The 144,179-nt window shown below is 39.5% G+C and overlaps 2 protein-coding genes and 1 long non-coding RNA gene across 3 annotated transcripts; 2 read left to right on the forward strand and 1 right to left on the reverse strand.

The window, feature by feature from the left end:
- Window positions 1-21,891: 21,891 nt before the first annotated feature.
- LOC130596674 (uncharacterized) lies at window positions 21,892-60,663 on the reverse strand. Its single transcript, XR_008971581.1, has 3 exons — window positions 60,598-60,663; window positions 26,430-26,615; window positions 21,892-22,253 (listed from the first exon to the last, which is right to left on the reverse strand). It is a non-coding gene; the product is annotated as an uncharacterized LOC130596674 (long non-coding RNA).
- Window positions 60,664-64,404: 3,741 nt separating this feature from the next.
- On the forward strand, window positions 64,405-98,415 carry TACR3 (tachykinin receptor 3). The gene is made up of 5 exons (XM_057404601.1): window positions 64,405-64,948; window positions 83,151-83,339; window positions 85,099-85,249; window positions 94,556-94,752; window positions 97,648-98,415. Exons 1-5 carry the CDS (start codon window positions 64,473-64,475, stop codon window positions 97,961-97,963), a joined length of 1,329 nt encoding a protein of 442 aa, XP_057260584.1. The 5' UTR covers window positions 64,405-64,472; the 3' UTR covers window positions 97,964-98,415.
- A 38,118-nt stretch (window positions 98,416-136,533) lies between these two features.
- Window positions 136,534-137,916, forward strand: LOC130596720 (skin secretory protein xP2-like). The gene has a single exon (XM_057404610.1). The coding sequence runs from the start codon at window positions 136,534-136,536 to the stop codon at window positions 137,914-137,916; it is 1,383 nt and encodes a 460-aa protein (XP_057260593.1).
- Window positions 137,917-144,179: the final 6,263 nt, after the last annotated feature.

Raw genomic sequence — 144,179 nt, forward strand, 5'->3', positions numbered from 1 at the left:
GTTCTGGAAGTGCAAATTGAGCATATTGTCTCCGTTCTGCCAAGAGAAGTGCCAGGGCCCAAGCCTATGCGAGCTGTCACATTGAGAAGTAGCAAATTTGATGGAAACAGGTAGACAAGAAACAGTTCTTGAAACAGACACAGATTTGGTTCTTAGAAAGCCAAGTCTTCATTTCCTTGCCTGCTAGCAATTCACAACCTGTACAGGATTTAGAATGCTAAGTACCTGCTTATCTTCTCAGGACTGCTGGAAAGATATTGAGTCAATAAACACATTTGAATGCACACTGTGAGGGCGAGTGCTTCCCAGGATATCAAGCTGATAGGAGGCTGCTGCTCGCTACAGGTGCCCACAGCCTTGAGCTCTGCAGAAATGTCATACGAAGGGTGACCCTGAAAGGCAGGTTTGGCTTCTCATGCTGCCACCAGGGACTGCCCGTGCAAATGGTGCTGCCACAGAAGTGTGACTGCTGTTAAAAGCAGAGCTTGGGTGGCCAGTAACACTGTTTTGAAAGGAACCCTGAGAAACATACTACTTTCTCTGAGGCTTTTAAAATGGGTACAGTAGCAAAGCAACCCAAAGAGTTCCCCATATACTGCTTGGGAACAGTGTGGGAATGGTTTAATGTGTGAAGTTGGCAGGACTTCCACAGTATAATTTGTGGGTCAGATAGCCTGTTTTATAGTTATCCAAAATGTTTGATCATGTCATCAATGCTTAGAGAGACTAATGCACAGGGATTATGCTTCTGGAGCCAATACACTGGGCTCTTCAGGTTTGCATGAGTAATAATTCTCTGGGCTAGTAGCTGTCAACATGCATTTATTCCAATAATACTGACTGCTTACTGGTTTGCAATTCCTTAGCAATACAAAGATTGCACAGTTCAGCTACTGTGATGACTTTCTCAAACATCAGGAGTCTGAAAACATAAATGTCATCACAAACAGGGCCAGGATCTTTGGTTGATAGCAGGCTGCTGTGAAATACCATCTCCATTTATTACAGTTCCCCTCTGTTCCTTCCTACTCGTACTCTTTTCCTTATAGCTGAAGTAAAACCGTGTCATCAAGAGCCTGAGTTCTGCTCTTTTACTTCCTTCAAAGGCCAGTGCACATCAGCTAGTGCAGGTGCATGTGAAGAATTCCCAGGAACTTACTGGAAATGCACATTCAGCTGGTGAGATCAAGGTGGGTCAGGGCCAGCAGCCTGGCTGGGAAGGAGGCAGCAGCCAGTGAAAAAGCTCCATCCACTTCTTCCTTCCTCCCCACCTCCATCATCGTACTTTTCCCTCAGCGTAACCTTTCTATTCACTGCCTCGGATATGGCAAAGCTGTGTAGCAGCAGTTTCAGTCAACACTTTCAAGGGGCTCAGGGGGACGGGAGTCAGTGAAGCCAGAATGAGGTATAACCTATGGCAACCAAAGCGACAGATGCCGCAGCCTTTCACGTCATGGTTTTTGAGGCTCCAGAGGGAAAATACCTCGTAAAAGATAACCATGTATGTATACATCCAGAAGGTTTGGGGGGTGTTTGTGTTCCAGGCAAGATATTGTCAGCTTCTTTATTAACAGCTGGCAACAGGATGGATTCACAGAAGCTGTAACAGCAAGTCATCTCATGCTTTGCTGTGGTGACAAAAAGCATAACAAGGCCAGTAAGGGACAGAGGCACACGCCCCTGTTACCAAAGTCAGTTTCAAATAACACTGGTTCTTATTCTGGATCTGCACAGCTGCCTCATGAAGTGATATGCATTCCTTTGAAATGTAGAGCTTTATGCTGCATGTGCTCAAAAAAAAGTAAGTTAAAAATGCTACATGTGCTCTGGGAGGAGTCTTGTTCCTTGTTTTGCATTTGGACTTACTTCTGCCCAGTTCAGATATATTGGATCCATGTCACATACAACGGAAACCTTTTTCATTTTTGTTTTTCCCAAGAAAAATGACAGGGTTCTTTAAGCAGACATGGTGCTAATTTTTGTGTTCATTTACCCAGAACAAATCTGTTTGGCGTAATGCCTAGATTATTTTTGATATTGTTTATAACAGAGTGGGACAGCAATGATCAAAGTGTCCTCTACCTCAGGCACAGATTGCCGTAGCATATATCTGCTAAAGCCAAGCAAAGAGTGTTTGGCTGATCCTTAAAAGCCCTCACTCATATAAACACTAGTATTATTCTCAATAATGTAATGAATTATTATACTTTAAATATACTTTTGGGAGGTGTCCCTTCCCATGGCAGGTGGGTTGGAACTAGATGATCTTAAGGTCCTTTCCAACCCTAACTATTCTATGATTCTAAATAGTATTTCTGCCAATGGAACATGCATTTGGTCAAATACCACACTGGAGACACTTTAACAAACTTTTGCCTGTAAGCCTCAGTTTCTAAGCATAGATAAGTCTGGGTGATGTGTTTAAGCCTTTTTTTAACCATTGTTAAATACTAAAGGCAAGAATTACTAAGAGGATAAACTGGTTTATCTTTCCTAACATCCTGTAACTGCTGTCAGTGACTATAATGCTGAATCAGAGGGCTTTGAGTCAATGCTGCACAACAGATCGCTGCCGGCCTGACACCGTAATGGAGGAACTTCAAGGGGGATATGATACAGATTGAAATATTTTTACATTGCCAAGTGCACCGTCATTTACAGGGAGTTCAACTGGAATTTCATCCCAGTTTTGTGGGCAGCACGGTACAGGCAGGGACAAGCTGCATGCCCTCCAACACTTTCACGTTTGCTTGCCCTGTAGGGTTTTTTTGGTGTGTCTTGTTCTTTTACGGTTGAAATGAAACAAATTCACTTGAGAGACTCAAAAAACATATGAGGGGAAGCAGGCTTATGAAGATTTCTCCAACAGCGTCAGAGGAAAAGTGAAACATAAAAGCAGATTTGTTTTTCTGAAACTGTTAATTTTGCCGTGAAAGCCTATTTAAAAAGAACAGCGCCAGGCTACACTCACATAGCAGGGAGGAGACTTTGAGCATACTGCTTTCTGCTCCCTCTAACAGCTTGTTTTTCGGTGAAATAATGAGCAGGGTGGAAGGTTTACGAAACATTATACCTGGCTTCTGTGCTGGCCTCTGCCTAAGCCTAGCACCTTCCCTGAAGGCACCACAACTGTGCCCTCTGTGGCATTTCAGGCCCCGCAGTCTTCCTGCCACCCCAACTTTGGCACAGCCTGAACAACACAACAGTCCCCAGCCACCACAGGGATGTACCATAGCCTCTACCCCACTCAGGATGCATCTCTCCCAGGGCCTGTGGGGCAGGATGGCAGTGGAGACACAGAGGCAAAGCAGTAGCACCCATTGCCCCAGGGCCCCAGAGGGGTTATTGTGAGGGCCACTTAGATGCCAGGTAAGCTGGTTCAGCCTGAGCTATGCCCCACCTCAGGCACAGGCTATATTTCACCCTGTGCGGCAGTGGGAACTGTTCCACAAATGGGATTTGTGTGCCTGTGCTGGGGGGCACTGGCAGTGAGTAGAGTTTAATACAGATTTTTTTGTACCACACTTCATTCCTGAGAGCCGTACCCAAGAAATACAGTTGTAACACAAGAACAACACAGTTTCCCGTTCCCTTTGTCTCTCTTCAAGTGATAAGAGTATCTCTAGGTGGTGAAGATGCTAAAAATCATTTCCTCTGCTCACCCGTAACTAGCCTGGAAAGCATTCACACCAATTCCTTCTTATTCTCTCATGACAGATATCCTCAGTGACATCTGTGATTCACTCAGTAAAGCAACGAGCTGGTGGAGATAAAGTCAGTATAGATGATATTATCAGCATAGGCCACAGGTAACTATTGTGATATTAGGATTTCATCCAGCAAGGACCTCAGCACAAATTAAATTCAAGTTTCTCCCACCTTCAGGAGCGGCTCAGCGTAAATAGTGTAAGTTTACACATTGCTTTCAGTAGGTGAAGGTTTCTCAGCCTTTGAGCTTACACTGCGTGATAAAACACAAGACACACAGAGCTGCTGTCCAATGGTTTTGTCAAGGGAAAGCAGAGAGATAAATTGTAATGGCTTTCACAGGTAACTAGCAAAGACCATTTCTGATATGTTTTGAAGCACGGTTACTGGAATAGTGGGAACTCTGAACTTTACAATACATCCTTGTAAAATGCCACAGTGGATCTCAAACCAATGGGACAAGAGCAGGAGAGATTTCTTGGCATTTTCTTTCCCCGGCAATTACAGGCTGTTGAACTTTCCCTTGAACTATGGCTTCACTGGAGCAATGACAGGACCATGACAGATTATGTCCAGCATAAGGGGCTGTACTACTTCCTCTCAGTCAGGGAGCTCCATCTCACCTTTGCTGCTGCTTTGGCAGGGAAACAAGGTTTGCCTGGGCTGCAGCTAAAGCAGCATGAATTCACCCACCGTGTTCAACAAGGACCCAGCAATACTTTCTGCACCTTCAGTAAAGCTGTTTCTGGTTCTTCATTTCCCAACAGCTTCTCCATGGAGACTACAGTCACTATTTTTTTAATGGACTTCATGTATTTAAGCACACCTAGAAAATTCATGCATATTGCCAAACAAAAAACACCACACTGACCTATGCCAACATATTACAACTATTTTGTAAAAGTAAAAATTCAGAGTCTTTTCTTTCTTTCTCATTATTTAACTATGCAAATGTTTTGGTTAGAATAAAAAGAAATGTAACAAAAATAGATGAAATATAGGTTGTGGAAATACAGTGACATTTCTGACTACTAACAACTTTCTGAATGTTGGGCATAAAGTCTGTATAAGTGACCATTACCTTCCAGTCCCAAGAGTGAAACTTCAAGTGATTTGCCTTATGGTGCCCAAAGGAATGAAGGACACTCAGACAGAAGTTGTCATGAAGCAGACTATATTCCTTCTGTTAGTAATGCACTCAACTTTGAAATGAATGCTGGTGTTTTGCATTTCAGAGATTTGTGCTTTCCTCTGAAATGAGTTCATTACTAGATTTAACATCAGAAGAAAGTATGTTTTCTCAGATGTTCAGCTAGTGTTGTAGTATTTAGGATCCTTAAAAAAACAAACAAACAAAAAGTATCTGTCTTAGACACCAGCTGAATTCTGTTAGCAGTATTAAATTGAAGCTGTCACCAGTTTTTCCCACTTCCACAGTCAAATGACTGGAGTGGAAAAGCACCCAGGAAGCATCACAAAGCTGAAGGTTAAAACAAATCAGAAAACTTTTTTCCTATGTAAAACACTGGGATTTTGGCTTCACTTTCCAAATGTTTGATGTACACTAAAAACTCACTCAAAGCCGGACATATAAAAGAAATAATGGTAATAACTGAAGCAAAATGTCATCTGTAAATGTTTGGGCCAAAGTTTTACACTGGTTCTCAGGGCTGGTCTACCAAGGGTAAAAGCTGGGTGAGCACCTCTTACAGCAAGTCTTGGTCTGACATTTCAAGTTCACTGCAAGAGCTGAGTACAGGATGCAGAGCAAAACCCAAAATGAGTTCCCTGAGCTGGAGAGGGCTGCATGACCCCATACATGCCCTCCTGATCTTTCAGTATGAGCCCTCAGCATGGCAGGAATTGGAGATCCCTCTTCCCCAATCCTTGCTCATCTGCATCACTCCCCACTAGCCCCTTCTCAGGAGCCAAGGCAGCTAACAGTAGCACCATGAGTGCTGAGAAGCTGGAAGAGACAAGAGTGAATAAATGACTGAAATCCAAAGGAGCACAAAACACTTCACTTTCATTGCTGACTGTAGTAACTGTCATCGCTGTTATTTATAGGTGCCAGGTTGGCAGCTCTGCACAGCCCCTGTGCAACCATGGCCATGCAGCTTGAAATGCAGACTGCATAGCCACTTCCCAAATCCTCTGTATTTAATCCTGCTGTTATTGCTGTGATGTGCGAGTGGTGTCGGGGCAGCACATGCACTGACACCTCTACCCTTCTCCTGACTTCAGACACGGGGAGGAGGCCCTGCCTGAGGAAGACAACCAGCACCATTGTTCCCTGGCCAACAGTGGGTTCATTTTGTTGATCAGTGACAGTGGAGGCAAAACAAGGGTCTAAATCAGAGTGCTTGCTGTTTGTCAGCAGATCCCAGAGATAATTTAGGACAATAACCATGACCACAGAAGTTGTAATTTCTGAATATGATTTTTTAAAAGTATTCACAGCTCTGTTCACAGTGTGTTCTTGTATGCACTGATCTTGAGCTGGGCCAAAACAGGCTTTCACCTTAATTGTCACCTTGATGCAGCCAAGCAAGCAGAGAAAAAGCAAAAGAAGACTGTAGCTGGCAGTAAATCACCAACTCTGTTTATTTTTATCCCTTAGTCAGGATTACAGTGAAAGAAATCTCCAGTTTAGAATGTTAGCAAAAAAACAAACTTTAGCTGCTTTTTAAGGCAAAAAGCAAACCATAAAGCACAGTCCTACACTTGCAAGGAGTGTGGGGAATGAAATTGTGCCACCTGACAGAAAATTCTATACTCCTCCACTGACTTCTGAGCTTTAGTCGTAACATTTAGCAACATTTTTCCTAGATCTTATTAAATACATCTCAGTAGGTCCCTGCAGCATGTGTTGAAAGCATATTGGAAGATTAAATCTACAGGACTTCACTCTGCCTGTCCTTGTACTTCTCTCTTACTCCATTCACATCACTGGGTGTGCTTGCCCAGCTTGGCTGAGAGGAGAGTCAAGCCCCGGGTGTATTCCTGAGGTGGTTATGTCCTTGGGACTAAGTAGTACACAGCAGGACAATAATTCTTTCAGCAGGGGCTGGTATAAGGTTAGATGTCCTGTGCACATGTTCAGTTGCACTGGCTGCAAAGTCCTTGTACTAGAAGAATTGCAACCGCTTAATTTAGCTTGAACTATTTGAACAAGTATTTGCTGAATCCCTGCAGCGTGGTGGCTCTCGCTCTGACCCAGCAGCTTTGCTGCTCCTGAGCTACAGGAGCAGATCTGTCCCCATTCCATAGACTCAGGGGTTAAAAACCCAGTGTCCTGGGCTCAGCAGCAGCAGTCATTTTTCTCCTTCTTAGTGGCTTGTGCAGTGCTGTGGTTTTGACTTTCGGCCTGGGAGCAGCACTGATAACACCAAGGTTTTTAGTTGTTGCTCAGTCATGTCTACTCTGACCAAGGACTTTCTGAGCCTCATGCTCTGCCAGGGAGGAGGGGAGGCCGGGAGGAAGCAGAGACAGGACACCCGACCCAAACTAACCAAAGGGGTATTCCATACCACAGCACGTCATGCCCAGGATGTAAAAATGGGGGCAGTTACTGGGAAGGGCTGGATCTCTGCTCAGGTCAGGCTGGGTATTGGTCTATGGGCGAGTGGTTGTATTCTCTTCCTTTGTTGTTTCCCTTATCATTATTATTATTGGTGGTAGCCGCAGTGGGTTTGTGTTACACCTTAGTTACTGGAATGCTCTTATCTCAACCCATGGGAGTTACATTCTTTCAATTTTCCTCCCCATCCCTCTGGGAGCAGGGGGAGGAACGGGGGTGGGGTGGGGGGGGTGGAGTGAGAGAGTGGCTGCATGGTTCTGATTTACTAGCTGCACTTAAACCACAACACCCAATAGCATATTTCTATTAAGGGCCATCCCTCAACCTGCTCATGTCCCCAGACCATGCCAACTCTGTTTATTTACGCCACAGCTGCTTCCACTGACTTCATCCCTCTGTAGCCAGGTGAGAGAACAGAACCAGACAGAGCCTTTAACAGCTTTTGTTACCATTTGCAAAGCAAGAAAATGAGTCATGTATTTAAGCCAAACCACTCTTCCTTAGTGTCACCTGAGATTAATTCAAATAGAAAAAACTCTCTTCTGCTAAAGCTCCTAAAGATGAAATATATCTAATTTGTTGACTCTGAAGGAAAGAAAAAACTGTAAAGAGTTAAATGCAAGGTATGAAGCAGTGAACCGACAACCATATGAGGTCTGTGGTATGTTTATAAACAGGCCAAAATAACAATGCCTTATAAAAATGAAATGTATTCGGAAAATGAAATAACTTTACTTGAATGTTTGATTGTCTTTACTCTTTGAAAAGAGCACTGCTTTTTTTTTTTTTCAGTGTTTTTCTCCATCTACATTGATTTGGTTTTACCAATCCAGTTCTTCAGAGTTTACAAACTGTGGTAAACCTGTTAAATGCTGAAATAGCAAAGACCATGTTGAACCACCCAGGAGACAGAATGAGGGATGGAGGAAAGGAAAGGATTCCTAGGTAGATTATCAAAATATGTATGTTTAGGCACCTAGTTAATTCCAACAAGTAATAGATAGCAGAAAGAGCATAAAACTTCATGAAGTATCTCAGAATTAAGAGACCATAATGCTCAGAGGGATCTAGATAGTCTTCCAGGGAGAAATGGGAGACGACCAGTACTGACATTTTAATGTCCAATGGGACATTCTAGGGCCAACAAGCTACTTAAGCTAGTTTTTACACACTGTAAAGGAACTAATAAGGTGAAAGGCTCAATTAACAATAATTCTTTGCTAATCAACTTTGAGACTCACATTGTACTTGTGCATCCACAGTTTGTTCAGTAACATCCTAATGCAATTATGCCAAGTAGAACAGAAGAGGTCCAGGCTTGGCCTCCTTTGTTACACATTTTGAATCTTACACTGCATTTTGAATTTTCCATGGTGGGGGGGGGAAATCAAATTGAGCTAGTGGGCTTAAAAATATCGGAAAGAAGCACATGGATATAAAGCAACCAGGAATACTTTTAAACTGGGAATTAGATGATTTCTAACCACAAGAACAGCAGAATTATGGAACAGTCTCCCAAGAGAAGTAGACAGGGTAAAAAGCCAAATTCTCTTAAGGCGGTATTTGGCTGGTCTATAAATGCGATGATGTGCCAGGGTTGCCTGTTAAGACCAGGCACAAGACTTGGTAAGTCAGGAGATTCCTATCGTGAGTGATTACTGTCTTCCTGTCTCCTAGCTACCTGTTCAGTCTGCTACCACCATATAGCAACTACTGCTAGAATTAGCCATCTTCCTTTGGTGAGCAAGGAGCTGGGAGACAGGGCAAGAGAGGACTTCATATGCTGGCCAGGTCCAGAAGCACCCCGCTGAACTCTGCTGTGAGAAACCATGCAAGGTTTGTCACAGGCTGGAGTGCGCAGTGCTGGCTGAAGGTGTTCTGGTGTTTGACATACAATACAATAATGTGTTTGACATCATACACAGCTGCAGCTGTGAGACTGGGATTCTTGACTATGTGTAGCATCAGGATGTTCCTGGGCTCAGAACTCCATGCACTGACACTAATTGCTGCACTTTCATAAAGTGCCCGCACCCCTCACTGCTATCCCAGTCTTCTACTGCATGTTACTGCCTGGCCTCATGGCAGGGGCAGCAAGAGTAAAGCTGTGCTTACCCACACCTCAGCTGTTGCCATTGCAACCTGGTGTTTTACACTGAAGTATACTTTCAGCTAAACAGCTACAGCAACATGTGTTGGGACAGTGAAGGTGATCTGGGACTGCAGCTCTGTCCTGCTTCCCTTATGTGGTCACTCACTTTTGGGGACAGATGGCCAGGAACAGCCACATATTCACTGAGATTTGCAATCACTCAATCCTCATGCTCAGCTCTGCACTGCCTTCAGCTGTAGAACAGTGATAGGAAAGAAACAGGAAAATACCAAGTCCCTACTTAATTTGGCTATATAATGCTCTGAGACATATGGAAAGGTTTGGAAAGCTCCCTTGTTCCAGTAAACAGACTTTTCTTACTGTATATCTGATAATTTCAGCCTTTTCATGCTGAATAGCTCCTTAAGCTCAGTTCTTGACCCTCTTACTGTCTCTGAATATTGCTTTTCTGCAGAAGCATCTTTACTGTGTTACTGAGCCCATTTCTGCCCCATGTGGAGAGTCTAGGGAACACATATATACTTATGTCCTGCTCAAAGGCAAGTGTCCTGAAATTTAACCTGTTTGACTAAAGATCAAAATCTGCCCATGTAAATGGAGCTATACCTGTTTGCCTCAGCGAACTGAACCGACTGAATCTCTGAACTACAGTAAAAATAATCTCAGAGGACTATGCTAAGAGCAACAGCGAGAGATAACACAGTCTGAAATATGTTCCATACACTGCAAAATACTTCAGAATCAAATACTAAGCAGTCTACTAAACTGGAATACACAATGACATTGATTGAGAGTCTGATTTATCTGCTAGTCACACTGGATCACAGAAGTCTGGATTACCTCATGAGCAGTCTCTACTGGCTGGAGAGGTATTCTGCCATGAAAGGAGTGAGTAAACAGAAGTTAAATAATATAAATATTAGTATGTCAGGACAGAAACACTAACATAAACAAACTAACATAATCATCCTCCTTAATACAGATGAAGGGCCTTGGTTTCCCTCATTCCTAAAGAAGTTTGTGTAATGACTACAATCCAAGATTATGTCCTGGGATTGTTAGTTACCAAAGATGATGTGAAGGGGCCACTGACCCTGATGTTTGGGGCCTGACTAATTCACAAGCTTGGTTTCTATTCTTGAGGCTCTGTTTAGAAGATTTGGACAACAAAATGTCTTCTGTCCTACCTCTAATCCATTAAAATCAAGATTGAACACTATAGCATTCAAGTTAGGAAAAGCTAATGACAGAGCTGAACATGAAGCTTTAATTATAGTTTTGTATGGATCATATCCTACACATGTACTTCTCCAAAGGCACATTTTAGTGCCTAGTTCTAGAACACTAGTTCTGTAATTCATAGTGTTTATAGCTAGAAAGTTTCTTCAGTATTACCCAGTTAGTCTTTAATGATGCTTTCAGCTATGGGTATTTGCCACGCCATCCCACACTTCCATTCCACCTCTTTTTAATTAGGAGCGGATTATTTCTTCCAGAGGAGCTACTGAGAGAAATCTGTTTCCACTTGGCAGTTAGGCCAGAAATGTTACTGCCACTCCTGCTGTAATTGCCTACTAGCCTTTATTAGTTTGTATTGATCTGACACAACCCACGTGTTGGATGCTTTCTAAATCTCTCTGAATTCAGCCTAAAATGAAGTAAATTTTACCTCTTTTTTCCTTCAACATACCTCTAAACCATATAAAAAAGCTTCAGCTCTTCTACAGTTCAGATTTCTCCCTGTGACAGACTTAATATTAGTTCACTGCTACACACTTCCAGGGCCAAGCCCCTGTAGCAGAGCTGAACAGAATAATAAATAGTATGGGACAAAAAAAACCCCATACTACAGCTACAACTGCTCATTACAAATTTATCTCTAGTGCTGCTTATCTACCAATTCCAGCCTTCTGTCCCATCCCAGCCAAACCATCTGTATGCTTAGCAACAGCAATCACCCAAAATACTTTGCTACTGTGGCTGCTGTGAAGAGCTCTGGACTATACACTCTTATATCACATCTTAGAAGTCAGTGGCTTTGTAGGCTGCTTGCTTTCCTCCCTGTTTGTCTTCAAGGGGATAAATGTGCAACTGTTTAACTGCAGGACAGGTGTTATGATTTGCTATCAAGCTCCCTTAGGATTTTGCCTAGTGCTGCTTTAGATGTGTCAGCGATGTATGTTGAATCTGCAGGCACGGAACAAAGCTAGAAAACAGGAGCACCTTTGCCAGTGCTCTGCTCCACAGCTTTGGGTAGCTACTACAGCTTATTCAACTACCAATTCCCGCTTCTTCCCTTTGCCTGTTGACTCTGGTTTTAATAAGAATATAATCTTGGACAGAGATAGCCTGTTATTATTCTAATAAATGGCATCATGACTGGAACTTTTTTGTTTGTTTGTTTCTACATGTAATTTAATATAAATAAGGAGCAATTAAATCAGTCTTCTGTCCTATCAATAGCATTAGCTCACTTCAATACAAAAATGTTTGATAGCTGAATGATGTTGAGGTGTGTGGTATTCAGCCTGAGTTCATTACCTTCAGATGAGCCTAAACTGCAAATAATTGTCTGAACTGAAAGAACATTTAAGTTCTGTGGGCTTGAGCCAACAGCACTGGAAACCAGTTAGTGTTTCTCAGGAGACCTTCTATGCCGTGCAGTAACTCGTTCTTTCAAGAAATGATACTGAAAAGGAAGTGAAATGTTTATGGGCTACTAGGAGAGAGTTTATTTATATTAGTTTTCTGGAGCCATTTCATAGCTCAGTATCTTACAGCCATCTGGACTTCAACAGTGACAAATCTAACATGATTACGCTGCTGCCTTGCACTGCATTTCTTTTTTCAATGCTTCACACTAGGTGATTGCCAAGCCAGTCTCTGAGGCATGCTGACTTCTTTGGCTGCCCAGAAAACAAGGGAACAAGGGCACTGCATAAATGCTTGGCCATATGGGCTTTTATGGAAAGCATCTCATAATTTGTCCCTTTTAACCCTCTGAGCCCCAAATACCAAGGCCATCCACTCTGTAGGGCTAAATGTATAACCTCTGGCAAACTGAGGGTTATTCTTAAACCATTTCCAGCTGAAAGATTTTTCCCAGCCAGTCAGAAAAGCAGCAGTACGTGCTAATTTCTACCAGCAGGCTCCTGTTCTGGTTTTCAGACCACCTGTGCATTTGCCTAGGGCCTGTACATGCTGTGCTGTGGGGACTTAGTTTTGTGTATGCGTGAGGTTGACAATGCATAATGCCCTCCCCACTTGTTCTCTTCCTTATTTGTTTATGTTCATTCTAAACTTCCTTTGCTAATTGCCAGAGCACAATTTGCATTATATTTGAGTTAATTTAGTTAAGGGCCTGACTTTGATTTGTCTGTCAGCTTGTGCCAGATAGAATGTTTCCATGAAGGTGCATACCACTGTCAATGCCCAAAATACTTTAAAAAATAAATAATAAAAAATCTTTTTCTTTTTACAAGGAAAATCTTTCCAAGTGTCAACATTTAAGGATATGTACTATGAATTCTTAAGCCTAACAGTACACAAGCACGTCAATTTCAAAAAATGTTTTATGGAGCTGTTCCCCAGTAAACCTGGCTCAAAAAGCCTCCTTGCCAGTCTCCTGCCATCAGCAGGCTCCCCAACCCATGTACAGCCGATCTGCTCATTTTATATGAGTTCTCCCCATGGCCTCTCATGTCCTGTTTCAGTGCTGGCACATAAAGGCAGATCAGAAGGCAATGCTGTCTGGCTGTTTCTCCCATCCTAATGGCAGTGAGCAGCTAGGGCACAGCTGTAAGAGTGGATCTGGGAGTTTACTACCTCTCCTGGGGAGCTGGCAGATGCTCCAGCCAAGCTTTAATCTGAAAGCAGTTGGGAGCGTTTTTCACTGAAATAGTTATTGTAAGAAAAAGCATCAGAGGTGACACTGATTCCTTACTCAGTTTAAAGTTTTATGTTAGAGAAGCACAATTCTTCATAAAAGCCACAAAATATATAGGAGGTATTTTCAGCTATTACAGCTTTGCTTTAGCAAAGTGTATGGGAAGCTCTGAGCAAAAATTCCATGATGATCTCTCTCTGCCTTCTTTTGCTGCTGTATTTGTAGCTTAATCACTGGCACTGCAATGTCCTGACTTAAAGACCAGGGCAGTTTGTTTTTTCTGACTGTGAAATGAGGGTAAAGGCTCTGCTTTCTAGCCTGGTCCTTTTTCTGTGCGTGTTTTCACCATGTATTATTGTGGAACAATTTGCCTCATGTATGTAATAAACCAGAAAGTTTGGTAGGACACAGTGCAAGAGTATATAGTTGCTTGGTGTATTTTAACTTGACAGTATCAGGGTCTGACTCCAGGGGCCATTAGGCATCATCATCCTGTCACAAAAAGTGGTGCTAAGGCATACTTCCATCCCTGAACTACGCCATGCTCAGTAGTGAAAACATAAGCCCTGCACATTCAGGGCAACCAAAGCTGAGGCACAGGTTTTGTCAAATGAAACCACAGGGCGCAGTAGAAAATGGAAATTGGCAGTGAGCTAGGAGCAGAGACATACATCAAAAATGAGGGAAAAAATAAGAGCAGTTTCCTAACAACAGAGCTGGATGTAGCGGTCTGAGAGCTCTGCAAATGTAATTGCTTGTGTGCTATTCGGACCACTCCACCTCTGTTTAAAGATATCTTGTGTAAACACATTATCCTAGAGCCTGTACTGTGTCCCGTCTTAGGCCAATGGCAAAAAGAGACATCTGCCAAATGTCTTTCTGCTTGGCAAAGGAAAGGTTTGTTTCTGCTTCAGTAGGTAATACACTGCCCACAGTATTATTTTGCAATAATTAAGAATCCAGAAACAGCTTCTTGAGATGGAGCCCTATTGTGCTGGTTGTTTTCCGAAGCATAAAACAAGAGAAAGTTGCCCTTTTGATGACTTTACATTAGTAAGTGTATCCTTGTGTTTTCAAAAGACAAACTTAAAGTAGGAGACATTCAGGCTGGATTTGAAAACAAACACCTCCTCCCAGGTAGGTAACCATCTAATTAACTTGATCAGAGGTACCCAAGCAAGGAAAAGCCATTAGAAACTGAAGACAGCCCCAGTGCAGTTCTTAACCCAAAATCTGATTTTTTTACTTGCTTTGATAAGCCAATGACTTTGTACAAAGGAAATTCTTTATTGCCGCATCTCTATGTAAAAGGCTCTGTACAATCACATGCTTTCTGCTGTGCCCTCTGCTTTCGATCAGGAGCAGAGCTGGCACTTTGCTCCAGGTTTCTACCCTCTGTAGGCATCACACCACTGGAAATGCAGCCTGGGGAAGAAGCACACAAAATGCAAACTCTTTCAAGCTGCTGCCCTTTAATTTAACTTGAATCATGTATCTGGAACTTGAGATAAAAGTTTCCAATTTTACCTGAGAAAACCAGGCAGCCAGAAAAATCCACTTTGCAAATCCTGGCCAAAGTTACAGTGCCCTGTGGTGGCACTTGCATCATTTCTGTTCTTGTTTTGCCTTTGCATAGTTGCCCTCAATTTTCCCTACTCACTATCAGAAATATATGCCTGAATCAATCCTACTTACTCTGGCTCACCCACAAGTATAAGAATTGTATATCACAACGAACCGAAGGTACATTTATTCTAGTGGGCTACTTCCAGTGATGGCCAATATCAGACATAGAATCATAGAATCATAGAATAGTTAGGGTTAGAAAGGACTTTAAGATCATCTAGTGCCAACCCCCCTGCCATGGGCAGGGGCACCTCACACTAAACCATGTCACCCAAGGCTTTGTCCAGCCTGGCCTTGAACACTGCCAGGGATGGAGCATTCACAACCTCCCTGGGCAACCCATTCCAGTACCTCACCACCCTAACAGGAAAGAACTTCTTCCTTATATCCAATCTAAACTTCCCCTCTTTAAGTTTTAACCCATTACCCCTTGTCCTATCACTACAGTCCCTAATGAAGAGTCCCTCCCTAGCATCCCTATAGGCCCCCTTCAGATGCTGGAAGGCTGCTATGAGGTCTCGACGCAGCCTTCTCTTCTCCAGGCTGAACAGCCTCAACTTTCTCAGCCTATCTTCATACAGGAGGTGCTCCAGTCCCCTGATCATCCTCGTGGCCCTTCTCTGGACTTGTTCCAACAGTTCCATGTCCTTTTTATGCTGAGGACACCAGAACTGCACACAATACTGCAAGTGAGGTCTCACGAGAGCAGAATAGAGGGGCAGGATCACATTCTTCGACCTGCTGGTCATGCTCCTTTTGATGCAGCCCAAAATACGGTTGGCTTTCTCTGCTGCAAGCCAGAAGAGGGACAACTATCTTGTGTTTTATATCCTCTCCCAGTTTTCAATGGGTTTTGGATCAAAATCCCTCTGCCAGATATAGTGTCTTTGTTCATCATAGCCTACACTCTTACCTGGTAATACCTGGTGCTAAGAGAACTGCAAATAGAGGCAGAGCTCAATTTCAGAGCTTCTATTAGTGTGGAGGACATACTAACATTTTTTTTTGTGACAAACTTTATCAGAAGTAATATGGTTGTACATTTTCCTGTGGGTTGATATCAAATGCATTACTTACAGATTTGCCTATCACCATTGGTTGGCAACCAACCAATGACCCATACTTTACAGTGACTCTAATGAATACCTAGCACACTCCAGGATTTGTCTGTTTCTTCTGCATTTTTTAGCAAGCACAAATGCTGAACTCCAGTTTAGTTCTAAACCCATGTTTTCATTAATCATCCATTAGGGATAACAATCTAACATAACTGTTTCTACTCATATTCTCAATGTAGCTGCCAGAATTATTCATCATTTTATAATTCTCTGATTTAAGTTTTTTACCTTTCAAAAGTTTACATACTTCTGAGATTTTGAATGGTAAGGATTATCTACATTTGAAATCTGAGTTAGAATAACATAGGGTGTACATACAAAACACAACAGCTATTCCTAAAGTAGTCCATGTACAGAACACTGTATTGCAGAATAAGAGAATCTTACACTGGTATAACTAAGAGGCAGGTTGAACTAAATCAAAGTGGAGTCAAGAGCAAAAATTATGAAATAGAAGTGTATATACCTGGTATTGGTTATTCAGAAATTTCTGAACAGCAAGTCCAAACTAATTCCATGCCTCTCTCTCAAGTCTAAATGAGCTCACTCATCAGGGGCCAAGTAACATAGCTAATTTATCCAGCTGAGAAGTTAAGAGCACCATGTTAACATAGCAGTATTGCTTTTAGTATCACAGCAAGCTCATTTGAAGCTCAGGTATTTCTGTTTCGATACAATACCCCATGAAGGTGGCAGGGTTAATAGAATACGAACAAACACAGATGAAAGCATCAAAGCAAGTGAAAGCCTTATGGTCATCTCAGATGGAAGATTATTGTATTCATGGATGAGGCATGGTAACTGGCTTTACTTGCACTTCTAATCTGTTACAGCACTGTTAGACAGGTAAGTGTAACCACCATCGCTCTGAAAAAAGGCTGTTTTGCTGCTGTTAGTGGTCCACCCTACATAAGGTTTCAGATGTCAAGCATCCTGGATCCTAACAACAGATTTTTCTCACCTGGCTTTTGCAGATCTTCTTCTATCACAATCAGTGGTCACTGATGTGAATCCATCTTTGCATTTCAACAAATCAAGATTACACACACACAGAGTCAGTTAACTGCCTAAGAGGGATCTACAGCAGCATAATGAATTGCTAAATTACTGTGAAGACCTCTCTAGAGCTTAATAATCATAGCATATATATGCTATGGATCACAATACTTGGCACAGGTTTGTATCAGAAGTGACCAACTTAAATGGCTTATGAAGAAAAAAGTATTTCTAGATGATTTTTCAAGGGTAATTTTAAATACCTGCCAGTTTCTGGTGCTAATAATTCTGCTCAAATCATCCAACAATTAGCAGTTAGTTGTGAAATATCAAACTGGGTGATCGAATTATTAAGTGCTTAAATACTGAATACTGACTAAGGAATACTAGAATATGATCTACTGATTCATTTCAAATTTTAAACCCATAAACCTTTCTTGCATCCATAATTTTCTGTTTAATATTCATTGTCTTGACTGCTCCATCAACACAGGTACTCTACCAATTTATTTTTTAAAAAAGAGAAAAAGAAGGGAGTAGAAGGGTGAAGAAGGGGAAGAGCTAGAAGAAGGAGGAAAAAGAAGAGGAGAAGGAGGAGAATAAGAAAGGAGAAAACAAAGGAGGCAGAGAAAGAGGAGGAGAAGCAGCAGAAAAAGCAGAAGAACTGAAAGAAGCAGAAAAAAAGCAGAAGCAGCATCAGAAGAAGATGAAGCAGAAGATGACAAAGCAGTAGACAATGATGCAGCAGCAGATGCAGAAGAAGGAGCAGAAAAAGAGCAGAAGAATGGGAGTGGGCAGTGTGTGTGTGGGGGGGGCTATATGTTAGACAGAATCTAGAAGAACCAAACATTTTCATGGCGGTTCTCAAAGGTTACTGAATACCACCTTTCTCAGATTTGATTCTAGGAACTTTGCCCTGTTAAGCCAAGAAGTTGTGATCAATAAATGATAGAGGTGGGAAGATAGGAAACACAAAATATATCCCATCTAAATTTTAATATCAGTAACATCCAATCAATACTAACTCCACTGATTTCTGCAACATCACCTATTAGCAGACCAATCTAATTTTGCACCTGAGCTGACTGAAGTTTGGAGCATCAGATAGTGTTGTGAAGTGTGAAAAAATGCATTAATAAACAAGAATTAGTGCTAGCAATAATTTGTTCAAGTTCAAAAGCTTCAAACTATTTGAGCCCAAATGTTCAGACACAGCTTAAATTCCTGCTAAAAAATTTCTTGACAGATACTCTCTAATTATGCTTATTTTCTTTGGAAATTAACAGACTGTGGGCTTTGATGAGATTAATCACACCTCATGAAAATCGCATACAGCACAGAACTTCTAACTGATATTTAGTTGGTAATAAATGAGAGCCAGGTTGCCATCAATAAATAAATATTTGTGTTATCATCCAAACTTCACAATAACAAGTAAGTACTGCATAATTTACAGTGAAATAACTTCAGAGAAAAACTCATAAATAGAAGCATTAATTCAGAAATCAGCCTTTTATTAATTAGGTTTCTTTATTAATGCAGAAAGGGATTTTCTGGTGGAAAAATGCCTAGGCTATAACATTATATAAGAAAATATGCAGCAAATAGAGACTTACAATAGTATTTACTAGGGCAGGTTTGATTTGGGAATGATGACAACTTGATTTTGCTGCTGATAACACTGGCAAAGTATCTGACAACACTGGGATAATGGTGAAGCCCATGTCTCATAAGAGAACTGGAAGGCTGAAGAGTACCCTATAAAGAGTGAAGGATCCTACAGATAAAACTAATTTTTCTCAGATCCACAATTAATATAGAATCAATTCTGTAATTCTATAGATTCTTGGTAAACAGACTGATACATATACCATTCAAAAGCCTTTAACAGTGTCTATTCCACTCAAAACTAGCACAAATAGGCATCCGGAAGTAAAGATCAGGTTCATGAAATAAAGCAAAACTAATTTTTTCGCTAAGCAGCTTGCCTTTCTTGTGCTTTGATGCTGGTGATGGTATAGGACAAGCCCCTCTGAAATACAGTGGCTAATACAGCTTTGGAAACTCCTTTCCACAAATTTTGACAAAAAAAAAAGAGCAAATTTACCCAGTTGTTAAACAGACTAGCAATTTAGCACCCCAATAAAGAAACATGAAGCACATTCATGAAGCACGCTGCATGACCTGTTATATACAACATACCCAGCACTGTCTCCTCCACTGTCACAGCACTATGCAAAAGCTCAGACAAAACAGTCCAGGCAAGGCGACAGTGACCAGGCTTAAATGGTAATAGACAATCCACGTGTACAAAAGATAAACAACTGGTATATGCATTTTCAAACTTTCATCTGCTGGCTAAAAACATAAAGGTCTGTATTCTTGCTCAACAAAATTGTTCAGTTGATTAGACAGTAATGCTGCAATTGGAGCTTTTAGTCTAGGTATATATCCCCTCACTGACTTACCAAGGCCCTTGCCTTGTGGTCTTCTCCAAGTCCCATGTTCTCTTGCAGAAGGAAGGGGCACTTCTCACAAACCTTGTAATTGAAATGAGAAAAAAGCAGTACAAAATTTTCTCCCTGATTGTAGATGACAGAAGCACATTTCCAAGTACTGTCTGTCCTCTGTCAACTGAACCTATAAATCAGCTGTAGAGGCAACCCAGCAAAGCTACCTGAAGAGTTTAAGTATGTCAATAAATTTACTCAGTTGCATCATTACAGAACTTTCTCCAGAACAAAGTGTCCCATTTCCAGCAGTGTTCTAACTTTAAGAGCCGAGTTACACCAGACATGCACATAATTGCACTGACAATAATTAGATGTCAATTACTCTTTCGGGTTTTAACATTACATACAGTATTCAGCAAGTGAAAAAATACTAGAGACCTAGTTCGATCTGATCTGACATTTGCTGCCATAAAAGTCATCTTAGCATTGTGACCTTTCAAAAGAAAAGCTCAATTTACTCATCATGAAATAAGCGGCATCATTCAGACCTAATTTTCCCACTTACGATAATCTCTTCCACATATTGATGTGGAATACGTATTAAATACACAAACAAACAGAAGTGCTCTGACATGTATTCAAAAGCACTGGGTATATAAAATAATAAATAACAACAACAAAAGTACTGCTTAGTGCCTCACAAACAACATTCCTGGTCTCAAACAGCATTATTTGGGTAGAGTTTATATACCTGTAACATCCTAAGCATTTCTACATTCATGACTGCATGAGCTTCAGGACTCGGCAAGCTCTAGTATCTGTGTATCTTATGAGCTCCCAACCTTGTTAGCAAGAAAAACAGTTTACTATATGCTGAATTTTGGACTTGTGGGATTTTATGTATGCCTGGAGGTGCCCTACTGTTGCCTCTCCTACTCTTCTGTCTCACCTATCTCATTCTCCCATCTCCGCAAGTTCTCCTTTCCAACTGTCTCCTTTTAAAGCTTTACCCTGTGCAGTTGAAGTTGTTTGTTTCAGATCTCTGACATGTTTGTTGGTTTTCAAGGCAGATAACCCTCTTCACTGATTCTTGAGTTTCAGCTGGTCAGCTATTGGCCGCTAAAGGGATTGTAAGAACTGTCAGTCAGGTAGCTATCGGCAGTAAGAGGGAGTGTTTTGGATGTTGTGGCTTATAACAGCACAGACAAAACCAAAAGGCAAGGCTAAGCAAAAATACCCTTGAAGATATTATGCATGTAAATAGCCAAAAGGTCTTTGGAAGCTGCTAGAGGACTGCCAACTCTGCTACTGTGGTCAATCACACAAATCCAATCATGGTTCTATCCTAAACGTAGTGCAAATTGTTGCTGTCATTGACCTTGGACACCTGCTCCAAAACCAAGCTTCTCTAACATCAGAAGGAGGCTTCTGACTTTAATGTGTCCAATTTATGCACACTTGGTTTTGTGACAGCATCATCTTTCATACACAGCAGTTGTTCTTCCACTACAGCAATCACACAGATCTCCTTTTAGCCATAGGGACAGATATACACAACATTTCCAATAGAAGCTTAGGCCTTCTCTGGCACCTTTTTAGCATTTTTATGTGTGCAGGTGAGTGTATGTACATACATCTGTTTCCATAGTAACTGATCATTACTCTTTATAGAGAACTGCATATCACAAAGCAGAAAAATTATAACTGAGTTTAAATTATATCATCTTGTATTTTAAAGACACACCCTTCTTTGAAGCCACGGTGAAAATAACATTATCATTTCCTTTTCTTTATTGCACTGTGCTTAGTAAGGCATCCTCACATTCAGAAATAAAAGTATTCAAGAGAAAATATAAAATCCAATGTAGAGATTTTGGCGAAAAGGAAAAATAAATCTTTTGGACAGAATTCTACAGAAAGTCTTCACAAAAGGTGAATATATAGCATTCATGTAAGTACAAATTTGAGTTACTGAAAGTTACATTCCTGGCAACTTGGAAGGTACTGGTAAGGGGCACGTAGCTGTGATTCGCGGGAGATGGGCAGGAGAGCACAGGAAGGCTGTACAGCCTTTCCTCAGAGCCTGTAAGATGAAAAGACCGAGACCTTTGCTTCCCTGATAAAGTTCCTGGAACGGAAATGCTGTAAATTCAAGCCACTGGGAAATCAAGTACTAAAAAAATAATAAATTTAAAAAAAAGCCCTCTTGCATCTGCATCCCAGAACATTTGCTTCAGTTCCCTTTTCTTTCACCAGATTGCTGTCTCCTCTTAACTGGTGCCCACCTCTACACAGAATTAAAATCCACCAAAATCTCACTGAAAATAACCAGTTCTAATCCAGATTTACTACTGATTTGGAGGTTTCAGATAACTCTGAAGTTCCTATAAATATTTTTATTTATAGGAACCATTACATGTGGTAGTACAGGTTGGGAGAAGCCAGAGGACTAACAAAACCCTTAGCTTAGAAGAGCTGCTGCGTAGGAAGGCATTCAGCAGAGAGAAGGAGGATTAAGAAGAGAGAAAATGAAATCGTGCAGCTGACAGCTTGCTGAATCAAGTGAATTATTTGGAGAAGGGCTGTTTCTGGTCCTTTTGCATTTATATTAGCTTGTTTTTCTTCCAAGGTAGCAACCTGCTATGTAATTAGAGGATTTTGAATAGTATTTGTTATTCATTAGTCTCCTTTGGCTCCTTGGCCAACTGTAAATTTCTCAGAGTCTTCTCCATGCACTGGGCATCAACTTTATGATAGTTCCAATTAAGCAGGCCTAAAAAGGTACAGAATGTTTTTTTTTCTCTTATTTTTGTTTACCTTTTTTGCTGATAGTATTCCCCAGCTACCTCTACCTCAACTTAATAACTTTGCCATTACCATCTGCCTCGGTTTCTCCCTTTCCCTCAGATCCAAGCCAACATATCTTGTCTACTGGTCTTTCATACTCTTTGCTTTATTCCCTGTCTTCCAGCAGTCAAAATATTTACCTTTTCATTGTCAAGATTTCCTTGTCTAAATACAGCCACCTCAATTCTCAATTCCAGCACATTTTATTCTTGGATGAAACCATATTATCCTACTGAGGATTTATGGTCAGGATGCTAAAGCTAAGAATGTCCTAAGCTGAAAGCAACAGTGACAGAAAAGTTTACTGAAGTGATCTGTGATGGTTCGTCTACGTGGGAAATTAGTGCTGAGAACATCAAGCAAATATGCACTGGTATTAATTTCTAATGTCATAGCAACAACAATTGCTATTCCTCGGGCAGTCTTTTCTACCCAGTTTCAAGGGAGAAGTCTTGAAAGCTGAAACACTTTTACACATCTCTGCTCTTAAAGAAAAACCAGACAAATGTGGGAGAGAAGCAGTCTTGCTGTTCTGTCAGCAGAGCTCAGGCTGACCTGGTGCAGGGGTCCAGCTCAGCCCTGAGCAAGGGAAGGGAAAGAGAAGAGCACATGGTGCTCTGCTACAGACTGCCCAATGGCACAGAATTGAAAAACTGGAACACAGTGGCACAACATCTTGTTTTTCATAGAACATATTTATCTCTGTTTCCTTATCCTCTCCTCTGTTGTAAATCTTGCTTGATGGATTTTGTCAGAAGATAACCTTCAAGTCTTTATCAGTGTTTATTCAGGACACAGGACAACCTAGATCTTGCTGTCATCTTTGGACAAAAATACCTCACGTCATAATGCTTACTCATGTGTTTTAGACCATATACTGCACACACAATGAGTGAAGAAAGGAGCACCAAGGTTTGATCTACTGTTAAGCAACTACTCATTTCAGGTTTTGATGGCTCTGATATCCACCATATGGACAACTTGTAAAATATTTTGCCATCAGATACAGTATTTTCTTAAATGTGAGATAAAACCAGCAAAAAGAAAATGGTCAAATAGCCAAGCTGAGGAAAAGGGCATTAGCTTCAAGTTCTGGATCAGAAATTGAAGAATATGAGAGATATGAGGCTATTTAAATTGGAAGGACTACTATTAACAGGAGGAGGTCAAAAGAAGAGATGCCAGATGAAGTGCTGTACTTTTTATTGTGAAACCCCAGCCTTTTCAGTGGTTCTTGCTAAGAAGATGAGTAAGTATTTTTCCTTAAGCATCATGGATTTCACAGCCTAAGGACTCCTCTAATCTATTTGAAACCTTTCTTAAATGATTGTACTAGGATCTCATCCATACACTTCCCAACTCTTTTCAGAGAAAACCTTGGATATTACATCTCTTCAGATTTGCTGAATTATTTGGTGGGTTTTTTTGATTTTTGTTTTTTTTTTAAACAAGTCTAACAAAACCAGTAGTTTGACTGAGGCTGGTTCAAATCCTTCAAATCCATTTTTCATATCGTATATGAGGAAAAATATGGAAATCCTAACTGATCACTTACCATTGCAAAATTAGCTAAGGATTAGGTATGATTTAAGTTTTTAATAAATATGATGTGTCATATTTAAGATCAATTACTCTCAAACTTAAAACACTAAAAACTTGTTTTGCCCTTTTCTGAAATTAAAAAATAATTTTTCTCCAACTGTTCATCATTCTGCATTTTCCTAAGTCTGTGACTCTTCTCATTGGTTTTCACCTACAATGTGGTGATGGCGACACTAAGAGATGTTACGAGGAGAAAATCCATTGCCATTTATGGTGTACACTGCTTGGAGACAGCTACTTTACTTATTGAAACTAGTGAATATAAATGGCACTGTAAGTAGACAGCAAATCCTTCAAATATTTTACTAGTGCTGCTTTGGGGCAGTCTAATAGGCAGAAAGCCAAACGCTTTTGATCTTTTTGTCACCTCACTGTTGATTTAGGAAGATTTTCCATCAGAATATGCAGTAACTGTCACAGAGGGGAAATGCTGTCTTCAAAGTTTTTAATCTCAACTACATTAAAAAATGGTGATAATCCCAGGATCAAAAGGGTTGGAAGGGACCTTTGGAAATCATAATGCCCTACAATCTCTACATAAATCTTTATACAAAGAAATAGGAGCATGTAGTCAAATCTACACGTGTATTTTCCTATTCATCTCACAAATGTAAGGACAATAGTCGGTTTCCATACAGGGGCACTGACTGCTTAGTGAAGCAGCTTCCACAGGATTTATGGTTACAAGAAGATAACGAGTGGTTTATTCAGTTTTCACAGCTGCTTGATGTCAGAGCTAGCTTTCCACCTCGGATGTGTCCTGGGTTCAGCAGCAGCAGTCATTTTTCTCCTTCTTGGTAGCTGGTGCAGTGCTGTGTTTTTGACTTTCAGCCTGGGAACAGCGCTGGTAACACCGATGTTTTTAGTTGTTGCTCAGTCATGTTTACTCTGACCAAGGACTTTCTGAGTCTCAAGCTCTGCCAGGGAGGAGGGGAAACTGGGAGGAAGTAGGACAGGACCCCTGACCCAAACTAACCAAAGGGGTATTCCATACCACAGCACGTCATGCCCAGGATGTAAAAATGGGGGCAGTTACTGGGAAGGGCTGGATCTCTGCTCAGGTCAGGCTGGGTATCGGTCTATGGGTGAGCGGTTGTATTCTCTTCTCTTGTTATTTCCCTTATCATTATTATTATTGGTGGTAGCAGCAGTGATTTGTGTTATACCTTAGTTACTGGACTGCTCTTATCTCAACCCCATGGGAGTTACATTCTTTTGATTCTCCTCCCCATCCCTCCGGGAGCGGTGCAAGGAAGCAAGGGGAGTGAGAGAGCAGCTGCATGGTTCTGTGTTACCAGCTGGGCTTAAACCATAACAGATGACAGACCAGCTCAGCATCTACAGCCTTCTCCTAGCTCCACTCCCAGTGGCAGATGAAGGGGCAGTTAGTTTTAACACATTTTGACTGTCAGGGAGATGAGTGTCTAGGTTCAGGCATGCATCTGTCCTTCTATCCTCCATTCTAGAAGGGGAAATTTGATTTCTGTCATTGGACCTGTACCACACCACCTGGCTCTCAGCTCTGTGCACAGCCCACATGAAATATGGCTGCCAGTAGAACTATAGGCTGCAGGGTTGATCTCAGTTGCCTCTCACCCAGTGCTCCTGCAGATTCTTACCTCACTCTGTTCCTGTCTCTCTGGCCACCTCCTTCTCCCACCACTGCCCAGAAAGTGGGGAGCACCTTGTAGTTCTCATTTGACAGGAGGGAGAAACTTGTCCTCAGAAATGCAAGCAGACAAAAGGTAGCTCCCAACCAATAACAAGGTATGACACACTATTTTGGTGAATGGAATTCAAGTGAAGATTACTAGGGAGAGATGACATGACTTACCTGGCTGGAAAGTATTTAATTTATTTGCACATATACTGACATTACTATGAAAGGAACCAATGACTGCAAGTAATAAAGGGTTGCATTAAATATGCCAGGTAAATAGAAACAATGGGATCTTTGATCAACATTGAGAAAATATTAGTAAAGAATACTGATACTTTTTTAATGGAAAAATACTAGAATTTTACTAGAATTAGGAATTTATCAATTATTTAACCTCATTACTGCTATGGTGTCCAAGGGAAATGAATTCAAATAATCTGATGTGATTTGTTTTGACTATGAATACATCACAGAAAATTTGCTAAGGTAAAGAAGTGCAAAGGGTAAAGCTGCTAGTTAAAAATTCAGTTTGAGACACAACAAATAGGCATAGCTGGTAACAACGTCATGAGGAAATAACAAGAGATTTCAGGGGTTAGTTTTGACAGCTCATGTTAATATTGCAGTTACTCCAAGAACTTGATTTACAAATTCTACAGGTTCTAATATTGCTGATTATTATCCTCATTTGATAAAATATATGAACTGAAATAGTAAAAACAAAGCATGGGATTTAGCCTCTATTCAAATCAAGGTAAAGGCTCCAGGTGACTTTAAAGTAAGCAAGAAATAGAAGTGTTCCATAATAGGTTAAAACAAAACAAAGAATAAACTCCAAACCTCTGAGATAAGCTCTGCTCCCCATTTGTCCCATTTATTTAAACAGGTAAGTTCTCAGTGAAGCTCTCTCTCTGTTTTTAACTTGCCCACAAACATTCACAGAGTTTAGCAGGAGTAGAATCCAGTTTGGTTTCCCAGTCAAACGTGACCCTTTGTATTCTGCCCTGTGCCTGGGACTTGCAGGTGCTATTGGAAAACAAATAGAAAAAACAGATGACTACACTGTTATCCATAATGGAGGGCTAAGACATAAAGGAAGCCTAAGTAGCTACCAAAGACAACAACAAATCTTACTCCAGTCAGCAACGAGGACAGCTTTTGAAAACTCTCATGAGTCAGTGGTCCATTTTCTTTCACAGTTACATAAGGCGCAGTGATTTAATTCCATGCTATTAAGTGAAAACCTTTTTATATATTCCTTTTCTATTTTTTCTCTCTTGAGGGAATGGTAAAAATTAAGCTGTTTTGGTGGATGTCAAGGAATAGCTAAGATTTATACCATCTTATTTTTTCATAATCAAAACATGATGATGGTTATGATAGTTAATTGGCAGTATTTAATATTTGTTATAAGATTAAAAGCTTTTATTCTAATTTATATTCCCATTTATATTCTGCGACTTTCTTAGAAAAAGTCTAACATTCCCCAGTAATTTACTTGTTATCAGGAACTCTCTGTCTTTTACCTGGGGGAAAAACTGAGGGAGAATTTTTATGGTTGTGAAAGAATTCTTTCCCAAGTCGACACAACTGATCACTGCATATAGGTCTCACTGTTTTCATCAGTATTTATGAGGTGAAAGATGTTAAGTGAAATTCTAATGTATTTTTATATTCCTACATTATCATCCTTATGCAGTTTCCCTTTAAGTAAAAAAACCCAAGCTGTCTCTCAAGGAGGAGCTGTTGCTATTGGTATACTGCTTGTGGTATTCATTGTGAGTATAGTAAAGGCCTTTTCTTTGTTAGGAATTGTACATCTTGCTCTCACTAACACAGTTGTTAAATAAGTTATTTTCAGCTCAAGAAGAACAAGTGAAAGCAATTTAAGCTAAGCCAGCCACCCTATGGTAAAATCCACTCATGTGGCTCAACTATGACAAGGACATAAATAATGACATCAGTTCAGAATAGTCATGAGACTTGGATCTGAGTTTGGACTTGTCTGAGACAGGGCATGATTGGATTTTTATTAGAGGGATAGTGCTGTGGGAAACTGCAGAGGTTTCCCACCTCTCACTACCTGCAAATTAATTTCTCTAGAGAAAGGATGCAGGGGAGGGTCGAAACTCGGAGAATTTGCACCAAAAAGTAAACAGAAAAATCCTGAGCATTTTCTTCTCCAAGATGAGTGTAACCTTATTTCTTTTCACAACAGTACGGCAGAGCTGTGTACTTATGATCTGCTTTTGCAACAAACAAAAGAAGATTTTCAGTGTTTGCCCTCCTCTTGTGTTTATAATGGACAATTTAATCCACAAATACAAGCACGTGTGGGTAGGAAAATCTAGTTTGCAAGACCCAAATTGTTACATATCAGAAATCCAGTGGAGTACGTATTCTGAAAGCAGATTTACTTTAGGCATTAAAAGAAGAAAATACAGTGGTGGGATGTATATAATGTAATGATTAGAAAAGTTGACTCGTAATGTTAACCATGTTTGAATAATTTCAATTAAATAAGTATTACAAACTCAGCGCCCCACATATAAATAAAAAATAGTGGAGTCATTATTTCCTCAGCTGTTCTGTAAGCATTTCAAGGTTGTTTTACCACATGTGGTGAGAAGTGAAATACAGGATTTGGCGAGTATATTTAAATTCCGAGATGGCATTATTAGTAGACCTATTTTCCCAAGAAAAGGACAAGGGAAAACAGTGAAAAGTTTAAGCACAAGAAATTCTGCCTGCATGAGTGGTGAAACGTAATTCGCACAAATGGTGATGAGGCACTGGATTAGGGGCCCAGAGAAGCTGTGGAATCTCCACCCTTTGGTATATTCAAAACTCAGATAGCCTAGGCCCCAAGCAATTCCCATACACTTCTAAGTTTGCCCTGGATTGCATGGGAATTTAGACTAGAGGCTTAAAAAAATCATAATCTAACAAAGCATGTAAAAAATATTAATTTTACATTCGGAAGGACAGCTGGAAGTTTCTGACATGCACACACACACCGTAATTTCTCAGCCCTACCCAAGAGACTGACATATTACATTAAATCATAAATGGAAAATATAATTTCCATAGTTGGAAACATATCCATACAAAATAAAATAATAGCAAAGATAAGTGTGGCAAAAACTGCTCTGCATACATTATTTCTGTCTTTACAGAAGTGTTTGCATATAAGTTCAGTATATTGATTCACAGACTACCAAGAATACAGACCTGAGGAAACAAGAAGCAGTTTGTTAAACTCAATGTTTTTCATTCGTCCATTCTAATTCACAATTATGATCCCAAAAGTCACATGAAAAGACACAACTACCAGCAAGAAAAAACATTTTAAAGGAAAGCAAAGTAAACTAAAAATAAACAAGCTTTCAGATCCTTCCACAGACCCTGAGGAGGTCTTACAAATTTGTCACTGTGTCAAGCCGAAAAAATTTACAGCATTCAAAATCTCATTCCTGAGACTTTTCTAGGAAAGTAGTATTTCAGCAGAAGCACAGAATGGACCCAACCAGAACACCTGCAGAACTTCAGTTCTCAAGATCTTCATCTATATAAAGAAGTGGGGTTTTTAAAGATATTTCAGAAAATCAAGCTGACAGGCTATTTGCTATTGCCAGTAACTCTACAATAGAGCCAATTATAAGCTATGGGAAACCTTCTGGAGATGGGCATACTGTAATAATATTACAGTTCCATCTACCTGAGATGTTTGGAAAAAAAGAGAAGCATCATTAGAAATCAGTGGAGACTGCTCCTATCACTTGGTGAAAGAGCCCTAGTTTGAACAGACCAAGTTAAACTCTGTTCAATTCATCCATAAACTTTGTTTTCCAGACTTCAGGTGCAGGTGCCAGAGACTACCAGCAGAGTAGGAAACTGCATTTTAAAAGAGCTTTCTTACTTTAAGTGATAATCCCACAGTCACTCGAACAAACATGAGCAGGTAAATAGAATGGTTCTGCAACAGCAGCCTCAAGCTTCCAAAACCTAAAATGAGTGTGAAAAAAGGAGAGCTGCTAAGTGAATTGATGATTCATTTACATGACAGTATGTTTTACTTTGTGACAAATACCTATGTTAACTGTATTATTGATGTGCATGCAGCATTTTCATAACTGTTCACAGATGTAGGTCCAAGATAGGCACAAAATACAAATCTGACTCCAGTGAGAACTTTCTCTCCTGGAGCTCTCTTTCATTTTCTATTGGAGATGAAGAGCAATGAATTATTGAAATATTTCATCAGAATTTATATTGACAACCTATATTAAAGGAGGAAAAACAAAATAGAACAAATTTAATCTCAATTTTGACATTGATTTCCTGAGGAAATCACAAAATCTGCATCAAAATTATGAAGTTAAAAACAGGGAGCAGTTCCATATACTTGATAAATGGTACCATGAAGAGCTCTGTACTTGCAAAGCACAAACAGCCTCTGGCATTAGTGGAAATCAAATGCAGATATCTTGGTTTCTCTTCCCTTTTCACTGTACTATCTAGTTTTGTAGCAGTACCTTGCAAATTCCAGGCATGGTTGCATATTAGCTGTTAAAAATTAATTGTAGCATACATTTTACAGGAGGTAATGAAAAGAGGAGAGGGGGAAGATAAGCTTTTTAGAGATCATACCTGTGATCAACATTTGTGTGACAAATGTTCATCTGAGTTATCTAATTCCCTTCATCAAGTTCCTTTGAGAAATATATCTTTACTCCATATAACCATATGCAAGGCATTTTGAAATGAAACTATTTCCTGCTCCTATGCAAAGAAATTAAAACACCTGCAAAAGCAGGTGTAAGTGGTAAGCAATTTTTCTAATAGGCAGAAAAGAGAAATCAGTGCAGCAGAAGTCAAAGTCAGGTTTCTTCAAAAACTAGCTGGAAAGTTGCTACATGCATGTAATGTGTTTTATTACTTTGCTACTTAAGACATTGGATGTCTTATAAATGTACTGCATTAGGAGTCCATAAAAATATTTATCTGTGTTATAGAAGGTGCCAACCCTTGGAGGCTTTAAACAGGAACTTTACTGTCAGCTTTCCAGAATCTTGACACATACGAATACAACAAACCAAAGGAAAAAGCAACAGCTGAGTTTTCTGTTCCTGGTGTCTCCAGGACAGAGCAGTTTAATGATTCATCTTTGCAAAATGTCAGTAAGAGCAGAGATGACTCAATACACTAGCAGTCCCATAATCCTCCTTTAACTCCCCCCTCATTAACGTTTCACATCTGCTTGGTGTCTCCTCTCTTACTGCTCCCCCAGGACCCCACAGCCCTGGTCTAAGGGTCTGCAGTCGTAGACGTACCAGAGCATAAGTACACCAACAACTGTGTCAAAGATCACTGAAACTGCAGTTAGTATTCTCATTACATTTGTTACAGTTTAGAGCTCCAAGTCCACTCCCTTAGAAATTTTTATTAGGGAAAAGACTTTGCTTGCCTAGTGATAGCCTCACTCAGCATCCTACTATTCTGACAGTGGCCAACAGCAAATGCCTAAGAAAGACTGTAAGAAAGCAAATGTATTTATTCTTCTCCATATAGTCAATCAGTCACAATTGCTCTCTGGTGCAAGAAATTCGTAGAATCATAGAATGGTTTGGGTTGGAAGGGGCCTTGAAGATCATCTAGTGACCTCCATTTATAAATTCTGGGGTTTGAGGTAATATCTTTGTGATTAACAGCTCTTTTTCATCTATGAAGCTTTCCAATTGCTTTTCTGCATGTAAACATTGTAAACATTGACCTTTGCAATGCATTGAGGCAGAGCTCACCAGTTTCGCTATACAAAGAAAAATCTCCTCTTTTTTCTTATGTCTTCATAATTTCATTTTATAGCCCTGATTTATTGAAAGCTAACTAATACTTGAATCACAAACTCTAAAATAATCATTCCCTCTTCACCTTTTCCATGCACTGCTATCATATTTCCCTTCTGTCTTCCCTTTTCTAGACAGAAAATTCCTAGCCTTTTGCTCATACTTGCTCTCTGTCAGTGCTTGAATGGTCTTTGTATCCCAGACGCGTGGAGTGAGGACGTCCTATTTGTGTTCCAGCGCAGGATCCTTAGTTTAGGTGATCTGCTCAGAGGAAATCAGGCACAATTCCGCTAGTACCCTCTCCTTTTGTTGGAGGTATACCTAGATATGTAACTGTTGGTGGCTTGCTCAAGTAAATGTTTCCTGATTAATCAGACACTAGCCTGCAGGCATCTTCTGGGCTTGTCAGTGAATAACTTTACCTGCCATGCAGTGTAAATTGTAACTTTTCTGCACAGACAGAACTAACATTTATGAGCATCAGATGACCATCTAGTGACAATGCTGCTTGTTAACTCTTTATGATTGTTCCTTTCGTGGAGCTAACATCTTCCGAGACCAGCGGTGAAGGAAATTGCTCAGGATCATCTTTGCTCTAATTACAAAGGAACTAGGCAATTCTTATTTGCAAATAAAGCTTCCCTGCAGAAAGTTCACACTGAGGGATCCATGCTCATGTACTCAGCAGGACCTACCTCCTAGGTGATTCAGAAGCGGCTATGCTAGCAGTGGGAAAGAGTCTGACAACTAATGGAAATATTCGCTTCCTGTAACAGTTCAGCTTTTGCCAGCCTAAGTGTGTTTTCTTATCACTAACAATTTTCAATGAAAAATGCAGCTTACAGCGGATATTCTTTACTACTGGCTAGGCTGAAAAGCTGCAGGCAGAATGTACCCACCACATTCAGGTGGATCTCTCCATTCTCTATCAGTGATTTGCCCTTGAAAAATCGATTCAGTCTGTAAGGGTTTTATTCTGGTTTCCCAATGGATCTTTAATGGACACTTGACAGCTCTTTAGGTATTCATACATCATTAGAGAAACATCTATACTCCTTTCCACTGTCCCCCAATCTTTGTTTCCATTTAAATTATCTGACTAGAGATTTATTTTTAGTGTTTTGAAAGATTAGAATATCACAATCTCTACTCCAACAGACAGCAGTAAGGAGATGGTGGGAGTGTGGAATGCCAGATCAGACTAGTGATTACTCTAAACCAGTGTCCTTTCCCTGCCTAACATCAGATTTTTACCTTTCTGTGTGAAAACTTGGAACCTTCCTTGCCTGCAGAGGAATCTTTCCTTCTTTATCTGCTAATTAGAAAGTGATGTTATACCTTAATCTAATGCTACCTACAGCGAACAAAGAATATTTTCATCCTGAACTCTGTTAGTCTTCCACTAATGCACTGATTTTCAAATACGTGCTTTTCTATGCAGTAGCATTGCAGAGACAGATTTTGGGTAGACCATCTTAGCACACCAGACACCAGAAACTCCCTTGAAACTTCTTCAATTGTCCAAAACTGGAACTTGATCTACACACTCTTCACTCTAGATATAAATTAAATTTAAATTTTAGAGTTTTGTATAAAAAGAGAATATAGGGTTTTCTGATGATTAAGTAATCCTACCACTAAGCTATTAAAAATAAATGAATCTCCAGTTCAAATAAATGCTAACCTAACAGTAGGAAACAGTAAAATTTCTCTCTTAAATGAAAGGTATATTGAGGCAATTGCTGTTTCAACAATACATTTCTTTTCAGAAAATTCAGTCTGGTTGTCATTGAAAATTAAGCAGACCACAGCCAGTTCTGTTGGACCACCCTATGAAAACTGTTCATCCTTTCAATTTCAAAAAGAAACAGAAGCTTTGCAGACACACAACACAGTTCACACTAAGGAATTTGAGAACACACGAGGGCACGACATTTTAGTCTAAAACTTACAGTCTATCCATTTGCTCCACTGAGTGCCCCATTTCTATCCCCACTAACTGTTCAGTTCAGCTCACTTACTGTTTAGCTCAGTTCCTTTCAGGAAAAAAGGTCATATTCTATTAAGAAATTAAGAGGACAATTTGCTTGTAAGATCACAAATCTGATTTTAATATGTCACAACATTTCAGGAAGGACCACAAGAGTTAACCTAAAAGTTCACCAACCTTATTTTCTTACCTGAAAGTCCTGGGGACATAATGCCACAAGCTTTCTTTGCTGTAGCAATACAGATGGAATCGATGAAAAATAAAGCTATGAAGTTTAACAAAGTAAGGATTGCCTGTGAAATAATTCTGCCAAAGATTAAAGGACTAAGAAGAAATTAGTTCTCCTAGGAAATTGACTGCATCAGATGCATCTAAATTTATCTAGAAAGCAGAATGTTCTTTGCATGACATGAATTCATAGACGTTCATCAGAGTTATGCTATTTTATTAAAAATAAGGTACAGTATCCCTCAAGCAATATCAAGGTCCTATGAACCAGCAGCTTTATTCTAAGTCCAAAAATTCAATATCTTTATTACCCAAATGTGCATATTGAAGCAAAGTTATCTTTGTTCATCTACAGCCTTATTCTTCCCAGAAAATTCTTTCCTTTTATATGAGACCATTTAGCGAAAAACAGGTCTTTCACTGTCTTATGACCTCAGTGATCACACGTATGAACCCCAGTGATATTTCTTAGGAGGTAAAGGGGAAGATCTGCAATGGTGAGGATCACTTAATAGCTTTAAACAAAATAACAGCTTTAAGTTTAAAGAGATGCAGTGAGAGAATTGGACCAACCATAAAATGTCAGATGAAATATCTGCCTGTTTCAGTATGCTGTACTTGGTAACGGCCAGTTCCTAGGGACAAGTAGAAAGAAAATGAGAGGAACATATTTCCCAGGAACTGCCTCACAGCTTTCAGTTCTTTATTTTGAAATTTCCTCAACCACAGTGGGCATCCATTCATAATAGCCCTAGGTCATTTTTTCTTCTATTAATGTATCAAATCAATATTGAACACCAGCAAACTTTTAGCATCTGCAACAGCCTGTGGCAAGGAATTACATAGATTAGCTCTGTAGTTTGGGAGGTTTTTTTTTACTTTGTTTATTTTCAACCTGCCATAAGCAATTTCAGTGCATACACATCACTGTTAGAGTAGCAATGGAGAATAGTCCTGACAGCTTAGGGTTTTGTCTGCCAAATTTCCTAAACTTCACCCTTGTTTTATGCACTCTTGAATCCACTGAACAGATTATTTAAGAGTCTTTGAATCTAAGTTATCTAATGTAACAGATATTGGGATAATCTGCTTCTTTACACAAGGAAATTCCTCTCAGTAGATTAATTACTTGAAAATCTGTCATTTTTTGCAAAACTTTAATTATCTGAAACTGTTCAGTAACCACCATTACATCTACATAATTGAAGTTGAACTGTAATCAGCTGTTGCTCTAACAAGAAGATTGGTTGGAGCAATTAGAGCAGTCCTTCTTTGTTTTGATCTTTACCACTTTTAAATCTTTCCCATACTAGTAGTATTGACTTATTTCCTGGAAGAACAAAGTCAGCTAATTATTTCCATTGTTACTATTTGGTGCTTTTTTCACATTTTCTCTTGAATCTACATTCAATTTCTAAACTTTCATGGGAAAGTCCATTCCTTTAATCAAATGAATTAGTTACACATAGCTCCCAGTGAGTTGCTTTCCTCTAATTTAAAATTTGACTACACAGCTGCGTAACACTACACTGGTCATTTAGTCTATCATGGTATTTCAGGATCTCAGGAAACAGCTTTAGGTGAATCACATAGCAGTAGAGCTGCCTTGACAATCTAGAGTTAAGCAAGGCAAGACTGTATTTTTAATATAAAATAAATCTCTCTCTGCAAATCTTACTGTGAAAAGATAGCCCAACTACTAATATATGGCACATATATTAGTACTATATATATATACACACACATATACTGTGTCATATGGAAACTGCACATGCTGGGATAAGCAATTTGTTTTGGGAAAAAGGGGGAAATCACAGTAGGAAATTGGAATAAAGAATGCAAGAAAATAAAAGCTGTGCCAGTCTCACTGGCCTCAGTTCTTGAAGGAAGGATCTGGAAATAACCAAGTGAAGAATTAAAAGCATTGCTGTTTAGTGTACCAGTGTTGGGGTTTAATCCCAGCGAGCCACTAAGTACCACACAGCCGCTCATTCACTCCCCAGCCCCCGCCAATATCCCCCCCACGGAATGGGGAGGAGAACTGGGAAAAGAAAAGGTAAAACTTGTGGATTGAGATAAAAACAGTTTAATAATGGAAATAAAATAAAATATAACGATACAGGCTGCCCAGGGAGGTTGTGGAGCCTCCCTCTCTGGAGACATTCAAAACCCGCCTGGATGTTTTCCTGTGCAACCTGCTCTAGGTGGCCCTGCCTTGGCAGGGGTGTTGAACTATATGATACCCAGAGATTCCTTCCAACCCTTATGATTCTGTGAATAATACCAATTCAGAATGCAAATACAAATGAAAAAGGATATAACAAAAAGAGAGAAAGGAATAAAACTCAAGAAAAACAAGTGATGCACAACACAATTGCTTACCACCCACTAACTGCTCCCCAGCCAGTCCCCAACCAGCATTCAGCCTCTTCTGGCCAAATTCCCCCCAATATTGGAGTAGAGGAGCACAACAGCATCCCAGCTGAAAGTATGTAAAACCCACAAATGAACTACCTGAAAATGGCACATGCAAGAGCATCTAGAAAGGACATGAATGAACATTTGACTTTGTCACGCTCAAGTGATACACTTAAGTTTTAAATTCATATATCCATCTCTGATCTCAGTGTCTTTGAAATTCCTAAGCTTCGTTGCTTCTCTGATAGTTGCTCTGAACTGTCACATCAGTGCTATACAAAGAAGAGTTCCATACCTTAGATGCTTTTGCACAACGTCAACTTTGAATGGGTTCTCTTTGAGAACGTATTATAAGCACACTTCTTCCCACGTTTCTGTTACCCTAGATTTTCTTCATTACAACTGTTTTTCATGTAAGCCTCTTCCTAGTAGCATATGTGAGGTTTTTATATGGCATCACTAAGAGCCTCCTCAGCTATATAATTTACTTTTTTTTTTTTGCCAATATTCACCTTGCAATTTTCTCATATTAACTTCATGCTTTCTTAAAATAACCATTTTATTATCTGCTTCAACTAGTGTGAGCATCTCTCATTCTAGTACTACCCACAGACCTCATGACACTATTATCAATACCCTCTCTGAGTGCTTAAACAAGAAGACATTTAATAAAACTGCTCCTAATACCGATTTCCAGACAGATTGCTATTATTCATTGCCTATAATATTCACTGTTCTGGCTACCTTAAGATATATTACTGTAATGCTATTCAAACTAGCTCAGACTCACTTTCAGCTAAGATTTTATGGGAAAAATCAATCCATTTTCAAGCAGCTTATGTTTTTGTGTCTCTACCTTCTCTCTCCATTTTATGTTTCTATCCAGAAACAAGCACATTTTGATTGGCAAGATCAATCCTATTTATAAAAAGAAGATGCAAAACAGTGTTTATTTTAGTCTACAGAGGTACTATGAGACATACCTATTAATATTTTTCACATGCTGAATCACAGTGAAACTCAGTACCACAAAAATGTCTTCCAGAAGCCATCATTCCTATCTAGATTTCGAAAGGTCCTGCCTGACCCTAAAGTTAGACCAACTTAACTAAAAAACAGCCTTAAAGCTTGAATCATTATATATTAATGGCAAACGACCTTATGTATCAATTGCAAATAAATTGCAATTTCACATTTATCTCCTAACAAGTAAAATGATACAGATTTAAACCACAGTAGGTGTCTCATATGTCTTTGAACCTATTTCATTACAATACCTTAAAATCAGTGTAGTTGTAATAAAGTTATCAGCTACTCTTTCTCCTTTCTCTTCTCTGTCATACATAATTAAATATCTAGGCCTTCCCTTCCTTGAATCATGGGGATTAAAGTCATCATGGCAATGGGGTTTGGACAGTGAATACAGATCACTTCAGTTACATCTTCTACCCTTATCTGTAACCCTACGACCTACCCCTTAGCCTACTCCCTTACTATGTTTCTCTTCACTAGTCTCTAAAGCAAGTCCCTACTTTGAAAATCCTAAACCCTATCTGCTTGCATTAACCTCCTAACCCTAACCTGTTGGGCCACCGGGAGGCAGATGAAGTGCAAGGACTGAGGTCATGGGGCAAAAGAGAAATCCCTGCTGCTCCAATTAATTCCCAGCAATGGTGCATACCAACTTTATGCAAAATGCCCTTATTCTCTTTGGATGTGTGAACAAACATGGTGTAGGATTCAGGCCACATCTTCCCGAGGTCAGTGAAAGACTTTTCTCACATTGCAATTAGAGCAGGATCCTTGCACTTAAATTTCTCGAAATAAAGCGAATGTGTCCAGTTCCCCTAGATTTCCATCTGTCACATGATTATATTTTCTCTCTTTCTTCCATGTTTAATGGAAAAGGAGGCACAACTGAATTCTGTGTTACTTCACTGATTGCACTGCAGAAAAAGTGATACATCTGGGAAACAGCTGCTAATCCCACAATGACATATCCATCTTACAGCGATTAACACGTGTGTGGATGAAGTGTTCTATACTGTAATTTTATACATTAAATTTCTAGAGCATTTTTTTAACTGTATTTAGTCTATATATGATCTGACTTGTGACGTGAAATGGTTATGAAGCACTAGTTGTTCTTTCCAAACCCATGCAACCACTTCAGTGCTGAAAATATTTTCTTCCCCTTGAAAGGGACTTGAACTTCAAAGCATAATTTCAAAATATAACTAAGGTAACGAACATTGCAACAGATTGAGGGCAGTGATTCTCCCCCTCTACTCCACTCTCATGAGACCCAACCTGGAGTACTGCATCCAGCTCTGGGGCCCCCAACATAAGAAGGACATGGACCTGTTGGACTGAGTCCAGAGGAGGCCACAATGATGATCAGAAGGCTGAAGCATCTCTTCTATGAAGGCAGGCTGAGAGAGTTGGGCTTGCTCAGCCTGGAGAAGAGAAGGCTCAGGGGAGACCTTAGAGCAACCTTCCAAAATCTAAAGGTGGTCTACAAGAAATCTGGAGAGGGACTTTTTATAAGATCAAGTAGTGATAGGACAAGGGGGAATGGCTTTAAACTGAAAAAAAGGTAGATTTAGATTAGATATTAGGAAAAAACTACAGAATTCAAACAGGAAATCCTTTCCCTATTTCTGTGTTTCCCAATTTGTATTTTAAGATGAAGATACATTTTAAGATGGAGATGAGCATAGATTCAGATTAGATATTAGGAAGAAATTCTTCACTGTGAGGGTGGTAAGACATTGGCACAGGTTGCCCAGAGAAGTTGTGACTTCCCCATCCCTGGAAGTGTTCAAAGTGAGGCTGGATGGGGCTTTGAGCCCTCTGGTGTGGTGGAAAGCATCCCTGCCTATGGCAGTGCAGTTGGATCTAGGTGATGTTTAAAGTGCTTTGCAACCCAAACCATTCGATGATTCTATAAAAATATTTTAAAAATAGTGACTATGTTATGTAGAAAGATGCTATATAGACACCATCCTGATAGGAAGTAAAAATGTTTTAAAACATGTAAGAACTTCCATGAAAATATACTTTGTCTCAAGACACAATGTGATCTAGGCAGTGACTTGGACTATTTAATCAAAAAAGTTCATGCTTTGATGTATTGCAAAGACTTTCTGCAGTATGAAAGCCAGCTAACATTCAATAACTACAGTTTCTATGTATGCTTCAGATATCATATTTTGTTTGTTCAGAACAAGAGGAATAGAAACTTTTTCCTAAACCATAAGGAATCGAATAGAATGATATTATCAGTATGTGCCTTCTTACAAGATATTAGACCCAGGCTTAACAATGAACAGGTTGTATAATGGATGAAATTTCTACTTTCTATTGACGTTCAGTTAGTAAGCAAAGAGTGTATGGATGGGGAGGATGGAAAGAGAGGAAAAAAATATTGAAGTAATAATAGTAATTTTCCTACAATTCTAAGAAACAAATCTTAGAATTCTAGGCCAGACACAATTTATACATATGGACCAGATGTATATTACATATACATCATTGATTGTGGCGGAGATGCTTTGATTTAAAATACCCGAGGATCTCATTAAAAGAAATAAGTCACAAATTTCCCTATTTCTTCCAGCAGTATCTCACAAAATTCCTTTTTCCTCTGTGAAGATAGAGAAGGACACTTTAGGAAGATACTTATTTTAAAGGACTGATAAATACAGAGATAAGTCATAGTCTAAGAAATTCTCAAGACACTATGCTCCTGCTGCAACAGCCGTGGATTAAATTAATAAATAGTGCTGTATGACAACCAGATGGTTCTGCAAGAGAAAAGAAAAGAGAAAAATAAATCATTGCACTCTCTAGAGGACTAAGACACCAAATAATTACTCCAATGCATTAGTTAAATTAATGAGTTGTAAATGTGTCCTCCTCTGCCACCCCCACTCAGAAATTCCACCAAATCCTCCTGTTAAGGAAGCAGGAGTCCTAAAGAGAAAACTGCAGCAGCACAGCACTATCTCTGCCATAATAACACCCCATTTTCCTACACCCAGTCCTATTCAAAGACAGACCCCTCTCTGAAAACACTCTGCATTCTAAAACATACATAAATTTTAGGCCTAATCCCACAAACATTCAACATGTGCATCTGCTAGCTTCGATGTGACATTAATAAAAAAGATCCTGCTTGTGCACACGTGCTCATAGGATCATGTCCTCACTAGTGAAATTAGGTTACTTTTATAGCATGTAGTGATTAGTCCCAACTTTACATCTTATGAGAATTGCAGGGGTTGAAAGGTAGAGTTGCAGATGTTTCACAGAACATGGCTTGGGAAAATAAGTCATTTTGCTTAATATGCGTACTGAAAATCTCTAACATCTCATGATGCAAAACAAAGCCTTAAAATCTGGCAGCATTTGTGACTTGCTACAGATACTTAGGGTCACAAGTCCCACATGCTCCGTAGACAAGATAGAATTTGATAGCAAATATATCCAGAGATTGTACCAGGACCATTCAGGTGCTGCTCCTGGCTGCATCAAGATACTCAGGAGAAGGACAGACAAAGTTAATCAGAACTTAAAAGTTAATCAGGCCTTCTGGCGTCCTGGTCATTACAAAAACCAGTGCCAGTAAGAATTTAGGTTTGTTTGTTTTTTTTTCCAGAGCATTACTCAAAAGGCTGAAGCATACTTAGAATGAGAAAGATGTTGTAAATGGCTCATAAGGAAGTATCAGTTAATACTACCTTTAAATATGCTTTTGGCTATACTTACAGAAGCTCCACAAATTAGTTAGATTTTAACTGCAATATGGAGTATTACCAAAATATTAACATCTAATAAATACTGATCACAGCAGGAATTTTCAATTGCCATAATTACTCAAGCAAAGACCATTAGTACTGCTTCCTCCCAGCTAAAACATCAAGGCGCCTTTTACTCAATTTCATTTGCTCTAATATGTGTCAGCATCTTAATTAATCTTAATGAATTTATCTTTTGTCCAATTTCAAATTGTTGTTTATTTCCAGAAATGAATGCCATAATCTCAGAATAGCAATGCATACAGCTACATAGACTGCTAAAGGTGGTGGGGGGGGATATATTCAAAGGAACTACAAACATAGAAATTTCATTCTTTTACAGCCTCTCTGGGCAATCTGTCAGCTACTCACTTTTTTTTCTCTTTATATCAGGTCAGTTTTAGATCCTAAGATAGTTCTGTTTCTTGAAGACTTAAAGGCATAAAGATATAATTAGTATGTTTCATGGACTGATAAACTTGCTTGAATCAAAACTGTAATTTATTTGAACTCCAGGTAAGGCCAAATTTTTTTCTGTAAAAAACCTTTTTCTCACTCTGCTGGTGCTGGTGGTGTTAGTCTGCTTCAGACACAGCCATGTAAATACGTTTTGAACTTTTTAGCAGGTGAAACCTATAGAGAAATTACTCTGTATACGAAATGTTCCAGGCTTGACACTTGCTAGGGTTCACTTGTATTCTTACTTAAAAAAAATCCCTAATGATGCTGGAGCCCAGGTCAGAGGCAGAAAAACAGGATTACTGAATAATGGCACTCATTTCTTCTTCCCCTTCTGACATGAAATCATTTCTTCAAAGAATCTTTTTTTATTTCTTTGGTTTGACATCTAAAGTCAAGCCTCAATAGCAAGAAATGCGTGAAATGTCAGAAATTGCTGCTAGTCTTTCATAGGTTGTCAGAGCAACTGGCTTTTTCACCAAGTACAGCCATGATGAAACAAACATGTTTTGTTTTCTCAAAACAAAAGATGTGCCATGGAGATATATTTGATATCAGATACAAAAACTGTAGCTCTACTTGCCAAATTGTCTCTGAATGCACCCAGAGAGATGTGGGAGTTCAGACTCACTCAGGATAGCCGAGCTCTGGATCCTCCACCTTAAAACATCATCAAAACCCCTGACTGAGTAACAGAAGCAGGCCTGTTGGTTTGCAGCTGTTGCAAATACTCCCATCCCTCTTCTGGTCTCATAGGCGGCTCACCCGCACGTAAGTTTCTTATCAGATGGTACAAGGCAGCAAACATCCCATGAGGAAGAATCTAATGATTCCAAGCTACGAGATTCAGAGCAATCCAAATTCCCCATCTGTGCCAGGTCAGTGAAAATCTCAGTTCTCTGAAAAGGAAGTGCAGAGTTCTTGATACAATTAAAGACCCTATGAAGATTCAGACTCTCTACAAGACTTCTGCTAAGTTTTGGTTTTGGGGTTATTTTTCATCCTTCAAAGGAGAAAAACACTAATGAGAGACAGACGCTGAATGTTGTCCCACTGAATACTGCAGCATGTTAAACCTCTGTGACTGTACGATATATAATAGGCATACCGTAAGTAACACAGTTCTAATAAACTGTATCTTCCATGATGTATTTTTTTTCCATGTTCACTCTAAGCCCCGTCTTTAATTTTGTTGCAGAAATATGCAATAAGTTGTTTAATCAACTCTTATCAGCTCTTTTTCTTCCTGTTCAGTCAATTATGTTCCAGTTCTAAGGAATAAACTATTGAAAAGGTGTATTGCCTAAATATACCAAAATAATGCTGTTTATGTCTAAGGGTAACCATTCTCTTTCATGACCCCCAACACATATTAAGTCACTTGTAACCTCTTCCCTCCCAGGCAACACCTGTTTCTGCTACCTGGAGAAGAGAAAGCTCTGTGGAGGCCCTATAGCAACCCTAAAGGGGGCCTAAAAGAAAGCTGGGACTTTCTATAAGATCAAGTAGTGATAAGACTAGGGGGGAATGGCTTTAAACTGAAAGAGGGCAGATTTAGGTTAGATATTGGGAAGAAATTCTTCCCTGTGAGGGTGGTGAGACACTGGCACAGGTTGCCCAGAGAAGCTGTGAATGCCTCATCACTGGCAGTGTTCAAGGCCAGGCTCAATAAGGCTTTAGGCAACCTGGTCTAGTGGAAGATGTCCCTGCCCATGATAGAAGGGCTGGAACTAGATGATGTTTAAGGTCCTTTGCAACCCAAACCATTCTATGATTCTATGGTATTTTATCAGTCATTAAATGAAATACAGAGATGAGCACTGCAGTTATGTATCTGACCACAGATGCTCTCACCACTGGTTTTGCTGCTTCTTCAGTCCTTTAGTGGACACTGGCCCAACTGCAAACCAGTAGTTCCAAGTCCAGAGCACCCTTATGGTCCAGACCTTTAGGAAGTTGGAGACAGATTCGATTTACTACAGCATCCAGTAAGATACAGGATTTCACAGCAGCTGCACACTTTGTAGATGAGGACTCTTATCCAGCTGGCTACTATGTGATCAGCAGTAATAAAAACATGACTGAAAAGCAGAAATTCCCTTACAAAATAGAGACATTATTTATGATTTATGATTAACATTGACACTTAGGATAACACTCTGGGTTATCCCAGAGAGCATTTCTCTGATGTTCTGTGGGAGTTGCATAATTCCTACAGAGACATAAATTTCCACACTTGCCATTTACAGCACTTAAGTTATGCACTCCCTGCTGTTCTTAACAGTTCTCTAGAGCTATATCTATTTTTAACCACAAATCACATTTGCATCTAATGCAAATCACTTTTGTATCATATAGATGCTTTTGCTGACCCTTGAGATAGTGTCATGGAAATGCACATGATGTCTTCAAAATCCCACAGGTGGTAATTTTGGTGAGCTACAGTAGGAGTGTCATAGTCTTCCCAACTGCAAAAGTAGATGAAACAACCTTATCTTAACCAATACAAAGAGCACTAGAATTGCAGTAACTTTTGGTATGGAAACTACTTCTAAATCTAGCCAATTTAATATCAAAGTAATATAATTCAAGGCATCATAGAACTTGCCAGACAGTCAGTAGACACTCACTTTAAAAAGCTCAGTCTATTGCCTTTGTACCTTCAAAAATAAGTAGATAAAATTCAGTCACAGATGCATTCATAAATTCAAGAAACCAGTGACACTAAACTTTCATAGCATCTTAAAAAGAGAAGGGGTAAATCAAATTTAGATACGCTCTGAATGGAAAGAAAAAATGTTCCCATTCAGGGGACATTCTCAATATTTTTTGAGAATAAAAACCTTAGCTAAGCACCATCATATGTAGAATAATAAAATATTCTAAAACAAACTGAACAGGCAGATCTCAGCACCCAGGGAGAGACACTTTTGATGCAATATTTGCAGAAAAAACCCTAGTGTAGGAAAGAATTCAGTTAATGAATTATGTTTATGTCATTTAGTTTTTCCCTGCAAAAAGAGACTAAAACGTGCAGCCATCAGACAAAACCAGCTACTGCAGATGAGCACCTAGCTCATGCAGAGAATAAGACCTTCGGTTGCAGAAGGCATGGCAGTACATAGTGATGTGCATATCGCATTCTTATTCTAGGAACTACTGCAATATTAGCCTCCATATTTCTCTTTGAAAAGAAATCAAAACACATGAAGAGATGGTTCCCATGTAGTAATTTGAATAAAATACACCAGGAATAGTGCTCATGTATTTTTCCTGGTAGTCCAGTTTTCATACTTTGTGTTGACTTCAAAGAACTTTTGAAAGAAAAGTATTGAAGAGAAATAGCTGCCCAAAGTCAGTGGGCAATCAAATGGCAAAGTTTTCAGTACAACCCTGGGCTCCTAGCTTCATCTTGTCAACAAATGTTGGAACACTCTATTCTCCTTACATACTTGTTTCATATGGGTATGTTGTCAGAATAGAATAGAATAGAATCATATAATGTTTTACGTTGGAGGGGACCTTAAAGATCATCTAGTTTCAAACTCCATGCCGTGTCCCTCTTCTCAAACATCATGCTGCTCAGTAGATACCCATTTACCTTCCTGGCAGCTCCTGTGTTGATCACAGTTTTCCATTGGGGTTATTCATCACTCCCTGCGTCCAGAGCAGAACTATGGACCTAACACAGCTTGTTTCAGCTAAAAATAGAAGCAAAACTTATCCTGATCTTTGCCAGAATAGAAGCTGGATGCAAATTAAGAGACAGTTACTCTCCTGCTACAGTTCATCCCAAAGGAACTACATAAAAAATGGCACTGAACAGAAAAGAAACTAGGTCTTATAATAGAAGTGTACTCCTGAGCATAGTAAGGCTCTCAGGAATCAGACAACTGATTAGAACCATGTTTGTTTTCTCTTATACCTCACAGCCATCTTCCAGCTATCCATATAGTTTTCCACAAGGCTGTGGTGTAGAGTGTCAATGGTTACACAGGACACACCCTTGAATTACCTCCAGGTGCTTTATTAACTCCTTTGTAAGCACTGGCAGCTGCCTTTGTATTCTGCTTCAAGTTCCAAATTTCTTTTTCAAGTCCTTATTTACAAACAGCTTTTCAGTCAATCAGCTCAAGGAATGAAAGCTGTGAGAAGCATGTCACTTCAGCTGCAGCAGCAGCATAGAATCATAGAATCGTTAGGGTTGGAAAGGACCTGAAGATCAAGTTCCAACACCCCCTCCCCGCCATGGGCAGGGACACCTCACACTAAACCGTCTCACCCAAGGCTCTGTTCAACCTGTTCTTGAACACTGCCAGGGATGGAGCATTCACAACTCCCTTGGGCGACCCTTTCCAGTGCCTCAACACCCTTATAGTAAAGAACTTCTTCCTTATATCCAATCTAAACTTCCCCTGTTTAAGTTTTAACCCATTACCCTTTGTCCTGTCACTGCAGTCCCTAATGAAGAGTCCCTTCCCAGCATCCCTATAGGCCCCCTTCAGATACTGGAAGGCTGTAACTTTTTTTTCTATTGGCCAACAATGGCAGGGATGGAAATGAATTTAAATTTGGCATATTTCTTAAACTAAAAAAAAAAAAGAAGAAAAAAAGAAAAAAAAGGGTATTTTATTCTTGTTTCCACTTTCATTTGAAGTTTCCAAATCCTGCTTTCAGTATCCGCTGTTAGTTGTGTTTCTCTAAACAGATCTTACACACCAAATTTCTGCAAGAAATTGTGTTTGCACAGATCCCCACCCCACGAAAAAAACACGTGCAGTCATCTTTGCTGGTGAAATAAAGGCTAATTCTAACAATGACTTTCATAACTTTAAACTGTAAGCATGACAGAAACAGATGAACAGATACCATCATTTCATCACATTGAAGGAAAAGACCTTTATAAAGACCTTCTTCAATTCCCCTTCTCTCTTCAAACTAGGCAATTTTATCAAAAATGTATACAACTGTGTTTGGTTGCTACAGTTGGCAGTTTATCCTGACTTCATTTAATTTGTTACTGAATACTAAATATTCTTTTCTGTGCTCTGTTCTTATTGCTCTTTTTCATTGCCCTCTATTCCTCCCTAATTATGTCTCTTTGGAAACAGACACCAGAAACGCAGCTCCCATTTGATTCTGTGCTATTGTGTATTTAGCCTGTAATGTGTTGCTTCGAATGCAAGACACAAACCTTTTCTTCAAATAAAAATGTGTCTTCTGGAATCATTCCTCTTGAACATGAAAGGGGCCAAAACCACAGCCAAAGCAATTAATGACTGCTAAACCTCTAAGGTCCTGTTATCTTGACTGGTCATACAAATGGATAGGTGCTAAACCAGCAAAGTAATTGTTATTTAGAAATTTTGAAAGATTGTACATTCTAATACAATTCCTTTAAAATTCATTGTCATTTCTTATCAACCAACATTTTTATATTTGAAAATTTGACACCTAAAACCAGTGTTTTTACTTTTGTTTCCTGCAATTACCTGTGGATTAAATGAAGAATACCTTAAAGCCTTTCAAATTCAGTGTCCAGCCTTTTATGGTCCAGAAATCAAGGGGAATTAGTTTTTCTTCCTGGTCTTTGTTTAAGAGAAAACTGGAGTAAAAATCTACACTTATAAAGCAAGAGAGAGAGAAATTGATACAGAAATTGCACAGATCTCAGCATTGGTATTTTATTCATTTCATGTCACTATATAGAGAAGTGGAGAGAAAGCTGAGGAGAGATAAATAAACTGTGCAAGAATCCATCCAAATAAATTTTCTAACAAACAGCACTGTCACCAGCTTGAATCAACCTGGAAAAGACAGATCTTTCTCTCTAGTCTCCCAGCCATTTTCTAACATGAATCTGTTCCAGGCAGCCGCAGCACAGAAAACGTGAACAATGGGAAGTCATCTCTTTTGAATTGTCAAGAAGAAGGCCTATGCTGCTGGTTAAGCTGAGTACAAATAAGACAGAAAATGGCTTCAAAGGCAGTATCAAGACATATTCAGAAAATGCAGTTTAAGAGGTATTGAGGCTCAGGCTCAGATTTTGAATCGACAGGAAGTCGATTATTAATTCAACCTCTGACTCACAGGCAGCAACTGTCTATACAACAAATCATGCCAGAGAAACCAAGTGAGATGAGTGACTTCAGATAAGCATGACAGTTGTTACCATGTGCACACAAAGACTCTTCCGTGTCCCCACTGCTCACTGTGCAACATATCTGTATCTCCTGTTCACTCCTGCAAGCTTAACAATAACACTCTCTGTGCTAATACAGTTGTAATTGAGTGAAACATGCAGCTGAGTATTCTTAATACTCTTCTACGGCAACACCATGAAGGGAAAAGACAGCTAGTGCTCTTGAAATGCAAGCCTAAAACACAAATATTTTGCATGGTTTTACCACAGGGTTTAATGAATGCTACTTAACTTTCCTGTTTATGAATGGAGCTAAGAGACATCTGATTGCTGGCACATTTATAAAGGAAAATTAATGCCTTCTAAGAAAACAGAAACAAATTACGAAGCACACTAATATATAGCAAACATCAATGCAAAGTTGCTGTACATAATGGACTAGTAAAGTCAGAGAAGCAGTCTGCTAGCTTTTAGGAGAACAAACACAAGAGATGTGAACACAGCAGTTTTGCACTTTCTGGTGACATCTATCAGAAACCAGCACATAAGAAAATCTTCTTTAAAACTTCTGTAATCCAGAGCTGTGATTACAATGATTATTTAAGATTCTGAAACACTAGGGATCTGGAGTGATATGGAAAAATACATATACAAGTAATGTCCAACTGGGCTTATACTAGCAATATCTGCTCCAAGCAGTGCAAATAAAATGGATGATATAAGAACTTAGTATTTTCTTCTTTGCTAAAGTCTTTTTCCTCAAATATTCCCCATCCGTGTCCATTTTTAGTCACTCATCTCTGGCACTGAGAAAAGCTCTTCAGCACTGGTGTTTGCATTTCAGCACATCTTAAAGGTTTCTTAAGACATGATGCTTCAAATGATTCTGTGTTACAGGCTGTTCTGTACTATTACAACTAGTGCAAGAGACAAGAAACAAAGCTCTGTAAGAGTATGTTTCCACAGTAGTAAATATTTCTCACAAGAGGAACAGCTGAGAAATGGGATTACACAGCCTCCATGTGCTATCGTTGAAGCAGAACTGAAATTGTAAACAGGTAAGCAGTTGCAACCAAAATTCCCAAGTTGCAGGGATTTCTATTCACAGTCTCTGCAAGATGATGGCAGTCTAAGCTATTATTTCAGTACTCTGAAACAACAATGTGAACTAGCTGAAGCATTTACCTTTGAGTTCAGGGAGGACATTCTGTGAAAACCACCCTATGACTCCATGACATTGATATGAAAAGTCAACTACTTCACCTACTCATTAGCCTACAAGAAATACGTCCTATCAAAAACATTGGGATCTGGATTGGCTCCATAACTGACACAAAAATTAATGTGTAATAAGAACAGTGAGCATGTGTACAATGTTTCTACGTATAATTTCCAAACAGCTTTATAAACATTAGTTATTTAATTCACAAAAAAATATAAAATTCAAAGGAAGCGATTATTAGGTAAATGCCTAAAGAACACAGCCCAGAGATATTTTCTTTAGCCGTGTGTCATGCTTTGCCTTCCACATACTTCTAAGAAAAATATCTGCTGGAAAAATCAATTGGATAATTACTGTGAATTATTGCTTGCAAGTTTATTTTTCTATTTCAGCTGCAAAAGAGAACCATTTGAAAGGTAGTCTTACCTATTTGAAAAGATTTCCCTACAAACTAGAGTCTTTGCATTCAAACAACATCAAAGGACAAGCGATGACTTTGTGAAAATCATGCAGAATGCTGTTGCTGTCCTAGCTGGCCTTTACATTTCTGAGCACAGCTAATTAGACACCAAGCGAGATTTTATTAACAGCAAAATTATCTATTTCTGCTTTATACTTTTCTCCACTCTCAGCCAGCTAAATATCTTCATTTTATCATATTTGGGGAAAAAGCTATTGCTATTTATTTATGGCAAAGGGAATAACCAGCTTGACTAACTTTTAATAAAAGCTTACTTTGACTAATATTAATAAGAGTTTGTGGGGGTGAAGGGGAGGAGGAGTCCTTCTAAATTAATTCTGCTTCTTTTACAGAGGCCTGCTTTAATGGATAGCAGCTACACAGTAAGCTCTGTCCTTTGCGCTTCTATATATCCATTAGCTGCTTCTTCTGAGCCAAGTGCCTTTACATTTTCTCAGCTCTACCCTTTCCCTCTAATCAGCACCAGTCTTTCCGGTTTCTTCAAGGAGCTGATGGTATCTCCTTCAGCAAAGAGGCATTGCACACAAGTTGTTATAAAAGCAATGATGAACCCTCTCAGACTGCACAATTTATTCATGGACTTCCATATCAGAGACTCCGAAAGGAAGGACTAGAGTATATTTCCCCAAGACATAAAAACAGACTAACAAAACCAACACATTTAATCACCAAAAATGCAGCATTTTCTTCCAGAAAGTACAATTCTTTACCTCAGTTTAGATGTCTTAGAGATTATCTGAATGACTGTCCTCAAGCAGCTGCTAATAATTTTGTTTTACTCATGGCTCAGATGCAAACAAGACCTCCCAAGCACTTCCTTCCATGGTTTTGTTACTTTCCACTGGACTAGCTGAGCTGATAAAGTGCTCACTGTTCTCCAACTGCTACTCTAAATCAAAATCCAAACTCAAATGCCTTATTGAATGCTGTTACTGTACTGCAAATACTTTCATTCTCCTGAATGATAGCATCTGTGTTTAACTAAAAAATTACCACTTTTATTAATTTTTGCAAGTAAATAATTTTCCTTCTTCAATGTTTTCCATTGATTTCCTCAACACCTCTTGCAAAATGTCAGCATTCTTCTTCAATGACAGTATATATTTTGTTAGTGTTTGGTGTCTTATCGTTATACCATGTAATTTATCGTTTTCTAAAAAAGAAACTGTATTGACCTTTAAGAATAAAATGTGACAGACATAAACATAAACAGCTGTCCTGGGTTTAGCAGTAGCAGTCATTTTTCTCCTTCTTAGTAGCTGGTGCAGTGCAGTGTTTTGACTTTCGGCCTGGGAACAGAGCTGATAACACTGATGTTGTAGTCTGACCAAGGACTTTGTGAGCCTCATGCTCTGCCAGGGAGGAGGGGAAGCCAGGAGGAAGCAGAGACAGGACACCTGACCCAAGCTAGCCAAAGATGTATTCCATACCACAGCACGTCATGCCCAGGATGTAACTGGGAGTTACCCAGAAGGGCCAGTAGACTGCGGGGTTGGAGGAGGTATCGGTCGGTGCTCGGTGGAGCTTGGGGGGCGAATTATTGGTTGGCTGGTGGTGAGGTGATGTATTCGCTTCCCTTGTTATTTCCTTTATCATTGTTATTATTGGTGGTAGCAGCAGTGATTTGTGTTATACCTTAGTTACTAAACTGTTCTTATCTCAACCCATGCATTCTTTTGATTCTTCCCATCCCTCCAGGAGCTCGGGGAGGCCAAAAATGGGGGGGAGTGAGAGAGCGACTGTATGATTTATGGCTGACTTTGTTTAAATCACGACAACAGCCTCCTGCTTTTCTGAAGCAAATGCTCATTTTCCCTCTTGTGATTTAGGCTGTCTTCAGTTTTTCTCTTATATCAGTGTAATTCTCAGACGTTTCTTCCCAAGAGAGTGATATTCAGTTATGTAACAAAGGTGTTTCTGGCACAGACTTTATTTTTCAGATACAAGGTAGATTAGAAGATCAAATTAATCAAAAGCTTGTTTACCAAAGAATCATAGATTCATTTAGGTTTGGACGTCACTTTTAAGATTAAGTCCAACTGTTAATCCAGCACTACCAAGTCCACCACTAAATCACATCCCTGAGCACCGCATCTACACATCTTTTAAATACCTCCAGCAGATAATGGCTCAACTCCTTCCTTGACAACCTTTTCAGTGAAGAAATTTTTCCTAATATCCAAATTAAACCTCCCCTATCACAACTTGAGGATATTTCCTTTTGTCCTATTGCTTGTTAACTGGGAGAAGAGACTGGCATCCACCTCACTACAACCTCTTTTCAGGTAGTTGTAGAGAGTTATAAGGTCACCCCGAGCCTTCTGTTCTCCAGACTAAACAACCCCAGTTCTCTCAGCCACTCCTCCTAAGACCTGTGCTCCAGACCCTTCACCAGCTTTGCTGCTCTCCTTTGGATACCCTCCAGCTTTTCAACACTTAACATCACAGGACTGAAGGAAGCAAGATTTCCACTGGACCGCTTGCTTAATAAAGTCAATGGTAAAGATTGACAAGCTTTAAAAAAAAAAATATGTATACAGTGGCACCATTCCATGGGAACTGGAGCTATTGCTGGTAGTGATTTATGATAAAACACATTCTAATAGTATATGATTCCACCATAGACACAAGATGCAGAGTATATGCAGCAAAGAATTTATTTACATTTTCTGTGATGGGAGATGATTCCTGGATTAGCTGATAAATTGCATTAACAAAGTGACATGCAAAAAGAAAAAAACCTGTGGGGTGCAGAACATTCTGACAGGAAAGATGTGCGCAAAGGTGACAACATTAGCATATCAATATGAATTTGTCAGTCATATAAACCTGGAACGTTGGGTTGCACTTTGCTTTAAAAAGATCAGTTTGCTCTTCGCAAATAAGAAGTGACAGCAGTGAAAAACACAGTTCACTCCTGCACGTTGATGGCACTTGGGGTAAGAGAGATGAAACTGGATGAAGAACATCTTCAAGTAAAAATATCAACCAGCTATTTTTTAACTTTAAGGTGTCTGGCTGCCTGTAAAGAGATGGCAGGAGCTAGGTAGCATGCAAAGAAACACAGCCTTCAGTGTACAGCCACAAGAAATTTCAATAGGTATTTGGTCCTCAATCAAGACAAAAACATCAACATAGAGCTTGAGATTGATTTTTTTCCCAGGTGGAAACTTTGAAAAGTTTAGTTGTTTTGTTTTGGTTTTTACTAAATAAAAATTACTTGCGGTGTTTCGTAGTCCTCAAGTCAAACGCTTTCATTTGAGATTTGGAGACGTGAGAAGCAGCTAGAATCTGTGGTAATGGAGGCCAAATAAAATCCTGCCAATGAAAGACAGGAGTATAAACAAAGCTGCTCTGTGTTGACAGATAAAACTTCAATATTTTTAGGTCTCACTATTGATGCCTGACAAAAGTATCATCATACAAGTGTTAAGATTACCACAGACAAAAAAGTGTGATTTTCAGTCCTTCTTCCTCCCCCCAACTCTTGCACCAAAAAAAATTGTTTCAACTTCTAATTATCTTCAGTCCTCTTTTTCAATCTCCTGTTTCCCTGCTATTTATTGCTTTGTCTTTTACCCCTTTGTCCTTCCTTTGGATTTCCTCTCTTCAGCTTTCTGTATTTTTGTCCCAAATGGGAAGTTGGCTGTCTTTGCCTACTAACCCAGCTCCAGCCTCCAATTACCCTTTCTTTTGCCTTCTTGGGCATCCCACACACTACATCAGTCAAAATCAAGAACATGAGGCAAGAACTGCTTAGCAGCAGGGCACACTAGTTCAGCTTTCTGGGATAGAAGTATTTCATTAGAGTGATGCTTGAATTCACCTGAAGTACATAAGCCAGACCAGGATCTCTCTATCTTTATCATCCATAAAAGAATTTGTGTGCTCTATAGGAAGAGTGATGAAGGACTCTGTGGAACCAGAACAAATCCATTAAACACTCTGAACACATTGTTAGACACAAGAAATCAGTTTCTTTAGCCTACAAATGCTACCTCTACACACATTCCTACCACTACAAATCCTACTTGACAAAATCAAATTATTTGAACAATTTAGCAAGGTAACAAACATTTTATCAACACTCACCATCTGTATTGGTTTTAAAAGAGCAAAAGATTTATAAAACAACCTCAATCCCAAGAGCTTGCTACATGTATGAGAACAAATTAGTTCCCAACAATAGCCTGAAGGGGGTATGTGACAATTAAAAGATTTATCTTTTCCCCTGCCTGCCTCAGAAAAGCTAAGGAAGAATCACATTTTAATTCTAAATATCCCAGATCTCCGTATTATTTTCATAGTACTTTTCATAGCTACTTTCTTATTATAGCCATTGCACTGGGGATGTGTATGTGTGTGAAAAAAAAAAAAAAACAAAAAACAACCCAGGCTGTGAGCTATTTCCTTTGTGGTTTATATAGACAGAAAAGGGTTTTCACATTAACTTTTTTCAAAGGTCCAGTAAAGCTAGAAAGTATTTTTAATGAGGTTGCTACGTGGTGCCAATCCTAAACAAATGGTAACCTTTATAAAGAGAACAATGCTGTTGACAGACTAATATGGTTAGAGAAATTGTCAGATGATCAACTATTATCATTATGGATGCAATAACACATTATGAGTGTAGGTACAGAATCCCAGTTTGGCTGGGGTAGAGTTAATTTTCTTCATAGTAGCTAGTATGGGGCTGGTTTGGATCTGTGCTGAAAGCAGTGTTGATAACACAAGGATGTTTTAGCTGTTGCTGAGTAGTGCTTACACAGGGTCAAGGCCTTTTCTTCTTGGCAAACTGCCCTGCCAGGGAGAGGGCTGAGGGTGCACAAGAAGTTGGGAGGGGACACAGCCAGGACAGCTGACCACAACCCCCAATAATATAAAGTGATATTCCATACCGTATGATGTAACGCTCAGCAATAAAAGTTCGGGGAAGAAGAAAGGGGTAGGGTGGGGATGTCCAGAATGAGAGCATTTGTTTTCCCAAGTAACCATTACATGTGATGGAGCCCTGCTCTCCTGGAGATGGCTGAACACATGCCTGCCAATGTGAAATATGAATGAATCTCTTTGTTTTGCTTTTCTTACACACACAGCTTTTGCTCTATCCATTAAACTGTCTTTATTTCAGCCCATGAGTTTTCTCATTTTTTTCCTCAGATTCTCTCCCTGATCCCACCACGGGGGGGGGGGGTGTGAATGAGCAGTTGTGTAGTTCTTAACTGCCTATGGGGGATAACCTATGACAAGCCCATAACAGAATGCATATAAGGCTAAGGTAGCCTAGAGAAAAGAATAAATGCCAAGTTTCCTCATGAAAAATTGCAATTAATCCTTTCGAGGAGTTCGTGTCAAAAATAAGTCTCAGCTAATGAACAATAAATATGAGACATTGCTACTCAAGTAGTGTGGAAGAAATAGCAAGGCAGAGGCAGCTCTACAAACTGGAATGTGTCTACAGGAGCTGCATTAGAGGGCAATTGCCACAGTCCTTCCTTAGATGTACCCTCCCACCTAAACACATTAAACAATTTTCCTACCAATATTATATTTGGTTAATGCGCTATGTGTGTGTGCATTAAATTTATTACCCACGTACATAAATACACTAGATTCATGGTAGAATGTTTTTTTTGCTATGCCAGAAAGCCAAGCACTACAGAAGTGAGAAACTAGTAGCTAAGTAGAGTTGACTATGTATTTTTAATCCTTGTGGAGAGTGTAACTGAAACAGAAGAGCAAAGCAATATTTTAAGGCAAATTACCACCCCATGCTGTCACAAAAGCAATGGAAAAGTTTGTTCTGAGAGGATCCAGCTTAGTATCTGAGAGTCCTCCCTCGAGTTCTTGCTAACAGAGTAAAGCAAGTGAAGCCTTAATAGTAAGAATATCTAGGTCCTGCCCTGCTACATTAATAAGTTGATAGCAGCTTCTCAGTTGAGTTAATCCATCAGCTATGAGCATAAGTATCAAAGTTCCTTAAATATTTAAGAAGAGAAACCTGCATTGACAGGACAGTAGTTCAAAGCTCAGTGAGCCCACTCACTGAAAAAAAATAAAAATAAATATTAAAAATGAAACAATTATGCACTTCAAATGTGTAGCTGACTTAATAAGCAATAGAAACTGTTACTGTAAGAGGTCAAAATATTAGTTTGAGGTAGTTTTTGACAGAAATAGACATTCTAAGTGAGCAATTTGATGTTTTTGTAGGAAATTTTCACTGAAATTTCAACTTTTTGCTAAGAAAATTTTCCATTTAAAGGCAAAATTTCCCCAGGCAGGGGGGAGGAAGGACTCTTCCTATTGCTACAGAAAATAACAAAATCTGTCTGATAAAATCATGCTCACACTCATGGAAATGATATAAGAAAGCATTTGCCATGCACAGTTTCTGCTTTGCATTGTAATTTATGACCACAAGCCGAGTCACTGAACATCAGTCACTAAGCTGGACAGGATAAATGGAGAAATCAAACAGTGATTAAGCAAGATGGTAATTACAGCTCATAAATGAAAGATGATAGTCCCTTTAGAAAGAGTATACAAAGAAAGTAATTTTGCAGTCAACTCTTGTTAATATTAGCTATAGTGTAATACTGCATAGTCCAGCCTAGTACAGTGCAGCAGAGCAAAGCACAGCTAAAGAGCATGCAAGATCCATCTTCACATAAAATAAACTTAGCTTTTTCTGATTACATTCAATCGCTATACTACATTATTATTTGAGAATTAATAATTAAAAAAAAGGCACAGTAATAAAAATCTAAGCGCCTTCCCCAAAGTTCCAAAACAGTCATCAAATGTTAATGTTTGGAGTTTATCTAAATAAATGATGTAATTTGTAAAGAATGCATCTTAAGCTACTACATTTTGCTTTCATGCGTCTTCCTCCCTTTTTGCTACTGCTTATTCAAAACTCAGCTGGTGATATATGGTGAATCCACAAAAAATAGTCTAAATCATTTCACCTCAGAAAATTAATTGCCTTCCTCTCTGTTGTCTTCACAATGCTTCTGGAAATTGCTGAATTATTGGGAAAGGTCAGATCATTTTCAAAAAGATTCTTTTTCTGCCAAATGAGCCAGTCTGACACTAAAAACAGGAGAAGGGTTTCGTGATTTGCTGCATATAAAAAGCAATCCCATTTTTTGCAAGGAGAGGCATACACAGAAAAGCTTGTGACAAAATCACTGACATTTGGTTTCCAACATTAGCAGCAATGATTTGTTGATGTAACTGGTAATCTCAGAGAATTTTACAAAGCTGATTAGAAGAAGAGGAATTCTGAAGTCGAGACAGAAAGCAATTTCTCCAAGCTGAGCTGTGCCACAGGCAAACTAGAACTCAGGTCTTCACAAACTCAGTTCAATGCTTCCAGCACTCAGCAACTTTTTGTCTTTTGCCTCTAGTTAAAAACAGATTAACTAAGAACATACTTTTCCTTACTTATTTTTTTAGGTAAATACAGCTTTTTCCACCTGTTCAAATCCAAAACCTGCTGGGTTTAGGCTGTATCAAGAATACTGAACAGGGCTGATATAGCACAAAAAATACTTTTCTCTAGCACACAGGAAGAGAGGTCACTGACAGTAAGAGTTTGATGGATCAGACCCCCAAAAGGATGTTAGCACATCCTATTATATAAGATGATCAAAGCAAGGAAAATATATTCAACACTACAAATTACTGCTAGAATTATGACAAACACAGAAATCACAGCCTGATTCTTAATCTAAATTATATCTGCTCTTCCTGGACTATTTCCACTATAACTCATTTTTGAACTTTGAAGCATTTTAAATGATAGCCAAGATAAAAAAAGAAACTTAAAACCTTATTTTTGGATGCAAAATTAAAAGCTGACTTTGCTTTTTAGTTAGAAAGGCAGAAGTTTAGAGCAGAGTAATCAGAGTATTTCTGGATTAACTTCAGAAATTGTCATGAATACCTAACCTAGCGTCAGCATGTCCTTTCATTCTTCCTTACAGTGACTTTTAAGAGTTTAGTCTGTACTCCTTTTAAAATAAATATATTTTCTCTAATAATCCAATGTGCTATAGTACTTTTGAGTTTTATTATTACTACTACTTGTAATGTTCAATTCCTCCCGTATGCTTAATCTGCTCTGGTTTATCTGTTTTGCAGAGGTTATGGATATTAAACGTAATTATGTACTTTTCTAAAAGGCCTCAAAATGCAACTATTCTTCTTTCCTTAAACTCTAAGGAATATAGAAAAATGTAGCAGGAAAGCTTCTTTGGCCTTGTGAATAAATCCCAAATGTATTTTAAAACAGTTTACTGAGCAGGCAGAAACAGAACAGCAATTTACAGACCATTGCAGCAAACTTGTGGGAAAAACTATTTGTTTTCTGGAAAGCTTGGTGGAGGGAAGTTACAGCTGGCATATTTCTAGAAAATCTTCCATTAGAAAAAATAGCTTTTCTACTGAGTTTCTATATGCTTGTTATTCTTGTCTATGCTGCCAGAATATCGTCTCATATGAGCATTCCAAGTAGACAGTTTTCTAAAATGGATGAGATTTCTTTTCTGTAATTGCCTGTAATGTTTTATGATGAACAATCCATAAAAATTCTTTTTCAATGAAGAAAGCAAGTAACATTAAATAGCCTCTTAATACAACAGTGATAGTAAGATAATCTCTCCTGTTATCAAAAAGCAAAGTCAAGAAGGCTCCTTGTTTTACTTATCAGGTAGCAGTTAAATACAGATGCACCACCGATGTCCTATGAATTACGTGATAAAGCTACCTGAAAATCTTGTTAGCATGATTCCATGCACACCTCCTCATCTTACTTCAGACCTTAAAGTGTGCATTTTATTATGTATTAATAGGTATGTACGTTATTATATATAAATATATTCAGTAACTCCTGGAAACAGAAAAGACATTAGTAAAATCCCCCTTAATTTGGATGTTTGGAAGGAAACAAATTGCTGGAAAGAGCCTTGTAGGAGACAGAGGAAATTGTTTTGCCAGTAGGTGCCTCTTTTATTGACTTTAATGGACTTAGAAACAGGCCCATAGGAATTTCAGGTTCAGAACATGCAAGACCTAATAAAACACATTGTTTTCATCTCTGATGTATGTGACCTTATAATACTGCTATAATTGTAACTTAAAAAAATAGAATCATTAAAGCAATTTAAAAGAAAATAAGAATATGGGGAAACATGAAGGAGTGCACACATATATGTTAAGTTGCTGGTTCATCTCACCTATGACATTGGACTGGCACTTGAGCAATCGGAAAAAGATGAAAAGGCAGAAGTACCTGGAATTACAATTGCAAATACTTTGTCTCCCACTGGAGAAAATAAGAATGTACAACAGTCAGGGAGAAGGGAACACAAAAAAACCCCCAGAACAAAACAAAAGCACACCCCCACACCTCCCCCCAAAAACCCAAAATCAAACAAGCAAACAAACACCCCCACCCCCCAAAAAAACCCAAACAAACAAAAAAACAACAACAACAAAAAAAAACAACCAAAACCCAACCAACTTGGTAAAGGTTTCACACTCCTTTGTGTCAGGGACTGCAACAAAGAGTTTAAAGAGGAAAAGGAATAATAACAGGAAAGACAACTAATCACAATAACCCAAGAAAATGTTTTTTTATAGCACATTCCACTTCATTCTGCCTTTACCTCCTCTCCACATACGATTTTAAGGTAGAAGTACCACTTGAATCAATCCACTTAATTTTTAAAAACAAAAACCTTATAATGCCTTTTCCTCTCAAAGCCCAAGCTGACCAGGAAACCAAATGAATACTTTTCACTGAACTGTGACCTACAAATTATATTTTGACACCAGCACCTCACTTACCAACTATTCAACTACTTCAACCATGTCCTACACACAGCAGCTAAAAAACAGAGGACCAGCTCCTGCTTGTGACAGTGGAAATTAAGTGTATTTAGCCTTTCAGAAGGATTGGAAAAGTCAAACTCTCAATAGCTGATGAAGTCCTCCTGGTTCTTTCTTCATCCTTCATCAAAGTTTTCTCACACAAAATATTTTGTGACTATTACATATAATTCAGAATACTCTTTATTTCTTTGTAGTGTTAATTTCTCATTACTCATCCCTAGAACTGCCCAGATTCCTTTTATTCTAAAAGTAGCTAACAGTGAAGTTGCACTTCAGCGTCATACTCCAGAAGAAAATTTGTCTTTGACTCTGATTGTCCCCACCCCTCCTCCTACTATGAAAGGCCACATACAGTATTTCTGATTTTGTCCAACCCCTTTACTAGAACATCCTTACTCACATGCTTGTGAAGTTGCCTGCTATCCTATTGAGTCATTTTCAGTTGGTGCCAGGAAGAAGACTTGCGCATTTATAATCAGAAATCAAGTTCAAACTGAATCTTCTAGCTGTGTTTAAGCCACACAAATGAAAACAAACTGTTCAAAATCCAGGATGACATTACCATGACAGCAGCACAATGCTAACAAGCAGCTATAATAAAGAGGACAATGCCAAGCATCCTTAAATTGCAAAAGTTCTCCTGCTGTAGCCAAAGGTTTGCATGACTGACTGAAGAACAGGAGCTGAGGAAAACTAAAAACTGCTCGTAAAGGATCATCTCTTCTAGATGGCAGCTGGAAGGATGGAGAGAATGAGGTCATTAGGGTAAGCCTAATCAAGCAAGCAAATTGAAAAAAACAAAGGCATACTTAGTGCCCTCAGTGCTATAAACAAAAAAATGAAAAAGGAACCATAGAGGACAGATCTTGTGAAATAGAACTTCTGTACATAACAATGATGCAGTTAGCAAGCATGCTAAATAGAGATGCTGTGCAGACTGCTATTTTACTACAGTTCCCTACTGGTACACTACTGCTGATATTCTCTGGCTCTCTTTCCCATCCCACACAAAAGAATTTAGTGGAAGAGTGACATCAGTTGAAAACGTCAAGTACACCAGAAGACCTATAGAAGATTAAATCACAGTTTCGTAAATAGCAAAGAATAGGGTAATTTCTAAATCTACCTTGTAATCAAGATGCTAAGTCAAAAGCTTAGCTTCTACTCAGCTCGGAATGAAAGGTTTTGCTAGAACTGTGAAAATGTAACTTCAAGCTATATAAAGGAAGAACTACAGACAATCAAAGCTACTTTCCTGATCAGACTTTGAATATTTCTTTCACGTTTCTCAGTGTTTCTGTGAAGCTTGGGGAACTGCTAATAGCAGCAAGTTTAACCACGGCTGACTGTACAAGCACAAAGGAGCTATCAGTGGAAAGGCAAAAGAAAACAGCAAATAGCAGATAATCAGAAAGCAGTCACACTAAAATTTAGTACAGTCTTAACCAGAGGAAAATGAAATACTCCTACTGCAAATATACATAACCTGGAATGGCCAAAAGCTAGCATAAGAAACCACATACCTGTACTGGTGTTAGAAGAAAATGCCAGAATGTTTACCTTCTACAACCACCTCACTTTTCTACAAGGACTGAGAAAAGACACAGATCTTTGTCTTTTGTACTACTCCTTTGCGTAAGTTTCACCACAGACAGGTAGGTTTTGTTGCTTACAAGTTATTAACAGAAATGCTTTCACTAAAGTTGCTGTGAAACTTATTTGAGAAACTGAATGCTAATGACCTTCAGCAGAACAATCATTAAGTTTATAATCGATACAAATGTTGATGGAGAAACACAGCTGACTTCACTGTCCAAGTATATTTCCTCTCTAGGCAAAAGCCAATTACTGGCTGCTTAACCTCTTTCCTTAAATAAAATGGTAGCAAGACAGGTGCTAAAGGGTAGGTCAAGTTATTTCTTTGCTGCAGTCTTTTTGACGTAGGAGGATGTGGTTTTGCTCCAATTGATTGTACCAGACTGCTCCTTTAGGGTTTCAATAAGAATGAAAACCAGAGCACAGAAAATTTATTCTAGTAATCACCAAAAGGAATCATAAATGTTCCCTACAGAAGGCTGATCCAGTTGCCCAACATTTTCCCTGTACTGTTTAGTGTTCCACTTCTTAAAACTAAACAGCTCCAGATACTCACCCACCTCTTCTTCCAGATTTGAATACCTGCAGCAACACAGCAAATAACATCCAGCTTACTGAGCAAGTGACTAGTGAAAAACTGAGGTTGTTGCTAAAGGACATTTTTTCTTCTCTTCACACACAGAGGAATGGGGAAAAGCACACTTTATATTCCCTACAGGAGTGGGATAGTTCCTCAGTGTCCTCAGCATACCCCTGAAGAGGAAGACAGGACACTTTTGTCACATACTGTGTTGGTGGTCTGGCTGACATACCACAAACAGAGACTACAAAAAGCTTCCTGTTTTTTGTTTAAAGTCTGAAGGACTCAATTTACCTATAGCTTTGCCTGTATAAGGTGATGTTGACCAGTACTGACTTCTCACTGTGACTAGGAATCCATTGAGAACAATTTCTCTCGGCAGCACTGTAAAGGATTAGGGAAGGACACATGGGACCGGTTTCTCCAGAACACCCAGTGTGCAATGACAAGCAGTTTTCCAGGACAGAGAGCTAGATCAAACTTCATTCCTGTGAGAAGAGAAACAAGAACTCAGACTCCTGCTCTCATAGTCAAAATACAGCCCCTAATTTGCAGCATCGGGCCAGATTACCGCACATTGAACATTTTTCAGGGGAACTCGCCACTGAGACAGAATTTACAACACATGACTAGGACATGACTCCATGAACTGTACAGAGTAAGTAGTTTAAATACAGATCCTTCATGTTTCTATAGAGGGTAAGTTACTGGACGTGCTAACAGTATGCTGTTCCTGTGTGTTTGCATTCCGCTGCACTGTTGGCAGTACTGTGTGCAAGAAATAAGGTCCCACTAGCCTGGGAATGTGAAAAACACTCATTAGAGCCTGAGGCTCCTAGTTTGGGCATAAGGGTGGAAAGGTATAGGGCACAGGGCTGAGTTTGTGCTTTCTGACTCACAGCCATATGAAAATCTTGAGTGAAGCTCTTAGAGTCAATAACTGAATGTCCAAGTCTCTGCTATAACTAGTCAATTCAGTAGTCCTCACTTACTGGAATCCCCATCTGAACCCTTTCAACACTCAAACTCACAGAGATTTTCTTCACCACAGTTAATTCAATTTCTTGGATTTTGTCTCTGGTTTAGACCATTTATTACAAGTCAGACTCCTTTTCCCAGGTAAGGGATTCTCTCAGTCTATCCCACTGGTCTATTTCAGATGACATGATACAACAAGAAGCCCTAGCTACTAAGCCTCTGGCCAGCACCCCAGTGATTTTACCAGAGGAGAGCACCTGAATCACTCAACTGCTTATTCCTTACTGCCTTCCCAAAGTCCCCTTTACACACATCCAAAAGGCAGAAAAATATACCTCACAGTTTGCTGGAGAGCTAACTTACAGCGTGGTTCAACTCTCTCAGCACTACTACAGCTTCTGCTGACTCTGCTTCTTACTATGAGACCTCTTGAGAACAGGGCACAAAGACTGCTGGGAAACAGTGTGTGAACTACTATTCCCTTCTTCAGACTCACCTCCAGGGAGAGGATTAAAGACAATACAGATGGAAGACTTGGGTCTTGAAACGGAACTGTGGGATTAACTCAAGTGTTTTTCCTGTGATGAGGACCTGCAGCACATGAGTAGGTTCCACAAGCGCTAATAGCAAAGGGTGGTTTTCGGCAGAGATTCTCAGCCTGGGATGGGCTGCTGCTTGGGATCATGGCAGGTGGTAAGAGCTGAGAAGCATACAGAAATGGCCACAGTTGCCGTCATTCAAATTAAAAGTGTAGTGCAGACCTGACAATTAAAGTGCAGGCACTATTCACACTAGGTAAATACAGCAGGGACGAAGTGGAACACAGGAATATTTGATTTTTGTATGAAGCTTTTGTTTAAAAAAATGTAAACGTGTCATTGCTGATAGGAGTATTGTATAGCTCCCACTCCTGTGATACAGCTGAAATATCTGCTGATGACACGTAGTAGCTCTAAACTGTTAAAGCATGGAGCAGATCTGCACTAAACCGCATTTTCTCCCCAAAGACTGCAGCTTATTGAATAACAAAGATTTGTTAGTAGAAGTCCCCTGCAATCAACCCTTGCATAAAACATGCATCCCCAATGCCAGCTGTTGTTAACATGTTAATGAGAAAATTGATTTCTCAGATGTGAAATCATCAGGTGTTACATTTCCTCATTTACCCTCTTCTACCAGCATAAAAATCACCACATATGAAAATAATGTTTGCTCAAAATAATAATAGTACGAAGTGTAGAATAAATGCAAATAAGTAAAAAAGAACTAAAAAAAGTAATTTTTGCAAAGATACAATGAAAACAAACCATTAGCATTTTACACATATTTAGGGACATCCGTGTTTAGGGCTGCATAGTGTTTCAACAAAAAACAGTGTCTGATGAACATGCAAATGACTTTACAGGCATGTAAGAAAAAGTCACATTATAATTTTATAAATGTTTCTTGATGTCGGTCATGGTTTAAGCTGGGCTTAAACCACAGAAATGTCAATTACATGTTACAGATTGAAAAGTGAAATTAGCAGCAGGATGTATTTATCTATCTGAAAGGAGTCACTATTCCAAACCTGTAGTTAATGGAATGGTTAAAAAGAAAGTGTGTACTAAATAATAGAGAGCAGCAAAAAAGCAGATCTGAATTCCTCTGGAATTCAGGAAACAGCTTTAATCAAAAGCAGCCTCAGCCCTGGGATGTTCAACTAATTAGCCCTGCAAGGAAAGGGCAAAAAGACTATTTTAAAACTTAAAGGCAATATAAAACAAATTTCTCAACACAAACAAGATGAGAATTCATTTTCCCTGTGGTGCTCTCCACAGCTCCTGAAAGTGCCTGCTGCTGTCAATGAATGAAATAAAAGGGGAGGAGGGAGAACAAAGAGGTGCTATCTTACCAGCCGATGAAGCTTATTGCTCCACTCCCTTCATGACGCTGGGTACTCACAAGCCTATAAAATGTGCCTTGGCTCCCAGTCAGCTTCTCTTTCAGCAAAATCAAAAGCAAGAGGTGGCTGTAGAGAGGAGCAATAGGATGCTGCTCTACCCAGAGGCAGCTCTCCAGTCTCAGCTGGTATAACAGTTGAACAGAGTAGCCAAAGCTTTTCTGGCAGGTTTCTCATTCCCACTGTCTGCTGTGCTGCCTTACTCCCTTTTTTCTTTCTTTCCTCTTCTTACTTGTTTGTGGTGATTTTGGTGGGCTGGGAGAGGCACATCATTTCTGGAACTGAGGAGAGGAACATCCAAGATGACTTCTATCCCCACAGCCAACGGGAACATGAGCATGAGCAGCAGGTGGAACATTAGCCTTGCTGCAGTGGGTGATCCCTGGGGACAGGAACTGGGAGCATCAGCTGGAAACTCTTCTCACCCTGTAGCATCCTCAGCAGCCAACTTCTCCAACCAATTTGTGCAACCCTTTTGGCGCATTGCCCTGTGGTCTCTGGCTTATGGTGGTGTGGTGGCAGTGGCTGTTTTTGGAAATCTCATTGTCATCTGGATTATCCTGGCTCACAAGCGCATGAGGACAGTGACCAATTACTTCCTGGTGAACCTGGCCTTCTCCGATGCCTCCATGGCTGCTTTTAATACTCTCATCAATTTCATCTACGCGCTGCACAGTGAATGGTACTTTGGAGAGGCTTACTGCCGCTTCCACAACTTCTTCCCAATTACAGCTGTCTTCGCCAGCATCTACTCCATGACAGCAATAGCTGTGGACAGGTGAGAAAAGAAAGGAAAAGTTTTGGGGTGAAATGCCAAGTTCAAATTCTCTGCTGAAATAAAAATACAGAGGAAACAATCATAAAGTAACAAGAGGCAGAGCTCTCAATAGATCACTGATTGTGCTCCTCTGTACTTCTGTAAGTTCTCTCCCTAACACACAGTTTTTCTCCCTGTCTTTGGTCTTTCTCTTTTAGACTTTCATTGTTTTCACTCTCACATTTTCTTTTACATTTCCTCTCCGTTTGACTTCAGTGGCTCTTTGTGCTCCATCTTCTAATACTAATTCAGTAACAGCAGCCACTGCTCAGGGTTTTGCTTCCCCACCTGTGAAAACAGTATCTGTCCCTCAGTCAATGTCATCTAATTCATACTGATAAGTAGTTGTAGAGATTGTGTGTGGAGGGAGAGGATTTCAAACTTACTTCCTATCTGTATTTCTGCAGCTGGCAGAGGCATTTGCCTCCTCCTCAGAAATCACTTCAGACTCTGTTTTTAATAGTTGCTCCCACAGACAGCTCTGAGTTACTTGGTTCCTCCTGATTTTAACTAATGAGACCATTTACATTGTCATCTGTACATATCCAGAGGTCTGGTAAGAACATGGTTTCAAAGTGCTTGATATTTTTCTGATTACTTCCAGCAAAGGAAGCCTCTGTGACTGTGAAAAAAAAAACAGAACAGGAAAAAAAAATTACCTTTGTGCTCTTGACAATAATAGAATAGGACAACTATTGTCTGATTTTGAACAGAGGTGCTTTGATGGACCACATTTCTCAGAAGGTGATGTGAGTCTTCCCTGGGAAATGTTCCTTTCTTTACGATAATTTTCACATTTGCTGTACTGGAGAGGTGACTTACCCCATGCTTTAGATCTCCAATGAGTTCCTGAATTTTCATTCAGAAAACCAGACCATGTTGTACTTCAGATCTTTTATATTCCTTTTAGCAATACACTCTAATCACTCATAAAACTCTTTTCTACATATCCAAATCCCATTATGCATCTTGCCTGAACTGACCTGGCAGAACTGCAGCACTTTCTGCATTTGGTAGTTAAGATTAATGGTGATGTTAGGTTAAGATTTGGTGATGGTAGTTAAGATTTTTATGAGGTTCAATCCACCTTCTCACTTCCAGGGGCAAAGATTGGGAAACATGTTATTGTACCTCTTCTCTATGCTGTGGACAAGCTCATAATAATGGTTTTGTGTTGGTCCTTCAGAAAGATAAAAGGTTTTTAACTGATGTTGAGGATTTAACTGTTATTGCTGCAGCTGATCACATCACTATCTGAGCAGTTACCTGGATGCTCTGAGTAAGGTTTTTTCATTGTTCTGGCAAAAACCTCCAGAGAGATGTAGTACTTACCACTTGAAAGTTCATAAATTTATGCTAGGAAACTGGAAACAAAGATAAATACAGTTCCCTGGGAATCCAAAGGGTGCATTTCCAGAGTAAAGTAAAGAACAGCTCTGTTCCACACTGACTGAAGTGCAATGGTCATATACAAATACATTAGAAATGTTTTCCTTGGTTTAGCAATGTGACACAGTGATGCTCAGAAGTGAATCTATTACTGCTGTTGCTCACTTTGATCTATTTCTTGTCTGACAATCCCCTGAAAAAATCACGATTTCCACCCCTCCACATCTTCCAAGCTCACCTGCCCCCAGAGGCATATCAAAATCTTCCCTTGGGAAAGCACAGTGAGCAATGCCACAGCTGTGCTCAGGAGAGCTCTCTATTGTACCAAGGAGCATCTTGTAAAACAAAGAGCAATCTAGCCCTCCTTCCCTATTCAAATTGTTATTCCTTTTCTTTTTATACCAAATCACACCTGATTCATTCAGCATCTTTAACCATTTCCTGCCTACTACTGCAGAACAATTCTGCAGGTTCAAGAGGAAAACTGCAGGTCAAAGTGAATCCCAAGGAATGTCCTTACATGTACAGTCTGCTGTATTCTAAGGCACACATCTACTGAGTGGATGTTTTTTAAACTTTGGTTCCCATTTCTGTGAAACTTCAGCCAGTGCTTCAGACAGGTACCTGTGCTTTAGTTTTGACCCAGTAAACCCATTCTTAAACATTCATGTTCACCTAGAATTAAACAAAAAAAAAAAACAAACACAAATTAGGAAAAAAATTACTGAAGGAACAGAAATGATGGGGTTGTATGAGATGATTCAGTAGTGGAAATTGTTAACATCCCAAAACTGAAAACTCACGGGTTGCAACTCAAACTCACTAAAAAGTATGCTGTGATATGCTCCATTGATCATTTTAGAACATCCAGACATTCACAGAGTATGAATGAGTCACTGTGATTCTAGACATCACTGAGCAGAGGTCAAGGCGGTATGTTTCCTTTCACATCATGTAGGCCAAATTGTGTGCACTGGGCTGACACCGATTTCCATGGAGTAGGTGGTTCCTGCAGTGGAGTGTGCTCATCTGGAGATGAGGATGAATGTATTCAATACTGCTGTATGACCACCTGGTCATTGAACATAGACTCAAATTTACGTGGATTTATTCACAGTTCTGAAAACCCCTTCCTGGTGGTCTTTCTCTTTCTTTCCCAACAGGCTGTTAGCAGTCTACTGCAGAGATGCCACAGGTAGCTTTAACCAAACCAGCCCAAGTATCAAGCTGCACAGATTTTACACTACTGCTTCAAAGGCATTCGTTCATTCATTCTATCTTCTGTAGCTCATGCTGCACAGTATTACAGTTACACTGCTTCCAGTGCAATAGTTCTTTTAGCTACTCCATGGAGATAAGCTTTTAAAACAGCCTAAGATAAACTGAATGAGGGATAGTTCTGGAGCCATTATGCCCTTGCCACTGGTAATTATCCAAAAGGGTCATATGTCTTACCTCTGTCTGTGACTACTCGCTGTGGTACAGTTCTTGGACATATTAAAGGCAGTAACTTAGGCAGAATTTATGCCATCTGGCCCTGGCTATTGAAGACCCCCTGTCCCTTCCTAACAGTTCTTAACATGCAAAAGAAATAGTTCATGTATACTGGCACTTAATTTCCAATCCCAAGATTGCCTCATTATACAACCAGCTCTGTGTGTAGACATAGAAATTCTCTGCAAATGTCTGATGGTAAAAGTTCAGAGATGTAGGAATATAGCATAAAATAAGATGCCTTCAGTAGGGTACTTAGTGCCTTTTTATGCATTTTTTTCCTGTTTTTTAACACAGTGTGACTTTTCCAGTTATTGCTCTATCAGCAATTCCATAAAGATTTCCTCACTTCAACAAGTTAACTCTTTGTAAAAGCAACTGCTCTGGAATTATACAAGGTATTCCAACAGTGACAGTGAGTAGCTGCTGATCCTATTTAAATCTTACCACTTATTTTCTTCTTAGTATGCAAGCAAACTTTTGGTCTTTGAAGAGGCATTGCATATATATTGCCTTTATTTATATGCCAAAGTTATTGAAAAGACACACATATGCCAATATTTCATACAAATGTAAATAATATTACATTTATGATACACTAATATTCTGCATTACTGCAAAACAGCCTATACGGATTACTGCTGTTCAGTATGGATCAATATAATAACATCAAAAAACACGTAAAATCTTTTTTTAACAAATTATTATGAAAGAAAGAGTCAAATGATGGATTTAACATAATTCTTTCCAAAGTTCAGATTCCGCCAGTTGCTACCCACCTTAGTCTTATACTTTGCAAAATTCACAGCCCATTTTTCAGTTCAGCTACTTGCAGAGTCAGAGTTATTGCACTAGAATGATAAAATAAAGCCCAATATTAAGAACTAAGAGAATTCCACTTTCATGCACTTTTTTTTAATCACAGAACTTTCCTCACATGTTGTGTTGATGTAAACTCTGGAGTTGTTACAGTTTTCTGCCATTAATACTGAAAGTTCAATAATTAACTTCAAATCAGGAGGTTATCAAAGTAAATCATGATTTTTAAAACTTAAAACTTAATCATGTCCCAAAGTCCAATTATGATTTCAATAATAACTTAATCTTTTTCCCCATTTTCTGGTCCTTCTGATAGACTGAATTTTTTTTGACCTACAGGCAGATACAGAACTTTATTCTGTATTTGTCTAGTCCAATAGAGCTGTTATGAAACTTTTTATTTGTATTTATTCCACAGAACTGTGTCTGCAAGTCTGTTTTTAAAAGCTATTCAAATTAGAGCTAAAAGACAGATACATAAGCACTCTTACCTTTGGTATCCTAGTCAGCTCACTTAAGTATGGCTGCACAGAATCACTACACAGAATCACACTCCTGATATGGATAACATGTTGATATCAGGATGGATGTTTTTAAAAATTTGATTGAAAAATTGAATAATCAAACAATTTGCAGCACAATGAGATTCAGAATCCAACAGCCATGGGCCCAGCTTTCTCCTTCCCAACACCCCTACACTCACTTTGCTGAACACCAGACTCAAAATCAAATTAACCTTCACTAATGAAAGATTATATCATTAGAGAATATCCATGTTTCAGAATATGATTGATTCTTGTAATTAGCAGGCTCTGTTTCCTTTTGGTTGCCCTTCTCATTTCTTTTTAATAACCTTCCTCATGCTTTTATAGTTTCCCATTTTTAAATGAAACACTATCACAGCACCTTTTGGAGGGTTTTATTGTTTCTGCAGAGATGCTAAAAGCAGCCATAATCAAGAGAATATTCAAAGAATAATAACATTTAAGCCTGACTGTAGCCACTCTTAAGGACCAACTCAAAAGCTCCTTGTTTACTTTATGCTTCCTCTTACAGATGTTCCGTAAAGCAGTCACTAATGTTGATGAATATGTTTTATGTCTGCACAGAAGTCACTGGTATCTTCTATTATTATTGTATTGCCTGCTATCAGAGCCTTTGTAATTTCTTTCAGCATGTCATCATTATTACCATGAATTAGCTGAGTGTGTAATCGTGAAGTTGATTTTTTCAGTCAAGCATGGAGTTTCAAACCATTTAATTCTATATTATTCATTAATACATTTGTTTTACTTGACTTGATTTTAAACTATATTTAACATTCAGTTTTACTCTCCTCCTTGCACAATCTCTTTTTTTATGAACCTTAGTATTACAGTGTTACTTTCCTCCTACCTAGTTTCTAGTATGCCTATTACACCAATATCCTTGTTCAAAACTTGTCATTCTAATTTCCCACCTGATTTCTTAGACTTCTAATATGTCTACAGAAGCCTACATATACTGGGTCAGTTTTTTATTTTTCTGTGACATTGTTCAGTTACAGATGGCTGTTAATAATCTCTCTATACACTCATTAGGCTCCTGCATAAGTAGTATAATACAAGCTTGTAACAGAAAACAGTTAAAAGGCATAAACATGTGGTTTCAATTTATCAAATTCATCATATGTACACACTCAGATCCTCAAAATATCACTTAGGCTCTTCATTCTCTTCAAGTGCATGCTGCAAGAGCAGTTATTACTGTCACAAAGTAGTATCACAAGCCCTATCAATGAATCTGTTACTGAAATTCTCAAGTAGGCAATTGGGCCATTGAAAAATGGATTATTTTCCCAGTAGAATACATTTTGATATCTTCCTCTGCATGAGCTCCTATTCCTGGAACAAATTGCTCAAGGCCTTTATGTCCCATAAGAATTTTAAACTGACACTCCTGCCAAACTATGCATGATCATCTTTACTCTATAATAACATTATCTGAATTGGGAGTTATCTGTTCTGTCTGCTCAGGAACGCTGAAGTATAGGGAAATGTGTATGGGAAAAAATGATTGTAAATATGTCTGACAGGTTAGGATATGGAGGCCTATGACCTACCCTATGTCGTAGGGTAGAGGCATCCTCAAAAGACCCACAAAAGATGTACGCCAGCACTTGCAATCTTGTACATGTGCTTTGTACAAAGTGTTTTGTGCTTGGCTCACCAGTGAAAAGAGGAGGTTGAAGCAATGGCAGTCAGGAACCCGCATTGCCCAGCCAGCTGCTATCCCTTGCACAGAGACGAGCCCAAATGGAAATTCAGCCTTTGGCCTCTCTCTCACTCCCCTTCCCTCAAATTCTGTTGTCTCAAAGTAAATGGCTTCCATGTAAAAGAGATCATTTGCACTGAAAACTGGAGCAAGATACATATTAGCAGAGGAAAAATGAAAACAAAAAGCTGGGTGAGTTTCTTTTCAGGTTTCTTGTGCTTTATAGGGTATTTTGCCCAGAGAGAACTCCTCCTCAAATCTGAGAATATTTTCATCTGAAGAAATGGATGAAGGAAGCTTCTGTAAACTCACTGTCCTTTTTTTTCCACAGGATGCCATTTTATTGTTAGTTAGCTTTACCTGCCTCTGGTGTCCCATAACTACACAAAACACTACCTGCCCTACCCCCAGACTAAAGGTCAATACAACTTTTTTTCCTAAAGTAATGGATGACTTCATAATCATAATTTCATGAATCAGCCTTGGTCACTGTGTATTATGAGGGGAAAAATGCAAAATATGGCTTTAAAATTGTTACTATTATATTATTACCTTGCCAGTCAAACTACAGAATTCAAACAGAAAATCCTTTCCCTACTTCTCTGTTTTCCAATTTATATTTTAAGATAGAGATATATTTGAAGATGAAGATGGGGGTAGATTCAGATTAGATATTAGGAAGAAATTCTTCACTGTGAGGATGTGAGGCACTTGCACAGGTTGTCCAGAGAAGTTGTGGATGCCCCATCCCTGGAAGTGTTCAAGGCCAGGTTGGATGGGGCTTTGAGTGACCTGGTCTTACGGGAAGTGTACCTGCCCATGGCAGTGGGGTTGGAACTAGGTGAGCTTTAATGTCCCTTCTAGCACAAACCCTTCCATAAGTCTATGAAGCACATCATATTTATGGATTCCAGTATCTAGGCTGCCCTCTGAAAATTACTAGTCCCCAGAAAGAGAGATAAAATGTTGAACAGGAGAGCATTAAGGGTTCAAAAATCAAGAGGTGAAATATAAAGGACTCTTTATGCCTTGAGGGCCTAAAATGATTTTCTAGGTTTGACAATTCTCTTTCTTTCTGAAAAAAAGAGGTGAAATAGTTTCTGCAGAACATCCTAATGCAATGACTACAAGATTCAGACTGTGAGAGACACAGGAAAAATAATTCATTTGTTGCTGTGGTACAAACTTCTAATGATCAGGATAGAACAGAGAATCTTTTTGCAGTCTGCAGTACTTTTCAAGGTTAGTCAAGGGTTGGGTATTTTTGGGTTTGGGGTTGGTTTGTTTGTTTTAATATTATTGTGTATATGCCTGTATTTCTGACAGATTTACCAGCCAGGAGAGAAATTTCCATCATTCATATATTTGTGTTTACCTAAACTAAAATTATTCAAAATAACTGCAGAAACAAGAAGGAAGGCACTCAGATGACAGTGCCAAAAAATACAGGCAATCACAGGACAGAGTGGGTTGTACTTTCTGCTCTGGAATTAAACAAGGTATTCCAACAGTGACAGTGAGTAGCTGCCGCTAGTATTGACATCTTAGTAGTGTCTGTGTAGATGGAGATGGTTTTGCAAACACTGCATTGATATTGGTCATTGATAGCCAAGATAGATCATATTCAAAGAATAGGAGGAAGAGAAGCCCTTCTATGGGGAAGTCAGCCCATTAGTTTATGAAACAGACCAAAGAAAAGTGTTATCCCTTTTCTATTAATATGCACAGGTATTGAAAACATTGTGTAAAATCAATTACATACTTATAAAAATCTAGCCTATTGTCAGTTACCAAAATGTTCCTCAATTAGAAATCATTTCACTGTTTATGAGAACTCAGCTGTACTGAAGAATTTCAATATTCCTGTTTCAAGGTTTTTGTTAGAAGGTACCCAAAAGCAAGGCCTTGGAGGCTAGTCCTGATTTCGGAAAAGCTGCAGTTATCCCTGCTCAGAGCATGACAGCCATCCACCAAGAACAGCATATGTGCCACTGGAAAAATCAAGGCCAAGTTATCCTTCTGGGACACTGCCCATTGATATCTCATATGTACAATGTGTTTATCTATCATGCTGTCCTACACTCTTTCTTCATGCTGTCAGTTTTAAGGTGATCCCTGAATAACAACAACATTGTTCACTGTTGTAGATCCTTCTAGCCACCAAAACCAGTCTTATTCAACAGTCCTACAAAAATGCCCATAATCCCTTTCCCTGAAGAGAACGTCAGTCTAAATAAATTAATACAGACCATTCCCACACGAAAAGATGGAACCTTGTACTAGTAGGTAGAAGATAAAGATTAAAGAATGCAAAAGTTAAGGACTTGGTTTTCACCATACAAAAAATGTCTCTAAAATCTCACAGTACATTCCATCCTCTTCAGCCTACTGTATCTACCTTACAGAGACCTTCTGTAGGATTTTTCCACAACAGTGTTTTAAATAAGGGCAGGGAATCATAGCAATTTCCCTACCTATGTTTCTTAATTACCAGTTGATTCCAAATACAAAGTTTCAAAACCAGCTTCTGTTTTGAGGGAATAACAGCATCTGTGCATTCCCAAAGGAAGTGCACTCTGCTGTCTGCTGTTGATGAGCCACTTATACGCAAGCATTATGATTCTCTCTCAGTCTCTTCCCCCATCAAGTCCTAATTTCCTGTTACAATCTGGGGCTGAATTGATTACTTTTTCCCCCATTTTAGTTTATAAACACACTGTAAACAGGTGAAACAAACCACTTAGAATGATTAAAGGGTTCCAACTGTGTCTCGAAATGGGCATTTGTAGGATCCAATTTTGAACATCATTTTAGTTGTAAAATGTCTTACATATTTTTGCTACAATTTTCTAAATAATGTGTTAAGAAGAGAAATTTTTCCTGCCTGTATTAGTCAATGTACGCTGTTCTACAAAAAGAGAAATCAGGATTTTTAAATCATCTTTTCTACTGTCACGACCATAATATGTAAACTTCAGAAGCTTTTATGGGACTTTTATAGGACCAGTTATTTGTCTTTTACGTTATTTATAAACTGTAACAGAGCTACAGGCTGTCATTATAACCATTGGCTTAAACAGTTTACCGATGTTATTCAAATGAGGACTGTCTCTATTACTGTTTCAGAAGAAACAGATTTTCTTGTTTTGATGAACCCAAGAAACAAGCAATAAACAGTAAATTGCAGACTGAGAAGTTCTGAAGGAAAATAGACCTATTCTGACCCAGGCAGATAAGAAAACAGTCTTGAAGGAAAAGTGTGCTGCAGCAAGCACACCATGATGCACCACCATTACATCTTGCAGCCTGACTGATATCTCATTAAGTTCACTAGAAAGATTATTGCTGACTTTGGCAGTAATAAGCTAGGGATAAAGATTAACAAAACACAAAGCTGAAAGAAAAACAGTGAGAGTGGGATTTAACATGATCACAGGAAACAAAATAATGTGCTAATGATTCCTGTGATGAAACTAAAGTGCTGCCTAAAAAGGCTTTAGTGTAATGCATAGAACGTGGTGCAAATGTTGAATAATCCACACTCTTGCAAGTGTCTGCTTGAATCTCTACCTAGAATCACAGAATCATAGAATAGTTAGGGTTGAAAAGGACCTTAAAATCATCTAGTTCCATTCCCCTGCCATGGGCAAGGATGCCTCACACAGGATCACGTTTCCCAAGGTTCTGTCCAACCTGGCCTTGAACACTGCTAGGGATGGAGCAACCTTCACATATTTACATCTCTAAATTTCTAAATGTGCATATTTAATCTTATAATCATTTTCCAGGTGTTAATATTTACGCTGGATGGGGTAATACTGGCTTCTGCTTGTTGTGGTAAAGGAGCATAATGAGTAAATTCTTTTTAGTCGTTACATTTTAGAATCAGTATTGCTGCTTTACTATGTGGAACAAGCTATCTGTGTCATTATCAGCAGCTCCCACTGGAGTAATAATCATTAGAAGCTCAATCCTGAAATCAAATGACTTCAGTGAGAGTTCACAGTGCATTGTTCAGCAGAGTCCCATTTCTCCAGCTTGGTGACTGACTGAACAGTAAACACCCAAAGACTGCAAAGTCAAGTGGCACAGTACCCCACTGAATAATGTTTGTGTGGCTACAGAACGCTTTTCCATGGTGTAACAAATCTTCAGCTGCTTCTAGCCGTTATAAATCCTCCTTCAGCTCAAAAGCCTACCATCTTTTAGAGTGCTTAGAGTCAGAGGTGCAGGGAGGTCCAAGGTCTGTGTATAAACATCACAGAACACAGTGGACCTACAAGGGCCTCAGCACTGCCACTTTCACTGACTTCAGGACTGCGTAAGTTCAGACCACTTTAAAAAACAGTGGAGAAGCAGAACAACAATTAAGACAGATTACATTGGAGCATCAGAGAAGTCCATTTGTTCCCCTTGCATACAGTTTATGGTTGCCTGATCACAGAGAGAAGCAACTCTTTGGGAGCTCTCTCTCATAAACCTTCAGAGTCAAAAGGTCTTGCCATCACAGAATCCCACTGTCAAAACTTTGTGCTTTTCTTCTTACCTTGGAAACTCTGATCTAGTAGGGCTGATTTTTCTCATATGTCTTTTGCCTTTACATCACCTGAGTTTCCTTTCTTATTCTCTCCTCTCTCAACCCACTTTCTATCTGCTAATATTCTACATGTCTGCTTTCTTTCACACAGTATCACAGTATCACAGTATGCTACAGATTGGAAGGGATCTCGAAAGATCATCTAGTCCAATCCCCCTGCTGGAGCAGGAACACCTAGATAAGGTTACACAGGAATGTGTCCAGGCGGGTTTTGAATGTCTCCAGGGAAGGAGACTCCACAACCTCCCTGGGCAGCCTGTTCCAGTGTTCCGTCACCCTCACTGAGAAGAAGTTTCTTCTCAAGTTTAAGTGGAACCTCTTGTGTTCCAGTTTGTACCCATTACCCCTTGTCCTATCATTGTTTGCCACTGAGTAGAGCCTGGCTCCATCCTCGTGACACTCCCCCTTTATATATTTATAGACACTTATAAGGTCACCCCTCAGTCTCCTCTTCTCCAAACTATAGAGACCCAGCTCCCTCAGTCTTTCCTCATAAGGGAGATGCTCCACTCCCTTCATCATCTTAGTTGCCCTGCGCTGGACTCTCTCCAGCAGGTCCCTGTCCTTCTTGAACTGAGGGGCCCAGAACTGGACACAATATTCCAGATGCGGTCTCACCAGGGCAGAGTAGAGGGGAAGGAGGACCTCTTGCTCTTTTTGAAGACTGGAGTGACATTTGCTTTCCTCCAGTCCTCAGGCACCTCTCCCGTTTCCCAAGACTTGGTAAAGATGATGGAGAGTGGTCTAGCAATGACTTCCGCCAGTTCCCTCAGCACCCGCGGGTGCATCCCATCTGGACCCATGGATTTATGGATGTCCAGATTGCTCAACTGATCTCTAACCCATTCCTCATCGACTAAGGCAAACCGCTCCATTGACCTGACTTCATCTAAGGTCTCAGGGGTACAGGGCTCTTCAGGACTGCCTGCAGCAGAGTAGACAGAGACAAAGAAGGCATTCAGTATCTCTGCCATCTCTGTATCTTCTGTCACCAGGGCACCTATCCTGTTTATCAGTGGGCCTACATTGCCTCTGGTGTTAGTTTTGTTTGCCATGTATTTGAAAAAGCTCTTTTTGCTGTCCTTGACCCTTCTCATCAGGTTTAATTCTAAGGATGCCTTAGTCCTCCTAGCTGCCTTCCTACATCCTCTAGCAGCAGCCTTATATTCCTCCCAAGTGGCCAGCCCCTCCTTCCATGACCTGTAAACTCTCCTCTTCCACTTGAGCATACCCAGCAATTCCTTATTTAGCCACGCAGGTCTCTTGGCCCTTTTCCTTGACTTCCTACGTGTCGGGATGCTCCGATCTTCAGCACAGAAAAAGCAGTCCTTGAATGTCAACCAACTGTCTTGGGCCCCTTTACCTTCAAGCAGCCCTGCCCATGGGATTTCCCCTAGCAATTGCTTGAAAAGGCCAAAGTTTGCCCTGCTAAAGTCCAGGGTTGGAATTCTACTTGCTATTCTACTGGTCCTACCACACAAGATCCTGAATTCCACCATCTCGTGGTCGCTGCAACCAAGGCAGCCCTCAACCCTTACTGCTTCGACCAGACCCTCCTTGTTAGTGAGGATGAGATCCAGCAGCGCTCCTCTCCTGGTCGGCTCATCCACCATTTGCAGGAGGAAGTTATCATCCATACACTGGAGGAACCTCCTGGACTGTGGCTGGGCTGCCGAGTGGTCCTTCCAGCAAACATCAGGGAAGTTAAAATCCCCCACAGCGACCACGGCCTGTGACTGTGAGGCCGCTCTCAGCTGCCTGTAGAAGGCCTCGTCAACTTCCTCACCCTGATCTGGTGGTCTGTAACAGACACCTACAACAGTATCCCCTCTGCCAGCCTGCCCCTTAATTCTCACCCACAGACTCTCAACTCGCTCGTCATCTGTCCCTGGACAGAACTCGGTGCATTGTAGTTGCTCCCGCACATAAAGAGCGACCCCACCACCCCGCCTGGCTGGCCTGTCTTTCCTGAAAAGGACATAGCCCTCCATGACTATATTCCAGTCATGTGAGCTGTCCCACCACGTCTCTGTAATTGCCACCAGATCATAGTCTCCTGACTTAACACAGGTTTCCAACTCCTCCTGCTTATTTCCCATGCTGCGCACATTGATGTACAGACATTCCAGGGAGCGAGCTGAGCACACCGATTTCACCCTAGGATTGTAGGAGGCCTCCCAGTCTTCATTAATTCTGGAGTGCTGCCCCACTGGGGCAAGCCCAGCTACAACCCCATCCCCCTTCGAATCTAGTTTAAAGCTCTCCAAATGAGCCCTGCTAATTCGTGCCCCAGCATCCTTTTGCCTCTGTGAGACAAACCTTTCTCACTTGTCATTGTCCAGACTGGTGCCCTATAAAACCAGCTGTTATCAAAGAATCCAAAGCCCTGCCTGTAGCACCAGTCTTGAAGCCAATTGTTTATGAACTGAATCTTCCCATTCCTTCCCACATCATCAGTGGAAGATGGAAGGAGTGAGGAGAAGATCACTTGAGCCCCAGACTCTTTCACCATCCGCCCCAAGGCCCTGTAGTCTTTCTTCATCCCCCTCAGACTTGCTTCTGTTAATTTCTCATTATTCTTGTTTCATTTCAATTCCTATTTTTGCATTCAGCAAACTCTTTCACAGTCTCAGTTCTTCTCTTCTGCTCCGTATCCTGTATCTCATCATTCTCCCCTTCATTCCTGGCCTACTCACACAATCCTTTTTTTTCTACACCATGTTCAGCACCATTTAGTACACAATTCAGACAGCGTGTCTGCTGCTCCCCCTTGTGACTGGCACTTTGCCATACAAAATCTATTAAAGGATATCAAACAGATTAAGGAAATGAGCCCTAATAACAGAGCTACACCATGAAAAATTACAGAGAGTTGTCAGCTGTAGGTAATTGGAATATACAGGGGCAATATCCTGTATCATACATACATATTCCCCCACACTTAACCTCCTCACCTCACTAATTTTCTGAGCAACACCTACACATAGAACTTCTAGCCTGTGCTGGCAGGAGCTTTCATTCCTGATGGAAACATCCTGGCCAAAATGGACAGATATCAAAGACAAGGGCCAACTGGAAAAAATAGCTACTGCTCCTTCAGGTTGAGCCTAAAGAGACAAGCAACTTATCATCCTTAGGTACCAGTAATGGGAAGATGACTTTTCCAGCAAACAAAATTATAGTCAGGAGTAGGTATGCCTCCTTTGCGAATGACAGTTAACAGTGCAGGAAGGACTCAATTCTCTTCTAAGCTTCTTTTGGGTGCAAAGATTAACAACCACGGACAGCTCAGCCATGGAGGTGTTTTTTAACCTGCAGCTGAGAGTCATTCTACATTTTCCACTGTCCTTAATTATGGCAGTGATGGCTTCTCTAGGAAATTGCTACCAAACTTAAATGACAAATTTGAGTGAGTGTTACTACTGCAGCTATGAAGCAGCATCTTACTATGTTAATTTAGCAATTTTGTTTCCAAGAAAAGCCACTTAGGGAACAAGTTAGATACTTCATTGTAATTGTTAGTGAACTGGCACATCAGACTAAATTAAATCTCTTAGCAAAGGCTCAGTAATAGAGAGTTGCCATTGCTTTCTGATCAGCTAAGTCCTTCTTGCACAAAGGAATTACCGAGGAAGTGGTCAAGGCTTCTCCACCTCCTCCCCATTTGTTTGTTGGAATGACTGCCTGCTATGCTTTTGTCATCTATCTTGTGCAAAAGCTAGACTGTTGGCTTATCACTCAAATTTCAGCAAGAAAGACAAGTAGCCTGCTTTTCATCTCAGCCAGCCAATAGTTAAAAATTTCCATCAGTACATCTGTAGGAGTCATTTCACACAAACAACACACATTTTTAAAGGGCAGTTACCAGACAGGAAGATAAACCAACAGAATATTTTCTTAGCCAAAAGGAATTGTTGCTGGTGCCTATTGGGAATAAGAACAACACGAATGTAATAGAAATCTGACAGTAGCACATAAAATAATGTCAATGTGCAATCTGAAGAAAACTAGCAATTGAAAGGAATGATACTAGGCTAGAAGAAGATGCCTTAGGAGTCCCACAAGCATGTGAAAATGATGAATTATGGGTTATCACCTACTACAGGTAAAGATCATCAAGCATTTTGGGCAGCATCAGGCAGCCAACACTCAAGCTAGCTCAATTTGAAAGACAGGACTTGTGACTACCAACTTATATTCATTACCAAGTTGCACTTGTTTTTTGGAGGAGAAGGGAACTAGGGGATAGAAGGCAACAATCCAACTAAAGTTTATATTTATGAGATCTGCTGCTTTCTCAGGCCCAGACACCCAGCACTCAAAACTATGCCATAGTTAATTTATAATATCAAAAGTACTGGTTTAGCTGTAAAAAACCCCCAACTAACCAACCAAACAAAAAAGCAGGTAAATGAGAAGGGAACTAATTACCCTATGGTTAAAAATACCAAAGTGTAGTAAAAGCAAATGAAAATGAACAGTTGTTTTAGATTACTATTTCTGCCAGCCTTTGGATGTTTTAAGATATTAGCACAGTTCTCATGTCTACTAGAGGTTGCGAATCCAAGATGGCAGATGTTGGGTTTATCACATTTGATGGTTAACTAAAATGGAATTTTTTTTGATAAACCAAATATCTTTTCTGCAATTAACTATGTCTCAGGTATGAAATGTCAAAAAAGTAGGAATATCCTGAATGAAATTTGTTTTTCATAGCAGGTAAACATGGATGCAGATGATTACCTGGACAAATTTTTATCAGGAGCATTATCTTATAAATGTTATAGTTATTGTCTTGTAGCTAATGTCTGTGCAGAAAAATCCTGGGGAAGTCTGCCTAGAACATTGTGTGCACTGTAACAATTAGGACATGTTGCACTCTCCTTCGTTTTAGATGACTGCTACTCTTCTGATTGCAGCAGAACACAACTTACTCATCCTCAAAAAGGATTAATTAAAATTTCTGGTAGCTTGTCCATTGATTTCAATGGATTTCAGTTCAAATCCTGCCTGGATTTGAAAGCACAGACCCAAGCAGTAATCTAAAAGTGTAAGAAGGTTTCTCATAATCTAAAGCCAAGGCACAAGATGAGAAGACAAAATGTAAAAATCATGAGTGGCTTTGGAATCCTTTTGTCTATGAATGTCGATACGACAACACAGACAAGAAAAATAATAATCACTTATTGTGTCACTTTGGAATAGGATCTACTAATTTATACTTGCTTGCCTACAGAATAACTCATTCTCTGTCAGTGTAAATTAAACTGATTATAAAAATTCTAAGCCCCACAGCAACAACTAATGTCCCAACAATACCTCAAAATCTACAAAACCTAATAACACAAAGTGGTTTTTTTCCTTTTTTCCTACAGTCCTTCCATAAAAATGGCTATTACTGCCTATGTGATTTCCCATACACAAAATGGTCTCTGAATTCATCCTGAGCCATCTTTATATGAGGTAGAAATGCAGAGAAGGAGTAGATGACAAGCCATAGTACATCTTTTACTTATTGAAATTCCTTTATAAGGTATAAATGACACAAGGAGGGGAGCAATACTGGAAAATTCTGGAAATATTTTCTCTGCACATGTAGGCTGGAATTGGTGTGGTTTGACTTTCTAACTGTATTTAAAACCTGTAATAGACAGGGACAGGGGCAGTTAGCAGGCATGAAGACTGGAGGACATTTATGATCACTGGCATACCCCAATAATCTTGTCAAAGATAATCAGATAACTGGACATGTACTGTGAAAGAGAGTGAAAGTGTACAGGCCATAATGATTGTTTGGCAACAAGTTTGCTTCTTCCAGAATTAGTACTAATCCCCATGGCTGATGACAAAGTGTTGAAACTGATCCAGACATTCTCCTAGAAATCTGGCAAATTCTCACAGGAAATTATTTTCTCATTGGTAAAATATTCAAGCTGGTTTTCATACTCACCCCAGTTTCCTACCTGCTTCAGGTGTTTTCATATAATATAACAAACAAAATCAAGCAAAACAAAACCAGAAGGAAACACAGAAAATAATATTTTGTTAGTTTCCTTCTGACCTCCCTGGTTATTCCTGAGCTGCTTCTAAATCATTACTATTCTAATTCTGATTTTAGAAAAGCAACGGCTTGGAAACACAGTGTAGAATATCAGTGTTACCAATGACTTCAGAAGGGCAGATCTTCATTCAGATTCAGTTTCCAGAATAAACACAGATACACTGAATACTTCCATGGAAATTTCTTGATTTAAATTGCTGATCCATTAACTGCTACATTAACTCACAGTCAGCATGGAATGAATCATGAATAAAAGGATTTTTTAATGTACCCTGGGAACCCTCTGGATCTGAAGCAAAACATTAATGTAAAAATCATTTCCTTGTATTGTTTTGGAAAACATTAGGATGTCAGATTAAAGGATATGTAGTTAGTTATTCAGTGTGCTATATCAAGTAACAGAATATGGGCACACATAGAGCCAAAATCACCCTGGTTTTATGGAAGTATAAAAATTCCTTTAACTGTGATTCTGGCTGATACTTATCAGTATTCCCCTAATACTGGAGGAAATTTAGAATAGTGCTACCATTTAATTAACATAATTAATGATTCTGTAAGTCATTATTTGGTCATCATTATATAAAACAAAATCATGTAATCAGAGAAGTTGGGGAAAAATATGTTAATTCAGTGTTTAGCCAAGAAATCAAAGCAGTAGTCTTGCTAAGAAAAATGTGAAAATACAATATGGAGTATATAAGATACAAAATTTCTGTCTCCCTTGTTCCTTGCATATATAACAGAGATTGAAAGACAGAAAACAAGATCTGTTTTTCTTTTACTGTCTCGTTGCCTTCCTGATGTGCTTTTTCCTAAGCTTTTAAACCGTAATTAGAGTAAAATTTTAAATTCTTGTTTGCATGTTCTTCTAAAATTACCATACATGGATTGCCAATACAATTATAGAGCCGCAAAAAGAATGCTATCCTACCTGACATCACAGGAACTGAAAAGTCAAGTGAGATGTTTTCATGCTTTATATATCTATTTCTCTTGGTGCTTTTCTCATTTCTACATTACCCAAGGAAATGCTCATAAGGCTCCTCTCTCCATCTCTGTATGAATTTGTTGTGGTCTGGGGCTCTTTGGCAGATGTTCCAAAATCAGCCTGTGTTTACTGAAATGGATGCACGTGGACTTATCAAGTTCCTCCAGCTTTTCAATAGATGAGAAATAATCCTGACAGCTTGACTGTAAACTTTTTAATTAGAGATAAACCCTGTATTATGTAGCAGAGTAACAGAGGATCCAGCTGTATTGTTGCCTTTTCAATCAGGTTGTGTAATAACAGGATTAACTCTTTGATAATTGCTCTACTGATATACATTTGGTTAACCAGGTGTCCCACAGCTTTAAAATAATATTCAATGGACCTTTTTCCAGCTTTCATAGGGGCTGAACCACTCACAAAGCACAATGCCATCAGAAACCCAGGAAGATAAATATCTCTGCTCTTATCCTTCTCCCAAACCTAAGCTTTGGTTGAGTTTAGATACATCCTGATCTCTGAAGGTTTCTTATGCACAGGTTTTTGCTTTCTTTTACAGATACATGGCCATTATTGACCCCTTGAAACCTAGGCTCTCTGCAACTGCTACAAAGGTGGTCATTGGGAGCATATGGACTTTGGCTTTCTTGTTGGCCTTTCCCCAATGCCTATACTCCATAACCAAGGTGATGCCTGGGAGAACTCTTTGCTATGTAGCGTGGCCTGGTGGTCCAAAACAGCACTTTACGTAAGTTTTTGTTCTTTTAAACTTGTGCGCGGTGGTGTCTACACTTGCAATGGACTTGGCAAAAGTTGTAGAGTATCATGCAGATACTCTGCATGCAGAATAACTAACAGAACTGATCACTGAGAAATGCAGAACAAGTTTTAGGATGTAGAAAGATAGAATTATTTTAAGTGATAAGTGGAATACCTTTATTCTCTTCCGCTTCTATGTGTTCCTCATCCCATGCTGCATGTTTGCCATCACTGCTTCACTTAAGATGGCTACTTCTACACAGACAGAAATAGTAAGAAATGGGGATAGTGTAGGCAATTCAAAGCAACCTTCCTTTTCATCCTAGATAGGAAAAAATGTATTTCCAGCCTCTCCTTGTCCAAATCAGTTTTTTTCATCTGGATCTCTTTGTGAGAGGGCTGGATTTTCCCACTTCATTCTGTTACATTATCACAATTACTTATAGCAGTCCAAATAAGAAAATTGTAAAAACTGTAACTGGTTCCAGTTTCTGAAAGTGTAGAATAACAGTCAGTTAAATTGAATCTATCCTATTTTACCTCTGGCAGAATTAGGAGTAAGTGGTTACCTAGCCATAGAAACATTATCTGCCCTTTCATGTCATTACTGGCATTTAAGATGAACTCTGTGTTCAAGGCTGAAAGCCTGCGTGATCATCCAGAATCAAATTTTACTTTTTGCCCTCTTTCAGGCATGTGAAAGGGCCCACCCCGGTCACATATATAATTTGTATCACCTTAGGAGGAACACAGAAATATTTCTCTTTAGGGCAGGAAGATCACTCTCAGTGATGGCTAGGGATTCTTCATTGATCGTTCACTAGGATTTTATCTGAGGATGGCATTCAACCAGGAAGCAAGAGTAGTTACCATTTTTTCCCTAGTGCTTATATCAGCAGAGATGACTATGTTGCACATAGGCAGCAGTATTTCCTACGTGCAGCAGATCTGCAATATGGAATACTGTCCTGGTTTTTGCTGGGATAGAGTTAATTTTCTTTCTAGTAGCTGGTGCAGCGCTGTCTCGGCTCTAGTCTGAGAACAATGCTGGTAACGCACCAATGTTTTAGCTGTTGCTAACTAGTACTTACCCTGATCAAGGACTTTTCAGTCTCTCATGCTCTGCCAGTGAGGAGGGGCACAAGAAGCTGGAAGGAAGCAGAGACAGGACACTTGACCCAAACTAGCCAAAGGGGTATTCCATACCACAGCACTTCATTCCCAGTGTATAAACTGGGTGAGCTGGCCAGAAGTGAGTGAGTGGCTTGTGTAGTTAAACCAGCTGTGGTTAAACCACAAGTACGTCGGATAACACGTTGCATACCATTTAAATACTTATTTTCCTCTTTCATTTATGGTCCAGAGCACAAAATGCCTACCTTGTCCTTAGGATACCTGGCTGTGCAATAATTAAAAATCAATTCAGCTGGTTATGGACAAACATATCTTATTTTTCAGTCACTAATTATGATAACTTTAGAGTCCTTCTTAATTATGATAACTTTAGAGTCCTTCTCAATTTATGATAGTGCAAATTCAAAATCAGCTCTAGAAACCCCATAAAGCTCTTGCATTAAAATGTAAACAAGTTTGCAGTGCAATTCAAGACTTTCAAAAAGTCAGTGAAATCACCGGCAACTAGCCAGTCAATATAAAACATGCCTTGTGCTACTCTTGTCTTCTAGCAGCCCATTCCATTGGCATGGCTCCTCTGAAAGCACTTATCAGCTTTATGTTTTTTATTGCAGGTATCATGTTATTGTGATTGTCCTGGTCTACTGCTTTCCACTGCTTGTCATGGGCATTACTTATTCCATAGTGGGAATTACGCTCTGGGGAGGAGAAATACCAGGCGACACATCCGACAAATATCAGGAGCAGCTCAAAGCTAAGAGAAAGGTACTGTTCCATTAAACTCACTAAGTTTTGATGAGAAAATGAACATGAGCCGGCAGTGTGCGCTCGCAGCCCAGAAAGCCAACCGTATCCTGGGTTGCATCAAAAGGAGCGTGACCAGCAGGTCGAAGGAGGTGATCCTGCCCCTCTACTCTGCTCTTGTGAGACCTCACTTGGAGTATTGTGTGCAGTTCTGGTGTCCTCAACATCAAAAGGACATGGAACTGTTGGGACAAGTCCAGAGGAGGGCCACGAGAATGACTGGGGGACTGGAGCACCTCCCGTATGAAGACAGGCTGAGAAAGTTGGGGCTGTTCAGCCTGGAGAAGAGAAGGCTGCGTGGAGACCTCATAGCAGCCTTCCAGTATCTGAAGGGGGCCTATAGGGATGCTGGGGAGGGACTCTTCATTAGAAACTGTAGTGATAGGACAAGGGGTAATGGGTTAAAACTTAAACAGGGGAAGTTTAGATTGGATATAAGAAGGAAATTCTTTCCTGTTAGGGTGGTGAGGCACTGGAATGGGGTGCCCAGGGAGGTTGTGAATGCTCCATCCCTGGCAGTGTTCAAGACCAGGTTGGACGAGGCCTTGGGTGATATGGTTTAGTGTGAGGTGCCCCTGCCCATGGCGGGGGGTTGGAACTGGATGATCTTAAGGTCCTTTCCAACCCTAACTATTCTATGATTCTATGATTCTATAAGTGAACCCTGCTAACATCATCTGCAATTGTGTTGCAAAGTATCACAATGTATACCTTCAGAAACACCAAGTCACTTGAAATAAGAGTAATGAGAAATCTACTTTTATGAAAAAAAAATTGATTAAGTTTGACAAATTGCCTTCTATGTTCATTAGCTGGTAGGCTTTTTTGTAACCTTTGTTCACCATTAAGTAAAGGTTTGATTTTAACTTTTTACTCCACATATAGCAGTATATACTGTGTCTGATATGTGGAAACTAAGCCCAAATATTTAGTCTTTACAGAGCTAAAATAATGATTTTTGAACAATGGACTACTGAACATTTAGCTCCTCTTCAGCCAGGGTCTCATCCTACTGAAAGGAAAGTGAATCTTTCATTTTCTGTAATCTGTAATTTTCAGTAGATTAAAGCCCATTCAGCTTCGAGATGAGTGCTGATTGGCCTGCTTATATTAGGTATTTTAGGTTTTAAATCAATAACTTTTGGTGGGAGATAGAAATTATTTTTAACCAATTACTTTCTTTTTCACTGTAAGTCTTGCCTAATCTAACAAGACTGTGGATTGCTTATGAACTGATTATTTGACTATTTCCAGTTCAATTTTCATGATGTTACAGTGCCATTAAAGTTTCTTTCTTATAATGTTCTTTTTCTTAAAACAACTTTCTTCTTTAATAAGACGGCCCTTCTGGATTTTATTCTTGACAATTTTTCACACTAAAAACCATTTAACCTTTCATATTTGAAAAAATGCAATGTGAACATGGACTTCTAACTCACAATGATGAACACATTTTCAGTTGCTCAGTTTGCTTCCTGACACTGTGAATATGTTTGAACAGTGGTATAGGCTAAGATGCTGTAGCAATAGCAGACTGCAGCATATTGGGTTCTGAGACAATAGGGATCTTCTGCAAATACTGGAGGACACTGATGTTTTAATTGCTTACAGGACACTGCCAGCAACATTAAAGTGTTTTTACCCACATATTACACAGAAAAAGTTGTTACAGCAGAGGATATATGAAGGGAAAGATTAGGATCATTTCTCATTCATACAACTTCAGATTCGTAAGAGGCAAGCGCAAAATTTTTATGGCAAGTTTCAGTTGTCAGAATGGTAGACATGCCTAGACAGCTTTGCAGTATGATGTGCAATGAGTCCTATGAAACCAAAGTTGTTATTTATTTTTGCTTTTACATAGCTTTTTTAAGAGGACAAAATGCTAGCCTCTCTTAAGTAAAATGCAGCTGGACTAGAATTATCACCACTATTGCTTTGTAACAGCTTAAAGATTATTTAGAATGTGAACAGATAGAAAATGATGAAAAGTCAGAATGATTTTTCATGTGCTTTACATATTTGTCCCAAAATGAAATTATTGGACTAATTTCCAGAAATTCTAAAGCATTTTAAAAGATCAGCATTTTCTCTTTAACATAATACATAGAAGTCCAACATTATCATTATAGTCTTTGCCATGCCTGTTGTCACTTACCCGAAAGTGTATTTTCAAAGTTACAATATTACATTTCTTACAGAGCATAAGCAGGAAAAGATTTCACTCATCAATTAAGTGTGCTAGCACCAATAGTGTCCTTCCAGTCAGTGAAGAACTGTCAAGAGACAAGGAGCAGCATCCTTAATTAAAGGATGAGAGTACTGGAATGCATGCCTTCAACACATGGAACAAGGGGATTAAATTATGGGCAGATATATTGTAACTGCATCAGTGACTTTATTGGTAGAGCTACATGACAGCTCTTCAGTTCCACTGCTGTGCTCTCCAGCAGGATTTATGAAATACCCGGTATTTGGAAAGATGATAGACTGGAATCCAAATAAAGCTATAATCCATCCTGCCTCTGATAATAGAGCTATTTCTTTTCCTTTATTCAAACAAAGAAATCATCTGGGGTTTTTTGCTATTTTGCATGCAGATATCAAGACATATGGAAAGTCTGTGCACCTGTAATGAAGGAGAAATACAAAATAGCTGACTGCATGTTTCATTTTCTGCAATGATACAGTACAGAGGATGTTTGGTTAGGATTGTTTGAAATGGTATATAATGTTAGAGAAGGCAGCGAACGGAAGAAAAGAAGCAACAATATTTTCCAATAGATTTGAAGCTTGAGAAAGTTGTTAGTAGTTTGATAGGCAGTCTCATTTCCCCTTATGTGTGACTCCATATGTACCCTGAATCCTTCTGAAACCAACATCAAAGAGGAAAGGATTCAAAGAATTTCACCATACACACTACAGGTTGGGCAACGCAAAGTCATACTTAATATTTTTAAGGGTCAAAGACTTGAAATTTTTTAGAGATTCAGGACTGCCAGAGACTAATATCAATACCTTTTTATTTTTTGTGAAAGATCAAAAGTCTCAGGGACTGACCCACTTAAAGTTGCCTGACAAACTTCTGAACTTTCACTACATGTGGGGACTTTGCAGGCATTAACCCTTCTTAAAGCTCCTGGCATGAGACTCACTGATGTCCAGCTGAACATCATTTATTCTCCTTCAGTTCTAATTTTCAATTGTAGTTTCAATACTGTCATATGTGACTAAGTTTACATAGGTGGTTTATAACATTACTATCAGATTTTACTAGGCCATAGTGTTTTTTATATTCACTGCAAATAATTAGACTTGCTCACAGATGTTGTTTCCACCTTCTCTTTTTATTAATAACTAATCTGTTCCAATCCCTCTTCCAACTTTACTTACCCTGTAAGAGGGAATAATCATGTACTGTAAATAAAATCAATCAGTTATTGTTGTCTTTGTCAAGAGATGCAGTTCTGATACAACTGTTTTCTGAAACATGTGCACATGTTCTGAAACAGTGTGCACATGCCATTGCCTTGCCCCAAAATGAAGAATACAGAAGAACAGAAAATACTCTTTCAACTTCTATTTCTTTTCTTTACAGTTCCCCTTACCTCTATTAACTTTATGATAATATATCACTGTGCACCTTTTTCAGCAATTTTCATTCCTCCATACATAAGCCTCTGTCAGCTTGAGCTGTCATTTCAACTTCTTACTCTGATAATGATTTATTAAAGGCCACATTTTTCTAATGTTAAAATTGTTTTTCAAATTTGCTTGTAAAAACAGAAAAAAACCCTGTACGTACTCTAGTGACTCACAGTATTACAGGACTCACCAAGGAGATGGTCAAGGTTTACAGCCTAAGTGCATAAGGCAGTTTTCAAAGTTTTTTATATATATATATATATATATATATATATATATTTTTTTTTTTTTTTTTTTGACAGCAGAAGTAGACATCCCATATCCATTTACCGTCAAATGCATCTATCTAATCAGTTAATATATGTTAGTATATGCAACACAGTGGAGGAGAAAATGAAAAAGTAGATAACTTTAGACTTCCATCTGAAAAGAAAATACTATTCAAAACACTATGGGACTGTAGGAATAATGATATCATGAGAGCCACTTTTGAATATGAATTTGAAATATCACACAGTGTGAGAAGCCAAATCAAGTAAGACGGCAGGACATGCTTTTCCAAGCCAGGGTCAGAACAGTCATATGTAAATTCAAAAATCACTCAAAATTACTGTGTGAAAAAAGCTTTTACTAGATAAACAGAAATATCCAGGTGAACTCTTCCAGAACTACAAGTAAATATTACAAAAAAGGCATCCAAACAGTTTTAGATAATTTTCTGAAATACTTACATAAAACAATTTCCCTCTTTCATAGGTTATGGAAGTAAGGAACAGGACAGGATATGAGCAAATGATCTCTCTAAGAACTGCTGCATGAACAGTTCACATGTGGTTACTCACATGTATTTTTCTCTTAACGTTATCTTATTCCCAGCACAAAGACCAGCATTTCAATCTCCAATAACTTACATATGCTATATTTCATTTTCAAAATGGCATTAATGAGTCAAACTGTTTAATATAACAGAAAGTCAATATAACTTGACTATCCTAAATTCTATTAAAAACACGAGCTGCAATCCACTACTCTACATAGCTTTGTGCTACAGACTTCAAGGGACAGCCAAATCTTCACAGCTGATGCCCTAGTCTATACTGAATCACCACCTATGCATGTATTTTAAAAGTCAGACAGTAATAAACACAGCATTTTTTGGCCTTTATTCAGGTAATGGTCTACTAAGGCTGCACATCTGAATATACACTTCTCCATGTTATGTATGCAAAGAGAACCAAACCCTGGAGCACACAGATACAGAGGGAAAGCATCTGGTTTGCAGTTCATCCAGATCAGCCATGTAACAGCAGACTATGGAAAAGACTTACATTGTCACAGACCTTGCCCATCACTTGATTATTCATGGCATATGAATATTTCTACCTTGTAGATTCATTTGTGCTTGTGTTTCATGGACAAAACTGACTGCTACGGTGATGTAGGAGCACTTTGCTTACATATCGACAAGGTGCCTGCTCCAGAACTGTTCAATCATACACAGAGGCACATGTGCTCCCCTCAGGAAGGTACCCCTTCCCTTTGATTTGGGGAATTAAGCCCTATTTTGTTAGTCCTTAGTTCAGTAAATCCCAGATTTTTTCCAAGTATGCTCTTTCCCACAACAGTGTAAAACAATCCCCAGAGCTAGCTCAGTACCAATCCAGCAGTTTTTATCTCCTCTGTGATACATTAAATGAGGACAGTCTCAAGACTGTCACTGTCAGAGCTGTGTTCCATGCAACATTAGAAAAGCATCATTTTAAAAAGCCAGTAGCTAAGACTGCTCATGAAAAATGTCACTATTGTTTAGATTTTGGGGGGATCCCACATTTTAGCATTTGTAAGACAGCAATCTGATTCAAATCTACTTCATACTAGAACAGAATATCTTTTTCAACATTACAGCTTAAATAACAAAGTAAGTGATTGTGGATTCAGTCTGTAGCCAGGGATTATGCAAACTGAAATGAAAAGTAGTTTCTTTATCTCAAGTAACTGAGAAAAAGAAAGTATAAATTGGAAGAATAAAATTATTTGTTGAGCATTGGAATTGATAAGTTCCTTACCTGACTGAAAGACTTCCAAGCTGTTTGATACTTTGTCATTCTAAATGTGCATCTCTTTCAGCTATTAAGAATCTATCTTTTCTCTGGGCTAAAATAGCACAGAAAATCCTTGAGCTTGCCAAAATTATATGAAAACCGGCAGCACCTGGCATCTCAGAAATCAGTCCTTTCTCCATACTAGTACAGACCTTTGAATCTTAATTTTCTTGCAAAAGATTGTTTACTCCAAATAAACATTGTGGAGAAGCAGAAGACATAGTGATGTTTCCCTTCTCTCTGGTGCTTAGTGTACAAGTGCCATGCATGTCCCCAGGATTAGGAAGTGGATTTACTGATTGCATCCTTACAATGAAAGAATGCTTCTTACTCAGGAAGGGTTTAAAGAAATGGGCAAGACTACAAAGCACATAAATCAATTTTTTTTATAGACATAGTTTTTCTTAGACATAGGCAGAAGTACATCAATATCAGCAGAACATGTTGATGAAAATAAAAACCACTTTGATTTTCCATCATATGCCAAATCTAGCCTCAAGACTCACCTAAAGGTTGCACGACTAAGAGACTCAGTACAACTCATTTTAACCAAAGTCCCGGAACAGAGGAAAAACTCTTTCCTCTGGCCATGCTGCTCGTAATACACAAAAGGAGGCTGAGCGGAACACCAGAGGAAAATGGTGCCACTGGGATACCGATAGATGATGTTCACTGTAATCATAAATTTTTGAAAACTCCATGGTAAAATGATGGCAGAAACAGAGTCAGACATTAAGCACTACTGAATTCCGTAATTTTCTGGTTTGCTTGCTTTAGAAATATCTCGTAACCCCCAAAAGCAAACCCTTAGTAATGAATTCTATGCAACACAGAGGAGAAAGCATTTGAAAAATGGTGATATCTCAAAAAAAAAAACAAAAAACAGAACAGGCATACTAAAAAGAAATAAAATCAAAGAACTTTGTATTGTCAGAGCTACAGGTCTATGTCCTCCACCCCCCATAAAAACAAAACAAAGCAAAACAAAAACCAAAACAAAAACAAAAACTATTGAGGAGCTCTTTTAAACTCTGCAGCTGAACAAGCAGTTCTGCAGCAAGAGTCATTGGAGATTTTTTAGTGAAATATCACAGTGTACTGGGAAAAGACAATAAAGCTTTTGCAGCAAATTTGTACTTGGCCTTTTTCACTTATTTTCCCTGTGTCCTGATTGAGCTTAATAATTTACTGGCATTCATACATCAGGATTTATACCAAGTAAAATAAAGGTGCCCTGGGTTTATAGACCTTGAAGGCAGTTTCTGTTCATGGTTATCGATACCATCCAGAAATGAAACTTAATGGAAGGATTAGAGGTACAGACAAGAACTGCAAGAACTGTAAGGTATGGCGTTGCACAGTATGTGTGCCTGTCTCTGAAAGAGGAAAAGAAATTGGGAATAATCTTCGTCCTTTTCATTTTCCTCTTATTCTTTTCCTCTATTTCTGCCAACATATATTCATTCTTAGTGGATGAAACAAAGACAGACTAGTGCTTTTTCATTCCTCTCATTACTTCTGTGGTTAAGTTCAAATTTAACTGTAACTGCCCTGTGTTTCAAATGATTTTATGCCACACAGACTTGCAACATCACACTTACCTTTTTCTTATAATATATCAGTGAGTGCATTGTACTTTCCGTAACAACCTGTTTTCTGGAAAAAATAGCACTTTTTTGTTCCAGGAAAACACACTTTACACATTCAACGCTACAGAACTGATGGACAGGGGTAGAGCAGTTGATGTCATCTACCTGGACTTGTGCAAAGCATTCAACACTGTCCCACACAACATCCTTGTCTCTAAATTGGAGAGACATCAATTTGATAGATGGACCACTCGGTGGATAAAGAACTGGCTGCAGAGAGCTTAAGTATTGTGGTGTAACTATGGAGTTAAGTCTTCTACCCATACAATGTATGCAAGGCACGGGTGTAAATCCCCGCAGAAGAACCATGGAAGCTATGTCCAAAGGAGTAGAAAAGACATGCCATTTAATGATCCACTGTGATTTGCCAACATATTTTTGTGTTATAATTTCAGATACAGAATTTAATCCAGAAATGTCTATTCACATACTGTCACAACTTGTTCTTTGCCCAAAAATCCCTATTATATACAGTCGTATGAACATCTATGCATGTCTAGATACAGACATACAGACATACACTCAGCAAAGGTGAAACTGATACTATGTTTTGGTGTGTTACCTTCCCTTATAATCTTCCTTCTGCAATGATTTACAGTTAACTGATGAAAAGTGCTTTAGAAGAACCAAATATCAATAATGTTGAGGTTTGTGTGGACAGATGCACCTTTTGCATCTTCAAGTGATGATATGTATTGGTAATAATAAGTATTCTCTTGTACAGTACAGACCCAGCCAGCAGAAAGCTTGTAAACTGGTGTCAGATATTAAGTGAAAAGTTGTTTTATGTTTCCCACAGGAAGATGTAATATGGATGGCACCATAAAATTTATATGTAAATATGTAAAATTATTTAATTACATTACTTGAAATTTTATAAAAATATCAACCTAAGATATGCAGGGATGGCAAATGTCTTCTTTTTTTTTCTTTTTTTTTCTTTTTTTTCCTGGCAAAGCTACAAGCAGCAGCAAACAGTACCTTGTGCAGAGAAATGAAAACAAAACAGCTATTGATAGCAATCCCTATTATTCCCCAGTATTGACCGTACAAACGAACAAGAGACATCCCAGCACAGATCTATCATGTCTGGTTTCATTTTACTCACGAAACAAACAAACAAAAAGTCTGTTGTGTAAACGTGTGACATATTGGTTGAAAATGGCAGCTGAGTTAGTATTTGGCATAGTTGAAGAGGGAAAGACAGGAGTGAAAGTTTTACGTGACTTGGAATTTCTTGTGTTTCAAGCACAAAACAGAGCTCTTTTTGATTTGTGCTTAATGGAAACTATGGTAGCTAACAGATGTTATGATGCCTGCAGAAAACAACAAATAATGATCACCAGCCAAGGAAACTGTTATCCTCTGAAATTAAAAAGGATACTGCAGTTGCTCATTTCCTACAACCTTGTATTTACTCAAATCACATCTAATAAACGGGGATAAGCCATACACTTGCAGACCACAACAGAGAAAGATATCAGGGTCAATAAAGGCCAAAATGAGGTGTCCCAAGAACCCTGTAACCTTATCTCATGATTAAGTACACAGAAAAAAGTAGTGTTTTAGATGCCAAATACAAGTAAGGAAATATATTTTCTTGGAAGAATCAATACAAATGAAGTTAGAGAAATTTTCATGTTATTTTTCTTAGGAAAAGGAGGATTTCCAGCCAAGGGGGGAAAAAAAAAATAAAAAGAAATTTAGGAGAGTCAGATTAAAGGGGAAATTATGTAAAAGCATATTCATTCTTTGCTTTGACTAACTTTAATCAAATGCAAGAAAATCATTAATGGATATTGAAATGCTAGTCCAAAAAAAAAAAAATCTAATGTATATTATTAAATAGTATTATTACATCCTTCTTTCAGGTGGTAAAAATGATGATTGTGGTTGTGCTGACATTTGCCATCTGCTGGCTGCCGTACCACATTTACTTCATAGTTACTGGGATCTACCAACAATTAAATCGGTGGAAATACATTCAGCAAATCTATTTGGCCAGCTTTTGGCTCGCCATGAGCTCTACAATGTACAATCCCATTATCTACTGCTGTCTTAATAAGAGGTAAGAGCTGGTTATGAAAGAGTTGGTATGCATAACTTCAACGAGCATATAAATGGTTTAAATGGGATAAAAGACAAAAAAATTTCACTTGAGTAATTTTCAGTTAGTGGGAAAGAAAACAAAGCACAAAAAAAAACCCTTTCCTTTAGAGTTGTACTTGAAATCAACCCCAAGAACCAAATGTCCAGTTCCAGTAGTTATGTTAGTCTAATTTCAGAGCAAAACTCAGCATTCAGAATCCAACCCTTCCTGTTTCTATATGCAAAATTTAAAATTTATAGCAGTTTAATATTTTTTTTGCTTGCAAAGCACTAAAATAAATAAGTAAAGACAACCATTAGTGATATACAGTGGAATCTGTATGTTCACTAACTAATGGTAGCCACAGATTTGTTTTGCAGTACTGGAAGGATATAATATAAAATGTGGTTTACTGTGTATTGTAATGCTTCACCACTAGATATCTACCAAGCTCTGAGGTCTGTAACAGGCTACTAAAACAAATATTACTTCATACTGAATTACAGTATAGCAACACATTTTGCTCTGAATTTCAAAGGCATTGCTGTTGAGTTTGGTGAGATATTTGGCGGTTTGAGACTATTGGATTGCAGAATGAACTCATGCTTTTGATTTCAGCTTGTAGGACCGGGATCTAAACAAATGTCATCCTAGCCATATTATTTTTCAGTATTACTTCTCATAATGGAGTCAGTATGAATCAGTATTGAATAAGTAATTTAAACATTATTAGAAATCTCTTTTGAATGAACAGCCAGTGTCAAGTTTAATTGCTGACAAGTTTTACACCAATTTTGTTGAATATTTATAAAACCCCACTAAGGATCATGCAATACCTGTGAAAAGGAGTCTAACTGAAAATGAAGTGACCAAATGATGGCAAGCTTTTATTGACGGAAAAACACTGGATTTTGCCTCCTTGATTAGAATAGCTTATGATGCCTAACATTCATTGTCTTTCAAAATGTCAAGGTAATGCTCTAGTTCATACAATCTTCTTCCCCTTTTGATGATTACAACTGTTTAAAGAAGATGTAAAGCTCTAGTATTCCAGAACAATACCCTAACTCAAATGGCAAATTTCCTATTAATTTCAACAGAAACCAGAATTCTCTGGATGTCCAATGTCTGAAAAATCAAAGGCGAGGAAAGATCATGCCTCATATTTTATCATTTACTACCATAAAACCTCTAAAACGCTGCCATTTTCTTCAAAAACTTTTTATGCAGAGTCACAAAAGATGTTATTCAGAAAATGTTAATGTCTCATATGGCTTGTATTGACACTCGTACTTTAGTACAACCAGTGTTTAAGTGCAAAACTAAACATCTGGATGAAAGAATATAATCAACAAACATTTCATAATTTTGAGACACATTAAAGGTCATCTTGTACAGAATGTAATGCAAGGAGGAAATACTGGTGAAAGTTTTCTTATAATTATGCTCAATATTTAAATCAAGAAGCCAGAATGTCTGCCTCCCATTCATGCAGCAGGAAAATACAGCCTGTTGTTGGGAGTCAGATCAATTCATGCAGTATTGTTACCTCTACTGGATCTAATATGAGATGGAGTTACACCACCTATCCCCAGCCTCATCTTCCAGGGGTTATGTGTCTTCCAGGCTTATATATCTAGACAAAGAGGGCATTATTTCAAGATGAAGAAAAAACATGCCCTGAATAAGAAAGAGAAGGTGAGACAAAAAATAATACAGCCTAAAGATATTTAGGTTTTACAGTCTCCTTCACTAATAAACCCATTTCCATCAGAGGTTCTTTCAGTATTTTTTTCAAATTCTGTAATTCCATCTGAACAGAGAAACCCTAAATAGCAAGTTACCTGCTCATTTGTCACCATATGACAGCTCTGTGACAAACCTGAGAAAAATGAAGAGGAAGAAAGTCATCACTGTGAGACAATTCAACTTTCACTGAAAACAATCTGAATTTTTTATCTGTAGTCATCACTGTGGTAGCTTTACCATTGCTCCAAAAAGCTTATAGGCCCAATAAACGACACGGCTGATCATTGAAACAGAAACGAGAGAAGCAAGACAAAGTGAAAAAGTCTGGTAAGTTTTAGGTCTAGGTGAAAAGGTGCTCTTTTGAAGGTTACATATAAATATACAGCTAATTGCTTACCTAACATTTAACTTCTATTCTGGAAATGCATACACACAAAAAGTAGCAGTAGTCCTTATAGTAAATCTGTCCCTCTGAACTGAAATAACATTATACACTTCTGAACATTGCAAGCATTAATATGCTAAAGCCTCTAAATTCCCATTTATGCATTGTTCATGTTCAGTTTTCAACTTTCTAGGATCTTCTTTTGTTATTACAAATAATTTTCAAATATGTGATATGAACAATTAGTCATTACATTATTCCCATTTAAGCATCTCTGTTAGAAAGGGAAACACAGAAGGGACATCGGAATCTGGAAGCTGGGATGGTATTTTACAGAAAAGAATGCTATAAAGGTTCTTGCTGAAAGAAGATGAAAATATAGCTGCAGATTTCTTCACAGCTCAAACCAAAATAATTTCTGTGAAGACAGTGCTGTGAAAGCTGGTGTTTGCTTATTCAGGCACAGGCAAAGGAAGGGAAATTGAGTACAAAGAAAACACCAATGTTAAAATGTAGGGAAAGTATATTGAAAATCCAAAACAGAAATGAGCTGTTACCAGTAGCTTCTTTTTACCTTACTCAGACTTTAGTCAAGGAAACTCCTACTAAGTTCACCACTAAGAGGATTAGGCACAAGATAATCAGCCAAGTCAGTGTCCTGTCAGCACAATATATATTTTGAGGTGAAGGCCTGTGGCTGGCTCACAACACAGGCTTTCACCAAACATCTTTCCTTCCAGGTTCCGAGCTGGCTTCAAACAAGCTTTCCGTTGGTGCCCCTTCATCGAGATGTCCAGCTATGACGAGCTAGAGCTCAAAGCAGCTAGATTTCATCCCACTCGGCAAAGTAGCCTATATGCTGTGTCCAGAATGGAGTCCAGCATGACAGTGGTGTTGGACACTAGTGACGGAGACAACACCCACGCCAGCCGTAAGAAAAGAGCAGCTCCAAAGGACACCAGTTTCAATGGCTGCTCACGGAAGAATTCCAAGACTGTCTCCACAGCCTCAAGTCTCATCAGTTCACTGCACACATCAGCAGATGATTATTCCTGAGCATTTCATGGTGACAGCTGCTAGAAGGGCAGCACTGGACAATGCTTTCCTACTTTGGGACTAGATATTCATGCCACAGGAAAGCAAACATAATTCCACTGACAAAACCTAGCTATAAATACAGCGAGACTTTTAAGCATCACTTTTCTGCTTTGGAGAGAAGGAGGAACTTGAAGACATATGTATGCTTCAGTTTGAAAGCACACGCTTAATACACAGCAATGTTGGTAGCAATTATCTGAAACAAGCCAATGGCATAAAATACATTGTTTCAGCTATCTGACCTGTGGTATTTATGTTTCTCTTACTGTAATGTAACAGACTCCTTATTAAAGCTGAAATGCATCGTGGTTTCTACCATGAGTTTATTAATCCCACACAAAATTACACGAGATCTGATACAATATTTCTTTATAATGAAGACATAATGAGCCCCAAGTCTATTTTTCTGTTTGTTTGTTTGTTTTATAATTAAGCCCTATTCCCAGGCAAATAAACAAAAGGGCATTCACGTGAATGAAGTTCAGCTCTGTCTGCAACAGGAAAATTTTTCAACTATAGATGAAAAATATTTTTTTTAAAAGCAGAAAATCTCCAAGGGACTAAGTTAAATTCTACCCAAGTTTCTACATTAGTGAACATTAGATTCCAATGGTAGGTGTGCTTCCAGGAGGATTCATTGCTTAGATGAACGTCTTGTATCTTAGTGATAAGTTGTTTAAGTACTAAAAACTTTCTCTAATGACCCTAACTGGACCTTTGTGATTGACTTTAGAAAGGACAAAAGATTTTAAACTGGAGATTCACATACAAGAAAAATACCACTGTGGCAATAAGCTCTTCTCTGCAGAAGATACATAACATATCTCACTATGAAACACCTCTACCAGTAAAAAAATATATGGGTTGTTTTCCAAAATTTTCCATGTAAATGTATCTTCTGCCTGCATCTGAAAATATGTTAGGCGTTATTACACAGACACTTCCCCACCTGATTCAGAGAAAATCCACTATCACTGTTGCAAAGAAAGCTGAATTTACTACAAAAGTGACCAGAGAGCAGCCTTTGTTTCAGATAAATGGCTATGTCAGTTGCATCAATCAGCTGGTTGTTTGAATGCTTGTTCTCAAACAGTTAATCAAACCTGGAGCAAAAGAGTGTCTTCCCAAGATGGCCAGACAAGCACAGAGGAGTGTATACCTGACTCAATCCAAGACAGTATCAAAGCTGAGCAACTAACAAAGAAGTTTGAAGAGAGAAAGGCTTGAACTGGGTTTAGCTCACTTTCTTTCCCAGCAACTGGGAATGCCCAGCATTGTGAGCATATGTTATGAGACTAGTAACAAGAATCATGTTTGTATTGTGATTCATCTGTATAGTCAATTGCTATATTCTGCTAAGTATCATTTGAATTTGTACCGTGATTTCAGTGCCTTGCTGTATCACTCGGCTATATCAAAATCCTGTGTAAGACGAAACATCCTCAAATAAGTAAATCTAGTACTTAACATTGAACTCTCCATGCGTGAAATAACTGAAGAACCTGGTCATAGAGTACTGTACTCTGATAAAAACGTATCATGATTCTAGACTCACAGTTTTCCTATCCAAGGCCTGATCTTAAATCCTCTGAAGCAAAGAGCTGTGTTCATTAATGGCTTTCCTTTTAAATTTAAAATCTTCACAGGTGTTTAACAACTCTGCTGAGAAGATTCAGGATAGCCACACACAAAAAAAATAATGAACCCAGGCATATTAACCTGATGGTGATGTATTACAAACATGTGCTGTAAATTCCTCTGTCTGCTCATGTACAACTTTTGAGGAACATGTATGTATAGTTGTTATATAAACTGTCTTTTCTAACTATGGCTGTTACAAAATCAATGTTGATAAACACCAATACATGGATGCATGTTTGAACAAGACAGTTGTAGTGAGATGAAGTTATTGTTTCTAAATGTAGAGCATGACTCTTTAAAAGTTTTATATAAAAATATATATCACAAATATACAAAACATGCTTGTTTTGTATATACAAAACATGATACTTGGTTGACAAATATTGAGGAACCCATAGTGGCTTCTTCACACCTATGCCTTTAATTAGTGAAACAATTTCACTTTACTAAGTATTTTAGGATATATTTGGGAAATAAGCAGGAGGAGTTAGAAACCTGTGTTAAGTCAGGAGATTATGATCTGGTGGCAATTACAGAGACCTGGTGGGACAGCTCACATGACTGGAATATAGTCATGGAAGGCTATGTCCTTCTCAGGAAAGACAGGCCAGCCAGGCGGGGTGGTGGGGTTGCTCTTTATGTGCGGGAGCAACTACAATGCACCGAGTCCTGTCCAGGGACAGATGACGAACGAGTTGAGAGTCTGTGGGTGAGAATTAAGGGGCAGGCTGGCAGGGGCGATACTGTTGTGGGTGTCTGTTACAGACCACCAGATCAGGGTGAGGAAGTTGACGAGGCCTTCTACAGGCAGCTGAGAGCGGCCTCACAGCCACAGGCCGTGGTCGTCGTGGGGGATTTTAACTTCCCTGATGTTTGCTGGAAGGACCACTCGGCAACCCAGCCACAGTCCAGGAGGTTCCTCCAGTGTATGGATGATAACTTCCTCCTGCAAATGGTGGATGAGCCGACCAGGAGAGGAGCGCTGCTGGATCTCATCCTCACTAACAAGGAGGGTCTGGTCGAAGCAGTAAGGGTTGAGGGCTGCTTGGTTGCAGCGACCACGAGATGGTGGAATTCAGGATCTTGTGTGGTAGGACCAGTAGAATAGCAAGTAGAATTGCAACCCTGGACTTTAGCAGGGCAAACTTTGGCCTTTTCAAGCAATTGCTAGGGGAAATCCCATGGGCAAGGCTGCTTGAAGGTGAAGGGGCCCAAGATAGTTGGTTGGCATTCAAGGATTGCTTTTTCCAAGCTCAAGATCGGAGCATCCCGACACATAGGAAGTCAAGGAAGAGGGCCAGGAGACCTGCGTGGCTAAATAGGGAATTGCTGGGTATGCTCAAGTGGAAGAGGAGAGTTTACAGGTCATGGGTCCAGATGGGATGCACCCGCGGGTGCTGAGGGAACTGGCGGAAGTCATTGCTAGACCACTCTCCATCATCTTTACCAAGTCTTGGGAAACGGGAGAGGTGCCTGAGGACTGGAGGAAAGCAAATGTCACTCCAGTCTTCAAAAAGGGCAAGAAGGAGGACCCGGGTAACTATAGACCGGTCAGCCTCACCTCCATCCCTGGGAAAGTGATGGAACACCTTATCCTTGGTACCATCTTAAGGCGTATCAAGGATAAGAGGGTTATGAGGGGCAGTCAACATGGCTTCACCAGGGGGAAATCATGCTTGACCAATCTCTTAGCCTTTTATGAGGAAATAACACGGTGGATGGATGATGGCAGAGTGGTGGATGTGGTCTACCTTGACTTCAGCAAAGCATTTGACACAATCTCCCACAGCATCCTCACAGCTAAATTGAGGAAGTGTGGTCTGGGTGATCAGGTAGTGACGTGGACTGTGAACTGGCTGAAGGAGAGAAGCCAGAGAGTTGTAGTCTATGGGGCTGAGTCTAGTTGGAGGCCTGTAACTAGTGGAGTGCCTCAAGGGTCAGTACTGGGACTGGTATTATTTAATATATTCATCAACGATTTAGATGAGGGAATTGAGTTTACTATCAGCAAGTTTGCTGATGACACTAAGCTGGGAGGAGTGGCTGACACGCCAGAAGGCTGTGCTGCCATCCAGTGAGACCTGGACAGGCTGGAGAGTTGGGCAGGGAATAACTTGATGAAATATAACAAGGGAAAGTGTAGAGTCCTGCATCTGGGCAGGAACAACCCCAGGTTCCAGTATAGGTTGGGGAACGACCTGTTAGAGAGGAGTGTAGGGAAGAGGGACCTGGGGGTCCTGGTGGATAGGATGACCATGAGCCAACACTGTGCCCTCGTGGCCAAGAAGGCAAATGGCACCCTGGGGTGTATTAGAAGGGGGGTGGTTAGTAGGTCGAGAGAGGTCCTCCTTCCCCTCTACTCTGCCCTGGTGAGACCGCATCTGGAATATTGTGTCCAGTTCTGGGCCCCTCAGTTCAAGAAGGACAGGGACCTGCTGGAGAGAGTCCAGCGCAGGGCAACTAAGATGATTAAGGGAGTGGAGCATCTCCCTTATGAGGAAAGACTGAGGGAGCTGGGTCTCTATAGTTTGGAGAAGAGGAGACTGAGGGGTGACCTTATAAGTGTCTATAAATATATAAAGGGGGAGTGTCACGAGGATGGAGCCAGGCTCTACTCAGTGGCAAACAATGATAGGACAAGGGGTAATGGGTACAAACTGGAACACAAGAGGTTCCACTTAAACTTGAGAAGAAACTTCTTCTCAGTGAGGGTGATGGAACACTGGAACAGGCTGCCCAGGGAGGTTGTGGAGTCTCCTTCCCTGGAGACATTCAAAACCCGCCTGGACACATTCCTGTGTAACATCATCTAGGTGTTCCTGCTTCAGCAGGGGGATTGGACTAGATGATCTTTTGAGGTCCCTTCCAATCTCTAGCATACTGTGATACTGTGTGTGATATTACCCCCTAGAGAAATAATCTACTGATAATCTCACCATATATTGTGGTGTAGTGGTTTCAAAAACACTCTTAACATTCTTGTTGTTCTCCTCTGAAGTTACAGGATATTCCTGTACAACGAATGAAGAAATCTGTGCTTTTAATCACAGCATTGATTTAGCAAAACATGATGATACATGGAGGAAATCCAACCCTCTGTCTCACCCTCAAAAAGCATGAGGGGTTACACAGTCAAACAAGTAACCTCTAAAATGCTTATCTGATGAAAAGACTTCATTGCTCCCTGAACTGCCATTTTGCTATGATGTTCCCTTGATATAGGTCGGAAAGTTTTAACTTTCACGTCTCCACAGACAGGATGTTTAGTGTAAGTTTTCGCTGGCATTCCCCTGACATTGGCTAAAGTTCCCCCCCCCAAAAAAAAAAAAGGGGCTAAACATGACTACATTTAAACACAGGTATTCAAAAGATGGCTACATTTAAACACAGCAGTAAACAAGAACCTCCTATTTCACCAATATAAGTTTCAAAACACAGATCTTCAAAACTCACTTAATTAATAGAGATTTATAACACCTTTGTCTCAAGTCTTCCATATAAAAGCATGATGTTGAGAGGAAAACTGAACTCGGAGCTTGGAGTAAGCTCAGGATGCTCATACAAGATTCAGTCAGTAGGTTGCAGCCTGTAGCTACTTGGCAGGGATCCCTTCACAGCCTCCCTTCCAGTGCAAGTCTTATTATCAAGGTTGTGAGGCACTGGCAGAACTGCATGGCATGAGCTACTTGTGGCATTTTTATGTCTGGTAACTAAATGTGACAATTGAGGTAGGGCATTGACCAATACTAATATACATTTGCAAAAATAACATTCAAAATGAGCTAGTGCAGAAAAAGAGAGCAAAACACAAGTTTTAGAAATTGCCTTTTTTTTTATCTAGATAAAAACATTGAGGTATTTTGGATGCAAATGTTTCTTCTTTAATAACAGTGAATTCCTTTTGCAGCAGTAAACAATCTCCTATTTGACCAATACAAATTTCAAAACCTTTCAGGCTGTTCTCTCTAAGAACCGTGGAGTTTATAAAAACACTTTTCCCTGATGCATTTATTTCAAGAGTTCTGAAGTTGCCCCAGCTCACATAGAAATTTAAACCTGCTGTATAGCTCCCCCTAGGTCAAGATGAGCTTTAAGTTTAGAGTCCCCATTCGTATGTGTTGTTTGTACATCTCGTTACAAATGATGCAGCAATAGCGCTTAGGATACACCACTGTTTACAAATGCTGTGTGAGCTCCTTGTATTAAATAATTCATTCAGTTCAATTTAAATCCTCCTGTTCATGAGCAGGTTCAAGTGATTCTGCATTAGTTATTCAAAATGATTTGTAAGTGCAGTCAGAGATAATTCTTTATCAGTCCATGAGCAGTTGTTGTGGGTATTTAAATTCAGATTGTTTCAGATAGTTTAATATATCACATGGTATACCATTATTGGCTAATCAGATTCCCTCTTCCTATCTGTAAGACTGAAATGTGCATATTGGATTACAACTGGAATCACATTTCCCAAAGCAAATGGTTACATTTACAAATACCAAACCTGCCTGTTATGAGTAGTCTGTAACATAGCCTCTGGAATCACTATTTCCGAGTTTCCCGGGAGCAAGTGTTTCACTGCAATATCTGTGATGCAAACAAAAAGGGACACCAGGGCCAGCCACATGAATCGTATTTCCAAAGCACACTTACTTTGAAAATTCATGTTGCCCAGCCTGCTTCAATTTATGTTTTAGATTAAAAAACTAATCATTTATCAATAGACATTCACCAACAGAAAGCTACAAACCTGTTAACACTTGAAATAGCAGCTCACTATAACACTGCCTACAAATTCATATACAAATGAAAGTGACAACAGATCAAGTCCGTAGATCTTGTAGATGTATAGTAGTAGATGTAGTCTTGTAGATGTATACTTTCTGTGTATAGCATATACAAAAAGACTTCAGGCAAGCTCCTTCCTGAGTGCAAGGGAAAACTTCCTGCAGAGCATCTCCAGATTGACAGAGGTTCTGCCAGATGGGGTCTGACAAGCTAAGGACAGGGAAACATTCCAGCATCAAAGGACTCCACAGAGTACCCCAGCCAGCAGCTCTTTCCCGTCTGATACTGAAATATACCTCCCAGATGTTAACTGAAAAATTTAAGGCAACCAGCCACACTTTGAAGACCAAAGGTACTGCTCTTCCTTTGCCCAGATCTCTACAGTAGGGAAGGAAGGAAGCTCTGTATTCAGAATTGTGTTCTAATATGTTCACAGTGTTCATTCATTTTGTTTGAGTTTGGAAACTTAAAAACACTTAGGCAAAGATATTAGTAATGAGCTAGGTAAGGCTACCCACCTGGAGCAGTTCTCCCGGACCTTGACTTCAACAAGGCAGAAAGGAAGTGATCTTCACTTTTCCTCCCATACCCTGCATCCCAGCACCCTCGGGGCTACTAACCAAAGATACTGCTGTTTCCCAACCAGCTAATATGTATGGGGCAGCAGGACCAGTACTAGCAGAGGAAAAAGACAACAAGCCAAACAGTTTGTCCCTGGGTCCAAAATTACTTTTCATAGCTTGTTGGCCATGTAATTCCCTTAAAATTGACAGGATGTTAGTGGGTGTAGTTGCATCTATTTATTGTGAACCAGTATCACATAAACCAGACTTTATTTCTCCCCACAGCAGACATTCATAAGCTCTTTTTTCCCCAATAGATCCTGTGGTTCCTCAAGAGTTTTCCCATATTAACCTAAGATTCTGGCTCCTAATCCCTTCCTTCTGCTCTGATCCTGAGGCAAAATACAGGAGGGACTGAGGGAAAGAGTTTCCTCAGCAGGAACCCTTTGAAGTAGCCTCCATTTAGCACAAAATTTAGCCCAGCTCGCTCTGTGTCAAGTCTCTCACATAGTCTGATTAGAGCTCACTGCCTTCTGGCAAAGTTGAATGGTTTCAGGAGACTGTAGATGTTCCCTCATCACAAAAGAGATCAGCCCTCAAAATACTCTGGTGCCACTAGTCAGACGTCTTAGCCTCTCCTTACAGGCACTGATCAGGCATCACAGAAAGACAGATTAAGCTTTCACCAAAGAAACTACAGACCATCAGTCAGAGGATGTTGTGCATTTGACTTCTCAGTCACCACGACAGCTTATCAAACTGCACATAAAAATGGGTAACTGGTGACAATACCTATAATCAGCTTGGCTATAGGTTGCAGTGACATTTGTAGCTGCATAACATTGTCCAAGGAAGGGATCTAACTGCTTTACATCCCAAAGAAGAAAGAGTAGTATCTCCCACTAGGATTGCAAATTTAACAACTATTCAGGCAAATGTATTTAAAAGACATAATTTGAAGTGTACTTTTGCAGCTTACTCATCTATTCTGCAATCTCTTGGGTTAATTGTGCTGGCACCTTCTATACCTTGTACGGTATGTAAAAAGTATCATCAAACAGCTAAGGTATATATATGTGAAGTATGACTCTGTCCCTGAAAGGCTAAAAAATAATTGAGTCGAAAACCACCAAAATGCATTTTGTCTTTGGAAAACAAAGTCTCTGTCACTCAGAGCAGCTAAAGATGAATTAAAATGCAACAACCTGAGATCATTGTTTGTCTCTTCCAGTAGAAAAGGTTGACAGTAACACTTTTTCAATAGCATTTAAGTAAACAAGGTTGGATGGGGCTTTGAGCAATCTGGTCTAGTGGAAATGCCTCCCATGGCAGGGGAATTGGAGTTAGATGGTCTTTAAGATCCTTTTCAACCCAAACCATTCTCTGATTCTGTGGTTCTATGAAACAGCATAAAAAACTAATCACAGAGTATCAAGAACTATATCTCACCTTTGGAAAAATACGTGGGAATAAAAAGCAGCTGAAAACAAATTAACTTCCTGAAAAAAAAAAAAAATCTTATTTGAACATGCTAAATATCTGACCAAATTGTCCAGCTTCAGTGTCCAGATATAGCAGAGTTGTAAGTGAATTAGACTGATGAATAGAATTGATCAGAGTTCCACTAATACTTTTGCAAATCTGGAAAAATAATTGTCCTAGTTCTTATGGGTTGTTTTAGTGGTTATCTGAACACTGACTTCACAAACCACAAAATGTTCTGAATTCTGGCACAAATTATAAGTCTGAAAGATTATATCAGGAGCATGTTTTCATGGTCATATCATGCAAACAGCAACCCACGATAAACATCAAACACTGAGTTGTTGAATTGGCTTGAAAATAATTGTACAATTATATATAAATGGGAAATGTTTCCAAGTAAATGTTTTGCTTGTTTTTTTGATTTTAGTTTTTTTTAAAGCATGAACAACTGAAGAAAATAGAAAATTATTACCAAACAAATCCAACAGACTAATAAAGAGCTTCTAATGTGTTCTTTTAAGATACTTCCTTTTCAAACAGTCTAAGCACCAGTACCCTATATTCCCAAGTAACAGGGTGGCTGATGAGGAAATTATCTTTCATCAAGTATCTGTAGCAAGGCTGGCTGTCCTACAAGGCTAACATGATTAAGTTATGCTAGTTTCCATCGACAGCAGCATGCAAAGAAGAGACGTCTTTCTAACAGACATCTCAAAGAGCTAACTTTCCACCTGGCCAGCTCCCTCTTGCAGATGACACTATGTCACACAATACAACACTGGGATCAACTGGAAGTCTCCTTGCTACAGATTTATAGAAGGCATAATGTCACATGTCAGCTCAGAAGGATTTAACCGATTTGTTATATAACCTGACTATGTGTGCTCCATTATTTATTACTTTTTTTAAATATTGGCATAAGTACATTCCAAACACGATGACCATTAGCATATCAGTCACCCTGTTATTAGAGGCTATATAAAAGCTAGTGGAAATACAAAAATAAGTTACAATATATTCAGTTTCTGAGTACATGCCCATAGGCATGAATCAAAAGGTTGCGTTGTGAGTGACAATACAGTGAAAGCCAGCAAAGGAAAGGGCACTTATGGTTCACAACAACAGAAGTTTTTTAAAAACTATTACATTTACATTTAACATTTACATTTTAGAACCCCTTGGCCCTGCCTGTTCCAAAGGAGACGGCAAAACTCCTCACACACGCTACCCATCTCCACTTGTCCTGCCATAACAAGATCTTTGAGCAACCTCTCCTTTTTTCAACTCAATAAAAACCTGACCCTGAGGCCATGAGGGAGCTGCAACACAACCTGCCAGGTTTCCCAGTGTGGCTGTGCCTCTGCAAGCTCTGACACAGAGCACTCTACAACTCATCTTGATGAAGACCTAGAAACCCAAATGAGACAGGAGTAATAGATCTCAACTCTAATCACTTTCTACTAGATAATTCCATTTGCCTTGCCTGCCACAGTGACATACCAGGGTACATGTTACATAGAAATTCTTTGAAATAGAGCAAATAATCCACACATAGGTTCTGAGAAAGGAGAAAAACCTTGAACTAAATCTGTGAGTTCCACCTATGGAAAAGAACTTTCCCAATGTGCCTTGGCCTCACAGTGGTGGCTTTAGGGCCCATTCACACAGCTGAGATCCTTGTAAGAATTTGAGAGCTTGCAACAACCAGAGTACTGTCAGGACAGCTACCAAATGATAGAACCTAGGCTAAAGTCCTCCACACCTTGAGACTCAATCCCCACCTGTGGAAAAATGCTGACATATTAGACAAGAATATTTCACTGACTGAAGGAAAATTTTTAACAAGTACACTTTTGTATGTCTTTATGTATGTGTGTGCACATGTATAAATTGTTATAGCAACTGTAGTAAATTCTGTTGACTAACTTTATAAGATCCACCTTAAAACTTCTGCTAAATGATACTTATAACTCTTTTGATGTACCAAAACACCCAGGAGCCCATGGCTTTAGAGGTAACTGAAAACAGAAACCAAATTTAATTCCTCTTACACAGGTCACCATGTGTTTCTGGATATATTAGGACAGGCCTTGATGTTTTCGTTGACAAAGCATTGTTAACATTACTTTGATATTTCCAATCACTGCCAGAACAATTAGGAGTTAAGGTCAAACACTAAATTAACTTTGTTGAGGAGGCAGAGTACATATCAAGTCTGTGAACTCTGCAAGGCTCAAATCTCCTGTCTGAAAGTAAGGGTAGAGAAAAATGGCATAGAATAGATTGGAATAAGGAGCTGTATTTCCCTGCCAGGCATTAATTTGAAATTTTGGAAAGCATTGCAACGGGAGGTGCTGGGGAACACCAAAAGTAGCAAGTCTAACATACTGCTCAGGCCACAGAACAAGGAGCCTGGACATTGACATGCTGAAGAGCGAGAAAACATGAGGTAAAGAACCAGGCTCTCCACCACGGCTGACCCTCAGCTGGAGCTACTTTTGTCTCCCTGGAAGAGACCCAGCAAGCACACTGTTCAAAGACCTTTAAGAAAAACAAGTAAAAGTGAGAAAAGGGATAGAAAAGATTATGAAAATAAAAGGATATTAATCTTGCTTACACTGAGAGAAAGCAGTCAGTCTCTAAGCTACAGAAATCATTAAATGTACGTTCTTAAAGCTCAGCATTTTCCTCAATGAACATACCTGAAAAGCTTTTAATGGGAAATAGATGGGATCTGGAGGGTGGGAGCCATGTATCAGGACCAAAGTTAACTTCCTTCAACTTGCTTTCCCACAAATGCCGATAAAGTGTAGGGGGGGGGAAGGCTGGGTTTGGTTTTTTTTAATGCCCCCTCCAGGTCATCTGTGGCCTTAAGTATCCATACATGTCTGTATCCTTCTAATATGGAAAAGCAATAGGAACCCCAAAAGTGCTGAACAGAGGTACTTCTTTTTGTATATCAAACTGTGTGCCTGCAGAAGGCACTGGGTAAACACAACGGTGACAACTGTGATAGGGAATTGGTATGTCTCATCACATAGATGGTAGTATGATAAAATAAATACTTATTTTATAATCATAATACAAGCATCATACTTAATTTTCTTACATTAGTAGCATAATGCTGCCAAAATGCTTACTATGTAGCAAGACTCACTGTGCTACATACCTCATAGAGCAGAAAACAAAAGCTCCTGCTTCAATGAGCTTACAATTTAAATATAATACAAGAAATGATGGGCAGATCAAAATAGGTTTGATTAGAAAAGGCTTTCAAAATGTCTCCTGACTCTTTCTGTGGAAAAGCACAATGCCTTTCTTCCCTTTGCAAGGTTAACATTGAATCACAAGGCGATCTGTGAGAAAGTATCTGGGACCAAGTACCAGATTCCATTCACTTGCATGCAACAAAGTTAATTAAATTACACAGGGTTCACTCTGATATAATTGAGAAAATACACTCAGAGATTTTCATTATTGTTTCATTTGTATTCACTAAGGTATAAAGAAGAAAACATAAAGCATTATTTTTCTGAGTTTTGCTCCTGCAACATCCATTTACACAAAGATTAAGAATTTGTTAAAATTATAGAGATACAAATGACAAGAGTTTTTGAAAGAGATAGAAGAAGAAAGCACTGCTAGCATTCAACCGTTAATGAGAGTTTAGGTATTTCCACTTAGCTATTCAAATGATTTAATTTACTGATTGTAAGAGGAAAGGCTTTTCCTGATGTGCAACAGGGGGTGTTTGTAGAGAAATTTTAGAACTATTAGAAATGTAACAGCCAGGGTTTGTTCTCAAAACCTTGTGACATTTTGAAAGTAAGATGTGCATTAAGGAATCAAATCCTTAGCTGTGGGTCTTGTCTACTGACAGAAATTCTTTGGCTTTATTTCATCCTGCCTAAGTCCCTTAGAACGACTAGCTTTTAATGCACTTGTTACCTTATTGACAGGGATTTTATGACCTTTCTTAAGTGATTTTTGTTCTACAACTGTCTGATATTTATCCTTCAGGACATATTAATGCTAGCATCATACATGGAAATATTGACTATGAGGCAACACAGACACAATCCTAATGTTTCAAAACCAGAAACCCGGCTTCCTAACTGCATAAAAGCAAGAATTTGTAATAGGCAAAATCACTTACATAGAAAAAAAATAATTCAAAAAGTTGAATGTATACACAAGCAAGAGATCTGCTTTTTATGTACTTTGAAAGTTATTAACATGTATTATTCTGCAATTGGCCTACGGTGTTTTGAGTTTAGGATGCCACTGATGTTGTTAAGAAGATACAGAGTTTCTCAAAGTAACCCTGATACCACAGCTGACATGGGAGGGCACTCCAGGGGGCTGAGTGATGTGGACTTCCTTCCTACAGCTGAACTTAACAGAAATCCTCATCATTACAGCTGGAACTCACTAGCCCCTCCTCAACTGAGAAACCAAAGGCCGACACAAACAGTCTAAACCATCACACAGTCTCTGTATTTGAGCCATTTATTTCATACCAAGGAAGGTGTTTTCACACTACAGAAGAGCTTTGTTCTCTGAAGTACTGAGAAGCTCCGACTCCTGACAAAGTCAAGGGTGATGCTTGAAAAGTTATGATCTTAAAGTGTTATAAATTGTGACATTATGAGACGAAGATGAAAAAGAAAATATTTCAGACCAATCTGCTTTTACCTATATTTTGCAAATATGAGGCAAACGCACAAAAAGAAAGCTATTACCTCCATGGCTTGGCTATAGACAGGAAAGTCATAATATAGTTGCTTTAAGCTCTGTAAACAGGTTCCAGATGCATGTGTCAGAAAATGGATTCAAGGAACCATTCTTTTTCCTCATCCACACAAATGCTCCTTTGTAAAAATATCTAAATAGAAAGGGGGCTGAGTGAGAGCTTTTATTTAGATATATACTAAAGCCTAAAAAATGTCTTGCCTGGAGGACCATAGCATAACTGGAACATTCCATTTCAGAGGAAGAAAAAATAAATACTACATGTGATAAAACCACTATCACCACAGTAACACAGATAAACAAGTCATCTAAAGCTACAAACTAGAAAAGTACTCCTGTCTGAAGCACGTGAGCCTTTCTAATTTGTCTTATCAGATAGCCATGAAAGCCTCATGAAAGTAAAGTACATCTTTTTAGAGGCAGCAAAAGAAATCAATTTAACAATAAAATACCTATTGAAAACCAGTGGTCGGATTATCCATTAAGATTAATATTTTTAGCTTCTCTGGGATGGAAAGGATGAGCTTCTGAAACAGGCTTATTCTTCTCAAAGCAACACTTTGGGGCCATTAAGAAAATCAGTGATTTTAATGGTGGAGAAATCTGTTATTTCAAAGAGTATGAAAAGGTCAGAGAAGAAGTATAAGTAGGTGGTAAGAAGACTACTCAGAAACTTTGCTCAATGTTAGTTTTATTTTAGAAAATTTTACATTTTACAACATAAATATCTATTTTATACATTTCAAAACTTATTTTCAACATTTCAAAATTTGAATGTTTAGAAGAAATTAATTTTCTCAAAATATTTGCCATAAAACTTCTGACCTCCTCTAACTGAAGGAAGGAAGAAAGAAAAAAATATAATCCAAAATTCCTGTGACATATAAAATTTCAACTGATTACATAAATTAAGCTTCTTCACCTCATCAACTGCTTAAAGATTTCCTTAATTAAAAACTATTATTTCTCAAGAGGCACTTTACCTATATCAAATGGAAGCATAGAGTTGTGAAGTTCATTAGTATATAGAAAACTAGAAAAACTTCACTTTCAAACAGGAAAGCTGTATCTGAAAAGCCTGCATGCAGGAAAGTCTGCACTAGAACGAATCGTAAGGGGATTGACTGAACTGAAATAAAAACATATTAATATTTGCATAACATGATACTACATAATAAAATCTGAGCTATTTTGTGGTGGGGAGGAGGGAATACACCTCCCTGTTCCTACTCAGGATCAGTGTGGACGGTTTTATTATGCATGTTCCTGACGTCTCTGTTCACCCTTATGTGAGCAGTTTAATACTACTAATTAGCACTATTAGTATATTGTGGGATTTGTGGAATTTAGTGTCATCCCAGTGTAAGAGAAGACAGTTTTTGGGTGAGGCGATACTGAAGTGTGCCCTGTGGCTGCCTGTCGCCAGGCCCTGGGTGACAGGATGAACTTCATCTGCCATGTCCCTCTGTATTTCACAGTATTTTTATAAGGCAAAGTATATAGCTGGTAACTTAGATAGTTTTCAGGAAGTTTTTCTACTCCTTAGACCAAACAGTGCTTATGAGTAACTTAACAGATACTTCCATCGGATGCAAAACTGCCCATACGGTATAAAAATAGATTCCTAATCTGCATTTTAGTTTTATTTTAATCAAGATTTCATCCCAGTTTTCTCTCACAAGGTCACAGATAGGAAAGTGCAAAACAAGATGTCCCATACCTATATCTGCACCTAAAAATGTTTCAGCAGCTAACCAAATAATAGTATCTTTAAAAACCAGGAACGTATAAGTACATGTAATGGAAACCATTATATCACACAAGACAAGGCAGAAAACTATCATAATATAAATGCAAAACTTAGGGAAGCAGACCGGTATAATGTACATTCTCTGGACAACTTGGGTAGTGAAATGGATGAATCACAGACACAAAAGGAAAAAGCTCTCCGACAAAAGTATCACTGGAAATTATTCTTAGGCAAATATCTTACAAAATGCACATATACCATCATTACAAGAAGTACAGCAATCACTCATCCCTATGTACCAAGAGTTACTTAACACCTGTATGTCGGGGACATACTTCTCTATCTAATGAACATCAGAGAAACCATTTATTCAGCCTTTGTTATTCGCTTGTGATTGCTAGTGTTCACCATTAAGGCCATGCATTACTTCACAACCAAACAAAAGCCAAAGTCATCATCATTAAAAAATATTATGCAGCAGAACATCTTACAATTACAATGCAACCAAAAGAACATGAAAAAAACATAGCAATCAAATCACAAACCAGCTTAGAGGAGTACAAAATACTCCCAAGCGATCAGAGACCTAGACTTCTCATGTTTTTTAGAAAGCTTCAACTCATCTACTAGCTAAATGCACATGCCTGTGTGGGTGTTTGGGCACATAGCTAAGTACTCCAAGTAGCAACAACCAAGTAGCTAGATACCTAACTAGAAGAACATCTTCCTTCTTCCCACTACCACCAAAATTGTTTAGCCTCAGTAAATCTGGGACAAAAGTTAAGAACAATTTATAAAAGCTGATCCCTTTCTCCTTCAGAGCTGGTGCAACATATGGAGTCTTTAAACTAGTGTTTTAAATTAAAATTACCTTCCTCAGGCAAATGCAACAGTTTCATAGGGTTTCAAGCAGAAAGTTCAGCAACATCCCTTAGAAGTTTTGATAAAAGTTTTGTTGTAGCAAGTAAATGACTTTCCTATAGCATTTGATTAAAGTAGAACAGGAAACATCAGAACTCAGAGACTTCTTCTGCAGTGCACGTTACTTTCACAGGCATCTCTAGGCTTAAGCATCCAAGATGAAAGACAAAAAAATCTGACACACACTGATTATTCACAGAACAAAAGGAAATACAAACCTTGTAGGTGAGGTGGATTACCGTGTTCAACTCTTCTCAGCTACTTGTTCACCCTCTGCACTTCATTTGTTCCACTACCAAATAAATGCTGTCATGCTCTACAGGAAAGTACACATTGTCAGGCTCCCTAGCAATTACAAATGCTGTAGTGTTATCTGCAATGCATTACAGGTGACCACAATGCTGGTTTTCTCACACAGCAGTATGTTTGAATCAGGTAATATGCAGTCAGGAAAAAAATAAAAAAATCCTTAATAATCTCTTTTTCAATTCAGTTCTATCCAACCCGGTTGGATAGGTTCACTACTTTTTTCTTTTTTGATATGTAAGCTACAAACAAAATCAAAATGCAATAAGGACTTTTCACACATACTATATCAAAATGAAAAAGCAGAATTAATATAACGATTTAGTCATTGATTCATGGATATATATTAATTATAGAGCCACTACATCTCCCAGCTGATAGCTTTGCTAGGGAAAAAGGGGGGGAAAAAGTATTTACAGCTCGTTTTATAACATTTTTCACATCATACTTTAAAAAAATTAGAACCAACAGTTTCCTGCATTTGCCTTTGGAAATTTTTGATGCCCATAAATATGTTTGTCAGAAGATCTTTTCCGTTAGTAAAAAAGCTGCCTTTTCTTAAACTGAATAAAACTGATCTTAGCTATAACCCATTCTGTTACATTTACATCAGACCTTTCGGTGACTAATCCTACTCCAATTCATATTTACCTCCTCCTCAAATAATTTCCACCAGGTTTTTATATTTTGTTTCTTTTTAAACTTAGTACTGTTGATTTTTTCTTGCCTACTTCTAGCATCACTTTCTAGCTCCAGTTGAGATGTAATTAAACATGTGGTTGTAAGTCAAGGTGAAGTTTGCACAGGAAAAAAAGACAGTAATTTTGCTGTTCTGTCTTATGACACTTCCAAGGAAAACACAGATTTTCCTTGGCTTTTTAAGTTGGTCTATTTCATTACACCTCATATTTATACAGATATTCATAGGCTTTTACAGCAACAGGCCTTCCTAAAAACAGAAATTCAGGTTTTAAATGTGCATTTTCTACTTGAATAACAAATAACTAACTTTCAGGTTTCTTCTTGTTGCTTAATTTTACTTTTCTCCTCATCTATTTGCAAAGATTCTTATTCTCTCTAGGTTCTTTGTGCAACAGCAAATCACTATCAAAGTTCGGTTGGCTCTACCAAGTTAAAGAAAGCAAAAGAGTAATGGAGCATGAACAATTCTATGTACTGCTCTTCTGAGGCATGACCGCCTGCTAGAGCAGTAGTCATAGCACAGTCTCTAAAATGGACAAAAATGCATGACAAAAAATACTGCAATAACTTAGTGTTGCTAAGACAGTCAGCCAAACATGGACACCCTCTCCCCTTCTTTAAGTGTCCACAGTTCATGGGGCATTCAGTTTTGCAGAACTGTCATTGTAAAGTCTCATGATAGGGAAGTCTGTCATTTTACAGATTGCTTTGAGGGAAATGAAGCTGTCTGATGTCCTTAAATGCTTAGGAACTTGTGTGGAAAATACTATGAGTCAGGGTGTCTTGCAAACTTATTATATCAATTACTTATTTCTGTTTTTAATGAATCTCTTAAGTTTAATTTTAATTCCTACAAAAATGCATATCCATGTAATTGGTTATTTTCTAAAAAGCTGAGGATGCCTTTGCAAATTCACAAATAAACTGTGTTCACAGTGATAAAGGTTTTTTATAATCAAACATGGCACAGATTATTAGATATGTCATCAAGCTGTTATTATTTTGCAACAGATGAACCAAACATTAGCAGATTTGACAGTGATTTACTCACTGAGATGTCTTTAATTATTAATGTGATAGATTTCAAGCTGTCATCAATGGCTGCTAAACCAGTCAGAAATCAGCATCAGGCACTGAACTTCAAAGTGAGTCCTGCTGTTCAATGATTACCACCTCTGGAAAACTTCTATTTTTAGATACTGAACTCACCATCAGTTTAACATAACTTGCAGCAACTGAAAGCTTTTCCTGAGTTCCTAATTTCATTAATTCCTAGACAGAGGCTAGAGTAAACATGCACTATTGTAAAAAGCAGAAACTAAAATATCAGTGTCCAGGGCTGTCATTCTATTGTGATAAAAAAACTTGAAGTAAATTAACATTACAGAGCAATGCAGAGGCACTACTGCATCAGTACACACCAAGCTGTGTGGTGCAGTCAAGATGCTGGAGGGAAGGGATGTGCTCTAGAGGGAGCTTGACAGGCTCAAGAGGTGGAGCAGCACAAACCTCAAAGTTCAACAAGGCCAAGTGCAAGGTCCTCAAACCCAAGCACAACTACAAGCTGGGAGGAGACGAGTGAGAGCAGCCCTGTGAAGGACTTGGGGTGTTGGCTGACAAGAAGCCCAACATGAGCTGGCAGCGTGCACTCGCAGCCCAGCAAGACAACTGTACTACGGCCTGCATCAAAAGCAGCATGGACAGCATGTTGAGGGAGGTGATCCTAACCCTCTACTCTGCTCTCGTGACACCCCCCCCCCCCCCCCCCGAGTACTGAATCCAGTTCTGGGACCCCACCACAAGAGGGATGTGGCCCTGCTCAGGTGAGTCCAGAGGATGGCCACTAATATGATCAGACCACTGAAGCATCTCTCCTATGAAGACAAGCTGAGAGAGTTGGGCTTATTCAGCCTGCAGAAGAGAAGGTTCAGGGGAGATCTTGTAGCAATCTTCCAATACCTAAAGGGGGCCTACAAGAAATCTGGAGAGGGACTTTTTACAAGGGCATATAGTGACAGGACAAGAGGGAATGGCTTTAAGCTGGCAAAGAGGAGATTTAAATTAGATCTTAGTTAAAAATTCTTCACTGTGAGGGTGGGGAGATACTGGAACAGGTTGTCCAGAGAAGTTGTGGATGCCCTGTCCCTGAAAGTGTCCAAGGCCAGGTTGGATGGGGCATTGAGCAACCTGGTCTAATGGAAGGTGTCCCTGACCATGGGGCAGGTAGCCTGGAACTGTATGATCTTTAAGGTCCCTTCCAAAGGTAACTGCATACGTAAAGACCTACCTGGTTTGCTACCAGGTGCAACTATTAACTCTCAGTTCAGCACCTAGCCTCCACAGGGCTTATACATCTGCAAAAACATTGTATGAAGAAAAGTTAACAGGTTTAGAGCACAGGCAGAACTACATTGAGATCAAGACTTCAGAAATGGGACTGAGATGAAGATCACTGGTGAATGGTACCACATGAGGCAGTGTATCATATATATACAGCAACTTCACATGACACTCGGCTTCTCAAATTCTACCCTATTTACTTTTCTCAAAAAGCAGTTTGGAAACTGGTGACACTTCTGATTTTTTTTTGAACAAACTCATTTGACATATTAGAGCAGTGAACTGGGCCTGTGCCCTTGTCTTAGGTTTTTGTTTCTTTACAAAATCTCAGGAACTACTATACTTGGCCTATTCCATGTATTCTGCCTATATTTTTCTTCTGTGCTTTACAGCTTAGTTTCTGCATTAGAGTGCCCAGAGAACCACAGAATTCTTTTACCTCCTATAATTTGATAGAAGTAATTACACTGCAGAATAATGCATGCTGAAAGAGTAAAAACTGGTATACTGGTATATCACTGTTCCGAATTAATACAGATATTATAGCAACAACAGCTGCTCAACAACTTTTCTGGAAACAGATTCTCAAAGAAAAACAGCAAATAAATTCCTTTAGATGTCTCCTGCATAATGCACAGGAGAAAATGCTATAAAGCATCTCCATGAGAATAAATTATTTCCATAACTTAAGGCCACTTTTTTGTGAAAATACATTTTCATGGACTAAAAGAGTAGCAAGCTCATTCTTGTTCTTGTTCCAGATTTTCCAGGCACATAACAGCCTGAAAACAGAACAAATACATTAACTTGAGAAAAGTTTATCCAGGACATGCTATTTTCCAAGCACAGTGGTAAAAAGGCAGAATTTCATTGCAATATTTTATCATTTAAATGACGAAGAAATCAGAACCTCCACGAGGCTGTTGAGAGATATAGCTTGAAATTATTTAAGGCAAATTGATGTAAAAAATTACATCTGCCTTCAGACTCATCATAGCACAGAACAAAGAGCTGGGGTTTTCTCACAAATTCTACATACACAAAAACTTCACTAACAAAATCCTTCTGATTTCACCAGTTGCTAGATCAAGTGTTTCAGACAAGGGAGTAAAGGGTAATTAAAAAATGAAAACCCACACAAATCTTTTTGCTATGGATTACAGAAATGCTACTGGCAAAGAATCTGACAAAATTTCACATGAAGTAATTGAATATAGCAAAAATTAACTGAAAAGAAAGATGCACCTTAAGAAGATGCCCCATAGTATTATATATGATTAGTGAGATTAGTTTCCTGTCTGCATGCTGCAATCCTAAAAAGTCCTCCTCTGAGTGATGCTTTTAATATACTGTTCCTTTTCATTCTTTTCATCAGTAGAACAGAAAAGGTTGAAGTTACAAAAGAAAGTTTCATATCTATCATACCCATAAGTCATTTTATCTCTCTGTACACCACTCAAGGAGGGTAAATATGAAACCACTGCTACAACAGAAATTAAGTTTAATATTGCAGTTACTTCTCTGGAGCCACTGTAGCAGTGATAGAACACTGCTACCTAGTCTCCAGCACTGGATGGGGCTACCTGGTGAGGGCTCTTCATGAATTAACATCCTATCAGCACTAGCTCTACTTCAGCTTCCATTCATATCATATAAAGAACAGTTCAGAATAGACAGTGCCTTGGCCAGACCCTTTTCTGGTGTATATGACCAGTCATCTTCTAAATTAAGAAGGGCTTTACTGCTTTACAGTAAGAGTGATTTTAGCCTTTTTGCGTTAAACAATATTAAAGTATTGCTCAAAGTCTGGGAACTTTGTAAAGTTTGTGACAGTTGTAAAGTTACGGAAAGACTCCTACGTCAATTCCCTCTTCCTTTTTCAGTGATTGCAGCAGGACTAGAAGCAAGTCCTAGCTTCCCTCAGCTGCTTCCTGACCCACAGCCTTTTCTCCGAGCATTCTCTAACATGAGCCATCAATGGAAGACCATGCTTTCTTCATCAGACTCAGCCTGGCTGCAAAATACTGGCAGCTGCAGGCATGTTTGGGATGAATTCCACAGTACAGACATCCAGCACTTGTTTAAATAGAAACTAAACAGATGGTTAAATATGACAGTTTTGGATGTGCTGGCGGATGTATTTGGATATATTAGCAGATCATAGTTTACAGGTATCATACACACATATACATATTATTGCTGAATTATGGACTTGAAATATTTCTAGTTTTACCTCAAATTTTTCCAGTATCACATTTACGGTATTTGGCATCATATAGTGTGATAATACATCAATTATCACTTCTCTTCATGTATGTGTTTGCCTCTTAGCATAGATTTCTCTCACAACATGGAACTTGACACATTGTTTGCTTCATTGCGTGCTCTTTTTTAATTGGGCACAACAGATTTCAGATAAACTTTGAGAAGAAAACCGCTGAACTTTCTGATAAGAATCACTTTCACATCACTTCCTGTTATAAATGACTGGTTTTATCTTTCTTCAAAGTGTTGGAACTCTAAGTGAATTCATTAAAACATTTTAAAACCACTGAGTTAGCCTACAGATTTTTTTAATGTCATTAATATTTATATCATAATTAATAATACAATTTTAAAATACGTATTATACCCTGCTAAGATAATCTAAGTACTAAGACACATAAACAAGTTATCATGAAATAGCAACTTGCTATGTGTCAGATGATACATCTAGACTTTATCTGCCTCTGTGCATCTATTGGGCATACAGTAAAATAATTTGAGGTAGATTTTCCTGCAATGAAAGAATGCTAGAGGACTCTATGGGTAATCCCTACAACATATTTTAAATGTTAAGATAAAAAGTATACCATTGTACAAGACTAGCTGTCCTAGCAATTTTCTAAAGAAAAAATCTAATTAATTCAATTTTGTTCATTCCAATAGCTCCAGTAAAGACCAGACTTTATTCATAAAGCCTCATTCTTATTAATTTCTTGTTTGAATTTTAGACCAATACTTTTCCTTCTGTTTGATGTACCTTCTTTGTTTTCCTGAAACAACTGAGATTTGATACTTTTTCTGAAGGCCATTAAGACAGACGATGTTAGGAATAGTAGTTATTCTTATTTAGGGATTAAAGACTACTGCCGCTAAGAAGCTGCTACTAGGCCCCCTGTTCTCCTTTGCTCTTCTCTAGCACCACAATACCTAGAATACTTGCATCTTACACTACTGTAGCAAGATTTTACTGATCAGCGCTTGAATGCATAGGTGCATGCTGCGTAAGTGTTTGGGAGTTGAATTGGGAGTGTGCTTTTGAAACAAGTCTTTCAGTCATGCCACTCCTACCAGCCAACACTTTGGATCACACCTCCGAATGTCTTACTTTTACCTCTCAGAGATTAACCCAAAGACACACTCTAAAGACTAGCAGACATTCTACCAAGAGAACCAGATTAAACGTACTGCAAGGAAACCCCCTCCTCCTTAAAAACAAAGAAGGAACATCAGGTCCTCAGCACAAGCAGTGTGTCTCTACAAATCTCCCACTAATGCAGACATAAGCAATGTCTGCTGAATTGCAGTCTACTTCTTGAAAGCAGTGACCAGTATTACCTTAAATTTTGCCTCCACAAAATTGTCTATCATCTGATATTTGCATAAATTATGCAAGCTAAAATAATTTGGGTAGAATTTAACATAAAGACAGATTGGAGATAAATCCAGTTGCTTTCAGGCAGAACTGTGTTATAATACTCCTGAAAAAGGATTATTGAACAGACCTTTCAAACTTCTGTGTAAAATTGCATTATGGTAACACCTGCACTGCGTTAAGTACATCTTACTGCAGTTTTACATGGTCTTGAGGTGTTTATGAAATCTAGAAACGAGGGTGACAAGCAAAGTATAGTCAGGCAGGATTATAAAGATAGTTGTAGCCTGACAGTCAACTTTATGGTGGAAAGCAGGAAAGGGCTCATATTGCCACAGACAAGTAAGGTTGAGCAGAAGTTACAATGAAAAAGATATCCAAGATGAGTATCTGTTAAGAAAAAGTGACTTCAGAGTGGCTGCAGGCATAGTACTTTAAAATATTTCACCAATCTGACAAATAATGCCAGGGATTCGGGCACATGACCCATGAGACCTTTTCCTGAAAAATAGGTTTAAAAAAAAACAAGTAATGAACTTCTTAGTCTGCTACATAAGTGTTAAGTGCTGGTTTTCAGAAGTCAGGGATAAATTCCATCCCTCAAAATGTAATTCTTTTAACATGCAATACTTTGTTATATTGTGCTCATCTCTACTTATTTTTTAATAATAAAATGACAAAACAAGTAATTTACAGAGATTTTGCATGTGATTGTGGTAGGTACAGACATTTTGCTGTAGCATGATCTGATATTTGGCTCACATAACAAATTTATGATAGAGTCACAACAGGTGTCAGTTACAATAAAATCAAATATTGCAATATTAGTGAAAGCAAACTTTCTTTTAGAAGGAAAAGAATGTCTTTATTATTGATTTTTTTCATTTCATACCTGAAGATTGTGACCTGAATTTAAAAAAAAACATAATTAATTCTCTGTATATTCAAGTGCTTAGGAACCTCACTCATGGCCTTCATTCAGTACGTTACAGTACCAGAATACTATTTATAACAGCAAACTCAGAAAGAGAGAGAGAGAGAGAGAGAGAGAAGGAGCTCTATAGAGGTCTTTTTTTCTGCATGGAGAATGGCTGAGGAAACAACTGCATTCCCAGAATGGCGCCACACCACAAGTTTCTTCAATGCAAGTTTGGATGGAAAGATTCACAAACAAAATATCCTATTCCATAACAACTTTAGGGGAGCCCGACACTAAAAGAGGAAGTGAAAGTTTTCCCTTGGCTTAGCTAATGAAAATTCATGATTTGCAATCTAAGAGACCATCTTGTGGCACTTGTTTACAACTGTGTGTAGTGATAAAAATAGCTAAAGGCTAAGCCAAACAGAAGAACAAGGTGGTTATGCTGTGTGCCTAAGCCACAATTCTCCTCACAGGAAAATTCTGTAAGAGAGCTTCTATATATTGCCTCCCACTCACAGATGTTTGGTGAAGGAACATGCAATGCAAGGCACTTTGAATTGAGAAATGAGAAATAAATTCAACACCTCCCCCCTTCTCCATTTATTTTAAGATTATTGAAAGTACTAAAAGAGATTAGCTTTGCCATTCACACATCCATATTTTGTAATTCTTACACATTGTGTCACACCTAAAATGAGATCGTCCAACTGACTGAGCAGGAACTACGTTCTCTAGATTTTGTCAGCTTCCAACCTCAATCAGTATATGACAAAAAATAACAATAACCACCTGTGAAGAAAGTGTTACCCTCAGAATCACAGAAGATGAGCAATCAGTTGCAAAGAATTTCTTTGCAACTGAACATATCTTTTTCTGAGGTTTATCTTCAGCTTGAAACTACACAAAATAATTCAATCTGCCTCTAACTGGAAGAGATCAAATGTACTAATGCATGCAAAAATTAGTACAGTTTGATTTATTTCTCTGTACCAGAAAACAACAAACTCACATGGTTCTAAATAGTTATTCCGCCACTGGGACAAATAATTATTAGTAAAGGCACTTTCTTCAAATCTGCAAACCTATAAATACGTTTATCCTACTCTTAAACAGCGGGTAATGCTCAGCTCTAAGGTTTGAGCCTGTCATTAAATACCTCCTGCTTGCACTTTCTCCCATCTTCTGCAAGAGATATCACCTTGCAGATTAAAACAGACCTGGAAGAAGACCTTCTCTCTTACAAGCTCATCTGCCTCCCTTGCAGGAAGGAAGCATTTATTAGAACTAAACACAAAATAGAACCATAAGGCCAACGCTATTATTCTTTTTCATTAACCAATACCTCTAGCTTCTGGGATTTTACAAAATTCAGTCTTTCCTATCTGAAAATAGCAGATATTAAACTAGTCATCCATGCAGGAAGTTTCCTGACAACATGCTTGCTGCTCTCACAGTATCTCCATAAGGAGCAGAGCATTCTAAAAGCTGATTGATTTCAGAGGAAACTGAAGATGGAATAGAAGTATTTAAAAAAGTGTTTATTTGGAATTTCATAGCTATCAGCTACAGATTTTTATGAGCTTTAAAATTGCCTCAGTGTTCATTCATCTGCAGTGAAAGACTGAACTGGTGACAGAAAAATCTGACTCGCCACAGCACTTACATGATACTGAAGATCAAGAGAACCACAAGAACAGCCAGATGATCTCCCAAACCTTACAACTAAGTACCCACTGTTAAAAGACAATACTTGAACTTCAGTAAAATAGAGACCATCTTCAATTAACATAATCCCATCTTGTTACTAATAAAAACATTGCTGCATTACCTTCAGAAATAACAAAGAAGCAGCTCCGTGGACACACCTTTTTCAGGATTCTGTGAGTATGCAATCTGGCCACAAAACAAATGAAAATGTCTAAAATTTATAAGATTTGGTACAGCAACATAAACAGCACAATTGCCAACTTGTAGTGCACTAAATCTCCAGCAACTATCCACTTACATAAAACCAAACCAATATAATGACAATCTTCTTCCACACACAATATAAATTTTTACTTTAAAAAAAGCCTGTTGTTACACTGCATTAACAGTAATTACAGCCACAAAGTAAAAGTACTTCTATGTCCTATTAAGAGCGTCTGTCCGCATTAAGACCACATGTCCCCAAATAGCTTCCCCCACATTCCCAAACATTATGGCTATATTTAACAATTTATGTCTGTACTTGAACACTAAGGAATTCATTGTGCATCTGTACTGATGGAAGAACAACCATCAATATTTGTTAGAACATTACTATCAGCCTCTCCACCAGCAGTAAACCATTGCTGTTGACAACAACCATACGGTATTACCTTCCAGGAGACAATTTCAATTGTTTTCTCTTCATACAAATTAGACTTTTGGAAAAAAAGAATTTCCTAACCAGCCAACCTTAAGATTAGGATAATATTTTCTGAAGATTATATTTAGCATTTTCTCTTCTTTTTCTCTTATGCGACAGGCACTGCAGCTACTCAAACCCCAGTGACAGGCACTGCAGATACTCCAAGTACAGTGACATGCATTACAGCTTCTACAACTCCAGCTACTGGCACTGCAGTTACTCCAACCTCAGTGACAGGCACTGCTGCTAATCCAACTCCAGTGACAGGCACTCCAGATACTCCAACTCCAGCAACAGGCACTGCATCAGCTTCAACCCCAGAGACAGGCAATGCAGCTACTCCAACTCCAGTGAAATGCTCTACAGCTCCGACAACCTGAGTGACAAACACCGCAGCTACTCCAACGGCAGCTACACGCACTGAAGCTACTCCAACTCCAGAGACAGGCACTGCAGCTACTCCAACTCCAGTTACAAGCACTGCAGCTATTCCAACCCCAGCGACTAGCACTGCAGCTACTCCAATCCCAGTGACTAGCGCTCCAAATACTCAGATTCCAACTCCAGCAACAGGCACGGCAGCTACTTAAAACACAGCAATTGGCACTGCAGCTACTCCAACCCCAGCAACACGCACTGCAGCTCCTACCACTCCAGCTACTCGGCACGGTACTTACTCCAATCCCAGCAAAAGGCACTGCAGCTCCTACAACCCCAACGACTGCAGCTGCAGCTACTCCAACTCCAGCGACAGGCACTGCAGCTCCTACAACCAAAGTGACAGACACTACAGATATCCCAAATCCAGTGTCTGCCACTGCAGCTGCTCCAACCCCAGCAAAAGGCACTGCAGCTACTTCAACTCCAGCCACAGGCACTGCAGCTGCTCCAACTATAGTAACAGGCACTGCAGCTACTCCAACTCCATGAACACACACTGCAGCTATTTCAACTCCAGCGACAGGCTTGCAGCTGCACCAACCCCAGCGAAAGGCACTGCAGCTACTCCAACCCCAGTTACAGGCACTGAAGCTACTCCAACCCCAGCGACAGGCACGGCAGCTACTCCAACTCCAGCAAAAGGCACTGAAACTGCTTCAACTCCAGTGACAGGCACTGAAACTGCTTCAACTGCAGTGACAGGCACAGCAGCTATTCCAAACACAGCGACACGCACTACAGATACTTCAAGTCCAGCGACAGGCACTGCAGCTCCTCCAACTGCAGTTACACACACTGAAGCTGCTCCAACCTCAGTGACAGGCACTGCAGCTACTCCAACCCCAGAGACAGGCACTGCAGCTACTCCAACCCCAGAGACAGGCACTGCAGCTACTCCAACTCCAAGAACTGGCACTGTACCTACTCCAACCCCAGCGACAGGCACTACAGCTACTCCAACCCCAGCGATAGGCACTGCAGCTACTCCAACCCCAGTGATAGGCACTGCAGCTACTCCAACCCCAGCGATAGGCACTGCAGCTACTCCAACCCCAGTGATAGGCACTGCAGCTACTCCAACCCCAGCAACAGGCACTGCAAATGCTCCAACCCCAGCAACAGGGACTGCAGCTACTCCAACCCCAGCAACAGGCACTGCAGCTACTCCAACTTCAGCAAAAGCCACTGCAGCTGCTTTAACTCCAGTGACAGGCACAGCAGCTACTCCAAGCACAGCAACAGGCACTGCAGCTACTCCAACTGCAGTTACACACACTGAAGCTACTCCAACCTCAGAAACAGGCACTGCAGCTACTCCAACTCCAGTTACACGCACTGAAGCTACTCCAATCCCAGTGACAGGCACTGCAGATACTCCAATCCCAGTGACAGGCATTACAGCTCCGTCAACTCTGGCTACTGGCACTGCAGTTACTCCAACCCCAATGACAGACACTGCAGCTACTCCAACTCCAGCAACAGGCAGTGCAGATACTCCAAGTGCAGCAACAGGCACTGCAGCTGCTTCAACTCCAGAGACATGTAATGCAGCTACTCCAACTCCAGCGGAAAGCACTGCAGCTCCGACAACCACAGCGACAAACACTGCAGATAATCCAACTCCAGCAACACACAATGTACATGGTTCAACCCCAGCGACAGGCACTGCAGATTATTAAACTACAGCAACAGGCACTGCAGCTAAATCAACCCCAGGGACAACCACTGCATTTACTCAAACCACAGTGATTGGAACAGCAGGCGCTCCAACTCCAGCAATAGGCACTGCAGTGACTCCAACTTCAGCGACACACACTGCATTTACTCAAACCACAGTGACTGGAACTGCAGCTGCTCCAACGACACCAACAGGCACTCTAGCTACTCCAACCCCAGCGACAGGCACTGCAGCTCCTACAACTCCAACGACTGCCATTGAAGCTACTCCAACTCCAGTGACAGGCACTGCAGGTGCTTCAACCCCAGGGAGAGGCACTACAGCTACTCTAACTCCAGCGACAGGCACTGCAGGTACTGCAACTCAAGTAACTGCCACTGCAGCTACTCCAACTCCTGCAACTGGCACTGCAGCTACTCCAACTCCAGCAAGAGGAACTGCAGCTACTCCAATTCCAGCTACAGGCACTGCAGCTACTACAACTTCAGCAACAGGCACTGCAGCTACTCCAACTGCAGTTATACACACTGCGGCTATTCCAACGCCAGCGACAGGCACTGCAGCTGCTCCAACCCCAGGGACAGGCACTACTCCAACTCCAGCGAAAAGCACTTCAGCTACTCCAACTGCAGCGACTTACACTGCAGCTACTACAACTCCAGAGAGAGGCACTGCAACTGCTCTAAATCTAGTGACACGCACTGCAGGTGTTCCAACTTCAGCGACAGGCACTGCAGCTACTACAACTCCAGTGAAACACACTAAAACTCCTAGAACCCCAACGACAGACACTACAGATACTCCAAATCCAATTCCTGCCACTGCAGCTACTCCAACTGAAGCAACAGGCACTGCAGCTACTCCAACTCCAGCGTAGGGACTGCAGCTAATCCAACTATTGTGATAGGCACTGCAGCTACTACAACTTCAGTGACAGGCACTGCAGCTGCTTCAACTCTAGCGACAGACACTGCAGCTACTCCAGATTCTGTGACAGGCACTGTAGCTACTCTAAACCCAGCAGCAGGCACTGCGGCTACTGCAACGCCAGCGACAGCCACTGCATCTGCTCCAACTCCAGCGACACGAACTGCAGCTACTCCAACTCCTGTGACTGGCACTGCAGCTACTCCAAGAACTGACACTGTAGCTACTCCAACCCCAGTGATAGGCACTACAGATACTCCAACTCCAGTGACAGGCACTGCAGCTACTCCAACTGCAGTTACACTCACTGTATCTACTCCGACAGCAACAGGCACTGCAGCTGCTCCAACCCCAGCGACAGGCACTGCAGCAACTCCAACCTCAGTGACAGACACTGCAGCTATTCCAACCCCAGCGATAGGCACTGCAGCTACTCCAACTTCAGCAAAAGGCACTGCAGCTGCTCCAACTCCAGTGAAAGGCACTGCAGCTACACCAACTCCAGTGACAGGCACTGCAGCTACTTCATTAACACGCATTGCAGCTATTTCAACTCCAGCAACAGGCACTGCAGCTACTTCAACTCCGGCGACAGGCACTGCAGCTACTCCAACCCCAGTGACAGGCACTGCAGCTACTCAAACCACAGCTACAGGCACGGCAGCTGCTCCAGCTTCAGTGACTTGCACTAGAACTACTCCAACTTCAGCGATAGGCACTGCAGCTACTGTAACCCCAGCGAGAGACACTGCAACTGTTTATTCAGGGAAAACTCCAGGAAGAAACTTGCCAACAAAGTTTTCAAGCTGACAAGCAGGTATTCTTTATTGTGGCGTGGGGAGACACGGGGGATAGCTCCTCCTAACGTGTGTCCCCATATTGCTGTACAAGCCATCCTTATATAGTCCCTGGGCATACATGCATATTTATGAGGCTACTTATGGATTACATCATTTTCCAGAAAGTTCCTCACATGCGTACAAAAATGTGGTGGTGGTCTCTGAGGGTCGTTTACTTCTTCCAACAATCTTCATCACTTCTGGCAGCCTTTGAAGCATTCACAATAGATGCTCATACCAGCTTAATTGGCTCCTTAGCACCTGAGTCATAACAATCCTCCTGTCCTCTTACTTATCAGTTAGTTTAACTGTAGCCCATCCTGGACACCTGCCATTCCCAGATACTTCTTACCCCTGCATCCTGTTCTTCTAGGCTCTTTGTCTTAAATCTATGTCAACTATAATGGTTTATCTTGTACAAGAATTCTCAGTATGTTCTCTAGCTGTACTCTATTTTTTTTCTATGTATCACACACCTCAGTAATTTTCCATTGCTACTGTTACAAAGCCATCAAAGTTAACATTACTTAAAACTAATTCTACAGGTTTATAGATTCCATTTTGTGATTTTTGTTCCCCCCCTTGTCTCAAATTCCCCCTTTTTTTGTGCTTTTGAAAATTCTTTTGCAACATTTTATATATTACCATTATCATTGAAATTCTTTTTGAAATAATTTCCCATTTCTACTTGGTACTTAATTTCATTCCTTTTCCAATCTTCATAATTTATCATAGATCTTTTACAATGCTGGAGGGAACATTGTATCATACCACAAGTAATCAATATTAAAATAATTAACATCAATATTCCTGCAACCGCTTGCCTCAACCAGGAGAGATTAGGTTTTAACTTTTTCTGTATGTCTTCAAAACCCCAGGAGGTGTCATCCATGGCCATTTCATGAAATATCTTAGTTTGTTTCCAACTTTCCTCCAGATCTGTTTCAATTCTGCCACTTTGATCTATATAGGAAGAGCAACTGTCATTGATTATGGAACAAACCCCTCCTTGTGATGCCAATAACATATCTAGAGCTATTCGGTTTTGTAATACCCCTTTAGATAGGCTAGTTACCTCTTTTTGTTCCGCCTGGATTATAACAATGGTTTTAGTTTCTATTTCCTCTATGGTTGCTGTGATATTTACAATTGCCTTCTCTAATTCATTTACTCCCAAAAATGGAATTACCCATCTCTCACAAAACTATGAAATGCAGTGTTCCGTTCAGCAATAGGGTTAAACCCTTGCTTAATTCGTTTAACAAAATTTCCAATCCAGGTCCCAGAAGGATACATGTCAACAATAGTAAGATTGGATACCACAGCACCTAAGGTGCATGCCCCCTTCCAGCTGGGAGGTGAAGTCTTTATAAGCATTTTCTCCACATAACCAATACCATTCTTTCCCTTCAGGAACGGGCCACCCACCACTGAACTATGATACATCGTAATTGTAATTTGAATAACGATCTACACCTGTGGCATTTAAACTAACATACTCTCATACTCTGGTTCCTGATGTAATACATCTTTGTGCACAGGTATAATATTTTTTACCTGGATTAGGATTAACTATTCCAAATTTTAACCTTTCCCTCGGATGCAGATTGCTAGTGTTCACCCACAAATTTGTCCATGAGATAGTGTTAGGAACTGGAACTCCAATTAATGGAAGGTATGGATTTTCTCCTGATGTAGGCAATTGTGCACACACCCAACAGTCACTACGATTAAAACCTTAGTAACATTCTGCACTAATTTCAGGTATAAGTTCTGGTCCCAAGCTTGTGCGCCAGTTATCATGTGAGTCCAAATTATGACCGATGCAATTTCATATGTAAGGGTCCTGAAGGTTCGATTTGCCATGTCTTCTCTGGCTCTGGTGCTTCCTTTGTTCTTGAATAATGTATCCAAGCAGGTTGTTCCTTTATCTTCACTGCTGTAAAGGTGGTCAATAACATCTGGTACGGTCCACTCCACTTCTCCTGTAGAGGATCTCTGAAAAATTCTTAACATAAACCCAGTCTCCAGATCTGAAAGGGTGAATCAGATAATCCAAACCTCTTGCTCTTGTGCCTAATATTCTCTTATTTATCTCTGCTAATTGTTTTCCCAGATTGATCAGAAACTGTCAGAGATAGCCTTCTCCCGCTTCCTGAAGACTTTCTCCTTTAAACTGGGACTGATATGGTCTTCCATAAAAAATCTCAGATGCACTAACCTCTTCTTTCGACCGAGGTTTAGTATGAATTCTTAATAGAGCCAGTGGGAAAGCTTGGTACCAATATAAATTCGTTTCCTGACATATTTTACTAATCTGTTGTTTAATCAAATGGTTCACCTTTTCTACTTGCCCACTGGCCTGAGACCTGTGTGGAACATGTAGTTGCCAATCAATTTCTATTTTTTTGCTAATTTCTTGTAACAATTTTGCACTAAAGGGTGAACCCCGGTTGGAAGAAATTGCCGCTGGTATTCCAAAATGAGGTACTATTTCATTTAATAATGTTTTAATCTCTTGTCTTGCATTATTTATCCTACAAGGGAATGCTTCTGGCCAGCCTGAAAAAGTATCCATTAACACCAACAAATATCAATAACCCCTTTTCTTGGTAATTTATTAAAATCTATTTGCCACTGCTGTCCTGGATAACTTCCTCTTCCCATTGTCCCAGTTTGATTTCTATTTTCAGTTTTAGGATTATTCTTAAGTCATAGCTGACATTGTTTTGTCGCTAATTGAACTATAGTATATAGATTTCTAACATCCAGAGTTGGTTATAGGGAATTACAATTCACCCATCAGGTATCTGAACCCAACCCTCTTTATTTTCCTGTCCTTTTAGATCTTCAATCAATTTTCTATCCTCTTTTGAATACCTAGGTTTAGATTTTTCAATTGTTAGTTTGCCATCAGGGATTAAGGACATAATTTTAGATTGTTCAGCTGCTTGTCTAGCTTCAAAATCAGCCATATTATTTCCAGTTTCGTGATGAGAGTCACCTTGCTTATGCCCTCTACAGTACATAATAGCTACTTCCTCAGGTAGCTGAACAGCTTCCAGTATTTGTAGAATTTCTGTAGCATGTTTAATCTGTTTCCCTTGTGTGTTCAAAAGTCCTCGTTCTTTCCAGATAGCACCATGTGCATGTACCACACCAAATGTGTATTTAGAATCAGTCTAAATATTTATCCTTTTTATCTTTAGCCAATCCCAGGGCTCTCGTTAACACTATTATTTCTGCCTTCTGGGCAGAGGTGTTCACAGGTAAAAGTTTAGCTTCTATTACCTGTGAACTAGTGGTAACGGCATATCCTGCCTTTCATTCACCATTTTTCATGAAGCTACTACCATCAGTAAACCAAGAATCAGCATCTTCCAGAGGTTTTTCTTTCAAGTCTGGTCGGCTCAAATATACAGTCTCTATAGTGGCCAAGCAGTCGTGTGTTAGTGGTTCTGTCGATCGTTCCTGCAAAAAGGATGCTGGATTCACAACATTAATGACCACAATTTCTATATCATCCTGTTCCACAAGGGTGGCCTGGTATTTTTAAAAATGTGGAGATAATCAGTGAGCTCCTTTCTGTTCCAGGACTGATGATACAACATGGGACACTAGTACAGTAATCTTTTGTTCCAAGGTGAATTTGCAAGCCTCTTCAATATTCATGACAACTGCTGCCATAGCTCTTAGGTATCCAGGCCATCCTTTGCTTGCTTCATCCAGCTGTGTTGAAAAATATGCCACTGCCCTTCTGTAGGGTCGTAGTTTCTGAGCAAGGACCCCCAAAGCTATTCCCTGTTTTTCACACGAATATAGCCGAAACAGTTTAGTCACATCCAGAAGTTCCAGAGCTGGAGCTCTCATTAACTCTATCTTTAAATTTCTAAAAGCCTCCTCTGCTGTATCAGTCCAATCCAGAGAGGGAGGGTTTCCCTTCAACAGTTCTTACTGTTCTGCTCTTACCAGAACACCATCATTATGTATCCAAAGTCTGCACCATCCAGTCATTCCCAGGAATGTCCAGAGCTCCTTGACAGTCGACCATCTTGGAGTCTGACAAATGGCTTCTTTTCTAGCAGCTCCAAGTTCTCTCTGTCCTCCTATTATTTCATATCCTAGGTAGGAAACTCAGGTTTGGATTAGATGGGCCTTTTGTTTGGATACCTGATAAACATTCAGTCCCAGAAAATTTAATAATTCCACCGTTCCACTGGATACATTCTTCCTTTGTTTCTGTAGCAATTAACAGGTCATCCACACATTGTAACAGACTCCCCATCTGAGTAGGTGGCTTCCGTGATTCTAGTTCTCATGCTAACTGATTTCTAAAAATTGCTGGACTGTTTTTAAACTCTTTAGGTAATACCATCCAAGTTGAGTTTCCCTTCCTTGTTGACACGGGAGTCACGGACAACGCAGAGACAATAAATGTGATCAAGAGATTGCCAAATTTATTACAAAGCCTTAACTCCTTATATACTATTTCTTACATGCAGTTACAGTGATTTGGCATATTATGATTGGATACATGTCTTGAAGACCCTTAGTGACTAACATATAATTGGTTAAGCACAGGTGTGAGAACTTGACCTCGAAAGCTTGCCAACAGTCCACAGTTCTCATTAACTCAGTGAATTCCAGCTTCTTCTTATCTTGCTTGCTTAAGCTTCTTCAGGCCTCTCATGGCCTTGCTGTATCTTTCAGGATTATTCAGAGTTTATGTACCAATTATGCATTCTCCTGTGAAAACACTGTCTCCACACTTCCTGTGTCAGGATTTTCCTGTTCAAAAGCAAATAATTTTGGCTTTCTTTGGCTAATGGTAAGCAAAAGAAAGGGTCCTTTAAATCCAGGATGGCAAACCATTTCTGATTATTATTCAATTTAGTCAATAAATCATACGGATTAGCTACTACTGGACAAATAACCTCTGCAATTTTGATTGCCCTGAGATCTTGAACCAATCTGCAACTTTTCGCATCATAGTTCCTTACTGTCCAGATAGAAGTATTATATTCCAATTCACATTCAATTAATAATCTCTATTTTAAAATTTATCAATGATTTTTTTTATTCCCTTTGATCTTCTAATTTTAAGGGATATGGTTTTATTCTAATTGGGCAGGCCCCCCTTTTTTATTTCCACTTAACAGGCAAAGCATTTTTTGCCTTACCTGGAACTTCAGATGCCCATACTCCCAGATATACCTGATTAAGATTTTCTTCTATTTCAGGGAGGTCCTCCTGTTTGCTTTTCTGCTAAATTAAAGATAAACTCAAAACTGCAATTAATTGATTGTTTTTAACTCTAAATTCCATTTTGCTTTCTTAAATGTTGCTTCTCACCCTAATAAAGTTTTCAGAGAATTTGGCATGCATAAAAATTTATGCATTCATATTTGTTTTCCCAATTTGTACTTTAAAGGTTTCAGAAAGAATGCCTCTTTTTTCTTTTCTCTTTTTTCTTGGTGGCCAGTAGCTCCCACATCTGTAACAATTTCTTTTCTCTCTGATTTAAGACCGAATAAGTTGCTCCTGTATCCACTAAAATTTCACTTTATTTCCTCTAGTCCCTAGTTTTAATTTAACCAGTGGATCTGCTAGGGTAGATTCCCCAGGTCCCTCTCAGTCCAGTTCCAATTCAGTCACCCGAGCCAGCTCATGGCACTTTCCCCCCCAGGGCAGTCTCACTTCCAGCGTCCAAACTCTCCATAGCATGCACAGCGATCCAGTCCCACAGAAGAGCCCACTCCCCCACCTCTGCCTGACATTCCTCCTCCACCAGTTTCAAAGCAACCACTGCAGCCGTGGCTATAAAACGACCCAGCTTTTTCTTTTTCACCTGTTCCCTATTCCTATACGCTCTCCATGCTTCCTCTTTCACTCCCATCCACATTTATTCAACAACCCCTCAGTCTCGTCTGTCAACATGTCTGTTCCCACTTGTTTGCCTGCCCCAGCACCCATCCCATGCTCAAACACAGGAGAGAGCTCCCCTCCTTTCCCCCTTGGTTTTCCTTTTTTGTTTTTTCTCACAGCTGCTCACCCTGCTCTGCAGGGGCTGCAGATGCCTGCCTCTGCAACAGCACTTCTGTTTTAACCCTTTCTTAACTCTGAATGTGAATGCGCTGCTTGTTGCCAGTGACAGCAATCTCTTCTCCCTTATCAATATCAGATAGGACAGATGTAGAGGGTGCTCCCCTCTGTATGTGATACATAATTTTGCAACCTATCTTCCTGATTACTGTTTTTTAACTTTAAAAATATTTCCCCAGTATCATAGGCTGAACAACATCTCTCCATCTTAACTTTCAGTTTTTCCCTGTCCTTTTCCAAAGCCAAAATTAAGGGATCTGGTGGAGCTATATTAATTTTGCATTCAGTCTGTCACTCCACGTGGTTTCTTAAAGTGAAAAATATATCTGCATACATTATTTCATGCCATTTTCCTTATGGCCTCAAAACAAGATTAATTGTAACAATGTATTATAGTTCAGAGTTCCATTTTTAGGCCATTTTTCCTGATCTTCTAAAGTATACAAAGGCCACTATCGGTTACAATATTTTACCAATGTTTTCTTATTTACTGAGCCCCCAGGAGACCCTCCAAGTTCTTTCCAGTGTGCCAAAATGCACCCTAAAGGACTCTTTTTCATGATCTCGTCACTCTGCTGATTTTCCATTATCTCTCACTCACACACACTAGGGATCCCACAGACACACTCCACAGAGTTACGACACTTGAAACAGAGACAGAGACTAAAATTCTATCAAACAAACTACAATTAATAACACAGTTATAACATCCTGTCACCGATACCAAAATCACAAGACCAAAATCCTTAATGTAACAAGCCACAAAAAAGATCAAATACCAACAAGATCCAAAACCATTTCCACAAGACACCCCCTGCGTCTTGCAGGACCCAAACCACAAGAAGCCCCCAGCCCCCAGCTTTTTGTGGGTGCATACCAGTAAAATCCAAAACGTTTTCTACAAGATGCCCACTGCATCTTGCAGGACCCAAACCACAAGAAGCCCCCTGCTTCTTGTGGGTGTATACCAAACAGATGCTAGCAGCCGGGTATACGCCTTTACCTACGAGATTTCCGATCTTGATTTACAGAAGGCTCCCAAACCTTGCATACGCTTACCAAACCAACCCAATTACCAATTTAGTCTTTATGCAAGATGCACTGCAGCTTATCCAACTTCAGTGACAACCACGCCAGCCACTCCAACTTCAGAAACAGGCACTGAGGCTACTCCAACTCCAGCGACAGGCACTGTGGCTACTACAACTTCAGTGAGAGACACTACAGCTATTCCAACCCCAGCGAGAGACACCGTGGGTACTCCAACTCCAGCGAGAAACACTGCGGCTACTCCAACCCCAGCAGCAGCCACTGCAGCTACTCCAAACACAGTAACAGCCCCTGCAATACTCCAAACACAAGAACACGCAATGCAGCTACTCAAACTCCAATGACAGGCACTGAAGCTACTCCAACCCCAGGGACAGGCACTGTAGCTACTCCAACTCCAGTGACAGCACTGCAACTGCTCCACCTTGAGTGACAGGCACTGCAGCTACTCCAACTTCAGCGACAGGCACTGCAGATGCTCCAACTCCAGCAACAGACAGTGCAGCTGCTGCAGCTCCAGCAAAAGGCACTGCAGCTACTCCAAATCCAGTAACTGCCACTGCAGCAACTCCAACTCCAGTAACAGGCACTGCAGCTACTTCTACTACAGTGACAGGCACTGCAGCTATTCCAACTCCAGCAAGAGGAACTGCAGCTACTATAACTCCAGTGAGAGACACTGCGGCTACTTCAACCCCACTGAGAGGCACTGCAGGTACTCCAACCCCAGCGAGAGACACTGAAGCTACAACTCCATCGACAGCCACTGCGGTTACTCCAACCCCAGAGGCAGGCACTTCAGCTACTGCAACTTCATCGACAGGCACTGCAGCTACTCCATGCCAGCAAGAGGCACTGCAGCTACTCCAACCCCAGCGAGAGACACTGTGGCTACTTCAACCCCAGCGACAGGCACTGCAGGTACTCCAACCCCAGTGACAGGCACTGTAGCGGCTCCAATTTCAGTGACAAGCACTACAGCTACTCCAACTTCAGCAGCAGCCACTGTGGCTACTCCAACTTCAGCAGCAGCCACTGTGGCTACTCCAACCCTAGCGAGAGACACTGCAGCTACTCCAAACCCAGCAGCAGACACAGTAGATATTCCAAACACAGTGAAAGCCACTGCATATACTCCAATCCCAGGAACAGGCACTGCAGCTACTCCAACTTCAGCAACAGACACTGCAGCTACTCCAACACCAGAGACAGATATTGTAGCTACTTCAACTTCAGCGACAGGCATAGCAGCTACTCCAATTCCAACGAATATCACTGCAGCTGCTTCAACTCTAATGAAAGGCTCTGCCAATGCTCCAAACCCAGTGACAGCCACTACAGCTACTCCAACTCCAGGCACTGCAGCTACTACAACCACAGCGATAGGCCCTGCAGCTACTCCAACTACAGCGAGAGGAACTGTGGCTACTCCACATCTAGCGTCAGCCGCTGCAGCTACTCTAATTCCAGCAGCAGGAACTGCAGCTACTCCAACTCAAATAACATGCACTGCAGGCATTCCAACTTCAGCGAAAAGAACTGCACTTACTCCAACCCCACCTACAGGTACTGCAGCTACTCCAGCCCAAGTGACAGGCACTGCAGATACTCCAATCCCAGCAGTAGGCTCTGCAACTACTCCAGCTCCTGCGACAGGCACTGCAGATACTTCAACTCCAGTGACAGGCACTGCAACTACTCCAACTTCAGCAACAGACACTGCAGCTACTCCAACCCTAGAGACAGACACTGCTGCTATGCCAGCTCCTGCAACAGGCACTTCAGCTACTCCAACCCCAGTAACACGCACTGCAGCTATTCGAGCTCCAGCGACAGGCACTGCAGCTTTTCCAATTCCAACTCCAACAATAGGCACTGCAGCTACTCAAACCACAGCAATAGGCACTGCAGCTACTCCAGCAAGAGGAACTATGGCTACTCCAACCCCAGTAACACGCACTGCAGCTATTCAAGCTCCAGCGACAGGCACTGCAGCTACTCCAACTCCAGCAAGAGGAACTGCAGCTACTCAAACCACAGTGACAGGCACTGCAGCTACTCCAGCTTCAGTGACAAGGACTGCAGCTTCTCCAATTCCATCAATAGGAACTGCAACTAGTCCAACTCCAGTGAGAGACACTGCAGCAACTCCAACCCCAGCAGCAGGCCCTGCTGCTACTCCAACTCAAGTAACATGCACTGCAGCAACTCCAACTCCAGCGACAGGCACTGCAGCTACTCCAACTCCAGCGCTTGCCACTGCAGCTACTCCAACTCCAGTAACACACACTGCAGCTACTTCAATTTCAGCGACAGGAACTGCACCTACTCGAACCACAGCAAGGGACACTGAGGCTACTCCAAATCCAGTGACAGGCACTGTACTTTCTCCAACTCGCAGGCACTGCAGCTACTCAAAACACAGAGACAGGCATTGCAGCTGCTTCAGTTTCAATGACAAGCATTACAGCTACTCCAACTTCAGCCACAGCCATTGCGGCCACTCCAACTCCAGCGAGAGCAACTGCGGCTACTCCAACACCAGCGACAGGCACGGCAGCTACTCCAACCACAGCAACAGGCACTGCAGCAACTCCAACCCTAGTAACACACACTGCAGCTACTCCAACACCTGCAAGAGACACTGCAGCTACTCCAACGCCAGCAGCAGGCAGTGAAGCCACTCCAACTCCAGCGACAGGCACTGCAGCTACTCCAACTCCAGCGACAGGCACTGCAGCTACTCCAACCACAGCGACAGGCACTGCAGCTACTCCAACCCCAGCAACATGCACTGCAGCTACTGCAACCCCAGCGAGGGGCACTGCAGCTACTCCAACTACAGCTACAGACACTGCAGCTACACCAGATCCTGTGACAGGCACTTCAGCTACTACAGCAACAGGCACTGCAGCTATTGCAGCTCCAGCGACAGGCACTGCTGCTACTCAAGCTCCAGTGACAGGCACTGCAGCTACTCCAACTCCAGCGACAGGCACTGCAGCTACTCCAGCTCCTGCAACAGGAAGTGCAGCTACTCCAACTCCTGTGACAGGCACTGCTGCTGCCCTAACCCCAGCGAAATGCACTGCAGCTACTCCAACTCCTGTGACAGGCACTGTCGCTACTCGAACTGCAGCAACTGGCATTGCGGATCCTCCATCTCCAGCGACAGGCACTGCAGGTATTCCAGCTGCAGTGACTGCACTGCAGGTACTTCAGCTGCAGCAACTGCACTGCAGGTACTCCAGCTGTAGCAACAGGCACTGCAGCTACTCTAACCCCAGCGACAGGCACTGCAGCTACTGCAACTCCAGCGACAGGCACTGCTGCCACTACACACAAGTTATGTGACAGAAACTGGTACAAAGCAAGCCATCGTCATATGTGAACAGACTAGAAATACTAGAGACATGTAGAGGCACCAGTGGTCAATGAATTCTTTTGCCAACCTCAGGTACAATGCCAGCTTTTGAGTTCTTCTATTCACATCTGGTTCAACTCTGCAAAATAGAAATACCTTGTCAATAGTGAAGATGGATGTAAGAAAAACAATAACTCAGGAGGCATCCTGGAGAAAACGCATCGTATTATTATGCACTCAAAGTATTGCTCACTCAACCTAAGCTACTCTCGTAACTATCAGAACACCTAGCACTTTTCATCCTCCATTGTAATGGAGGATGGTCTCAAATACCGGAACTTCAAATTTAAAGTTTCTAAAGTATTCTGAGAACAAATGATATGAATGTAAGGATAAGGTACATTTATTTTGTTTGTATTGTCGAATGCCTCCACCCTTCTCTATACAGAGATTCAAATATTGATTAACTGACTTTTCTGAAGAGAAATCTCTACATATATCTGGTAAGCACAACATTTTTCACATCATGTTTGATTTACAATGTCACTTTCAAAATGCTAAGAGAGTAATGGGTGCAGAACTCAAAGCAAGAATGTAGAATATTTCTACTCCATTTTTATATAAAAATAAATAGAAGCACAGATTCTTCATGTGATACTTCTATTTGCAGCAGACATTTTATATTGTTGTTGTTGAATTTAAAAAGTAAAATTTGCTGTATTATAAAATCATATTCAGAAAAGAGGTTAAAACAATATTACCAAACAAATCACGTAAGAGGGCATAGCTTTACAAAGTATGTTACATTTATGGAAATTCAACCTGATACTCCAGCTCTTCGTCCCCAAAGAAAGTAAAGAAAGCAGCAGTTTAATTTGCCCTCTCACCTATTACATAATTTTAATGTAACTTCTGCAGAGCTGCTCCTCGCTGCTGGGTGAAAAAGTACGGAGGCAGACTCTACATGGAAAGCTTTTATTACGTTTGCAAGATTCTGGCAGCATTTTTTACCTGTGTATTCCACTGTACTGAGTGCCAATTTCCAGAACTTCTAAGGAAAGAGGATTCCCATGGATTTCTAAACTTGTTTATTGAATAACAAACCCTAAGGACTTTCACATGGCATTTCCTGCAGTGAGTCAAGTATCCTTCCCAAAAACATAAGCAATCATTCAAATCTATAGTCTTGAGAATTTTGAGGAATGTTTGAACAAGTTTTACCCTTAGAAAACTATGAATATTAAGTCAGGTTTTTATTCAGTCACAAAAACAAAACAAAACAAAACCACAATATCTCTTTTCTTAGCCTTCAGCAGCCTCATATGTAAAGATCTCTGGACCTCACCTGAACAAGAAGGCCTTGTCACCACTGCAGCATTGGTCAGTTTTCAGTAAATTTTGCTCTGAGAAAGAAAATCATTAGATTGTTTCTACAATCCTAATGAGAAAAGAGACTTAAGCTATCTATTATGTGAAATGAAATATTTGTCTTTAACTAGTTTATGCACTTATTTGACACTATTCCTGACACATACTAATGTAAATTCTCAGATAAATTTCTCCAGTAGCTTCAACTGAGACCGTTTCAGTTATTAGTTTGTGCAATCTCCCCTATTTCTGATATAATCATTATCCTATATGACCAGACTTAATGTTTATATAGCATACAGATGTAATATGTGACAAGTCCTTATAGAGAATGCATTATGCCCTGAGTCATATCCAAATAAAATTCATTAATTCCATCTGGTAAAGATGCTTTCTGTTCATTCTGGCAATGAAGGTTTTAAATAATCATTCTCTGGATTATTATTATTGTGTGACTGGCATGTCATCAATACCAAGTGATAAACAGAAAATTATGGTCTATGTTGACATGTGACATGTGACATGACACTATGTTTTTTGTGACAAATTCAGAGACTTGTCCTGAGTGCTAGGAATTACTTAAATGTTAGTTTATAGAAAAGAGCAAATAAAATTCAAGTTTTCATGTCAATGATAATTCATTCATTTGAGGATTATTCTCTGTTTTTTTGGAGGGAATGTTCATGGTGATATTGTTTGGAGGCGGTCACACTAATAAGCCAATATATTACCCATACTAATTTTAAGGCTTGAACCTTGTGGACAATTTTGTGTATTTGCCCGTTTGCTTCTGCAGTGGCCAGATTGCCTGGCTTAAGTTATTTTAGCCGTTTCATGCATGAGAGAACAGAAACTTCTACATATTTAAATAAATAAATGAATAAATAAATACTCTATCCTCTATCATTCCCAGATTGATTTTGCATCCTCAAAGACAGAATAAACTTACAAATCTCCCAAAGTAATATGAAATAGATCTGAGTTCAAATTTCAGATACAAAGGAGAAAAAGCAGTAATAGTTGTATCTCCTTTCATGAGGTCAGTTATTATAGTTTCCTTGAATTTTTAATTTGCATATTCTAACAGAATGTGTCAAGATAAAGGCAAGACTGGTTCTAGTCCTTGATCAACTGCTATTGACGGATGCAAAGCCAATAGGAAAAAGGCTGAAAATAAAAAGTGAACTCACAACAATTTCACAAAAAAGCCCACCTCTTTGCTGACATTCATAAGAAGAGACTGCTGAGAAGTTATTTTGTTACGAGTGTATATTTCGACAGGCAAACTACATTCTCTTCTATGCTGTTGAAGTAACCTAGAAACAAAAATTAAAAGGGGACATAGAGATTAAAGCCAGTGCCATGCAAATACTAGTGCAGAAAAAGGAATACTGGCAAGTACTCAGTAGACATAACTGCCTAAACAGTGGCCCCCTAGGATCCATTCAAACCCCTGTTAATGGCAACAGGATCGCAGTTAGATCAATGTACTACTTTCTAGTGCTGCAGATTTATTTTTTTTTCACCTCCCTGTATTTGCCAGGCATGCAAGACAGTAGTGTGCTAGTCTACATTAAACTTGGTGTTACTATCAGAGGTAGGAAACTAACCACTATCTCCTTGGTCATCCAAGACTCTCTGGATAACAGTTGTCTTGCATTCCACTCCTCCATTCTTTTTACCCAAATATACACATGAAAAAGAACTTCATTCAGGTGTCCCTGCAGAAGCAGCAAGAAATAGTCAGATGCACTTCCACTTGGTGTAGAACCTGTATTAATAGAATTCATTTTCTGATATCACGGGTGTGATGTGGAGGGAACATTTATCAGACAGGAATTTGTTTTAAGCCCAAAATGTCATATTTGGAAAGAACTGAGTGACTTTGAACTTATACATCTTCCTCTCTGCCTTCTCTTTGCAAAGGCTGTTTTCCTTCAGTCATATCAGTAGTCTTTGAAAAGTCAATATAGGGGGCTTGGGGTTGGTTTGATTTTGGGGTTTTTTATTTAGCAATTTTAGACTTGTTTTTAGATTATTAACTTTGTCAGGAGCTTTTAGGCTTTGTGCTATCTTTCACCATTATGGCTGAACTTTAATTTTGACATTTTCTATTAAGTTACTTTTGAATAAAATCCTACTCAATGTCTTTGACATGCAAGTAAGTTCTGTATTAATTTAAATAGCACATACAGCACTTATCTTCTGTTCAGATCTACACACAGGGACTAATACAAACCGTTAGGTATAGAGACAATAAATATAGTTTATATACTAAGCTTTCTTTGTATTTACAGAGGCAGTTAGGTGAATTTTCACAGATTAAGTTTGTTAATATTGTCACAATAGCTCCTAATGAATTTCAGGCAGGGGGGAGGGCAGGACATGACATAATAAATACATATTAAGACACAAAGCTTTATTTTAAACAGGTATTCAAATTTGAAGACTAATGACAAGCCTCTTGGCTTCTAAGGATTTCACTGACAGGGTTGCAAACAATGGAACAATCATCAGTTTTTGTGTCCCAGCACCCACTCTTTGTAGACCAGGTAACAAAAAGTCTATCTATCCTTTCACAACTATTTCAGGCAAGGGTCAAGGAAGAGATGACCCCAGATATCATCACATGAGATGACAAATGAAGAATGATTTACAACTGTGCATCTGTTATGAACTCTCAAGTATAGTGGATTATTCATCAGTCTCTCACTTAAACACTAGCTCAAGCTCTTTCTTCATCATAAACCATGGAAGTAAGAAATGTTATTCCCCTGGTGCTGCATTTGGAGTGCTGGAAGAAAACACTCCTTAGCTATATCATAAGTCTGCAATTTGATCAATCCTCTACTTTCCTGTAAGCAGCAATTAAACATTCATATTGATACTAAAGTCTGACATATCTGAGGGTATAAATCAGCATTTGGTATCATGCAGCTATCATTGAACAGTTTACAGATTCCACCAGAGCATGTTACACCAGTGACTCACATTTTGAAGATCTATGCATTATCACAAGGATTATACAGTTGTTTAAATAAAGCCTATGTCTATTACAAAATACCCACTTATGTGCCATAAGATGTAATAATTTGTTTAGAAATAACTATTTGGTCCTTTTTTTTCCCCTCTCCCCAGACAATTTTGCATTCAAGCACTCCTTTACTTGAGTTGGAATAGACAGTTGGTCTTCATGAACAACAGAACTACTCTATTTTCAACACATGGACAAGCTTCCAGCCCTCTCTTCATGCATCAAAAAGAAAAGCACCTTGATAGGCATGTGTGAAATTTCTCCTAGACACAATGTCACTCAGACTGCCTCAAAGGAAAAAATTTATACCAATAATGTCAATAACCATGAGAAGGAAAGGAAAATTAAACTTTCTTGAGACAGTACAAACGATGAAAAAAGTTATTTGAATGTTCCCAAAAATCTTAACAGCAACAAAAAGAAGTGTTAGAGAGAGATTGAGAAGTGGATCATGGTCTTCTAACCCCCAAAACAACAAGAACTTTAAGGTTAGGTAAAAGCATGCATATTTCCCTGGCTTTTTCAAAATAGTTCAAGAATATTAACCAGAAATGCACTTTCAAGTTCTAATGCTGGGAAAATACATGTGCTAAAGCTTTTTCTTCATTAATAAAGAAATAGGCAAATAGATACAGAAAGACAAACCAGCAGAAAGAACTTTTTAGAATCACTGTGCTTGTACTTGGTGCCATGCTGGCGCATTTATTTAAGGATTTGGGTTTTTTCCACTTTAAAGTAAATACTAATAGTAGTTCAAAATTAGACCAAGACTAAGTGTATATTCAGAACTCAGGCAAAATTCTTACCACAGAATGCTCACGTGCGAGAAATTTCAGCATTTCTTTCATTTTAATTTCATATTCTTCTAAATCACTTATCATTTATAGATGTCCTACCTCAAACTGTCAGCACTGTATTACAGTAATAATAAAGTGACTTATTGCTGACCCGTTATCTCTGAAGTTCCAGAATGACACAGAAGGGCTGAAAAATGGAAGTTATTATACCCAACTGTCTTACGTGAGAACAGATCAGACTTCTACAAATTATCAATTCTCTCTTTTTTTTTCAATAAAGCAATCATCATCTAATTTATTTGTTCATAAATCAGTTCATGACTGTTTCACATTTTTATGCGCATATGAAGAAAAGGTCAATTAAGTAATAATAGGAAA

The sequence above is a fragment of the Pezoporus wallicus genome, unplaced genomic scaffold (genome assembly GCF_028554395.1).
Source record: "Pezoporus wallicus isolate ANWC-B61680 ecotype Strahan unplaced genomic scaffold, APGP_CSIRO_Pwel_v1 contig_1583, whole genome shotgun sequence".
NCBI lineage: Eukaryota > Metazoa > Chordata > Aves > Psittaciformes > Psittacidae > Pezoporus > Pezoporus wallicus.

What these genes read in the sequence shown, in the direction of transcription:
- TACR3 (XM_057404601.1), top strand. Translation starts at nt 64,473, where the DNA reads ATGACTTCTATCCCCACAGCCAACGGGAACATGAGCATGAGCAGCAGG. An exon ending in ACAGCAATAGCTGTGGACAG is followed by an intron (nt 64,949 to 83,150) that starts GTGAGAAAAGAA and finishes TTTCTTTTACAG; the next exon opens with ATACATGGCCATTATTGACC. An exon ending in AGCTCAAAGCTAAGAGAAAG is followed by an intron (nt 85,250 to 94,555) that starts GTACTGTTCCAT and finishes TCCTTCTTTCAG; the next exon opens with GTGGTAAAAATGATGATTGT.
- LOC130596720 (XM_057404610.1), top strand. Translation starts at nt 136,534, where the DNA reads ATGAAAGGCTCTGCCAATGCTCCAAACCCAGTGACAGCCACTACAGCT.